The 144,179-nt window shown below is 40.6% G+C and overlaps 4 protein-coding genes across 6 annotated transcripts; 3 read left to right on the forward strand and 1 right to left on the reverse strand.

Moving 5' to 3' along the window:
- The first annotated feature begins 1,111 nt into the window (after positions 1 to 1,111).
- On the forward strand, positions 1,112 to 88,375 carry slc25a21 (solute carrier family 25 member 21). Its single transcript, XM_056394380.1, has 11 exons — positions 1,112 to 1,387; positions 1,527 to 1,614; positions 58,958 to 59,006; positions 71,809 to 71,892; positions 78,643 to 78,709; positions 79,458 to 79,517; positions 82,559 to 82,666; positions 82,794 to 82,958; positions 84,558 to 84,739; positions 86,323 to 86,375; positions 86,918 to 88,375. Exons 2-11 carry the CDS (start codon positions 1,545 to 1,547, stop codon positions 86,977 to 86,979), a joined length of 900 nt encoding a protein of 299 aa, XP_056250355.1. The 5' UTR covers positions 1,112 to 1,387; positions 1,527 to 1,544; the 3' UTR covers positions 86,980 to 88,375.
- Positions 88,376 to 91,069: 2,694 nt separating this feature from the next.
- On the reverse strand, positions 91,070 to 100,358 carry pax9 (paired box 9). Of its 2 annotated transcripts, XM_056392733.1 has the most exons (4): positions 100,044 to 100,358; positions 98,755 to 99,369; positions 96,536 to 96,675; positions 91,070 to 92,576 (listed from the first exon to the last, which is right to left on the reverse strand). In XM_056392733.1, the coding sequence occupies exons 1-4, from the start codon at positions 100,330 to 100,332 to the stop codon at positions 92,322 to 92,324; spliced, it is 1,299 nt and encodes a 432-aa protein (XP_056248708.1). In that variant the 5' UTR covers positions 100,333 to 100,358; the 3' UTR covers positions 91,070 to 92,321. The 2 variants fall into 2 exon arrangements, with proteins under 2 accessions (XP_056248708.1, XP_056248709.1); XM_056392734.1 differs by lacking the exon at positions 96,536 to 96,675.
- Positions 100,359 to 114,654: 14,296 nt separating this feature from the next.
- Positions 114,655 to 116,210, forward strand: nkx2.9 (NK2 transcription factor related, locus 9 (Drosophila)). Its single transcript, XM_056392636.1, has 2 exons — positions 114,655 to 114,840; positions 115,168 to 116,210. The coding sequence occupies exons 1-2, from the start codon at positions 114,678 to 114,680 to the stop codon at positions 115,734 to 115,736; spliced, it is 732 nt and encodes a 243-aa protein (XP_056248611.1). The 5' UTR covers positions 114,655 to 114,677; the 3' UTR covers positions 115,737 to 116,210.
- A 6,205-nt stretch (positions 116,211 to 122,415) lies between these two features.
- nkx2.1 (NK2 homeobox 1) lies at positions 122,416 to 126,458 on the forward strand. 2 transcript variants are annotated; one of them, XM_056392635.1, is made up of 3 exons: positions 122,416 to 122,606; positions 124,241 to 124,478; positions 125,226 to 126,458. In XM_056392635.1, exons 1-3 carry the CDS (start codon positions 122,583 to 122,585, stop codon positions 125,900 to 125,902), a joined length of 939 nt encoding a protein of 312 aa, XP_056248610.1. In that variant the 5' UTR covers positions 122,416 to 122,582; the 3' UTR covers positions 125,903 to 126,458. The 2 variants fall into 2 exon arrangements, with proteins under 2 accessions (XP_056248610.1, XP_056248609.1); XM_056392634.1 differs by lacking the exon at positions 122,416 to 122,606 and having other exon boundaries at positions 122,624 to 124,478.
- The last annotated feature ends 17,721 nt before the right edge of the window (positions 126,459 to 144,179 follow it).

Raw genomic sequence — 144,179 nt, forward strand, 5'->3', positions numbered from 1 at the left:
TTTTTAAAGTGATGGGTTGATTGTACTATAAAATATAAAAACAAACAGTGAAAGATAATTAAAGTTAAAGTATCAAGAGTACAAATTTACTCTGACACCTGAAGAAGTGCATTCAACATCTTGCAAAAAGTAAAAGTACAATAGAATCGGCAAAATGAACTTCAAGCATCAAAAATAGAAATATTAATTTTGTAAAACAGTCCCATCAAGAGTGTTATGTCACTAAATATACAGTATATTAGTGTATTATTTTTTACACATTCATTAACATATGAGCAATATTTTTGTATTTGCAGATGTTAACTACTTGGTGGAGGAAATGTAGAGGAGTAGAAACAAACATTAACATAAATAATACTCAACTAAAGTACAAGTACCTCAAAACTGTATTTACAGTAAGTACTTTTATTTGATCAGTCCTATTTGGACTGACCTAGTGACCTACTGCCCTTGTGTACAGTAGCCCAGAGGTGGAGGAAGTACTTATATTTTTTACTTATGTAAAAGTAGTAATGCCACTCCGCAAAAATAATCTGTTGCAAGAAAAAGTTTTGCATTCCAAATAAATACAAGTACAGATGTATTATCAACTAAATGTAATTAAAGTATCTAAAGTAAAAGTACACATTGCAGAGAAGCCCCTTTGATAATGTTATATACATCTTATTATTGGAATATTATTACTGATGCGTTAATACATAAGCAGCGTCACCTTGACCAGCATAACACTCTTCATACGTATTGTATCTACAAAGTTAATATGTAAAGTAAATAGTTACTATAGTTTTAAGATAAATGTAGTGGAGTAAAAAGAGCAGTAACCTTTACCTTTGAAATGTAGTAGAAGTGTGAAGTACCATAAAATTAAAATACTCAAGTAAAGTACCTCAAATGTTAATTAATTACAGTAATCGGGTAAATGTACTTAAGTTACTTTCCACCACTGCAGCAGCATTTAATGTAAATTGACAGTTGTATTGCATAACATCAAAAACATGCTGTCACAACACTGGTGTCAATTCACAGTAAAACTTTAATTTATTCACTTTTAGCTTCAGCATTTATTGAAATAACATGACCTTTGTGACTGTTTACTTTATGTTGATCACTGGCCATGGAGAGGGGTGGTGGGGTCAGAGTTTATCTATTTGTTATTTACAGTATTCAAACACCCCATTGCTGCGAGGCAGTGGGAGGGTAAATGTGATCCAGCAGTTTGTTGCTGGTAATTGATTCCATATTAGCCTAGCCTAGCACTGGGAGCACTCGGAGAGATATTAGTGCTGCGCTTTCTCCAGCGTGGGCGCAGACACACTGACTGAACCCGACGGGACGAGCCTGAAGTTAACCGAGGGACTGTACTCACTACACCGCGGGAAAAGGACAGGTTGGTTGGGGTGTTCACCAGCGCTGAAGCACACCGTCACACTGCCTTATGTCACGATATGAACTACTATCAGTCTGTTCTCAGACGGCTAAGTGTTGAGAGCTTGCAACAGCTGTATTTCACATGTTTTCTTTGGTAGGAGCCTGACACAGTAAAAATGACAGCCAAAAAGCCGCAGAGCATGCTCCGGGAAGCCTCCCATCAGATCATTGCCGGTGGATCCGCTGGTAAGTCCAACAATTGTTTAACTTCAGTACTTTAAAACCATTGATTCGGATTACACAATAGCTCTCAAAGCTGCATGTTGCTAAGTGAGCGTAACACAGCGACGTGTTAGCCAATACACAAAAATGTAGTCGCGCCCTCATCAAAGAGTTTCCCACAGACAGGACAAAATGTTTCTTGCCGTAGTCGCACATGCGTGGCTAATAGACACACGATTAAATTATGTCCTCGGCGGAAAGTCTGTGGATCAAAGATCATACAAGTGTGGCCAAGATAGTTCTCTCCCCCTCACAAGCTGGAGCTGTGTGCTTCAGAAACAACTGCCGGGACAGGAATTTTGCCTGCGCATGCGCACTGCTCTGTCTGGATGATTTATTTTTGTCATTTATTTGAAAGCAAAGATATTATGTCACTTATCATTTTGACACATGGCTTCAACTGGGCGGGTAAAAAGTTTCATTATGTAACATAACTTGATGATACATTTTAGACAATAGTAGCTGCATATTTTAAGTAGGCCTACCTATATAATAAACTATCTATCTATCTATCTATCTATCTATCTATCTATCTATCTATCTATCTATCTATCTATCTGTCTATCTGTCTAGCTGTCTAGCTGTCTAGCTGTCTAAATACTAGTACTGTGCCTCAATTTGCACCCAAGACATCCAGTTCTTAGTGGCGTGGTTTCCACAAGATGTTGGAAACAGTCCTTTGAGATTCTGGTTCATGTTGGCATTATTGCGTCACAGCATTTCTGTCAGCTACGCATTCATGCTGCCATTCTCCCGTTATACCACATCCTAAATGTGTAATACAAATATATTTGAAGACAATCTTCTTGGTATGTCAAGTTAACAGTTAACAAAAAATTATAAGAGGGGCTGATTCACATCAGAGAAAAATAAGACATGACCGAAAGCCATGTAAATGGGACTACGTTTTCACGTTAGCATTGTTGCAACACAGCTTTCGGCCACTGGTGGCGGAAGTGAGCACACAGCGGCTGTGTGGCACTGCGGTCAGTGAGTGAGGAAGAATTGTGGCGCCATGTTTAATAATTTGTTTGAACGTTAATGGTCTATTTGTAAGTGTGAACATGGTTTCTTGCTGGGAGCTGGTGGTGGTGAACGTCGCTTGACAAGAACTTCGGCCATCGTTGCATTTTCAAGACAAGATGTTATAAAACGCCCTCTGAGCAGCGCTACGTCCTCAGGGCAGGTTGGACGCTACAGTGAGTTGCTATCGAAAGTGAGGAGACCACCGGGGCTAGCTGGTTAGCGTGCTAACTTCAGTAGAAGAAAAGATGTGATGAGACAAGAGTTGATATTGGCGTTGTTTACCCCCGCTGGAGACACCTCTTGCCGAGTAAAAGAATGAGGTTTCATGCTGAACTCGCAACGTTTCTTCTAGACTGGTAAGTAAACAGCTGTTAATGCTAACGTTGGATTTGTGGCAATAGCCAAAGTTACAAATGCCTCCCTAATGAGGAAATCCTTTTCACCTGTGTTGTTGTCTTTAAGATTACCAGATTGATTACACATGGCAATTTAGTGAACTTGAGAAATGTTTTTGATGATGATGTTATCATCTGTCCAATCAACTCGGTACACATGTTAGTAACCTATTGCACCATGACAAGCATTCAGGTGCACCTGTTAGAGAACCTGTGCAACTAACCAATTCAGATAAACACCTGTGATGTAGTTGTGACACAGCCTAAGGAGGCCCTTACAGTACGCTTCTTTCAAAACAATTTGAACACACAGACTGCTTATAATACCAGAACTTGCCGGAGAATCATCACGTTTTTAGGTTGTCTTCAGTGTCAAAGTAATTGATTGATAGTTGTCAGTACATTTAATGGTAGATATGAAATATGAACTTTAAATACCGAACTCTGCCGGGTCTTACTTCATTTCCCCAAATGTGCACAAATAAACGGAAAACACAGGATTGCTCTCTTACATGAAAAATAAAAGATCGCGCTACTTTTACAAAGCGTGGGCGGGTTCTACGCTCTGTTTTTTTTTTTTGTCAATCTAATCTGGCAACACTGGTTTAGATGTAGACTACAGTACAGACTGAGCTCCATTCATAAAAGAGGCTTTGCCTAACCCGGAAGTGAGCAGAACTCAGTCCTCTCGCTGCTGTACTCTACAACTTTAAGCTTCACAAAAAAAAAACCCCTGCATTCCCTTTCCCACTGACTGAAGTGTAGTTAACGTTGCATAATATGACTGAGACGTTTGCCAGGTCCTGTTTGCTGAAGCAGACGGTTAAAGACAGAGACACAGACGGAGAGGGAGAGATAGGACAGCTGGTGGAGATAGCGGGTAGAATTTCCTGACACCTTAACCCCAACCAGAGATGTAGTGGAAGAGGAAACCCACCTTTAGTCTAAACTGTGTAGGTTTACTTTATGTCATGTAGACATGAGGCAATCACTTTAATCAGGCGTTGAAGATTAAGAAAACATGAATGATAAGTTTGCAGAAGATATAACTTCTTTTGAATCAGGTGTTAGATGCAGTGTCTGGAAGTTACTTAATGCTGCACTCAGTTACCAGTTTATTAGTTGTCCCTAGCTCATCATAGCCCTTCATTAAATCCCACTTTCAAGAAAGTTACAAAGTAAAGTGTCACAATATCACAGGACTCGCCCACAACAGACTTGTCTTTGTATAAATATGGACACGTGGAAAGAGTTATAACATGCCTGCACAGTGAAGTGGAGGCATGTGCTGAACTGCAATTTGCAAAAAATTGCATAGTTGCATCATCCTATCTGTTACGACACATATGTCTATAAAAAATCCTTAACTTAAAAGTCTATTAAAATATCCTAACAGTAAACAGATGTTGATTGCATGAAAAAATAGTGAATTCTCCTTCATGTAAAACTCTTGTTATACACACAGTATGTGAAAGACTGTACTAAACCAAAGTCAGGGTTCATAGTTAATCATTTTACATTCCTCATCTTGTGAGAGAACATAAGGTTATACAGGTGTGTCCTTGTAACTTTTCATTCCCCTTGTATTGTAGGATAAGTGATTTATAGACAGCAACTACAGTACTAACTACAGTAGACAGTTGAAATCTCTCTGTTGTTGTCAGAGGGTCTGCTGGTGTGAAAGGTCACTGGTTTGAGTTTTTGCATGGGTTGTCGTAGCAAATGAGTAACCATTTACCCTTTTATAAATTACTACTGTGAAATTTTAGTCTCATTAGTTATTCAATACTTGAAATGACTTGGTGACTGTCCTGTTGGAGTGAAATGTCAGATTTGCGTTCAAATGCTCCATGCAGAATTCACTTGTGATGTTCCTGTAATATACCCAAAGTATTTGTGACTAGCACATATTTATTGTGTCAGTTTTTGTTTTCAAGCTGAACGAGCCAACAGCTGTAACCAATAAGAGCCACAAAACATTTCCTCATGTTTTTATTCTCAGTGTTGTTGCTGTGCTTAACTCACCAAGTTGATCAACTCTGACTGAAGCCTGGTTTTTGTCTTTCTGTCCATAGTGTTCTGCTGTCTTTGGCATATATTGTTTTCATATTCTTTACTTTTAAGAGAATTGTTAGTTGTTGTTTGGAGGATTGTTAGTGGGGTAGTGTACTTTTACATATTTAAATTTCTTATTCAAACAGCTAAATAGGCATAAAGTATCTTTTTATATCCCGTGACACAAAAAATGACTTTAATCAATACCAGTGATTCAACAAATGCATAAGAAATCACTTTCCCAATTTGGTTTGTGGTAAAGACTAAATGCTTCCCTCCATCTACCACTGGTGCTGCCTGTGAAGCACAGAACATTTCTTCTGTTTCTTATATTACTCTCTGCAACATTTCCCTTGGTTCTCTGCTCTCTGTAGCTTTCTTATCTGTCTCTATTGTGGAAATGTGATGGTGGTCTGCTTTGGTTAAAGGGGTGATTCAGATACCATGTCATTGATGTTGCAGTTCCTGTGGTTACTGATAGAGGATGGCAGAGGTCTTGTATTCCTTAAATGAGAGCTTCACTAAACTAAACTTGTCATTATCTACCTCAAATCCATGTTACAGCCAGTAGGAATTTATATGACTCCTAGTACTAAGGGGGGAGGCTGTGGCTCAGGCGGGTCATCCACTAATCAGAAGGTCGGTGGTTTGATCTCCAGTCTGCGTGTCGGAGTGTCCTTGGTCCTTGGTCCTTACTGAACAAGATACTGCCCCTGATGGCTGTTCCATCAGTGTCTGAGTGTGTGTATGGGTGTAATGTATGAATATGTGAGTGAATGTGGTGAGTATTGTAAAGCACTTTGAGTGGTTGATAAGACTAGAAAAGTGCTAATACGTGCAATCCATTTACAATTCAAGGAGCCTCTCAGTTCTCTCTCATGCTGTCGAAGTTAACTGCCTCATTTTTTTTTTTTTACAGCTCCAAAAACTCATATGTTAAAACTCTCTCAGCTCGTACAGTATATTCCAGGTGTTTCACAGCCAAGTGTTTGCACCGTCGTTCCAAAAGTCCAATATTGACTTTGCACATTCACAATGGTTTATTTAAGAACAAGTACCAGTGGCTGCCAGCAGTAGTAAGCAAAGTGTTCTGGCTCTTGTGCTATTGACTGTGCACAAGCAGAGCACAAAAAGAGATAATGGGCTGCTTCAGTAAAACAGAGAAATGTGCTGGACATTTTATGTACCATATAATTGCAATTTACGATTTTCATTGTTGACTGATCCGCTGGTTAAGTTATTAAATGTCAGGATTGGGCCAAAATCTCCCTCTCAGTTTCATAAAGATGAAGGTTTCATCTTCCAATTGCTTGTTTTGTCTGACCAACAGTCCGAAAATGAATTTACAGTCAGATAAAAGCAGCAAATCCTGTCAAAGCAAAGCTGGAAGTAGGTGATGTTGGAAAAGAAAAAGTACTAATACGATTCATATATAACAAAAAAAATTGCCAATTCATTTTTTGTCCATCAATCAATTGAATAATCATTGCAGCTCTGATATCAAAAGGCTGTATCATTGTGTGTTTGTTCTTGCAAATTATGTGCCGGCAAGTAGAAAGTAAATTACGACTTCTAATTTGGCAATTAATCCTTTTTTTAAATGCTGTTTTAATTAACACTCTAATAATTCTGAAGTGTTCAGGCTGTGACTTGTTTCAGGTGATGTTTTTATGAGAACTTGGGTGTCACAAGGACTCTGGCATTGCTGCTTGTCCCTGTCTGTTTACACGTCACGAGCCCCCTGGGTCTGACAACCTGCTGTCCTGAGCCCCCATCCAGAGGCTGTGGGGCTCCTGTCTGTCCTCACCAGGGGTTGATGGGAGCGTGCAGGGGACACAGGTTTTATACCAGAGCAGAATGGACCTCAGTGTTTCTCCTCACCTTCGCCTTCTCTCTACAGCATTTTTTTCCTCTCACCTAGATTCACTTTTAACGAGGATGGAGAGAGACGTGTCATTTGTTAATTTATGTGCGACCCGGTCATAGACACCAGTTAAGGGTGAGAAAGCTGCATTGTTACAATGTAAAGTCATCTGAGCACAGTCTGACGGTCTGTGGTGCAATCCGGCACCATGCAGCTGTGTTTTACCTTTGACAGGTCAGTGCTCTGACGGAGCTGCACTTCTCTGTACAGACAGGTTGTGAGGAACTCATTTTCTCTTGCTGTTACGCTGATTGTGTGTGTGAAGTATGTTGAGTGCCTGTTGGAATACAGCATGTTGGTTTTGTGATATTGGAGGACATTTTTTTTGTTTTAGAGCTGAAATCATAAGTCATAACAATTCTTTTTTTTGTTTTGTTGATAATTGAGTTTAGTGTTTTATTTCCTTTTTAATTCTTATTTAGTTGCAGCTTTGTAATAGTGAGGCACCAGGATAAATGTTGGGTGTTTGCTACATGTAAATTGGGACAGATGAGGAAGAAAAGATGTTTCTCATAATTATGCACATTTGCATTCATTTTTTTTTTTTTTTGGTCAACTATTTTTTATCTTTTCTTGTCCTTGTGAATATTTTAAGAAGAGACAATATAACAAGTTTAGAAATCAAAATTTGTAAATTATAGACTTGTCAGCCCTGCCATGAGGGGTCACAGTTACACTGCTCTATTTTAAGGAGACCTGTTACCATTAGTTGATTGATAGAATAATGTATTAGTTGTTTCTGTCATTTTATTAGCAAAAAAATATTTGTGGATTTCTACCTCTCAAATGAAAGATTTGAAGGTTTTTTTTTGTTTCTTTATCAAAGTAAAAATAAATATTATGGGATTTTTGGACTTTTGGTCAAACAAGACATTTGAAGACGTCACCTTTGGCTATGTGAAGTTGTGATGGTCATTTTCATCTTTTTTTATTCATTTATTTTTTGACATTTCATAGACTAAATGATTAATCGTTTAATCAAATAAAAAATCTGCAGGTTAATTGATAATGAAATGAATCATTAATTGCAGCCCTAATCAGCCACAAAGGTTGGGAAACACTGTCTATTGGATAGTAAACTGAATATATTTAGGTTTTGGACTGCTGGTCAGACAAAAGAAATTATCTGATGATTTAGCCCAAAAAATTAATCAAGGAAATAATTGGCACATTGATCCATAGTGATCATTAAATGCAGTCCTGATATTTACTGATGTTTATTTTATTCAGCAGTTCATATTTGTGTAGCACAAGGAATGAAGCTCTGTAAATTCATATTTTGACGTCCATTCATATTTTGTCCACAAGGTGGCAGTAGCTGCATACTGTATTTCTTTTCGTGGTAAAGGGATGTTACAACTTTTTAGAGGTTATATTTCAGTTGGAACTTTAGCAAACAGGGAGACATTAGTGATGGATGGGTGCTCTGCAGAGTAGACGGCTCACAAGTAACGATGTGCTGTTTTGAAAAAAAGACAACAAAAACAAACAGTAAGGTGAATTTAAATGATGGACATAGGGGCAGAAAATAGTCATTAAAATAATACTGTCATTATGATTGAATACACAGTGAACCAAATTTAAGAACAGAAAATGACAATCTATCTAGTTACACTTCCCCCGCTGTAATGTTTTCTCTAAGTCCTTTGTTATTTCCTTGTTAGATGTTTTTTTTAAACTCCATGAGTAAATCGATCCGTCTCCAGTAAATGGACTGTAACGACATGAGACAGACGCCCTGCGTGTGATTACTGCGGCTCTGCCTCCAGACTGTCAGAGCCTCGCTCAGGCTGCACCGCAGCTCTCCTGCTTTAATTGGTTTTAAACAGTGAACCTGAAATCAGTCGGGAAAGAACAAATAAAGCCACTTAGCCTAAATGAAGGAGAGGAAGAAAAGAGGAGAGGAGAAATCAAATAAATAAAGTCAAACAAAGTGTGTGCATGAACATGTGTGCAGGGGGGTTATCCATTGACAGAGATTGCACTTAGCAATGGGTGTTTTTTTTCCCCTCCGCGATTCCCGAGTGGCTGCACCAATCACAGGCGAATTAGGCCTAATATTTATTTCCAGAAACAATTGCGCACGTTTCAGCGGGGCTTTGATTGAACTCCCGGCGGACATGTTGTAGACAGATGTTTAGATGACCTCATGTTTGAAGTAATGTTGATTCTGGATGGGGTGCTTCTTGGCCTGTTCCTCTAAATCAGCTCCTTCTACCTCCCATCTTTTCTCTTTTTTTTGGTCTTAGTCTTGGAGGGCATGCGGAGGCCCACGTCCCTCATATTTAATGTGTGCTTTGGCTCGCATTAAATAGCGCCCATTTACATTTTCTGTTCCGTCCTTGACAGACACATGTCCGTGCGTGGGGGTCGTGGATGGCTTGGTTAAAATGAGCCATGATAGTGGTGAAGGATGGCTACTTAACCGGACACATCTGTCTTTTGTTCTCGGTGCTTCTTTTTTATACGTGTCTGTCTCAGAATGAGGCCAGGATTTACCATCGAGGCAGCGTTTTTTTGACATGCTTGTAAACGTTAGAAGAAACGGCATCGATTATTAGAAATACGACCGATAATCAATTTCATGATAGAAGTGATGTCAGACATTAATTTAAGTAAATTTCTGCAGTGTCTTTATGAATAGATTGCCCGCTGCAGGGTGTATAATTAAAGTAACCCCTCATTTAATATGGAAAAACTAAAACACACCAAGCATCACTTAAATAAACACAAAAGATTTATTATCTTCGTCAACTAATTACCGTCCTCTCTAAATGTGAATGATCACAATGTCATAGGAAATTAGCTGAATGCGAACAGGCATTAAGTCTAATGGTGGTCTAATTAATACACTACAAATGTCTCCCGTCCCAGAATAGACCGTACAAAATATTTAAAATGGTGATGATAAAATAATGAATGCACAATTTCTGCGGCTAAGATATTTTAAAGCAGAGGCATAACTGAATGAGACGGTGTGAATCATTCGTCATGAAATTGAATTATATTTTATTACATTATAAGGGGCCTTAGGTTCATTTTTAACATACAAAATAATGTTATAAAAAATATCAAACAAGTCCCTGAACTAAATATATCCAGAGGCAAAAATGCCTTAAGTTGGTGGCTGCTAACGTGCAGCACACACACATCATTATCAACCCCAGGGGAATATTACGGGGATTTTTCGTTAGGAACAGACGTGAGTAACCTCAGCTCACGCTTCTGCTGTGAAAGACTTTGGATGCTGCTCTTGCCGTTTGGCTGACTTTCTGTGCTACAATCAGCAGTACGCCGAAGAAGATTCTCAGTCACGCGGGTCGGATAAAGTCAAACAAGCAGTTCCTAATGGCTTTCTGTTAAATCAGAAGAGTCTGAAGAGCAGCGTTTCTGTTTAAGTTCCACAAATATTTCGGAATTACATTTATATATAAAAAAAAAAAAAAAATCTAAACATATTTTTGTTTATATAAATAAATACAAAACCATTACAGCAGGCTGCATGCCTCGTAGGTTTATCTATTATGTAATGCCAGCAGCAGAATCAAAAACGCATGATGAACGTTTCAGCTGCGTGTGCAGGTGAGGCCGCTTGCAGCCTTATGACAGTTTTCAGACGATCATCTTCGCTGTGAGCTGTGAGGCTACAGGCTGTAACAGCACCAGTGCATCAGCTGCGTCGACGCACACAGTCTGGACCGAAATGAAAACGGGTGTCCCAGTTTAGTGAGGGCCTGTGATGTGATGTGATGTGATGTATGAGCTCCAGCCGCGCTGCAGACGTTATCTTAATGACATGATTTATGAAAACGGTTCACTGGCAGAGTTTGAGGGACCGGAGGAGGCCGAGCCTCGGGGAGGGAGACTGAAGTGAGTCCAGCCAAGACTCAACGCGCAATTACGGGATTGTACTAGCTGGAGCTCGCACGCGCACGGTCAGTAGAGAGTGAGAGAAAGAGAGAAAGAGAGAGAGGGAGGCCGCGTGCACTGCAGTGACTTCTGAGTCAGCTGTTGTTAGTCAGGGACCGAGTCCAGCGGGTTATTGGTTTTAGGTGCCACACAACTGCATCATTAATGACATGATTGCATATAATATTACATTATTGCATCCATTATTACCCTTAATATCATTAAAAAGCTAATAGGCTTACAAATGTTCAATAAACCTTTGATTTTAATTGATAATAATTGGGCCAAGTTAATAGTAATAGTTAAATATTAGTTTTTCCACAAGGCAAACAGTAGCTATAAACAATGTGGTGCCCCAACACATATAGCTTACTGTAATACTGTCATATGGATTTACATTAAAAATATGAACTGCTAACTGGGGACAACTCCTCATGGTGGTTGCAGTTGGGATATATGAGATGATTTGGTGTAATGATGTCACAAAATGAGCCATGACAAGAGCATGATGATGCAAGGTTACATAATTTCAGGCTCCCAGTGATAACATATTGGCCTAATCACGCTAATGTATTGTTAATTTTGTAAATGGAAAGTTATGAATATGCTCAAGTTAATGAATGGTTTATTTGAAATTGATGTAGAGGAGCGATGTGGGCATTTCAACTGGATGAACATAACCAGTCATGAGCAGTAATATGATGATGCTTCGTCGTATTAAGTATCATATGTATCACATATATACACCATTGATTTACAACTGTCTTAGTCAAGTCAGAGCTCACGCTTTTCATAATGGCCTGTTGTTAATCTCATGGTCAGGCACGGCAACACACACAGGACATACATGCAAGTTCCTAGAATAATAATAATAATTATAGTACCATGGTAAGAGAGGAATCAGGAGGATAATTATGATTGCTCAACATTTTTTGGTGCTCACTTTCTCTGGATCATTGCCTCCTATTTAGAGGTACCAATTATTAAAACCAGGACACTGCGCTGCAGGACGCTCAGTGGAGCTGATTTTAGATTGTGGCACTAAGTATTTCATCGCATCATCGCATGATTTCATACAGCAAACAAAGGTCTTCTGCACCTTTCGCCACAGCATTCCTCTTGTACAAGTCATTATTATGTGTGTAGAGGGGAATATTCAGCACGAAAAAATCAGGCTAAACTGGGACAGAGGACAGATGTAAAGTAAGCGTTGTGATCACTCAGACGTTTCATAAAGTAAAAAGTGAATGCACAGTACAGCACATGGCAACAATAATAAAACTGGGAGGGAGATCAGCTAAACAACCTATGCTTAATTGAGCACTCAGACTAAGTAGTCAAGGGGCAAAGAAAGAGTGACCCTGTAAGAAAATGAAAGTTTACAGTTGTGAGAAGTGTGTGTGTGTGTGTATGTGTGTGTTTTTGCATGCATCTGGGTTATGTATTCGTGCAAAGGAAATGGTTTCTTGTGCGTGTGTGGACTATGTTTTCATGCCACGAAATGGTCAAGTGCACGTGTTTGTTTGTTTGTTTTTTGCGTGTACGTGCATCCAAGTGAGAAATTTATGCCGGGAAATTGGATATAATTGTGTGTGTCTGTGCATGTGTGCACATGCATCCAAGGAAATTGATATATTTAAATGTGCGTATATGTGTGTTCGTATGTGTCTGGATTATGTTTTCCGATGGTGTGTATATTTTTAAGTTCAGCTCTTTCTTCAGCCTCCTAATTAAGTCACAGTTGGAACAAGCTTTTCCTCTGGAGGGATATTGTCCGTCTTTTCCTGCTGACTCAGAATCTCAGTGTTTGGATGTTTGATAGGACCTCACTGCCTTTAGGGTTTTGCAAATAATAAATTTGAATTGCTAAATCACAAAAAATCAACTGTTTCAAAATTTCTGCTTAGCCACTCAAGAGCTGCAACATGCCCTCTGTTTATCCTCTACCGCCTTGTTCCTCATGAACAGTGACGTGTGTTTAAAAGCCTTGAATTGGGCATTTAACTTCCTGCCCTATTGGTATCAGGTCAGACACATGGGTCTGCTGCAGTGTGGTAGAAGTAACCGCTGGATGGGTTCCTAATGCTGATTTTTCAGGCTCACCGGTTTTTGATCTTTTGTTTAATAGTTTTTGTTTTGTTTGAGGAAATCTTTGAAAAAAGTCAAGGCCAAGGCAAACCTCATGTTATTTCTACTGAATCTGATACACAATTCAAAAGTTCAGATACGGTAATTACAAACCCTCCATGCTCCTGCTGTAAGCGCTGAAATATAAATAAACATAATAAGTACTGTCAAAAAAACAAAAACAAAACTGGACAAACTAAAAACCCTGAATTACATAGCTGTATCCGTGTATATGTATTTGTGTGTGTGTGCGTGTATGGATGTGTGCATTGTGTGCGTCTGCCCTGTGATTCTCTGGATGAGCTGGAAATTTACAACACAGGTTTTTACAGTAAGCCCCAGCCAAAAACTGTAATTCTTTCTCCCCTTTTAGCTCTGTAGTTGGGAGACAGGCCTGCCCACTTTGGGTTAACTCTATCAAGATGAACAGCATTTGGACCAGTACAGTAATCATAATGTAATTTGTTGTGCTCATGGGCCAATTTGTGTCGTTTCAGAGGATACATCCCGTGCCTGGTGGCCGTGCTCGAGCATGTCCCGGGGCAAGGCTTTAATTAGGGAAGCTCAAATTTATAGACACTTTGTATTATTTCTGATCTTGAGTGGTTGGAGGATGACATACTTAAGAGAGGGACGCTGGCACAGGACGAGGAAAAATTTGATAATGAGAAACAAAACTGAATGAAAGGTCATGTTAGGAATTTGTTTACCATTTCATTATCATTTTGAAATCAAAGCACACACAAATCTCACAGTCTGGAAAGACCTCATAAAGAACAGTTAGAGGTATGCACCAGTTCTCTTTAGTTTGTTTGAAATTAGACCAAGCGATGGAGATGTAAAGGAGCTGCCAGGCTGTAGTAAAGAGCAGTGTGTTATTGTGTTAATGTTCATCAGTTGGGGAAGCTGCAGCCCTAAGGATGAACATCCTGCTCCTGCAGTATGTTCTAAATTATCTGGTTTTGATTTCTGATTGGAGAAAAAAGGGTAAAAGATATGAGGAGAAAAGAAAGTCAAGCTTTTTAAAATTTGGCATTAATTTGCTGCACAGCTATTTAATGAGGATTAAAATGTTTTGCCTTGAGAGCAGAATCTGATCCAAATATTTCATGAATACGATGACTCAGGCAGAGTGACTAGAGGGCAGAAGTGAGCTATATTGCATTTGGTTAATCCACCTCAGTAATGTATTGAGTTAAGTTTGTACTGTTCCCATCGGTACTTTCAACAGTGAAGTACAGTGAAGTTGATGGATTTTAAGGTAATACGAAGATGGATAACTTTGCTGATCCTTTCACATGTATGCACAAATGATTTCACTTAGGCGCGACATTCAGCTCTCAAAATATGAGATAATCCCCTCACATCTGTGTTTAGTTTGCCAGAGGTATCATTGGAAATGTTAATATTATCAGCACAAATGACTTACACAGCAGACGCTGTCCACATTTATTCTGAAAGGCCTCCAAGCTTTCATTCAGCACACTGATTCTTGAAATTGTTTTACTGCGCACCAAGGTCCAAATCATGACTCAGATATGACACAGGCGGTATTTTCTATGGCCTGTGTGAGTTTTAAAACAAGAGGTCACACTGAGATGCGTTTAGTCGAACAGAGACCACACAGGGCGCAGGCCCAGCAGCTCTGCTGCGTTTGAAGCCGGTCCAGGGGGAGAGCAGTGGCCGAGAAATGGGACGGAGGAAGGTTAAGTTATCAGCAGTCTGACAGTGCGAGCACTCAGCTGAGCAGCTCTGTAATCAGAGGCTCTGACAGATGCTTTCTCGATAAGAATCCCCCAGAAGCTTTGCAGGAACACACAGGCGGCCAGCTGTTTCTATAGTGAGGCACTGATGTTGACGTCTTCAAAAGGATGACATGAATCCAACAATAACTGTAGCTGAGTTTGTCTCTTTTCAAGACATGGCACAAATCTCCCTCGAGTCCGGTGCATATGTATTAGAACAGGAGAACTTTATTTTTTTTGTTGCTTTCCCTATTTGTATTCTGACTTGGAGGTTGGAGGTTTCTTTTTCCAGCCTGAGTTTGTGTTTTCCAGGTTTGCACCTGGTATGTAACGGTTAAAGGGGAATTATCAGTCAAAATTTTTCCTCCACCTTTGCCTGTACCGCACAAGAAGAAATCTTTTGAGAGCTCCATTGGTGTTCTGGTCTTTCCTGAATTGCGGTACTCTCGGGTGTGTTTCATAATGGTACTTGGAGCGTTGCAGCCTGATATATCGTACCCAGGGGAGAATCTGCACTCTGCACTAATCTATCAGTCCCCAGCCGGAGGAACGCAGAATGACACGCTCAGGCCTCTGCGATTACGGCCCCCCATCATATTCAAAATTTACTTAAAATTGATGGTATGGTTTTTTCTTTTTTTTTTTTCCCCAAAGAGGAAACGTCTTGAGTGATCATACACAGGCCATTGCGGTTTTGCAGATGTTTTTATTGTGATTACTTGAGGAAATGTTTTGTTAGTCAAACCTTTTCTGTATTATTATTTAACTGTAGTTCTTCAGTCATTTTGTAAGATGCTGGGTAAATGGAAGAATGTAAGTTGATCAGTTATTAGACACTTTCAATAGTTCATTGATATTTATATTACTTGGAGCTTCTGTTTTAATACATTTATTATTCCAACAGAAATAATTATTATAAAAATATTACTCCTGCTAATTTTAGCAAACTTTACTTTCTACTTGATACAATAACACTGTGGCTCTTGGTTTTTCTTAAGTGGAAAGGAGACAAGGTAATTACCCTCGGGGCAATTAGAGAAAGGGGCTGAGGGAGTAGCAAAGTCATTTTCAAACCCAAACATCCTGGTCCAAGGGGCCGGAGTGGCTGGACAGCCTCCTGGAGGCCGCTGGCTGGCTCGCAGGGAGCCGTTCGTGGGGAAGCGGATCAGGGTTTGTTTTCTTTCTCTGGAGGCAAGCCTCTGAAACTTCTGCCAGATGAACAGCACCTGAAACGCAGCGGCTCTCCCACCACCGTCAGTAGAGGGAGTGATTTACTGTACTCGGCCAGGCATGCTTGTGTGCATGAAATCCTTTAGTCAGCTTCATCACACTGTAAGCAGTGTAGTAGATCAGGGAGGAGGGAGGTTGTTGGTGGTTGAGGCTCCAAATATTATTTTTCTGCAGTCGTTTTAAGGTGGCTTGAAAATATTTGTGCGCACCTATAAACCTGCACAACCCACATAATACTGCCACTATTAGTGTACTAAACACTATGTAATATTGATACATAATGTGGACATATGAACCTGAAAAGCAAATTAGTTTCAGTGGATTCCAAAAATGTAAAAATGGTTCTGAATTCATACTTTTCTTTGTGACTTTTATTTTGGCATATAATTAACCTGCACTGAAATTGAAAAGGATAATAATGTTTTTGAAATGGCATAAATTAGTGTTAACTACCTTACAAACAATATTAGTAATTTGTGAATCATAGAGTACTGATCCCAGAAAGAGAGAATAAAAATCTTTGTATACTTCAGCTGATAATAGACAAATGCAGGTGTAATAACAAAGGAGGATTATTTCCAAATTTGCTGGAGACGTGAACTCAGAGTTGAAAGCATTAGTTGATACATTGATTAGTTGACGAACATAGAATTTATCAGCAACTGTTTCGATAGACACTCACTTGTTCCTGCTTCTCAAATCTTGAAAATCGCTCTTTTTTTTTTTTTGTTGATACAAAATTCAGTATCTGTGACTGTTGGTCAGATTAAAGAAGCAATTTGAAAACATCACCTTGGGTTTTAGGAAATTGTAACGGCCATTTTTCATAATTTTCTGACATGTTGTTGACAGTTGACATGCACAAATAAATTGATTTACAGAGAAAATAACTGACAAATTAATAAATTGTGAAAATAATTATTACTTGCTCCCCTGAACTCCCTGATGCTGAAATCATTGTTGGAATTGTTAGGATGTGAAGGTGGATTTATAGGGAGTAAGTACACGATGAAGCTTATTTGCCAGCTACTGCAGTGCCTGCCGTGCTCATAGAGAGGACTTCGTAAAAGAGGACAGAAGATGAAAAATGAGTAGAAAGAGTTAGGAGTGGCAACAGAAGACAGCGTTGGCACTGTCCGCCCATCTTTCTTATCCAATTGTGCATTCGATCTGAGAATCAGTCCGCAAGCTGAGTCACAGCACTGACAGTTCGGGCCAGAGAGCGGTTCAGAAGCTTAACGGCTTCTGAGTGATACCCATCAGGGAAGAAACGGGGCGGAAAGCTCTGCATAGAAACCCTACATGAAAAATTGAGCTTTGTGGGAAAGCGAAAGGAGAAACGGGCGTTTCTGCATGTAGGTGAATCAAACGGTATTTCATCTGAGGCACTGAGCTGACTAAATGACAAATGTAATCCATTTATTAGTCATTCTAGTGGAGCCGATCCCCTCCCTTCCATACATCTATTTAGTGTAGATCTATAAATGTGTCCTGTGAAAAGAAATGCGGAGAGAGAAAAGAGAGAGGGGGCTCATATTTGCATTCACAACTGAATGTGAATTAGTCTTGGCCTCTTGACAAGAATCTCTAATGAGCAAACACTGGATGACATCATTTTGAGGTTTGCAGGGAATTAGCTTGATTAGAATAACCCTCCACTCTCACCTTGGCTCAGGCATCCAACTCCTCTGCAATCTGCCTGTCAAAGCCTCTCTCAACTCCTATGGTTTGGGTTTGAGACTTTCCCCCCACACTGTGGTGTGTTTATTGTGGAATAAGTACATCTAAGGAGGAAAGAAAAATGAGTGCTGGTGCTGACGTTCGTTTAGCTCGATTTTGTTATTTTGTTGAACGTTTTTAGCTGTTAACAGAGGTGGAATGTGTGTGTGTGTGTGTGTGTGTGTGTGTGTGTGGGGGGGGGGGGGGGGGGTCTGCTATATTTGTCATTGTGAGTTTGCACAGTTCCTTCTTTGCTGGGATGGGATGAGTGAGGCTTGCCATCAGCTCTCTAAAAACAACAAGCCTCTCCTGCCAAACCTCCTAGATAATTAGTGAAGCATTTCACACTCTGCAGAACATCAAGAAGGAAATGGAAAATTGACAAATTAAGCATGGTCCTTGTAGAGCAGGAGGGGGGTTTTCTGGAGTGGAGAGTTGGTGGAGCTCCAATTCAGCACATGGTCACTCTAAAACAAGCTCACTGTATAACGAAGTCTAATTTACACCAATCAGCAGGGCTCTGGTTTTTTTTAATGCCCTGTTTTTATTACAAGACATTTTTTATTCTGAATTCATTAGAGCTAATTTATTTACATTTGTTTATCACAGAGGCCTCATAACTGATTATAAGCATTAAGATAAGCATAAGAAGAATGTGCTTAATTGTGTTTTAATGCAACCACAGTATGTCTTGTATGGGCTTTTTGGACCGAGAGAATGTTTTTAAATTGTGGTTACAGCATTTCCTGGGTTGGTCAAACGGGCTCTTAAAACACAATCATACACAAAGCCTGAAATGTGATCAAAAAGTGTTTGGTTTTGTTAAGTGTTGATTGTTTAAACTACTCGTTTGTGTAGTCTGTGCCTACGTAGGATGCCAGGCAATTTATATTAACATTATTACTGTAACCCCTTCATAGTGATTGTTCTGGCTGAAGTCTGGAAAATTCTGAGCATTCATTGTATGTGGCATTTAAAAGGCATACTGAAAAAGCACTCTCTGAGGGACATTTTTCAAAGCATCCGTTACTAACATATATATATATAAAACTTTCATGTAACCTGACTTGATTTTTAGGCATGAAAGTAGGTGATGACTTGCATGACATAGGGATGTACTATAGCTGTGTCTAATAGAGACAGAAGAAGCACTTTGCTTCTGTTGCTAAATTAAAAGAATCAGAATCTCTTATCTCAGGAAAAATTCAGTTACAGCTGAAACAAAAAATTAAAATTTCTTAATCAGTTAATCACTTGGTTTTTTGAAATAGTCAAAATACTCATTACAGTTTTATAAAGTTTTATCTTGTTTTGTCCAACCAGCAGTTTAAAACCCAAAGATGTTCAATACTGTACTTTTATGATGAATATAGATTCTGACATTTGGAACCATCAGGTATAACTTTATCTTTTTTTCTTTAAAAATGGTCTAAATGATTATTGATTATCAAAAAAGTTGATTGCCCAATTGTTGCAGGTCAAAACATTTTGCTCACTGAAGTTTATTGATGATTTGATTCATTTTGAGGCATAGCTATTTGTTTTTTTGTCGCAACGGATTACTGTTGAATGATAATGTATAATGTAGATGTATAATGTTACATGGTGATTGATTTATACAGTACAGTCTATCTGTTTTGTACAGAGATCATCCGGTAAAATCATCAAAAAATTGTAATGTCTATATGCAGGCATATACTGCTTATGCGAACATACTGTAAACAAACACACACAAGTATGACATACATACATACACACCCTTAAACACACTGATCCTGTCACCACACCCCGTTCAGTCAGTCCTGCTGCCCCGGCCCGTCGGAGCCGAACCAGCAGAGGAAACTGTCACTGTGCCCACTGTGGCACTCTGGGGAGTTGAACTTGACTGAAACATATGTCTTCAATTTTAATAGCTCTCCATTCCCCCAGATGGCCTGAAGGGGGGGAAGGTTGCCTGAGAAGCTGCGTTTCATGTAAGAATAATTTGTGCTAAGTAGCTGGGCGATCTGTTTGTTACGCTAGAGCTGACAGTTTGTTTATGTTTCTTGAGGAGTATGATGGATGGGGCAGGAGTTGATGCTAATTAGACTAAATTGTTGCGAAGAATGCTGAGGGTCTGCACCGCACTGCTGAGGCCAGTTTCCATTGTTCCTGCGTCTTCGCACTTTGGGCGTAATTGAATGGAGCTTTGGCCCATTCATCATGGTAGTGGGCGTCTCGGACAGGAAACAAATGACTGGACCTGGATGGAGAGGATTGCGGAGAGGCACCATGGGTGACAGAAGGAGAGCTGGTCACTAGTCAAGGAAGATGCCGCTTTTTTTTTTTTTTTTCTAAAGGCAAATTAGAGCAGACACAACCTTAGTCCAACTGGCCATGAAATGAATGTTTACCCAGCCATTCTTGACCAGGGAAGATTAGTAGCTCTTAAACTCCTCCCCTTCAGCCTGATGGACATGGTCAACTGCAAAAGATGGCCATTAGGGAAAGTGTCACAGCATGTGCTCTCCTTTAAAAACCATGTCATGTTCACTCTACTCTTGCTTATACTACAGCTTTCACTTTGAGCTTTCACTCAATGTTACTATAATTCAAGGAAAATTCTGCCAATATTGATAAACCTTAACAGTAATAAGATATAAAATCTGAACATCCCTCGGGATCGTTAATGCCAATGGTTTTTGCCTCAGAATTATGCTGATTGATAAAGCCAGATTTGATTGATCACTGATTCATTCTTGAAACAGAAATACATTAGATAAACGTTAAAAAGAATCATTCCAGTGATTTAGTATTTCACTTTCATAAAGTTCAGAGACTCACAAGCGTTCAGGTCATTATTGGATGGATTGTAGAGATGGGAAAAATAAAATTAAAAATTAACATCTTGCCTTACTGCTGAGCATTCATGTCATCAAACCAGTTGTATGTATGTGTTAATGAACTGTTTTTGACTGATTTGAGGCCTCCACATTTGCTTATTTTTCAGGGACTTCCCTATTAGAAAGTGCCGAGTCAAATATATTAGAAATGTTTCCCATTTGCAATTATGACTTGGATATTGATGTGAATGATATTGTTGGAAACTTGATAATTACGATAAATCTAATATGATATGAATGTGGCATTAGACCATCTCTATCCAGTAAATGCTCTCATTTTTCCTAGCCACGCTGTCAGTGTAATTTGTAGTCTCTAAACCCAAGCTGAAACATCACTGATGATATCACCAGGGTTATTTTTTCTGGCTTTAAAACCTTCCTTCAGTGCCACAGAAGACATTATACAACTGTTTTCAGCAGCTGTGTAGTACTCTTCATGAGCAAACAGGTCCTGAGGTGTGAAATTGATGGACCAACCCCTTTTTTATTGTTAATTACATTTTAATGTGAAATCAAAATGCTGTCCCCTTCACACACGCAGGTGAATAACTCACCACTTCAGGAAGGAGAGCATTATTCCTGCTGTACAGCCAAGCGAACACATGTGCATATTTCATATTGGACCAAACATCATTGCTTAGTTAAGACCAGTTCAGTGCCTGGCATGTTGCAACAACATACATGACCCTCTAAACATGTCCAGTGTTTAACATCGTCACCCTGTTAGTCCTTCATCCTAGAAACAAACCTAACACTGCATCTGTAAGTAATTATCCCTTAAACATGTGCAGTACAACAATGCTGTAAACAAAATGGCATTGTCACAGTTTCTACATGTAAACGTGTGAAGTCCAAGCTAACAGAGAACAGAGCAGGGTCGAACAGGGTGGACCCAGCACATGTTCAACCTCACACAGGCACACAGGCTTGACAAGGATTTGCCGCCCCCCACTTGTGGCCTAGTTCAGCTTGAGTTAACCTCTGAGTACCTCCAGTGGTTTGGTGTATAAGGAAAGGATTACTGAAATGTTGCATGCACCACTTTTCCTTATCCTGTATCACTGTATGTCTTGTTGAACACAGTATATCAGTGTTTGTGCATATTTAAATACATCCACTCGTTATTGTTTATCCTGCTGAGATGTCGGTATGCATTTGAGTATGAGCCAGACAACACCTTGTGTTGGTTCACATGATTTACCCAGACCAAAACATCCATGAGAGTTCACCTGACCCCCTATGTTTTTGAACTAGGGGAGGAAAAATGAGCTGTTGCTAGCAACGGTGCTAATTACTGGACCACTGTGCCACCCATTTACCACAAATGATATACATTTATCTGCACTAATGCTATTTGAAAGCAAAGTAGATTTTACTTTTCATTTAATTCATCACCAACATTCAACTTTCAGATATTTGAAAGATGCTTAGGATCTCACAAAACAAAGTACTGGCCTTGTTAATGCAATATCTCCACAATGCCTTGAGGGGAATTCACCTTTGCTACAAACGTTGACTTGGACTCAAGGACGAACTGATTTTGGTGGTCAAAGGTCAAGGTCAGTGTGACCTCACAAAACACTTTTTAGCCATTACTCAAGACTGCAGACAGCAATTATGACAACATTTCCCACAAATGGTTAATATTTTATATGATTCTGGATAAACAGGGATGTAATCAGAAACTAGTCTGAGTTGTGGAGGCGTACAGCTGCGAGGCCGTAATTCTAGTTGTAAATTGAATTATTTATTTTGTGATTTGGAAAGGTGTCGGTTATGAAACAGCGTGAACATGATGACTACTGCAAAAACACAGGAATGGTCCTTTTTTAAGTTTTAAGTAATTTACCTGGATCTTTGACGATGCCTTTTGACACGACCCTAAACCTGTTGCATTAAGCTTCAAGTTCAGTCAGATGTTTATAATATTTTGTATTAGAGACAGCGATACAATGAAAAAGCAAGATGGTAACCATTTAAAGTTAAGTATAAATGAATGAGAATTTTAAAAAAGTGTTTAAATCAACAAAGCAGAAATCTCAGTCGTCATGAACATAAGCCATAATAAGGCCAACCCACCTGATGAAAGCACCGTTCACTGTGAGGAAGGCTTCTGTGTGTAAGGATGCCAAAAACTGTCAAGTCAGAGAGTCTGTTTTCTTGGCTTGTTAAGAAGACAAGTTGTTATCTCTTGTGTCTGCAATGCATTGTGGTTTATTGAGGCTGCTGTCAGTGGAGAAACGATCTCCTCCTCCTCTGTGATAGATTTTTTCCTGTCAGATTGTTAAATGTCAGCGCAAAATGAGGCATCTTAAAAAGACGCTCTAGCTCTTTATTTCTGAGAGACTGATACCAAAATCTGACATTTGAACTTTTTAATAGCTGAAACGTTTCCTTGCCAACTTGGCAGATGCTTTTATTGCTGCACTGGAAATAGCTCAGCATGACTTTATGTTTCTGATACTTTGGCACTTTCACTGGAATATGGAAAATATACAACCAAACAATGAAATGGAGAAGTGCAAGGTGCATTGCCAATGCTTATTTTTCTTCCGCAGTGTCAGAATGATTTAGGGAGGATTTTTTCCTTTAACTGTCTTCATGGAGAATTAAATGTTTAGGGCTTCTGTCTCTGAAGCTACACGTGTGCGCTCGATGGCCTAGGACTAAAACCCGCCAAAAAATTACCCTCCTATATCTCGTTTCTATTTTCAACTGTCTGAACAAATACAAAGAATTATTGAAGGCTACATAAGCTGCTCTCTGTCCTTATATTATGTACCCTAATATGTATCATTTCAGATTATCTCGATGGTTTGAAATGTTAGCATCTCAATCATTTCAGTTTTAGGATATGAAATATCTTAAAAGCTGTTTGTACAACACTGGACCTTTTCTTTACATGCATGTATATCAGACTAGGAAATGATACTGTATGGGTGGGATGTGGGTTAAGGATTTTAAGGATGGGGGGGTTGTGTGAGGGGATAGAGAGAGGAAGCGAGTTAGCCTCGGATGGACGAGAGTGAAACCTGAGCATGATTGAGTTAGGGGAAAGGAGACAGGAGCCCTGAGGCTGCCAGTCGGATGCTGTGTGTGTATACACGGCGCTCTTGTCATGCTGCCCTGTTAGCATGGGGAGATTGTGATGGAGTTATCTGGCCTGGCCCTAAAAACGGCTTGTCATCTTGTGTATACACAAGGAGGTAGCGTTAGTCTGTGTGTATGCTTGTACGGTGCCAGCAACATTACTCACAGGCCTTTTGGGACACTAGCAAAGCCTCGCCTGGTTCCTTTCCCTCTCAGTGGAAATATACTCATTGCATCCTCTGAATTCTCAGAAGATGAAGGTTATACAAACAGAGATGGAAATTAGGTCTTAGAGGGTTAAACTATTACCTTTCTTCTTTCTTCCTGCTTTTCAAATGGTCTGTGACATGGCTGAGAAAGGGGAATGAATTAAACTGCCATGTATTTTAAACAAGCTCGTGCTCGTACCAAAGCATCATTAATGTCATTTTTCTTACCATTAGGAATATATTCCTTAGGCTTGAGACACTTTTTTTTTTTTTTTTTTTTTTTTTTTTTTACCCTTCCCATCTTGAACAGTGTGTGAGATGCCGTTTAAACTGTGGGAAAAAATGTCCCAAACTGTACACAGTATGGAGCCCCTGCTTCACACTGCACCAACACTAAGCAAAAGCAGATGTTAAAAAGTTTACAGAAATCAGAACATTATTTTCCTGTTTCCATTGCATTCTTCTAAACACTTAGTGAACAAGCTTTGAAGTCACCCAAGAAATCTAGTCTGCGGGAGAAATGATAGGATCTCCTGGAGCAATGGAGCCAGGCAGGCAGGGAGGGAGGGGGGGTTCAGAGCGAGGGAAAGGGATGAGGAGGAGCCTCGAAGGGGGAAGGGATTTGATGATGAATAATAGGTGCTTGTCAGGTCTAGATTCTGCTTTCTCATAAGAGTTCAGGTTGAATCATCTGATTGTGACTTGTTCGCACATCTTGAGCTTTCTCTCAAAACTTTTCCCTGGGCTGAATGTGACCTGGGATGCAGGGGGGAGATAAGTTGTGTTTAGGCAGGTCTGCTGTGGGTCTGATCATAACAGCAGATAAATCCCACTGACTGTGTTAGATAGCCTCACCGCAGGCAGTGTGCAGGACTGCCAGGAGCCCACATTAGCTCTCTGTAATGCGTATCCAATTTTATAATAGACCTTCCAACTACATGAGTAATGTGGCTGCCTGGCAGGCATGTTCACTGGAGGCCTTCACACAAGTCCCCTATCATGCATCCATCTTGCACCTATCCTGCATTAGTGCTGCCTTAGCGGTGGTTGCAGCCTGTTCTTTCTTAAATGTTCTCAAATAACCAAGCAGTCATGTTGTCGTAACGCAAAACGTGTGTGTCTTGATCAAAGTGGCTGCAACATCGTTTCTTACATCCTCGGATAAACAGATACAATTCTCATTCTCTAAACTTTTCCTTTAAGGGGGTAGAGAAGCAATGAAGCAGCAGTGCAGCAAGCTTTCAATAAAACGTGTGACTTCTAAGATGGCTACATCTGCAGCGCATTACGGTTCAAGCATGCTCTCACAGGTTAACTAACTCTTCATGTTACCTCAAGTGACTAAGTCTCCTGAGAAGCAAATGGATTGCAGTGGGCTTCGATTGCGAAACACACCGAAGCGCTTCATCATCTAAGATGTATTAGACTTCAATGTCACCATCACTTGGTTTTGATTTAGCTGTGCAAATCACCCTTGTTACCATGTATTACAAGCAGAGGAGGATACAAATGCCTTGTCCCTCTCCTGTAGTGTTCCAAGCCAATCTGCCTCCTCTCAGCCCTTGTTGTACACTAATACAATATGGCATGTGAATCGTACACACAATGCATGTCTTCATCTGACCTCTACAGACAGGACCTCACAAGACAGCCACTTTGCCGTTTCCTGCTCTCTCATCTTCAAGGCTTAGTAGAGACATGCATTCCCCCTCTCATCGCATAATTCAATAGAGTGTATGACAATCACAATTAGGGCGAAGGCAGAGTAGCCTGGCAGCTTTCCTTTCGTAATATGGATTTACAAAACTGTGCCCAGTTACCCACCCACGCGTGGTGGGTCCATTCAGTGATGCATCTTTGTTGGGCTTGACCCAAAAGACCCCCCTCCACAAAACATAGTGCCTGCAGAGAGCTCTGGAAGATTGCCAGGTTGGATTGCCACAGAAAACCCATGAGAACTTCTCTGAGGCTTTGAGTCTTAAAGATTTCTACATGTGTGTGAGTAGGTAAGGGGTCTACCTCAGAGTCAGATGGGAAGGGAAAGGATGATGTATATGTATAAAGTAGACCTGCAGGTATTTCCGTCCAAGAGGCCTTTTTTTTTTTTTCTTTGTTTGCCTTGTTTCTTCTCCACACGCTCCATTGTTTTCATTGGCTGCGCAGCCGATGATGCTGCAATGCTGGAAAATGGCTGGTGTGATTTTTACAGGAGGACAGGGAACATGGGTCATAAAACTTGCCTCCATTTTCCACAGCCAGAAAAAAAACCTGACCGCCTCCCCTCCCTTCACCTTCCCTGTCAAAGCACAAGACCTCTGTGGGAAGTCTGTATTGGAGGCGTGTGTGGGAGAGCGAAGATGTGCACAAGCAGACATGCACACACTCAAACATGGATGTCTTACTGGGCGGCATGGGCGGGAGCACCTCCACACAAGAAAACACATGTGATGTCATTATTTGAATGTTTTTCAGTGATTCCAGTCGTTTTGATGCTGTGATAGACAGTGAGAAGACTCTCAGGGGATTGTAGAACAACAACCGGCCATCCTGGTCTCAACTCCCCTGGGAGGGGAAACGTACAGCATTCCTCCCCCAGCAGTGAGATGCCTCACCCAGCCAGCCAGACAGGGAGGCTGTCCATCTTCCTGCCCTCCACAAGCCCTGTGTCCAACTTTTTTTCCAACATGCAGATGTAGAAGGCCTTTGCTGTTGTCCTTTTCAACCTGATGAAATGTGGTGCTTGCGTCTCATTAACTTAAAGGGCCAAACAATTCTCCCTTGTACCAGGTGGTATCTAGCCATTTACTGTGGGGAGTTTTATTTGTATTTGCCTGGTTTTGAGATGTTCATCCATCTCAGCCTTGATACAATGGAGATTAATGGGATTTTGTTTTTGGCGTTGACAGCATTGAAGATGACATTAAAGGGCCACCTCCATCAATTTAAACAAAACAGCTTTTGTTTGATGCGTCTTGCTGTAGTCACAGATGCTGACCCAGATGCTGTTGTAGTTATGTCATCAGGGTTATCTCAGCTTGGGCTGTGTAGACTACAAATTTATGACAGAAAGCATTAGTTGCATTATTGGAAATGTAGGATTTAGTGGTTTTGGAGCTTGAACCATACAGGGACTAAAGGTTAGATTTCAACCTCTGCTGCTTCAATTTTGACCATTGACAAGTCTGTCTCTTGTGAATCCCCCAGTTTTATGAAGGTGCAATGCACAGGGGATATAGATGTAATAAGTGTGTGACGGTAGATACCACAAGGGATAAGAAAAATGTTTTTGTCCTTTTTATATTGGGGTTATCTGACTCTTTAAAGACTTTACCTATAACACAAGGCTCCAGAATCCAACAGTAAGACCTCTAGTTGATTCAAGTACTAAAAACTGTTCCAGTACGTGGAAAGTGGAACATGAATCAGATCCACTTTTAACGTATTTCTGAAAAAAAATCTAATATCTCATTCTAGTAACGTCTAAGTAAGTCAGACCTGTAGCCACTAAAATGGGATGGTAAGCATTCCCATTTGCTTGATCTTATCCAGAGGTCATACTGACCGATGGGGATTCACCATACCGTGTGTGTGTTTGTGTTAGCATGTTTAGGATGTACATATTAGTCAGGCGGCTGCTGCAGGAAATCTTTTTTGCTGCATGCTGTTTTTGGTGTGAAGGAGGGGAAAACGTGGGGTGAAAGATGGCCCTCTAGGACCCGAGCCAAACCATGAAAGTTTAAGTAAATATGGAGGGGGGGGTGTAACCCTGGTGGTCTGGGGTCCCCCCTTCTCAGTTGATGTTTTCTCTCTCCTCTGCCCTTGTTTGGACAACAGCATGCAGTGTTGTGTGATACTCCAGTGACCCAGTCTCGTAGTGTGCTCTGCTTGAGAATACACTACTGTATATTCACGCACTGTATGTGTACTGTATACACTTGGAGAGGTTGTGTGTGTCAGGAAAAACACAAATTAATAAAGCAGTGTACACTCTTTTATCCAGCCTGCACATGTTGATAAACATACTTTTTGAGCTGTATTTATTAGCCTGTCATGATGTTGGTGATTCTGCTGACTCGTGTAATTGTCAGCTGTGTAATAGCGACACACATTAAGAGAGACTGGCATGTTAGAGCAGAGTGGCGGTGTGGTTGGTGTATTTATAGCAGTATGTCATGTGACCAGTGTCAAACTCTGTTTTTGTCTATTGTCATGTCTAAAAACAGTAAGTTCAATGTTGTGTTTTCCACTGTGGTGCACCATTTTAACTTTTAAAACAGCTCATGCGTGGTAAACATCTGAAATTAGTTGCTGCTGAACAATCTATTCACACCCTGCATTCCAGCCTTAATGTCCAACTGCTTTTCTACATAATTAAAAGCAGACCAATTTGCTTCTCAAAAACTTAACACCATGTTTTTGGTATGTGTAATTGAGCCTCAGGATCTGTGCTCGTTGCTCCACAAGGCTGAGAATCATCCCAGGCATCTTCATCCCACTCATTAGTACTTAACTATCTTAGGTGTGTTGTTCCATTACACTACACATCTAGTATCAGTGAGTCCAACCACTGAATGCACTCAGTAAGAGGAAACATCCCACAAATATCTTCCCCATGTGTCTCAGCTGCTTTCTCAGTACAAATGCCACAGAATCAATGATGTATACAGTGACTCGGATGATTTCTTTATGTAATGTAGTGATCTGCTAGTAGGAGGATATCGTACATTTGAATGTGCATTTCAGCTCAGGAGATGTGGATGGAGGTGACACAGATGATTGTCTGGTCGAAGCTCCCGGAGGGGGTCAGTTGGCTCATTTTCATTACTAATATTGAGGCTGTTGCTCGTGATTTAATGAAAGCAACAGATCGAAACGTAACAGAACTTATTATTTTCTAATTTTTATAAGTGACTGTATCATTTGTGTTTTGCCTCTATGTATTTCTAGAGTGGGGAAAAAAGGTTGCACTGTTGCATGGAAGGTGTCCTACTGCTTTGTGCACTTTTGAGCTCCAATAATTTCTCGATTATTCAAAATCAAAGTGAGTTCAATAAAAAATGAACTGCAGGATTAGGGTAAAGATAAAAAAGAATTGGGAATTTGACACAAAATTTAGGTAAAATTATAAATAATTTTTATAATTGTATTTCAAATATATATAGTTTTTGTTCCCCAGCCAGTAGAGACTGGACATTACAGCTGTTGATTAATCAATTAGTTGATAAATTGAATTATGAATCATTTAAATAAGTTTTTAAGCAAATATTCAAAATATTGACTGATTGCAGCTTCTCAAATGTGAAGATTTGCAGCTCATCTTTGTCTGAAATGATGATCAACTGAATATATTTAGGGTTTATTTTTGAAGTTGTTTGTCAGGCAAAACAAAGAAAGTGAAGACGTCATCTAGGGCTTATTTCACTACATTTTCACATTTTAGAAGAAAAAATAAATTGTGAAAATAATTGTCAGATTAATAATTTACGGAAATTATCATTCATGTAAAAAGTTTTGCTGGATAGTTTGTGTTGAAGCTGTAAATATTAAACCAGAATGGAAAGCGGTCTGCAATATGTTAGTGTGAGGTGGTAGCATGAAGAGTGTAACATGGTAGCACGAAGCCTAACATACTGTATTTAGTTACTTCTTCTGGAGATGTGTATTGAAATAACACCATCTGTTCTGCCACTCAGCTGTGCTTAAGATCATTCTGGTAATTCATATACATTTCCATAGATGAAGCTATTTCTGGCTTTGACAGTTACTTTGCATTCTGTCCACCGCAGCCACATGATTAAAATTCATTGTTGGACTTGTGAAATATCCCTCCCGTGTGGAAATGCTTCGTTGAGCAGGTGTGCATGCCTTGCTGAATCTTTCCCACCGTGATTAAATTGGTATGTTTTAGATTATGGTGTGTTTTTTGGCTCCCCGCCGTGCAGAGGTTCTGTGTGTATTCATTTTGAACTCATTGCTGTTTCTCTTTTCATGTGCTTCTGGGCCCGAGCATCTTAGCTGGGAGCTGTGCGGCCTGAAATAGGTTGCATTCAGGGAGCCAAAGCTGGACTACAGCTGTCGATTCATTATCTGCATATGAACTCAGGACACCTTGAATTCATAATGATGGGAACATCTGATAGGATGGTTAGATTAACAAAAAAATTCTGCTTTTGATTTTAAGAAGGACATTGGGAAATGTTTTGGGATTCTGCTAGTGGCACGGCATAACATCGTGAAATAACCACAGATAAACGGATAACCTTCTTACTGCTGTCCAAACATGTTGCATAAAAACTGCTATTGGCTCATTGTGATTAGACATTTTAGGTTTAGTATGAGTTGCATCATAGGCTGTGTTTCAGGCCTAGAAAAGTAATGGAAAATATCATGTCAGGTATTCATGTTTGTAGATTTCCTTTAAACCAGCTGAGTACTCTAACATTAGTTTTTGGCTTTGGAAAGGTCGAGTCACGTTTTGAAGGCACAATAAACCAAAGTCCTAATTTTTTCATTATTCATAAATGAGTAACAAATCAAAGTCAGAGAGATCTGAACCAAAAATCTGTCAGAAAATAGCGCAGACATAAATTGGCCATGGAAACTGTACTGTCTCTCCAGAAATAGCAAATCAGAAAGGACGAGAATATGAATAGCAACCCATAACCCATCCTGAACTCAACCCAATTTTCAGGGTGTTCCTAATGCAGCGAAGGCCCCGCGTCTCTGTAGCGGAGGCCCTGAAACCTCAGCTCTAAATCTGATGGGTGGATGTAAGACGAGACGGACGGTAGAATAACAGAACGTGCACTTTGTTCACCCCCAGCCTGCAGTAAAAAGCTCTGAGAATTACAGAGTGAGAGACAGTTTAACTCTGGGTCGTAAATATGTGTTTGGAACATTTTCGCTTTTTCCCTCCCCGCACGCTTCTCCTTTGACGTCCCTGTTACTATGCTATATGGAGGCTTTAGTGTGTGTGTCTGTATGTATGTGGCTATAGTTTGTCGAGACATGCACCTTTTTTTGTGATATGTATTTTTACCACTTTAAGTCTTTTTTTTCCCTTTTTTTTTTATCTTTCTTCTCCCGTTTGTCTTTGTTTTCATCCACCTGTTTTTTCTGCGCAATCGTGTTCCACTAAAGAGATGAAAAATTGTGGCAGACGAAAACATCAAATATGTGTGGACTGATAATGAGACTGTTACTTTTCTTGAATTAATACATAAAACAACAGTGCTATAAAAATGGCATCTTTTCTTCATTTTTTAAAATAGTTTTTCATGTGGTTTTCGTGCATTTAAGGTTTGACTTGTGTTCAAAGTTATTATTGTAAATGAAAACTACAAGTAAAAAAAACATTTTCGTCAACTGAAATAAAGAAAGAGAAACTAATCCATTTAGTCGGATGTTGATGGGAGTGACATCACACCTGAGCTGACCATGCTCCACTACATGAGGTCAGAAGCATGTTAATGTTGTTTCTTGCTTGTTGTTGCTGTTGTTGGCTATACCAGTTGATAACAATACATTACGCAGCATTTTGCGCACATACAAACATCACAGCAACATGTCCACAGATAGTAGTTGGACAGTACTGTGTGTACAACTGATTTAATGAGACATGAATTAGACAGAAGTGCTAATAAACGGTGTATTATACTGAGTTAATGCACAGAGCAGCCATCTTAGAATTTGAAGTCAGCGCTGGTGAGGTTCTTCTTACTTTCTTTCGGAAATCTGCCTCCGGGGTCATTCCAGTTGAAATTTCCGACTGGTTTTTCAGAAATTCCCACTTCCCAGTTCAAATGGAATGCACCATGAAACCAGACCAGGCAGCATGAAGTAGTCCTTTTTAAAATGGCATAACGTTTTGTTAAGTTGTTGTTACGCAATACTTTTCTGACCCTTTTTGAATATTGCCCCTGAGAAATGCCCCATAATATAAAAAAAAAAAAAACCAAACTCAAATTAGCACTTAGACTAATGAAACTAAATTAAACCTAGGCATTTTCAGAAAATAACTAAACTTGTAAACTGCTTTAAAACAAATTAAATCTGAACTGAAATTGAAAACAAAAAGTCAAAACAAAATAAAAATAAACTAAAATGCAAAACTGCAATAATCTTGCTGCTGATTCCACTATCTCTACAATGTTTTAATGGCATCTGACTGGAGAATTAGCGCCACCAACCGTTTACCTTGATTAGCCGACTAGTATTCACTTTACAGTAGAGGATGGAAAGGCACGTTCATTAGAATCTTCTTTTGCCAATTTTTCTGGAAATTTGGTTAAAAGTTTCTCTATATCTGGATGAACACTCATACTCACTCACACACACATTTCTCTGATGTCTGTCTTTTTGTCATGTGTGTTTACAGTCATCTTTTCCCTTCAGGCAGTCTCTCTCTTTCTGTCAGTCTCTCTTAGATACACACCTAAACAGACTGTGTGTGTGTGTGTGTGTGTGTGTGTGTGTGTGTGTGTGTGTGTGTGTGTGTGTGTGTGTGTGTGTTGTGTGTGTGTGTGTGTGTGTGTGTGTGTGTGTGTGTGTGTGTGTGTGTGTGTGTGTGTGTGTGTGTGTGTGTGTGTGTGTGTGTGTGTGTGTGTGTAAGAGGGAGAGGTCTCCCTCCTTCCCTGTTTCCAGCCTGTGGGAGAGTCCCTACCCAAACCGCAGCAGGGTAATAATCACTTAACCCAAATCAGGCGCAATCAGGATGAGCCGGGCTGCAGCTGGGAGGCACCTAACCCATGGGGGTGAGGGGTGGCAGCGGGTGAGGAGGTGGGTGGGTGGGGGGGCTGTTTGGGATGACGATGTGGACACTGATGACCAGGAGGAAGATCAAGAGCGCCAGCCTTTGTTGTGCCATCCTCGTCCTCATCCGGCTCCAACCGGGAGCAAATCAGCGGGGGGAAATTGGGGAAATCAGAGATGAGAATCCCCCTACAGAGTGAAGGTTAAATGCTGTTCCTGTTTTGTGTGTGTGTGTGTCTGCGCGTGTGTGCACAGGCACACACGCACACTGTGTGTTTTGTCTACATGTGATTGTTTCATTAGTGCTCCCCAGGCCCCTGCTGAGTCACTGAATCTGATCTTGTGTGATCCAGTGATTGTGTTCTGAGCTATTTTCCTGATGTTTGTGTTGTGATGTAGGTCCTGTCACAGCTGCAGGCCCCACAGGAAGACATACATACACAAGGACACACAACTTGGACACTTTCAGGCTAGCATACACATACAGTATGCTCATATATACCGGGGTGTGTAGGCCCTGTCAGAGCTGTGCGCCTATTGGGGAGACATCCGCAAATAAGCCTAGACATGCACACACACACACACATGCATACATACAGTGCTGGGTGGAACCATGACAGAGCCTGAAATCCAGGTGATTTATTGGGCTCCGCTCCAGCCAAGAGCTACAGCATGTCAAAGCTGTCTCAGTCTCTTCATCCTTCCACCTCTCAAAGCTTATCTCCTCGCAGCTCGCTGCTTTGCGACTTGGTCTGCTCCTAATCAGACAGAGATTACAGCAACACTGTATCGCAGAGATAAATTTGAACAGTGTATGTATTGGAGTGTGTGTGTGTGAGCCTGCATGTGTGTCTGCTATTTGTTGTAGCAGCCTTGATGTTAGTAGCCCACCTTATAGCATCTGCCATTCATTTGGAGTGGAAGACAAACACACTGATGAAAATGACTCAGACCACAGGACTATTTCAGTCTGGATTTGTCTCTTTCTCTTCACTTCCTGACTCTGTTTCTGCTTTTTCTTTGCCCTTGCTGTCTTTACTTTCTTTCTGGGGGGTTACAAAAGTAGCAAAGAGCCATTTCCACTCTATTGTATATGCACATATCTACTGCATTTTAAACATATGTTTGTGCAGCACATGGACCAAATTTCAAACTCCAGCTACATCTCCACAATTGAATTTTACTTTGTTTAAACACACTCTCAGTGCTTCCCTGGCGATGTCGCCAATCTGCACCGAACTCCACTGAAGACTCACATGTATGCAAGTGTGTTTGTAGTGCATCTGTGTTTGATTTCTGTAGGTCTGATGTGGAAACTTGAGGGGCAAAGATCATAATGCAAGTTAAAGGCATTTATCGGTGACTTTCCAGAGCTATTTGTTGTCCATCATCTCCAAAATGAATCAATAACTGTTGCTGTTCATATATTTGGTGCATTAAAGTTCATACAGGGTGGCCTTGTAGTTCAAGGGACCGTTATGCAATTGAAGAAGCAGCAACAAATCCAACATAGTAAAGGAAAGTTTAATTTCACCTCTTTTATTTTTATAGTTTTGACAATCATTCCTACCAGTTACTAACTTAAGTTGTAGGGTCACAGTATCATGTATAAACAGACTTTACAAAGGAGTGCATTAGGGTAAGAAACACAAGACACTCAGACAGGTTGTAAACAAATCCCTAGTTTAACTATATTATCTAAACTGAATTATCATCTGTTCGTTTGACTGCTCACGCTGCCTCCCCTAATGCACTCTGTTGTAAAATGTTGTCATGAAAAATAGAAGATGGCCAAAACTATGACAAGACCCAGGTTTTCCTCCAAACAAAGGGAGTCCTTCTGTTGAACTGTAAACACATTCATCTCCCAGATGTGGATGAGGAAATCCACATTTCTACTTTCATGCAGTATGACATGGGAGTTGAAGTCCTCAAAATTCATAACCAAAGAGACAGATTACTTACCATACCTGGATTCTTTTATGACATGATGGTTTAGGGCAGAAGGCGGGCGGAGAGTTTGGGAGAGGGTTAGCGGGCTTCAGGTGACAAGGTGTTGAAGGGGAACAGCCCACAGATCAGCAGGGTGGACACCTGCCCCCCGGAGCAAGTGACCCAGAACCCTCCAAATCCTTCCTCACACAATGAAGGGTTATATACACACAGCAACATGCATCACATTCACACACACAAAATGTTTTCCTCCTCTGCTTGCTCCCAAAAATGCTCCTGCTTCAGTAGATACACTGCACAAACTCACAAATGTGTCTTCAGATCTTAAGTATTTCTCTGGCATTAAATTCTAAAAGTTAATGTTGGGAGAAAACATTCTTAGGTAATATTTGAGAGTTTAATACTTAAAACTTCAGGCCTGTGTGGGTGTGGTTTGGTCAGATTTGATTCACAGGGCTGGCAAACATAAGCAACAACCCAAAAAGTTTCATCAGATTTTGATAAATACAATCCTTAATTCTGATTGGTGGCAGATTCATGACAGCATCTTTTTCTAGCTGAGTTCCGCCTGTTTAAAACCAATGAAAAGAGCAAAAACAAACACAGAAACTTTATAAAAAAAAAGTTTATACAAGATCTTCATATTTCATCATAGTTTTTACTATGATGAATGATTGACAAAAGTTGATTGAAGAAAAATGAATCAATGATTTTGATAATGAATTAATTCTTGAATTCCTTTGTCCAGTGTGTGGGGACATGCTGTTTTCATCTGTTTTACAGCATATATTATATAGGCAAAAGATTAATCAGTTTTTCAAAAATTATTGATGGATTAATCAGATTTGAAAATATTTGACAGTTACAGCTGTACTCAGACATCATTAGAATATCATCACTATCCTGAAAAGTCTTCAAACTTTTTATGCGTTAAAAGAATAGTTTAATGGTTTTGAGAGATAGTTATATACAGTGTGACTTTGTGTTTTATAAATGGGTTTGAAAAAATGTTTATTTAGCTTAAGAAGTAAGATAATTTTATCCACCCATAAATGATTATTTAAAGGACTTTTTTCAAGCCTGTCTTAGAACAACACTGACGTGCCCATATGTACATTGAAATAATTTCCTTGCTGAGCTGTGGTGCAGTTTCCCTCTGAAAAGACTGTAACCCACTTGATTTCTGAAATGGCTCAGCCTGCTCAAGCCTCATATTAGCTTTGGCTGAAATTTGGAATTAATTTTTGCACAGTAATAGAGAATCTAGTTCCCCATCATTTACATTGAAACTGCTTTAAGAAGGAACCTTTTTGCGACCAGTATGAACAAAGGGAACAACTAAACTGGTAGTGTTTTTAATGTCCTGTTTCTAGGTGTATATAATACTTGAATATGAACCTATTCCTTAACTCTTCACTTTATCTAAAAAAAAAGATTTACCTTATCACCAATTCTGGAGATACATGGTTGTCACTGGAATTATTTTTGTACTGTTGTTGAGAGTTTGAATGTAACACTTATCGTGCAGTTCATAGTTTTCAAAACTGAGTGGTGATTTCCCCTTTTTATTTACTTCTCAGTGTGGGCTTTGATAAGATAATGGGAGCAGTTGCACAGTGAGTGTGTTCTAAAGCACCTGACCCTTAAATAGGTGCTGAGTGGAGGGCCTAGGCCGGGCTGCTGAGACGTGCTCATGCTCTGTTGACTTAAGCATTCAGACTGAGCCATCAATCATCCGAGTGTGACGGGTCTGCCCCTGAACCTCAGCCTACTTTATCTGCCAGCAAAGCCTCCCTGCTCAGTGTGTGCATGTAAAAACTAGCCCTGATTTGAACAAGTAAATGCCATTTTTATCTCTCTGTCTGTATGTTTCACTGTCTTGCAAAGTTCAGTTTTTCTCACGAGCAAACACACCTCCTTTTTCTCTCTAATTTCTCCGAAAAGGCTCAGAATTGGTTTTAAATCCTTCCTTCCTACTTTCTCAAAACCACCGAGGCATTTGGAAAAGGTTCTTTGCAATTATATTTAATCATATGCGGCCGTCCCAATCAAGGCCAGCTCTGGTGATCACATTTGCATGGGTTTCAGGTTTTGCCCTTCATGTCAGTGTAGTACCCATGCAGGCTCCGGGGGTAAGGACCACCTGGACGATCTGCAGATCCTCTCTCTCTCTCTCTCTCTCTCTCTCTCTCTCTCTCTCTCTCTCTCTCTCTCTCTCTCTCTCTCTCTCTCTCTCTCTCTATCGCTCTCTCTCACTCTCTCTCTCTCTCACCCTCTCTCTCTCTCACCCTCTTTCTCTCTCTCTCACCCTCTCTTTCTCGCTCTCTCTCCCTCGCTCTCTCACTCTCTCTCTCTCTCTCTCTCTCTCTCTCTCTCACCCTCGCTCTCTCACCCTCGCTTGCTCTCTCTCTCTCTCTCTCACCCTCTCCCTTTCTTTTTCTTCTTCTGCCTTCGCCCAGCTCGCACTGTCTAGTATTTTAAGTTCACATTGTATAAGTGGATTTTTATTGCTTTTCCTTTTCTTTGAGTTTTTCAGTTTAGCTTTCAAGACTTAGAGGAAGCGGAGCGGCTAATACCACATTTCTATGAAACAGTGAAAATAGTGATGTAAAAGTGTGTATATTTGCGTGTGTGTAAAGCGTTTTAGCAGAATTCCCAGATGCACTGCCCCACTAAGTCCAGCTGACCAGCCCACCCAGCCTGTGAGAGAGTGGGCTTCCATTTTTCTTCTCTCTGCGGACCGTAGAGGTCAGTGTGACTGTGTGTGTGTGTGTGTGTGAGTGAGACTGTGTGTGTGTGTGTGTGTATGAATGAGCAGATCAGGCCATCATATGTTTGCCTGCCTATTTTTGTGTGTTTCTAAGGCCACAGAGCATGTATGTGTATGTACATGTGTTAGAGTGTGTATTCATACTCACATGTGTCACAGGAAAGCAACCTCTGTCTGTGATCCCTTGCTCCTCTCATTTTCCCTGGTGAAAGGCTGCATTATAACTGATTTCCATGACCTCAAGCCAGGGCCTTCACTCCCTTCACGGCCCGCGTGTGTGTGTGTGTGCGCGCACGTGTGTGTGAGTGTTTGTGTATATTTGTGTGTGTGTTTGTGTGCGTGCATTATGACTGCTTTCCATGACCTCCAGCCAGGACCCTCCTCTGCGGCCTGCCTCGCAGCGCTTGTTTAGACAACAGTGGTGCACATGTTGGCTGAAATATGGCTGCTGTGCTCGTTTGCTCGGGTGAATTAAGCTACGGCATGTGTGCTTAAACCCAGACGGCTCGCTGATTTATCCATATATTTAAATGATTGATTTAAGAGTCGTCCAGCCAACACTTGCTGAAGCTGCGGATGGGGGCGGGCACACAGAGATGAGAGAGAAGAAGGACAGAATTCAAATCAGAGCATACACAGCCTCTCTCACACAGGTAGTGATATTTATGCCATCCATCGTGCGGCTGAGGGACATTATTCACAGAGCTGAAATAAATTATTCAGAAGTAAAGCTTTACTTTGCACAAGATGGATACTTTTAACGATGTACTGATTGCTTTTTAACATACTCCATTTTCAAATGAGCTATAAAATTTTGTTTATTATGGTTCAGAACATGACATAGGCAATCTATTTTAATGTCAGGAAAGCCTGGAAGAAAACATATGAAAACACGTCCTCCCATTTGCTGTGATCTGTGTGTGTGTGTGTGTGTGTGTGTGTGTGTGTGTGTGTGTGTGTGTGTGTGAGGCTGCGTGTGCCAGTGTGTTTTATTACCTGTCTCATTATTAAATGTGTTGGAGGCCAGCTGAGCGGGGACAAAACATTCCAGCTCCTTTAATGTCTCCCTCTCGTCTCCCCCTGTCCCCCTCGCTTCTCTCTTTGATAATACTTTTCCTTATGAGCCCATAAAACCAGACGCTTTCTCAGAGAACCACCTTTTTCCTCTGTGCACTGCAAAAAGTGGGCACATTAACGTAGCCTTGAATTCAGTCTTGAAATCTAATTTTTCATAATGTAAAGAAGAATGATCCTAAAGACTAGTTTCACTTGTTTGCAGTTCAATTTCACCCATGGGTTTTCTTAGAGTGGCAGTATTTTGAAGTCAAGCAGATGGCTCTAACTAATAATACTAATAAATTAATGATGTCACTTTTCTTTTAACTTTTCTGCTAAAATATATTTACATACATACGTATATACATTTAACCCTTTTCAACTGATCAAACTGTTATCTCTGCAAAGTTTACAGTTTAACAAGCTGGTCCCCAGAGTGGGAGAAAAGTACTCCTACTAATTTGTTCCTTTATTTCCTGTCGCTTTTTCTCCACTTTTTTTCTTTGCTGCCTTTATCTCAATATTTTTGCTTCCTCCTCCTCCTCCTCCTCCTCTCTCCCCTCTTTTCATCCCTCTCCTCTCTCTCCAGCTTTCCGTCTCTCTCTTACAGGGTCGAGTTAGGCATAAGCGAATAATTAGGTAATTGCCCCCTTGATTGAGCTCAATAGGAAACATTTCAATTAGACTAAAACTGCGCGAGGAGGAAGTAGGCTCTTACAAAGGGAAACATTCCTTGTCATGCAACTGTCAGCCCCTGAGCCCACACCATGAGCCAGGATTAACTGGATACTAGAGGAGGAAACGCTGGGGAAGAGGGAGGGCGCTCTGAAAAGCCAAGGGGAAAAACGTCGGGGAATTGGATGGGGGGGGTGGACTGGTGGGGAGACTGGAGAAAGTTAGGGAAACGAAGGGTGGAGCCTTTAAAGCAGGAGGTGGGGGGGTTGAAGAGACAGCAAGAAATGATTGCGGCAATTACAGCTATATTTAAACACGCCTTCCCTCTGATATGATTTTCCTGGTGATCCCCTGTCCAGATAAGAGGGAGACCTCTCTGCCTTCCCAGCCGCCTGTAACAAATTACAACCTCCCAGCCATGGAAGAGACATAGTTCCTGAGTGAGAGGAGGGGGGGAAGAGAGCTCAGAGAGAGTCAGATATCCAAGGAGAACAACTCAATACCTCTGAGAGACTGGGCTGGGTAAAGCGGCAGAAAAATGGAAAGCATGAGGAGATTGCCATTTAAAGAAGAGAATATAAATAGTTGTAGAGAAATATGTGGGTTAATAAATTATTCTGAAAACTGCATCAAAATAATCTTTCCCTCATTTAAATTCTGCACATTGAGGTTTTGTTTTGTCTTTGCTCCACAGTCTCGACAGGCTCGATGAACTACAAGCTGTAAATGAACTTGTGTGTAATGTAAACACCTGATGTGCATACATTTAACTGAAATGTATAGGGGTGTGTACAAGCCATGCCTCCCCCCCTTGCATGTGTGTATTAGTGAGTGATAGTCCGTCTGCAGCAGTGCAGCTCGCTTGCCCTTCTGTCATCACATTCACCTTTGCTGCCCTCATACATGGGCCATGAAATTGAGGAGCTGGGCGCTGACCTCTAATAGAATACGGGTGCCTGTAGGTGTTTTATGTAGGTGTTAATGGATAGTGTGTGGATGTCTATGTGGACAGGTGTTAACATGGAAAAGTGGAGAAACCAAAGCGAGTGTCACTGTGTGTGTGAGAAATTGTGTTTATGTCTGAATGTGAGTGAGTGTGTGCATGCATGCATTAATCTGCAGATGTTTGTATGTTTAAATATTTCAATTTGTTAATTTGTGTGTTTGTGTGTCTGCATTAATGAGCATAAGTACACTATGTCTCCATTTTTGCAATATATATTTAAATTATTTTGTGTGTGTCTGTGTAACTGTCTAGTGTATCTGAATTTATATGTTTGGATTTGTATGTGTGTGTGTGTGTGTGTGTGTGTGTGTGTGTGTGTGTGTGTGAAGAGGTTTTGGCTTGAGCTTTTTATCCATGTCCCTGTGGGACACACTGTGGTTAGGAGAGTAAACGGTGGTCCATGTTAATACGTTTCCTGTGTCTGGCCGACTGTACCTGTGTGGTTCACCGACACACACTCGCTGTACAACAGAGCAAGTCAGACACATACCAATACCTCTTTTAGTTGCACTGGGGAGTTGGTTTGAGCGTGATAGATACCGAAGGCTGAAACATTTTGTCCCATGAAGAACTAATACGGTTAGAGAAATTGACCAGGGAGATATATCAGCCAATATTAGCTTATTACAGACGTTGCAGTATAGAGATGCAAAACTAGGTTTTCAGGTACCTTAGAAACTGTGACACCATTATGTAGTTTGGCCACCAGAACTTCAACTTCACTTTTTTTTTCTTCTTTTGTTTGTTTTCAGTGTAGAATATCTCAGTATATCTTGGTTTTCTTAAAAAATAACATCTTATCTTATTCTTATGTTACATTTATGTTGAGAAATAATTAATGTCAGATGATATAACATTAGATTTATTTTTTAAACTCCCAAATAACAATATTATTTATTATTTATATTATCAGACAGGTTAACGACATAGCATTTCTTGTATTGTGTGATAAACCGTCTAAAAATATTCGTCTTGCAATGATATAGGAGCGAAAAGTAGTAAATCCTCACATTGGAAAAGATCGAAATAGTAAAATGACTGAAACGCTTAAGTTTTCAAAATAACTGCAAATTTGCTTTTGAGTGGCAGCTCTGTCAAATTTGTTTCTTGTCTGCAATAAATTTTTTATCCTCATTAATAAACTTTTCAACAAAGAACCGACATCATGTTTTTGACAGGCACCAGGGACGTTTGGTGAGACATGCTGTTACTTGTCTCCCTGATGTATTTACAGCAATTACACCAATGTATCACAGTTAAATTGACAGTGATGTATTGCTGTTTTTAAGATGCTAACTGTAGCACCATCTTACGCATTACATATCTATTATACCCGCTGTATTTAATTTATCGTCCCTCTTACGTGTCAGTCACTCATGCGTTCACATTGTGTTTACTCCAATAAACACCTAAGGGCTAGAACAGCAGTCACAGAAACTCCAACCACCCAACACCCACCTCCTCCGCCCTCATGGTGGCCCAGACACCAGCCCTCTGTTATGACAGCTCCCAGCGCTGCCTTGATTTAGCCAAGGCAGGACACACACATCCGCAGTTATAATTCAGTAATTTGTGTTTGTGCATTCTGTGACAATTGTGACAAATGACTGGCCTAGAGTGAAATGCCTACCTGCCCCCCCCCCTCTGTTTCCTGCCTGGGCCGTCGCACGCCCACACCGCTCAGGTGTACACTGAGAGGGCTTGCGTGCTGAGCATGAATAGGCCAGCTGACAAGGGAAATGATTACATGGACATGTTTATTTTAAATGTGATTTTTATTGATGAATCATATCAACTCCACAGGCCTGTATGATCACGTTTAGCAAGTGGGTGGCATGTCGGCTTTACAATTTCTTATTTATTTTTTTCTTTCTTGTGGTGCAGCGAATCCCTAAAGGGCTTGTTCACATAGTTTGTATCCTTGACGGGCAACATGCTTTGCCTGTCCGAACACACATGCTTACTCATAGACAGCAAGCATTTCATTTCATAGCCAACCCCCTCATTTACATTTTCCGGGGCATTTTTCATCATAAGCGCGTTCTGTCATCGATATTTGTGAGGAAATTGAGGGTTCGCATCGGAGTGGGCCTCAGCAGAACACGGAACCTATTATGGAAGCCAGGCAGCAACGGGAGGAATCCTGGTAATGTTTTACCCACGAAATGAGTTCCATTCCGTTGGAAGTCCTGTGCAGGGTTAGGGATGTAATACTCATATGGAGCAGTTTATGAGGATTAAGAGGTTTTATTTAGTCTATGTGGCCAGCGGGCCTCTTCTCTGCAACCCCCTTCCATCGCACCCTAGCTTCTCCCTGCTGTCGAGCGGATGACCAGCCAGTTAACACGTGGGATGGCAGAGGAGGGCTCTAGGTCTGTAGGACAGCGTGTTTTTGGCGGTGACGGCGTCTGACTTTGCCCAGTCCTGTGCGCCAGCCACCCTGTTTTCCACCAGACAGTCGTTAGGTCTGAGCTCTAACACCTGTGGCAGGTGGACTTTTTTGGTTCTGCTGTTGACTTCTGGCCTTTTCTGAATTTTTTGTCCTTGTACTCTGATGCACCGGGCAGATAGAAACAGGTTCTTCTTTAAGTGTGTGTGTGTGTGTGTGTGTGTGTGTGTGTGTGTGTGTGTGTGTGTGTGTGTGTGTGTGTGTGTGTGTGTGTGTGTGTGTGTGTGTATGTATGTGTATGTATGTATGTGTGTGTGTGTATGTGTTACTAGAGTAATTTGTTTTTTGTGTGTGTTTGCTTTTCATCTGTTGTTATACATTTGTATGCACGCGTCTGCTTGAGGGTGTGTGAACGTGTGTGGCTTTCCTCCATCTTTTTCCCAGAAGGAAAAGTCTCATGTTCACTCTCTAACTCGTCCTGGTAGAGGGTCAATTGCAACCAGTTGGCCGCCAGTCTGGTCCAAAGTAAACATTTGGAGAGAGGCGACTGTACAAACAGGTACCTGGGGGCTCTGTGAGTTGCTCAGCTTTGCTTTTCCCCTTCCTCCCTCCCTCCCCCTCCCTTCTACCTCTCCACCTCTGTGCCTTCTTGGTGCGCAGCGGTGGGGCATGCTCCCCTAATTTCTCTAAGGGCGAGAGATTGCCTGGATTGCTGCTTTTGGATCCAGCCGGCCGGTGAGATGGTTCATCTCCTGGGACAAGCTCTCTAAAGAGCCTGCTTAGTCGGCTCTGTTGCTATTGCCTGCCTGCTGTGGTCTGGCTAGTTTAAGAGCAGATCAGAGACAGAGACAGGCCAGCCCAGCCCAGGTCTATTTAATATATGTATACATGAACACAAAACACAAAGCACATCTCCCTCATTGTGTAAACTATCAAGAATATGGTTTTCATTTAGAGCCATGTGTGCCAGCTAGATTAATTCAGGTCCAGGCGGGGGCCACATTTGTTTTGTGTGGCAGGAGAAGGAAGGTCTGTTGCAGATTTGCTGTGAAGTGTTGGGGAGCAGTGCAGGCCCGCGAGCCCACTTTGCAGCTTGCAGCCTTTTGAGCCTGATGGCAGGCGACTCCTTTAACTGGGGCTGGGGAGCAGTCTGCACAGCTCAATTTTGCCCACATTAATCAAACTCACATTTCCTCACATCAGCCCGTGTGCCTATCAGCAGGGCTGGCTTGTTAGCATAATGAATTCAGGAGATTTGAGACAGAGCCACAGTCTTCTAAAAGTGAACTCAATATGTTGGAAGATGAATAAAACAAGAACCTAATTTTGTCCTTGTTATATTTAGCCTTTACGATTTCATACTTATCAACATAATTAAAAAATATTTTCCTGCCTTCATTAATTTCCACATTTTGATGTACAATCACACCACATTCAAGTATCACATATTTCTTTTCACACCCCCCCCGTAGGTTGGCTCTGCATAAGACATCAAAATCTATCATTTCATGGAGAGTTTAAGTCAAAATGGCCTTTTGTGTATGTGCTGAGTTATTTCTTTTCAGGCAGACTTCCTCTTGGTACGAGTAAGGGGGGCAGAGGGTCAGCGAGGAGAGAAGGGGCCAGTGGGGGTTGTGGAGGTGGCGGTGTGGCTGTCTGAGAAAGTGAAAGCAGTCAGACAGTGGGGAGAGTTGCTTTGCTGTTCATTCATACAGGTGCTTATAATTTGCAGTGTGTGATTAATCATTGTTGTGTTTGGGGGTGACATCTTGTTTAATGGATCTGTCCATCTCCCTTCTTTCACTGTTCTGGGGAGGTAGGCGGTGAGTAGCATGCATTGCATTATATATTCTAGACAGACATTTTACACACATGCACATACACGAAGAATTTTACATCAAAATTGACTGAGTTGTAATTTCAAGTTCGTCTTTTTGCTCCAAAGCACTTCCAGGCTTACTCCTGCAATGATGTTAAAGTCAAAAACGGACCGGCGAACGAAGTAGCCAAATGCAACATGTGTTAGAGCCCACCAGCTGCCACCACACAGAGGCGGTGGTGTTTTCTGTGTGTGTTTGCTTTGGGTGGAGGGCAGGCTGGCTGGTCAGCATGGCTGTAAATCAGAGTCTTCCTGATGGAACCCTGATGGACAGGAACCTAATCTGTCCCCGGTGTGTCATTACGCTCAACCTCCCAGATAGCCACAGATCCTGCTGCTCCTCTCATCTCTCCCTGGCCTCCACACAGACAAACACAGACACACACAGACCCACACATACCTACGTCCACAGTAAACCAGCCAGGGCAGCCTTCTGGAAACCAGAGACAGTAACGGAGACACACATGTTGAACATAAACCGGTCGAACCAGTGTCAAGAGTTCATCGTCAGCATCTGTCATAGCAAAGTCGGTGCCCAAAAAGCATTTGCTGCTCTCACACCGCAGCGCCTCGCTCTTGCTTCAAATGTACACAGGCCATGCAACTACTGTCGCCAAACTGGCCTCAGTGATGGCTAAACATAAGCAAACTGACGGATCCTTTTAGGACATGTTAGGATCTGTCCCAAGTCCCGATTGGCTCCTGCACAGGAGCCCCCACACATTGCAAGGAGTCAGAGCCAAGGTGTCATCTGGTCTTTTTATGAACCTTTACATGTCCAAATCCTAAAGAAAATACTGTATTTCCATTTGTTGCAAAAAATATGATCCCTGAAATTTATAAATCAAGATTTCAACAGCATGTTTAATTTCATTCTTTGAAGACTGTGCTACTTTGTAATTAAATGAAATGGCTTATAACCTCAGAAATACGCTTGTAGTTAGATTTTTACCATTTATTTCATTTTATTAATCAAACGTTTTCAAATGATTTATGTCATCTTTTGGAACTCCTCAAACACCTCCCTTTGATTTTATTAGTCTGGTTTCTGTGAGACTTTCCCCCTTTTTTCTCAAAACTGGTTCTCATTCATAAATTCTCTGCTGACAGTTGGGAGTTATTTCAGCTTTTCTGACAACTAGCAGGATAAAAGCGACCACCACGTCCGTGCCCCGTTCAGTTGGAGTTTGTCCAGCGAGGAGATCTTGACCCCTCAATTACAGGATGATGGAGTTATTTCTCTTGCGTGTTGCTGAATTTCATTAACAATTTTGCGTCCACACATGTGAAAGGAGCTCGGTGAAGCTCTGAAACTTGCTTTATGTTTTTTTTTCTTTCTCATATTTGTTGCTGACAGTGTCCTGTTATGTTTGTAGCAAAGATTTTCATGCATGGGCAGTATCCAGTGCTCCTTTAGTATACATTCGAAGCTACTGCAAATACTATTTTCTAAATGCAGCTGAGTGCATCTGTATTTCTGTGATCTTCTGCAAAAAGTCTCTCAGAAACCAGAGAGCCGAGGCTATAATCTGATGCCATCACAAGACAAAACGTGGATCTGCTCCACTGACAATGAATCGGAGACTTATGGACTCAAAGAATGTTTGCTTGACCTCTCTTAGCATCACCTCGGACACTGAGGCAGTTCAGAAAGTCAGTCTGTCATTCAGGGCCAGTGGAGCAGCTCCAAGGTTTGTCTCTTTAATGACAACAACGAGAGAGCCTTGCCTCTCATTTCCAGCTTCAGTGACATGTGATCATGTATACAAATCTTGACTTAACTGTCTAAGATTGCAGGAATAATGCCATGTTTGCTCTACTTTACGCTGGACTTACCTAGTTTGACCTCTTTTTTTCCTGCACTTTATTCATATAGTGCATGACCAACCAGTTTCTGTCTCTCCAGGCCTCTTTGCATCTGTTCCCCTATCTGTAGATCTATAGTCTGTTTGTATATGACTTAGAAAGCACTGATCGGCTGAGGGTAAATCCTGTGTTGTGATTAAGCCTGAGTATGGTTTCCCTTGTGCTGGGTGAGCGACATGGCACAGGGCCATCTGCCAAAACAAAAGCTGTCAGATATGCCCTGTCACACAGTGAACCATTAAGCCCGTCTGCCCGCCCACCTGCGACAATTAATTACCCCAATTCAAGTAATGTTGATAAATCATAGACATAACACAAAGCTGTGCTGCTGATTGCATAATTATTGCATCAAACCACTGCCGTATGTAACATAATCACAGTCTCTCATCAGACCCAAACCACCACTGTGCATCTGGAGCTGCGTTATGCAATGTTTGGAGAGAGAAACGGCGAGCTCGCTAACAATGTGTGTGTGAAGCTGGTAGGCTTATGTAGGGCCCTCACTTGTCCTAGAGTCTTTTATTTAAAGGGGACAAAAAAGGCTTGTTTTGTTTGAATAGGACAGCCCTCCTCCCACACCCTACTTTTTCATGTGCTGGAACATATTTCGACTGTTTAAGCAGTGATGGCTGAGTGCATTTACACTTGGTAATGGCTTCCTGCCTTTAACTCTCCCAGCTTAGGACAAGAGTGAACCATGCGGGTACTTCCCTTTTTTGCTGCTGCTGCTGCAGGTCCTGCCCCTGCTATTACAGCAGCCACGCAGCTCTTCTCCTTTCCCCCCCCTCACGTCCATCAGCCAACCCAGTACAGAAAGCATGGACCACCCTGTCAGCTTATTCACTCTCTCCTCTACTGTACCACTCCTACCATGGATAGTTTGTGGACTGAAAGATCGTATCACTCTTCAGGAATGTCCGCTGGTTTTTCAGTCCCTGCATCATTTGCATTTATCTACCTTGCAGCCTTTTTCTTTACCCGCAAAGATCGTATGTTTGGAGAATGTCCCTACCATGATGCATCTTGAAATGTCAGCCAAAAAGGCTTTTCTTCCAGGTGGCATGAAGCCTGGGCCCACAGAAGATCCTCTACCCTGACTGTATTTTCAACATCAAGCTAGATCTTGAGCTCATGACAGCTTTTTGTAGTTTTAGATGTCTCCCAGCAGTTTGCCATTATGACACACAGGTGCTCAACAGCCGTCTAACAGTAAAGGTGATGGTCTTTTCTCTTTTTAAAGATGAGTCAGTGGCCGTCTGCCTCATGTCCATCCAGTCTGTTCTCCACAGCAGCGAGCATTGGGGGGAGCTTCAGCCTATCCATATAGACAGAGGGTGTTAACAACTAATTAAAGAATTTACTGCCTCACTAAAACTCCATTATTGCTGTCCCTCCCAATTATTGGCTCTATTATCAGCCTTTATGGACTCAGGTGAGCTTCCGGAGAAAGTTGTGCTTGTTTTGGTCGAGTGGTCAGCTCTGTCCCTTAAGAAAATAACAGGATTGTTCATGATAGCCATGAAGCATCTTTTAAAGTTTTTATGATAAAGTGAAATAATCCCATTTCAAAAGTGACTCTAGTGACGGATAATTTGCATGTCTATTTTCCTTGTTACATTAAGTGAAATATGCTTTTGCAGCTGCTTTCCATCTTCCTCAGGCATTGAGCCATCTTTTGTGTGGTTCCCACATGTCTTTTCCATCTTTCTCTCCATCTCACCTCTTGGTGTGTTAATCAATCTCTGTCTCCCCACCGTCCACTAGGTGACAGTAACGACACAGCTCTCCCCTCTGGGGGATGGGGATGGGATGAGGTGCAATCTTTGTTTACACAAGGTGAATTGGCTGCAGACTAGAGGTTATAAGCTGGGTGGGTGTGTCAGTAGCGGTGGTGATGTTATGGTGATGTGGTGACGTGGTGGTGAAGTTAATGATGGTGGTGTCTACAGTGGGAAGTACACTTACTACCCATGTGCTATTCTGCTTCACATCACTCAGCAGCATCATACAAAGGCTCACCATAATGGGTCATTGCTTGTGCTCTGCATAAGCTCAGAAAAGTATCATACAACATAGAAACCTGTTAGTTTTGATTGTTTTGTGGCTCTGAAGTCAAAGTACTTGTAGTTTTTTTCCCCAGTATTGATATGTCTGATACCACCAGGCTTTTAGCCACCAGTGCTTCCAACCTTTTTTGTTTCAATGACATAACCTCCCAACCATGTTAGATGAGCTTCAATCATTTCCCCATCATTTTCCAGATATGTGTCTGAACGGATTTTAAACTGACTTGTTATTTAACGCTATTAATACACGTTCACCTCAGCCTCTGTTGCCATGGAGAAGAAGCCGCATCAAACGTATTAAATTCAAAACACTTCATCCTTGCAATTGCAAAGATGGTGCTGCTGCTCAATTCACCCAAAATTGACCCAGAAATTCAAAGTGAAGTAAAATCAGTTTTCTCAGTGGAATTTCAAGCTGTATCTTTGCCTCCAGAACTGTATGTACCCAAGCTTGTGCCTCTGACTTGTTTAGTTAAATCATTTCAAGACACAGTTGTTCATCTTTTGTACTGGTGATTTAAATGAATGGAACTTTTACTTCTGCAACCAAAAGGTCCCCAAAATAGCTTCTCCTACGTCGCTTGCAACTTTATTAGCAGTTTTAGAAATATATTTAAACTTCTGCCTGCTTTGTAACTAGTTTCACCCACTCTCCTTTATTAATGATAGTGACGAACACAGTGCAGACCAGCCTTACACCAGGTTCTAATATTTTTTGCGGTAATTTAAACAAATGAAAATTAGATTTTTTTTTAATTGGCCTGTATTTATATTACAAGATGCACCAATCATTCCGCTGGTGATAGGAAAAGGCAGGCTTCACTGTAAGTTAAGACACAATAGCGATACATTCGGACAACAAACTTAACTGGACACTTCAAATGTCATCACCCTGCTCAACATGTCCAAATCCAAGAAGCTAGCAGAGGCAAAGCGGCTAGTACTAGTGCCACACCGGTTACCTTGCTGAACTGCTGGTGCGGCTTGCACTTACCACCAGTGTTGCTGCTGTGCCTTCGGGTAATGGTCATCAATAATAAGCATCACCCATCATTGATGAGCTGTCCAAATATAGGATCCAACCACCAACCTTCCGACCCTCTCTACATCCTGAGCCACAGCTGCCCCGTGTTAAAATTAGCAGAGATACTCAAACCTGATTTGGTTCCTCCTAGTTTTCCGTGCCAGTGTCAGTGTTAGATAGGAAATTTGTTTAATTGTGGAATTACACAACATGTTCAAACAGGAACAATGTGGGCTGATAACCACAAAACGATGTGTATTGACAGTAATAAGGAGCAATCAATCAGCCCCCCCCCCACACACACACACACACACGCACACACACACACACCTATATTCTGATGAATAGATGATAAACCCGACTAACATATTGTGGCGCAAGGAGACATATCAGTGCAATATCTGATTCGTCAGTTAAAGTTCATTACATAAACTTAATTGTAATGCTGGAAAATAAACATCACTGTTGCTGCGTTACTGTCAGACTGTTAGATCTCTCTGATTGCAAAATAGATTTTAGCACCGACACTGACTGATCTTGTTGTTGCAGTTCTAATTAAGAAAAAAAAAACATTTTTGTCATATTTGAATAACATGCAGTAAAATTACAGCCTAAGTAATCAACACATTGGTGCCAACCGTCTGGAAGGTGTGCTTTGTGGTTTTACAGGTTGGATATGACCTGAAGGTTTGATGAAATGGCACAGATAGGTGAGTTTTTGGGAAAGTACACAAAGAGGCTGTGGCAAGCAGAGTGAAATAATTTTGGAACGTTGTCAAGTGAAAGCATATTATGGCAGCCTTGGTAATTTTCATGTTTTTGTTTGAATTAAAGAACTACATGGGTTTCAGCTCCTGATTTAGCAAATGTTATGATGGGCTTGTAGAGGCAGCTAGATAATAACTAAAAATATGTGGCTGCAAAGCCTCATGAAGAAATCACTAACATTTAATCTGGGGAGAGATGCATTCTACAATTTCAATGGCAAACACATAGTGGGTATGGTACAAGCTGATTTTACTATTTTCAATCAAGGATATTATTTTACATAATTTTACAAATTTAATAATCGATTTAATTTTTGCTTGATTAATTATTAGTATATAGTTTCCGTACCACAATTTTATTCCTGGCACCGAGGAGAAGATTTTGAAAACTGAAACTTCGTCAAATCCAAATCAGTCGTATAGATAGTCAATAGATTTTATTTTTGCTTTCTGCTTAAAACTTTCTATGGGGGATTTTGATTTATGATATTTCTAAAAATGTATGTGTCATCCTCTCTTTACTTCTACTTGTAATTTCTCAAGGAAAATCTCTAAATAATCATTTTTGAATTTACAAAAGATTATTAACATTTGGGTTTTACTATCGTGGACTCCCTGCTCAGGGTGAGTGTTGAATTTGTAAGCAGTTAGTTCCACTGAAGAGTGATTATTTGATTTGAATGACATTTAGCAGCATAATTCCTATTCTATGCTAAATTCCTATCCTAGTAAATTATCTTGTTAGTGGCTCCTGACCCTCAGGTTGGTCCTGGAAACCACTGCATGTTGTTGCTTTTTGTAGATCTACATCTCTCCAACCTTTTGTTGCAGGGTTATACAGATGATTTAGATGGTGACAGGTGTCCTGCAGGAGTTGGAGACAATTTGTTTAAAAAGTGATCCTTGTGAATGAAATCAGGCTGAGCTGACACGGAGCACTTCCTCTCAAACATCAGTTACACCAGGTTTTGCATCCATTTTGTCCCCTTTTCTTCTCCTCCTGTCACCAGCTTCCGCTCCGCTGGTGCAGCTATTTGCATCAGATGACTTGTAAAGAAAAAAAAAAAAAAGTGACCACAGGTGTCAAGAATACAGTGACAGTAATGGAGGAAGGAGGTTCTGAAATTGACATCGCTGCACTGTTGGCACGGTCTGCCTGTCAAGTCTATCACTAACTTATCATTAGTCAGCCCAGGCAGCACAGACCCTGACCTTGTCAACAGCACACACACCTTTACACTTCCATTAATATCACAGAGTTCATCTCAAGTTTGACAGACTGACTCTGCCTATAGCCGGTGGGGAAAAATCTGCTATGACACATGACTTCCAATGATAAATCTAAACTGGAGACAGCACGTTGAACTGAAAAATCTATATATCATTCATAAACGGGATATATTAGTACATATTGTATGTTGTATGATTAATTTAGCTTTTGTTCATCTCTTATTACTTGGTAAAGAAACAAATGAGATGTTTGATTTCTGATGGTGTTTGCCAAAAAAAAGGTCAAAAGTGTCGGTAAACACATGAATAACTTTCTCTTCCTATTTTTTTCTCACTCTTTTCATCTCAACTCATGCTTTGATAACTATTGATCTCTAGGCTCTGCAGGATATATATTCGAGTAATTAAACACTCCAATGATTGAAAGTGCATTTTGCTGGGATGGTGAAGTTTTAAGAGTCTTTAACGTTTGGTATAGGAAATATATTCCAAAACACAAACGGTTCACAATGTTCATAAAGTTTTGCATACTGTGGAAACACAATTGCCCTTAGCATGCTGAAAAAGCAGCAGCACCTAGTAGCTGATGCAGGCCTGCAGAATGCCAGGGTGCTCCTTCAGTTAAAAAATCCCCCACTGTCATTGGAGATGGCCCTGCTTGTTTTTCTAAGCACCCTTTGAGCTTTTTCAAGTGCAGAATTGTGTGCAGACTGTTTGGGGAGTTAACTGGGATGCTTCTGCCTGTTCTGAGACAGGAAGCCTTATTGGTGGTATCTGTGATTAATCACTCCCCCCCCCCCCCCCCCCTTCTTCTTCCAGATGTTTTGAGCCATTATAAGGTCTTATAAATATGTAAATTCCTACATAATCAGTTCCCCCACACTTGTGTTTGGTTTAGGAGATGGAGTTAATATAATGTTCTTTTCTTCTTTTCCTGCTGGTTTTGGTTATTTCCCCCACTAATTTGCTGAGAATAGATTTGTCCAGCGTTGACAGAAGAGTAGAGCTGGATGAGGAGCATAAATCACTTTTAGTAATGGTTGCCTTCTTCCGCATTAATGACATTACTGTTTTTTATTTAATTGCCTTTAATATATATGAATTACAAGCATTTCTTTTGCCACAACCCCCCTCTCCCCATGAGGCGATTCTACATGCTCTTATGACAGATTACTTGTGCCACTACTGTATCAAAATGGTTTATAGTCCATTTCAATTTTAATGTGATCAGTTTGGAATTGTTACACCGGCTGTTTGCTTTAAAAACAGGTCCAGCTCCAAGGCAGTATTTCAGTACCATAGTGTGCCTCACTCGGTAGTAACTTTAGTTTATTGGCCTGACTCAACCCAACAGGCCTCATGTTATTTGGGTTACATTTATATCATCCATTTCCCAGATTTGCCTTGTTTATGCCAACCACAAGTGTTTTCTAACAAATACAGTGTGAATTTATTGTCACCTGTCGGAGCAGGTTTATATTTTAATAAACTAACACAATAAAGGCTCCAGAAAAATGTAGTCAGACAGACTTTAATTGTATGTTATGAAAGATAAACACGGCTAAAATCCACACACCCTAGTAGTTTGAGGAATCGCAGGTATAAAGTAGATACAAGTCTGGAGGTGAAAATATATATATATATATATATATATATATAAAATATCTTTGCAATCAAATAAAAAAGTAATTATTTCTACTTCTATCTCTTGTTGGTTGTTTCTATGGTAACTCCCTGGAGTTCATTATCTGTACTTGCACATCTTTTCATTTATTGCTCCATTTATTGCCATGACATTCTTTCACTTCTTTTTCTGCCTGAGCAATAAAAGAAGCTGAAATTAATCAGTTTCTAAACCAGATCACCCGGACCAGTTGCTGATGGATATCGCGTCGGCTTTGTTACTGATGACAAATTATAGGGGAGCAGCAGCTCACAGGATTTGTTTAGCATTCCAGATCCGATGTGTTTTGAAAAGTATTAATGGAGGACATGGAGGCATGCAATATCACCTGCAGGTTGAGTCAGGAGCTCTTGTCAAAACCGGAGCGGGCCTGTGAGGTGAAGCACTGTCATCATGACACTCTTATGCCTCATCTCACACCTTGAAACCGCAGGACGAGCTGTGATTTTCTGCGTTGACACTCAATGAACCGAAAAATATATTGTTTGATAGCATTTTTACAAAACAGTTAGCAATATGTTGCTTCCAAGGATTATTCCTGGAACATCAAAGCATTTCTTTTTGACCTTATTTATGTTTTCATGTTGCAACGACGAAACATGTACCTCATCTGCAATTTTGCTATTTTCAGTTCAAACATCGAATATCTCACACAAATAAAAATTCTTAATTTAATGAGAGTAATTAGGAGACTATTATGAACATATTTAAGAAAATAGCTAGTAAGTTATCATTAGAGACTGCAACATTTACTGGGTCAAGTAAGCGTGTGAAATGAGCGACCACTATGTCTCTCATGTATTTGTCCATTTAACTGGGGGGGGGACTCTTGCTTCCTGTGGCAGTCTCCCTGTGGCTGCTGGGAATTACAGTCATTCAGTGTGTGTCTCAGCATGATGGATGACACCTGCACTCGTTGAGCAATCGCTCCCTGGCGCACTATTGTTTTTCTTTCTCACTTTTGCGTGGGAGCAAACTGAGTGCATTCCCGAGCCAAAACTAACTCAGATAATCATCTCATCTGCATGATGTATGATTTTTTCTCTTTGGAAGACAAGTCATCAGACAACCTGGAATGCCAGTGCGGTGGTGGCAGTTGTAGTGCTACTAGTGAAGCTACTTGTTGGGTCTGTCCCAAACACCTAGTGCCTGTTGACACAAAATCATTGCAGCTGAATATGGGATGATGCAGCACTTTTTAACACCCGGCCTCATTGTTTCTGCCATATGGCCGTCTTATCCGATACGCGAAAGAAAAGCCAACTTCCACGGCTGTTAAACCGCTGCACATGACGTCATCTCTGTGCAATAAGAAAACCAGGCATTGAATCAAAATTATATGTTGTCACAGTGTAAAATCAGCATTATATCTTACTGTATCCTTGCAGCTCATTTGTTTCCACTACACAATTAGCCTTTACGCTGTGTCTTGGCGCAGAATGCATTTGTGGCAAATAGCAGTCTTGTAGTGAATATGTAAGGGTGTGTCTGAATGGCTGTGCTCCAGACACTACTCTGCCATTAGCACTTGTGCCTAACTGTGTGTGTGTGTGTGTGTCTGCAAGGCGTTGGTTGACAAGCCCTGTCAGTACCATTGTGGTTCAGAAACAAAAGAACCTTCAAATAATGGAATCTCCCAATCTGTCACTCACTGATGCGTAGCAAAGCCATAAACGTCAACCAGATGGCAGGTCACTGCGATATTACGCCCCTCCTCACAGCTGGAGGAGGTGGGGTCCCAACAGGAGAAGTTTGAGCCAGACTGAACCAGGGAAAGGCTGAACTAAGCAACTTGGTAGCATCATCTCCTCACTTTGCCCTCAACATGCTCAGTGACTGTGCATCAGAGGCTATGGAGGGGTGTGAAGTGCTCCCGAGAGCATGTGGGTTCGCTACTGCTGTGCTCTATGATTAAACAGTAGTATGTGCTGACAGCTGGAGTAGAAGAGCATGATGCACTGGGGCACAGTGGAGTGAGAAGCCGCCTCTCAGTGGTGTTGAGGAAATTATGTATTTGGTGTCTTAAGGCTGTAAGGCAAACGTGGTTCTGTAATGTGTCGCCATCAAACCTGAATCAACAAAAATGGTATTTAGCAGGCTTTATGTGTCAGTGACCTATTGAATGTTCACTGAAGCAGAAAACAATCACCACTCTAAGCTCCATTAAGCATAGATAGGTGAAAATGCAGTACAGTGACAGGTAGCATCTTTTGTGGATCTGGCATCTGTTCTATTAATACAACGCCCTCTTCTGCAGCATGTTTTGTTATTTCAGTGATGAGACACAGAACTGCATTGTTCTCATGACTTACTAATTCTCTGCTTAGAGTTGTCAAAAGGTATCATGGAACATAAAGGAAATCACTGACTAAAACATTAGCAACAACCCCCCAAAAAATACCAAAATATTGTCACCAAATTACATAAATTGCATTAATCATCACACACTGACGACATAATATTAATAGAATAGAAAAGTGTCTGTCTGTCTGACTGTGTGGTAAACCCACAATCAGGAAACAAAGACAGAAATAAACAGCTGCACAGCATGTACAAACTTCAGTTTAGGATTATGGTCATAAACTTTCTCTTGTTTAGTTTGTCTCGAACCCTTACAGTGTGTCGTCTCATCTGCCATCAGCTGTTCTTAAGGTATCTCGTCTGCAAGGGTATTTGACAGACGCTCAAATCTGTTTTTGCATTTGTACTTGTCATCACTTCATCCTTCTGCAACTGCTGTCTTGGAGTGTACACATGCATTGCTAACTGACGTTAACCTTGTATCTAAAAGACACTGGTCCATAGTGCACTTAAGACACTGAATACTGACAGCCTGAGACCTGAACATGCATACATACTGAACTAATCACTGTATCTGAATTGCACTGTGGGGCAGACCCGCTAATTAGTAAAGAGTGTTAACTAATGTTACCTTTCTAAGTTAATGAAGCATTTGGAAACTTGTATCTTTTAGAGTTCCTGTAATCTGAGGTTTACGATGAGGCCCAAAATCTAGAGTGGATCATTTTAAGTGAAGTACCCAGATGTGCACAGACACTTCCAGGTACAAGTTACCTGTAGCAGTGCTCTCGGTCTGGCTATTAATGAGGATATTATTTCATGTATTTTATAGTTTGTTAATGATGGGAATGCAAACATGTGACTTTTACCATGACAATCCAAAACTGTTAAATGCAGTTCACTGCTTGTGTTTCCAGTCCTTCCTTTGTGTGTATCTTTAATAGTATATTCTGTATTAGTTTCCAGACTCGACCCCATTTTGCACATTTTCCAGTCAACAACGAGGATAGATGCATAGTTTTCCCTTTAGCTTCAGTAAAAGTGAAAACAAGTAATGATAATAACAAACACCCCCTCCATTACTGTGTATGTGAACTAGTTGTGACAGTCCTGCACTGCTCCGACATCCAGTCAGTGGCTGAAGGCTAAACTTGTGCCGCAATTAAAAATGGATGACAAAATGATGAATTCAAAACACAACTATACAATAAATCCTGATCATATAAGCCTTCCGATTCAGTTATGAAAAGGCTGTTTGAGTTTGTACAGTGATCTAACCACATTCATATTGTAGCTCGTTGGTCTTTTAAAAAAATATTTCACCTGGAAGTCTAATTAGAACTGGAGAAGTTATAAGAATTGTAAATATATTATCACACACTAGTTTGCCGGGGAATGTTTGAAGATTTAATTTATTTTTCTGTTTTGTCTTTGTTTGCTCGACTTAAGTGTCCAGGTTTTCTGTTTGGACGGTATTGTAGAAACCTCTTCTACCCCCAGATCACCTGTTGGAGCATGTTCGGTCACTTCCCAACATCTTTGTGTTTGCACAGGTTGATCAAGCAGACAGGCAGGTTTGGTTTCATCACGTAATCTGATTACCTGATGAAAGATTTGATGCGACTCATCTTGACTGCTGGTCTACTAATAGCAAAGCCTGAAAACGATGTCTCCAATGCAGGCTTGTATTTACCTTTTCAGTGCAGTATCATTAACGACCACAGTCAGGCCAACTGAGCCGTGACAGATGGAATTTTGTTTGACTCTTGCCTGCCGGTAGCTTGGCTCAGTAGGTTTATTTTTTTTCTTTCTTTTTTTTTTCTTTCTCTTTTTGGTTCTCTGTACATTAAGATGCAACTGTAGACAAAGTAATTTTTTTCTGTGGTATTTGACTTGATAATTACTTCCCTGGAAAAACCCCAGAAGACACACTCTTTTATAGACAATATGTTTAATTGAGCAAATTAGAAAGAGCCCATATAGCACAGCAGCTGTGTACACACACAGTGGAATCTGCAAGGGAAGCCCTCAGAGCACCAGTAAAGGGATGCAGTGAGAATTGTGAGTATGAAAAAACCTGATTGAGTCAGAAGGCCTCCGTGCCAAAGCAGTGGCTTTTCAACACAGATGCACATAGTTAGCGTGTGTGTGAAACCTCAGAGTCCCTCACTGATCACCCTGCTGCATCGATTCTCCAGCTGCTGGCATATTGCTGATGCACTGGGTTAGCAAGGCTGATATGGTTGGTGGCTTCAGCTGTTCAAAATGTTGGGAATTATAGTCACTCACAAGCATTTTTGGAAAGTCTCACTGGATCACTCATTCAGACCATGTTCTCGCAAAGGATGGCACAGGGTTCAAAACACCAAGAATTACAGAAGTAGCTGACATTAAAATAAGGCAGCATGATAATCAGACTGATGTAAGGTTTCTGTGGTTTTGTTGGTGCTGCCACTGGCTGTGAATCAAAACCATCCACTAGCAACAAAACGGCTTAAAAACCAAAGGGAAAATATCACATGAACACACATACACTGACTGCTAGCGGTCAGGCAAGTTTTTTTTTTTTTTTTTTTATCAGATTGTTTTAAGGTGACCTGTCACACTGACATAAAACATCAGATTTATGTTGTTATCTTATCCTCCAGGGCTTTAACAGTTACATACAGGTTCACATTAGGTCTGGCTGGTGCAGCAAGCAAAAGTGTGCATACTCTAAAAAGAAAAGCAGGAAGGATGAAAAAAACGTCACAAAGACTGGAAGCAAATTTAAATTTGTTGCATGTGACCAATGTTTACTTTCATTATCCATTGATCTGGCAATTATTTATTGATTGTCTAACAGTTTGGATATACTGTTTGTTGCCTAAAAGACATTTTCATATTGTTTATTTTGTCTGACCAACAGTCCAGACATATTTGATTTGTTTTAGATTTGGTTATTGGGGGTCGTACTGTAAATGGGTTCAGCATAGGCTTTGATTACAAGTTTAGAATTCAGTTGCACTACTTGATGGTACAACCACAACATGAGACATTTGTATTGATGGGATTGGGCCTCCCCACACTAACATAACACATAACCTACTTGGAGAACTGGAGTTACATCCAGGTAACTTTTATTTCGCCTCGTCCTACTTCCTACTCCAGCGCATCCCCCCTGTTTTTATTCATTTATTCATGGGGAGCAGCAAGCTTGGTGAACAGGCTTGCAGGGGCTTTGCTAGATGTGTGTTCCTGAAAAGGAGAGGAATACCAAGTCTCAGCAAGTCTTCAGCATCAGTGAACTGTAGGAGAAAAGTTAAGCAGCCAATCACAGTTCTCCCATCCCCCATGTGGTATCTCTGCAGCTGCAGCTCTGACATGTAGTTACATTTATGAGGAGGCTGCGTAGCTAAGCTGTTACCCCTTAATGCACAAATACTGTACAAATTAAGCTTATGGTAGCTATATGTGTTCACGCCAGAAATTGATAGAGAGAAAAATCTCAAGTTCTCCTGAAAACTGAGAACGTAACCAGCATTCAGCTACATGTTCATGGTTACTGAAGTAACTCATCCTTTCTGTTTTTCTTCTTAGGTCTGGTGGAGATCTGTTTGATGCATCCCCTCGATGTGGTGAAGACGAGGTGAGCTGCACGTTAAACCCGGGAAACTCATACATTTGCTCATCTTTTGTTTAACTTTACCTATGGTATACTACTACTACTACTTACAAGAAAGGCGTTTCAGTTCACATCTGCTATGAATCCTCTTGGTGGGTATTTGGGCCTGTGTAGTGAAGTTCCGCGCATACCACGTCTTTTTTCCCAGCCCAGCGAGCCTGGCCAGCACTACACTCATTCTGCACACAAATGGGCACCAATGCCAAGAGCCTCAGACATTTTGTGGAAAATGAAATGCATCATTTACCCATTCAGTCCCCGCACAATGGTAATGTTTGATGTTTTATGTTTTCAAATCATTCAGATTTCTTACCTTATTACTTAATTTTAAGAAGAAAACATCAACATTTTTGCTATGGCCTGCGGTTCCAGAGAAAGACAGGGACTTGCAGACTATATCCGATGCCACTGAATGCACTCGCTGAGTTTAATGGATTGTTTTCCGTTAGCGTGTCCTGTTTGTGTGTTATGCAAGAGCGGCAGCAGTCTTGAGCTGTAGAGTGATCAAGAGCCTTACACCACAGTGTCTCAGCCAGCCATAAACAGGTCGTGGGCTACTACTAAAGCTTTATAGTCTTTCACAGGCCCAGCCAAGACCTCTGGCTTCGTTCTGAGCCCCCCTGCCCCATTCACTACTTGTCAGTAAATTGTACTGCTTTTTCTGTCATTTACGGCAGCAGTTTCTTGGTAAATAAATTGCCCGGTGTGCCTTTTAAAAAAGTGAGATGGTTGCACTTTGAAGGCAAGTACCACCACCAGAACACAGAGAAGGAAACGCAGGGATAAAAGCCAAGGGTGAGCAGTGTTGTATTAGTCGATATTTGATACTTTGAAGGCACACAGTGTGATTTATGTTCACGTGTGGAAGCTATGGGGGTTTATTACAGGTACGTCTTGAGCTGTGCCTGTCCGTCCTCACACAGGGTCAGGGTTAAAAGTGCACTCACTATTTTCTTTGTAATGCTTTTCCTTAAAAAGTGGTAAAAGCTGCTCTAAAACTGGACAGGTTTATCTGTGTGTTTTCTGTTTGTATTGCCATGTGTTTACGTTGATAAACGTTCTCTTGCAGAATGGGTCTGTGTAAATTGGTTCCTTTTGGTCGTGGTTCAGGGTAATCTCTGGGTGTTTTTTTGTCTTTAACAAAATGCAAGCAGCAGACTTTGTTTCTTTTAATTGACATTTAGATAATGTCCAGAGTGTTTAAACAACAGGAGGTTAGTGTGTACTCCGTATGACAGACACACACAGGAACATGCACCATGTATAGATATGTATGCATACTGTACATGCATGTTCACACACTTGTTCACACAGTTAATATCCACACATGAATTCATAAACCAGCATACATACCAGCTAATTGGGACACTGAGGGAGCTGAAATCTATTAGCAGAAACCTTTGGAGCCGAGAGTCAGACACAGACACACCTCCACTGGGTCTCTCTCCCTCTTTTTCTCTGGCATGGCTCTTATTAGGCACCGGCTCCTGCTTTAATGTCCACCGGTCCAAATTGAACAGCAACTGGAGTAAATTTACTTTTTTCCACCAAGTCAGAATCAAAGGGATTTTTTTTTTCTTTCTCTCTCCCTTTTCCTTTTTTTGGAAAGTAAACTTGACAAAATGTGTACCTGCCTAGGAGCTGATGTTTACCTATTTTCCAAATGGGGGGGGGGTTTATCCTTCTCCTCTCTCTCTGAGACAGGGAAGTAGGCGGTGGTAAATTACAGATTTAGGATTAGCTGCAGCCGTTGGTGTAACAACACCCCACCCACAGACAAATAATGTTATGAATCAAAAAAAGAATGTCAGGACCATTTGGCAGCTTTTTACTTTAAACAAATACTGATTCATCTTCTGGGATGACTGCTTTGGCAGAATGAATAGCTGTGTGTCTGTGATGTGAAAAAAATGGTGACATACAACTTTCAGCATGATGGATAGCACCAAATTTGGAGTACTTATAAGATAATTTTAAATCAGAGTGGGAAAGTAAGTCCGTTATGACAAAACTTTTGCCTCAGAACATCAGTTTAAAACACTGATGGATAAAATTCCTTTTATAATTGTGAAAATATTTAACTTGACCACACTGGACATTGTTACACATGTGGGACCTAAACGTGAAACTCTTGTCAGATGATTCACAATGTGTCTTTTTGCCTTTGTTGTTTCGCTTTGACGCCCCATAGGGAGCTCACTGATCAGTCAAGCCATGACCCCTGTTACTCACCTTTGCTAACAAGTACATCTATCTTACATCTGAGGGACTCCTGCAGAGCCTACCTCCCATCAGACTGACTTACAACCTCTTTCATCGCAGTGAAAGAGTTGAACGTCTATAAGTTTGTATTGGCCATTTTGAGATATGCACGTGGATGCATTGCATGTAGTTGTGCGACAAACAAGCTGATAGAGGTTCAATGTCTTTGAGAGATTCTTTTACACAATGATGCTTTGTAAATTGCTATTAAAATACAATTGGCTGTAGCTCGAATTGAACCATTGAGCTTTCAGTTAGAGAACTGTACCAGTAGTAGAGCTGCAACTAACAGTTATTCTCATCATCAGTTGATCTGTAGACTTTTTCTATTCATAAATGTGTCTGTAACACTTTAGCAAATAGTGAAATATGCCCATCACAAGTGTCCAGGGCTCAGGATGCTTGTTTTGTCCAAACAAAAGTCAAAAAGTCCAAAACATTAAAGTTACAATTAAGTAAAATAAAAAAGCCCCATTTCGATCATTAATATATTAACAGATTTGTTGTTATTTGTCCATTGACCTTTCAAGTCTAGTCGTTTTAGCACTAACAAGTACTTTTCCACCACCTGGAATATGGAGACATTGTTACATACTGTGTGTCCTATTTAAAGTGCAGTTTCTTTGAGAATGCAGACACAGCGGAGGGCAGACCAGCGTGAGCCTCAGTACAAGTCATCAGGGGGATTAAGGCAAAATAGCCTAAATCGTTAGGGAATGAAGAGTGGTATGTTGGAGAAGAGTTGGGACATTTATTGGTTTTTGTGAGCTATTTGAAGTTTAGGTCAACCATTTATTCCACATACAACTTCACATCTGCAACTGTGACAGTTCTGTTTCTCATTCTTTGGTGCTTTTTAATACATCCAATCCAAAGATTAAAGCAAATCCAGAAATTGAAACATCAAGCTTGTTGTGAGTCACTCTGGATAATGATCAGCCCAAAATGTAAATGTAGCATACTTCACACAAAGTAAATAGTTAATTGCCCCTGACCCTGACCCCCCTCTCCATGGGTAGGGGCAGGAATGTTGGGGTGAAGATGGAGGGTGTGGTGTGGGGAGGGAGGGCAGTCGTCAGTTTAGCAGAGGGAGACAGTGGGACCGGAGTTACAGCTTTTCATTAACCTGGAAACCACCTAGTTACATGGTTCATGGGCTGGTCTCAGCTCACTTGGAGGTAACAAAGGGTGTCGGGCGGCACTTTCTGCAGGGGGCTGTGCGCTCGGGGCACCCCATCTGACTCTGATCAGGTTCTCCCTCTCATTAGAGAGTTGCACTGAGCCCACATTTCCCTTCATGTCGAGATCCTGTTACACGGTGCTCCACCCTTATACACATGCATGCGCAAACATACTCATGCTCATCTGAAAGAAACTTCCTGTCACCCCCTTTACCTTCCGCCCAGAGAGTGAAACCACGCCTTCCTCATGTCTGCGTCTGCCTGAGCAGCCTCTCCTGTCATTGTGAACTTCCTGCCGTTTCCACCACGAGCACATGATCTGATGTGTTTGCAAGCCCCAAAGATGTTTTTTTATGCAATAACTCTTGACTGAGCCACTCCTCCTACGCCTCTTTTCTCCCTCTACACCCACCCTTTCTTCCTCGCTCTCTCTCTTTCATGCTCTCCCATCCTGATTTGCTTCTTTTTCCCCCGTTCGTCGTCTTTTTTTTTTTTTCTCTCCCAGATAACCAGTCTTCATCCAGCCTTTCAACTCCTCCCGCTGAACATTAACTCTTTCTACTGTTTCCACATTCTGTCTTATGTGGTTTTAGTTTTTCAGCAACCATCGTAGTTAGCCTGTTGTTGAATCAGCCACCACTTTTTTTTAATATAAACCTGATTATATAACAACGTCATCAACATCATGTGGAATGCATTGTTTAAACTTCTATCATTACTTCTGAATTTGTAGTTTGTTGAGCGATTATGTAATGTTTTGTTTAAATCCCTGTTGTACATGTGTTTTAGAAGGTTTGTATTGAATTATGCAATTCTGTAAATTGTGTTGTATGACATGCCTGTCAGAGTCATTGCAAACCACTAAGCCTGCCAGTAGCTTGTTTCAAGCCTGATTAGAAAAACCTGGTACTGGCCCTTGCTCGCAGCAGTATCCATGGCAACACTACCTCCATTTGGTCACAGCACGCATGAAAGTGTGTCCCACTTGGGGGGCTTGAAAGTGATCTTTGATGAGAGCTTTGACAGATGACGTCCAGTCTTTTTCGGGAGCGCGTGACAGCACTGCCCACAGGCTTCACTCCTCCTCTCTGCCGCCTCCACCTCCGTTCGCCCCCAACTGCTCGGTGAACCCCACAGCACTTATGGAGGAATCCCTGACACAATCCTCAAACAGCAGGGCACAAAGCAGCAGCAGCCTGATAGCTGATCTTTCCTTGTAAAGGAGCAGGCAGGTCAGCAGTTGTCAAGCCGGTTCTTAATCCCCCCGGCGTTGTGAGACCGCAGGGCAAGACTTTACTCACAGAGTAAACTCAAACACATGCCGAATCCAAAGAGGATAGCCCAAGCTCAGTTGGTGCATCGCGTCAGTGCACAAGCATAATTGAATTATGAGTCCCTTACAAATTTTTGACAGCAAGTCTTTTCATGAGCAGGGCTGAGCAGCATATTTGGCAGGATTAGATATGATGACTTTGCTCTTGAGTGATGCCTTAATGTTGCAAATTATGCCTCAGCTAAATTAATTGCCCATCACATTCAAAATGTTAAATACTGTTGATCATGTTTAAGATGGACCGATGTATAGATAGACCTCTCTGCCTGCCCACCAGACCAGCGTCTCCACCAGTTATATCATTGAATGATTCTACACCTCCGGATTTCTGTCCGGCGCCAACACAGGGAGCAGTGTGCCCTCCGTGTGGCAAGACAGAGACTAAAGGTGTGACAGTTTGGGCTCGTGGCCAGTGCATTCAGCATTAATGTCAGTTTATATTTTGTCACATACCTGCTATTAGTGTTTCTGTTAACTGTAGCCATGGCCTTTCCATAACCTTAGCCAAGTGTTTCAGGTGTCGAACCCACAGCTTAACCATATTTTTAACCTTATGTCATAACCGCAAAACTAACCGTCCTGTAGTGACCATGTACAGATTGCTAGTGAGGATTTTAAAAACACTGGTGTTGGATGTAAAAAGAAAAAAAGTTATCATTGACTGGAATATGGGATCCTTTCTTCCTTTCTTTCGGGTGGGGTGGGTTGGGGGGAATATTTGAGTTTTTTGCTGTTTCATTCTCATTTTCTACAGCTATGCAAAACACCAAATAAAATAAACCTCAAAATCAAAAGGAAAAAGAGAAACATAAAATTAGAGGGAAAAAAACTCAAACCCCAAAAAGGAAAAAAACAATCACAGCTCGGACATCTTCCTGAACTTCCCCTTTCATCTGTCCAGTATTTGAAAAAAACAAATTGCTATTGAAACTATCATAGAAAACTATACCAGCCTGAGATTTACATAACATGACAATTTGGTCATTCTAATTCATGGCCTAATGTGAAATTTTAGACCTAGAAATGGGGCATCCTGGTGGTCCAAGCAGTGCATGATGCATACCATGTAACTGCAACATCCAGTTCTTTTCACCCTGAACTGACAACTATCTAATAAAGGCAAAATGCAGAGAAATAAACTTGCCCATTACTTTTAACGTCGCAACAGATGTCGCAGTTACTCACAGATGTTGGAATTGTAACTAGCAGTCACAAATGGATTACCAAATCAGAGATTTGGGCTATAGATAGAGGTACACATAAAGAGCAGATGTGCATGTCAGTGTGTGTGTGTGTGTCGTATTGGAGCACCTGTAATCATTATCAGTGAAGGGGTTCACATTCCAGTACACTAATTACAGAGTTTAGGCATTGTGTGCTTTGATTTCACTAGACCCTGACTGTGCTGCAACCACAGTGCTGCCCCCCTGCTGCCCCATCTTTTTCTTTCTGACTCTCAAAACTCACACATGCATGTCTGTACATCCTTTATCCCACCTCCATCACCCCTTTTCCAAACTCTTGCAAGCAGGTTTTTTTTTTTCACTTTTGAGTTACTCGGTGAGGCACTTTGAAACTTAAATTGTTGTCACCTTGCCACTAACAGTGGAGGACCGAGCAGCAGTGGATGCAGGAGTTGCATTGCAGTTTCCAGTGTCGCAACTCTGTGCTCATTAAAAAGTCATTAAGCATGTGAGCTTGCTTTTTCACTTAGTGCTTTGTTGATGCACTTTTGATCATCTGAACTTGAAGTGTTGTACAGACACTTAAAGGCTCAGCATGGTCCCTGCGCCAAACTGTGTGCATTGTGTGCACACGCTCCACAACAATTCATTTGTACATACTGTACTCACAGCAGTCTTGTCCTTGTAGGAGCTGCCTCTGCTCACCGCTGTGAATACATCTATAACAAGCACACAAGAAGGCCGCTCTTGGCGTTGATGAATGAAGGAAAAGCCGCATGTGATGCCTCTTTGTTAAAAAGTTCACAGTAGCTGCATGAGGCCATTACACAGTATGGGTGCTGTTTTCTTCTGCCTGCTTCCTCATTCTTCTCACCTTAAAAAATACATTGAAGAGGCTGGAGGAGGAAGTGATTGGCTCCAGTGTACCGCAGACCAGACGAGCCAAACATCAACAAGGACCCACACGCAGTGTTCGTGGCTGCAGACCATAATGTATCAAATTTTAATAGGCACGTGCTGGGTGATGTATGTAATGGCAGAGGTTTGTTAGTTCACACTGATTTGCAAAGACCATCTCAAGAACCCTGCAGCAGGGCTTACACTTCCTCTATAGCTCCTTGATCTTGGTCTTAAAGTCCGAGGTCCACTGCTTATGCATTTCAAGCTTTTTTTAAAAACCTTGGCGTGGTTGTTACTTTCAAAGGTCTGCATCACTGACTGGATCCATAATACTTCATGTCAGTCATGGCAGTGTGCTGCACTTAAAAATAACTGGTACAGGATTTGGATGGCGTCCAGTTAATATGGGTATAACTTGCCCTAAGTCCTTATCGTTAGTTCTTACTCAGTGATACCAGCTGAGGACAGAGTGCATTTCCCTAAGAAAGATGTACATGTCGGATAAATGATAAATGGAAAGAGAATATGGAGAGAAAGATAGTCTAAATAGGTATCACCACACACCCAAAACGATTTACAAATGTTTACATAGATTTAGCAACAATAGAGACCCCTGTAAAATCTCATTTGTTTTTTTGTTTTTTAGGGGGGGTGTACTTGTTGGCGCCTACAACAGTGTGTCTTGGCCTCTTGAGACATGGCTGAGACAAGACAGTGCAGTGTAGTAATAGTGACTCTCAGGTTTCTCTCTGGGAGCATGCAGGGCAGTTGTCTTCTGTCTGGAGCGCACTGTGTTATAGCCAGTGGTTACCTGCTGTCAGGGGAGTCTCCAAAATCCTGCAGCATTTCCTCACATCAAAGTGGCTGTTACTGTTTCTTGCCTGGACCAGTCTAGCACCAGATAATCTTAACCTATCTTGCATGGACTGCCATCGTCTGTCAAGGCTTGTTTTTCTGTATTTCACCCAGCCATGGGTTTGCATGTTTCTCCTATATTCAAATTGTGAATCAATCTAGTTTGGTCTCTGTTAAAGAAAAGGTCTTGACGATTACTCTTAGGTCTGCAGAAAAATAATTCTTTATAAAATTCATGTGGACTGTTTGGAGAGCCACTGTAAAAGATTTTTTTACTGTTTTATCATGCTGTAATTAAAACTACTGCTCTAGCATTAGCACCATAATTTCAGTTAACAGCATTTGGCAGAGGTTAAGAGACCCTAGTTTAAACACCCAAGAAATCCTTTCTGTTATGCAACCACTTACTGGAAATGTCAGTAAGAGTGCTCATTTTTTCCACCTATCTGCTCCACTTCAGCATTAGTGGCTTTCTAAATTTGCTGCAGTCCACTCTAACATATAGAGTGATCTATCAGTCAACCAGAAGTTTGTAATGCTCAAAACATCTGAGTCTCAGTCTTGGCCTGGACCTGCCTAGCCTGTCCTCGTGCTGTTTTATGCAGCTCTTTTCCTGCTCTTCCACGGTAACACAGCCTGATCTTGGGTCACAGAGGTCACAGTATATGAGCAGACATCTGGACCGGCAAACTGGTCTAACATCACCATAGGGAATCAGAGGAGTCAGTTTTATCGGCGTGAGAAAGAATCCAGAATGACAGAAGGATGTCGTAGCCCTTTTAACAGCAGTTAAGAGTAACTTTTTCTCCGTTATCCATACCAAAGCTTGTTCCTTAACCCGGGCTATCCCAAGTCCAGTAGACTTCTTGGTGCTGGTGAAAGCCACCCTGGCCTGCTCCAGATCAAGCTCTGGGAGCCTGCCGTGTCACAAGCGCCAAAGGTTTATCACTTCCCCTCTGCTCGCATCTTGCATCTTCTTCTCCTCAACTTTATTTTCCTATTCCTCTCTCCAAAGGTCTGTCTTTATGGGCCTCTTCCTGCCCCGCTCAAACACTTTATTTGGCAGGCACTTTTGTTCAAAACGACTTACAATAAGTGCAAACCACGTTGGAGCAAGAGCTAGTTATCAAAGATTTGGAGTGTATCCCAAATAAATAAAGGCATGTTCAGTGCTTAGACATCACGTGTCATACTCCTTGTTTTATACTCTTTCTTCATCAAACACACTTTTTACTCTGTGAGAGTCAGTCACCACTGTTGTCAACAATGTGTGTTGTTAAAACAAGCAGCCACTGGATCCAAAAGGGACCCTTTTATTTTTTTGGTTACACTCTTTGACCCTGAAGCACTATTGGGTGGCTAAGGTCACGATTGACCACATTTGCCATGTTGGAGCGTTTAGGTCGGAAAAGAGCTCTTAACCTCATGTACCAATGCAATGGACTCTTACCATTTTTATGATCCTGCTCATTAAAATTAACTGTCTAGCTGTAAAAAATAGATTTCCCCTTCATTTTGCCCACTGGATTGTCTTATTCACTTCAGATCTAACATGAGAAATTACTCAACTTTCATCCCTCCCTCCTGGTGATTCAGTTCTTCTCCTTCTTCAATCATATTTTGTCTTTCTCCTTTTTGTTGAAGCTCTTGGCATTCCAGCAGGGAAGGCATGAGCAGATCAAGGCTCTCACTGTAGCAACCAATCCAAATACACAGTAACACACATAAATCATAACGTTCATACTTGGAGAAAATTGCACAATTTTAAAAATATTGCAGTATAATATCGGTCAAACGTTTTAGAACACCCACATTTTTCCAGGTTTTATTGAAACTTCAGCAGTTCAAGTCCAGTGAATCACTTTTAACTGATACAAAGGTGTAAATTTCCCTAGAAAATTTTCTTTTTCAGGGATTAAGATATTGGTTAACTTACAGCTTTCCTGCAGCAGTGGAAGTAAATGAAGCCTTGAAAGTTAATGCAAACAATTCCTACAGGTGGCCCAACTTTTGTTGAAAAGGTAGCAAACTGTTTGGTCAGGGGTTCATCCTACTGCAAGATAATGACCCAAAACATCAGAAGAAAAGAATGAGCGGGTTGTTTCAGCACAGTCTCTAGACTTAAACCCCATGGAACTGTTTTGGGATGAACTGGACAGAAGGTGAAATCAAAGCAGCCTGCAAGTGCAACACATTAGTGGAAACGTGCCATGACTATGTTCGGCATCTGAATGAGTCAAGAAATTAAGATTAAATTGAGGTTTTAAGATTCCATGATTCCTTTTTTTAATTTCTTCTGTGCTTTAAATTCAGAATACACTGAGATGTTACACTATGTTCATTTCAGTAACAACAGGAAAAATGGAGGTTTCTAAAACTTTTGACCTGTGGTGTATAGCTAAAGATAACTACCTGTTGTAGACTAGGTCATTACTTCTCTATATAGGGTGTTAATTTATATGTTGGTCTGTCTGAACAGCTATAAATATGATTTCATATCAGCCCCTATTAGACCCTAAATTTTAAACTAAGCAACTCATCAAAATGCTTTAAGTGCCACTGAGGGAATACCCCTCATTTAATAGGGCATATTTTTAAGAGATCTCCTAAAAGCTTGGCCTACCCCTTTTAAAAGTAAACCCATCAAGCCTCTGCCTTTTGATCAACCTAATAACCCTCCCTACCCCTTCCCATAGGCATTTTTTTAACACCATCATTAATGAGCCTCACCTCAACATCTCGTCTCTCTGGGGTGACAGCCCGTCTTGTTGGTCCCCAGTTCGAGCCCATTACCGTCGGGGTCTGGGAGCGGACACGGCCTTGCAAGGCCCTCAAACACTGCGCTCCTGTCCATAAAAATACAAAGACTGGGGCTCGAGCCAGCCACTCCGCCCTCATTTACCTTTTTGACTTCTCTGTGGACGCCTAGAATTTGTACTTTTATAGGCGGTGGAGGTCAGGTGGACGAGTTCTTCAGGATTATTTACCCCAGAGTGCTTGTCTCGCTCACAGAAGCACCAACCTGCCCTCGCCTTCACCCTCACCTGGGCAGCTCGAGGCCTGTAAAGCTCAAACACAGGGAGAGTGGGATGTGGGTAAGAAGAGGAAATAAGGGGGGAGTCTTGATGAACTCACAGATCTCATCACCTCTGAGTGTACTCTGTCTCCAATATTTTTGGCTGACGATTGAACGAAATGCTCCAAGTGGTATGTTTTAAAGAAGCCCCAGGGTTTTCCTTGGGTCTTCTGTCTGCGGAGTTTACGATCCGCACGGCTGACTCCCAAGGCCAAGTGAATCTGCCAGAGCCATGAAGGCTATCTTTTGCTCTTCTTTAGCCAACCAGTATATCTCCTTATTCACTGAGGCCTTATGAATAGAAACTAGAGCTTTTTGTCCATATAAATCCTCTAAAACAGGGCATTTAACCAGGACGGCTTTGAGTCTTATTTTTCACTGTTGGTTGCTGTGAAAAGCAAGATTAGCAGCTTCCTAGCCAGGGGCCTGACGGTTCCCCTGCTGCCAAGTTCTTCTGGTCCTCCCTATTATCTCCCACTCCCTGGGCCTTGCTGTTTGGTCCCTGGCTTTTATGGCAGGGTAGGAGAGGGCCATGAGGAAATGAGGTGACCCTGGGGTCACAAGTGGAGTCAGGGGGCTGGAACCGGACCACAGCCTCGGCAACCCCACTCTCAAGGCCGGTTCGGGTCGGGGCAGGCAGAGCAAAGGAGACAGGAGGAGACTTGGGACTGGGTCTCTACCATCCTTGACCCCAGCGTCATATGCCTTTAATTAAGCCAGATTTGAATTTGTTTACAAGTCCCAGTAGTCTTAAATCTTCCGGGTCTTTACCCCCCCCTCCTTACCCTTTATTCCACCACCCCCTCATACCTGGAGTCCTTCTTTTCTTCTTCTCTTTAATATGGTGTCAGACATCTATTTATTATGCTGTTTTAACTGGTTTTCAGGAACGGGTTACAAGCTATTTGGGAATCCACCAAATAGGATTTGAGGGACACCCCTCTAAGATGTTAATCTGTTAGCGATATGAAAGGCCGCTCACCCCACTAAACCCCCCCTCCACTGGAGCCCGGGGGCTCTTTATGGCCCCATCAGGCACCCGCATGGACGACTTACTGCTGACCTTGTGACCTGGCAGTTGAAGCCATATGAGGAGGGAATCTTTCTCTTGTCCTGTTACCTCTTACTCTCTTCATCTCTCTCTCTGTTTCTACCTTTACCTCCTCTCTGTTTGTAAAGATATTTATACATTTTTCAAATTATCACGTTTAATTATTTGTCGTTTCATTAGTCGTTATCAAGTGTATAATCCCTGTGTAACTGTGTCTTACCATGGCCATTTAGTTTGACATGTTTTTTGGAGTTCAGGATCCATGTCGAAGCCATATGGCAGTATATAATTAGATCTCCTCCTATCCCCTTAGTGTACCAATACCTGAAACTCTTTATCTCCAGCAGGCACCATTTATATTCATTCTTTCACCCCCAACTAGTCTCTCATGTAAAAGATTTACACGCAGCTCACCAGCCTTTATTAGGGAGGTACCAGCGTGTTTGCTATACAACAAAAAGTCCTTCGACTGGCTCCATCATATTAAAAATTTACACGTAACCGAAGAGCTGTTACAATTGGCTTACTAGCATGTTAGCAGCTGAAAAGCTTGCTGCAAAAGACCTGAACCTGGGGAGTTGGGTGGCTAATTGGATCGGTTGGGTTAAATAAATGTTTGAGTTCTCCCCTGCGCTGGGGGGGACCTGGTGGAAGGAGCCTCTCGTTTTAGCAGAGGTGGAAAAAAGACAGATGAAAGAGAGAGGGAGGGAAATTAAGGAGAGAAACGACCTCAATTATGATAAAGATCAGGTTTGTTCTGGTTGCATTTTACATACAGGTGTAACGAAGTCATTTTGTCGAACAAAATGACTTTGAAGATTTGAGGTACCTGTAATAAAGGCCTAATAGACTAGATTGAAAGTAGCACTGATGTGTGTAATATTTAGAATGATAGAAGTTTTAATGAGAACTTTGTCATTGCAGATTCCAGATCCAGAGGGGAAACAGTGACCCCACCAGCTACAAGAGCCTGGGTGATTGCTTCCGGACCGTCTTCCGCAATGAGGGGTAGGTTATCCACAACAGTTGTTGCCGACTACAGGACAGGGAAGGAATAGATTTTCCTTCCTTACTCGGATGGCAGAAGGCTTATGTTAAAGTGGCAATTCAATAATAATTACGTTTATTCACATTTAAAATACTTTATTTGTCTCTCAATGGGTCATTTGCAGCAAGTGTATTTACAAACAATTCATTCACACATTAACATTTTTTTAAAATATCAAATATGATCATTTGATATTATGAAGTATAGTGTCCAACACCATGAAGGCACATTATATGTGTGTTTATAGATGTAGAATTATGCACTACACATTAAATTAATCCAACTGGTTATTGTGCAGCTTCCATAGTAAGGTATTTTATGTTTTCTTTTTTGTTATCATAAATAATCTGTGTTGTGGTCAGAAGGCTGAGGGTGTTGGTTGCTATAAGACAGCTGGTGTGTCTGTCAACAGTCTAAAGAAAAATCCTGCAGCAAGCCACTGAACGTGCCTTATGTCACAGTGGATAGGAGTACAGCTCTTATTGCCTTAGAACCTAAATGTTAAACTTTGACAACTAACTAAAGACAGTGATCCCGCCACGGTCCCTCCTCCTCTGCCTGCCCTGTGACAGGTCCGTGAGACAGTGCAGGCGTAGGAGAAAGTGGTTGCCACTCGCTCTGTTTACGGCGAGTCGACAGCTTTACAGCGGATATAAAGTTGATCTGCTGTGAGGTGTGAGCGAGCGCACAGTGAGAGGCCGGCTAGGGACAGTTGGAAATCCTCTGTTGGCTGTAGTTCAACAGACGCAGCCATCCTGCAACAGTAGCTGTGCCCTCTTCACCCCACACACACACCCTCACACTCGAGTTGAAATTTAATGCCTGTTTGCATGCATGCTTTTCGGGTGTGCCCTTTGGGATTAGTATGAATTTCCACTGTCACAATAAAATGATGGCCAAAACACACAGCATCCACACCATCAACTATGAGAGATATTTAACTGAAACTCATGACAAAGAACCACAACCTGTAACTGAAAGTCCCCATAGACGGAAGATTCACTTTTCGTGTCAAACAATTATCACTAACAGTATATTTTCGCTGAGTCTGTAATCACTCCCCAGTAGCACATTGAGGATTACCTCCAGGCCAAACCACTTAGTTATAATTTATACAAATAGTGTTAGGCCCCACTGTTGTAGAATTATTATTAAAAATAAACATCTCCCGTCAGCTGATGGCAGGACCGAGCTAACACTAGGCCTCATTCTCTCTGAGGCGATGAGGGAGGAAACCTGAGCTCTCAGTTCGAGCGTGGTGATTTAACTGAAGAAAGAAATGGAAATGTGCACACGTAGGATCCCATCTTGTAGTCACTCTAAACCCTGGACATAATAACCAGGCCTATAGACTGTGCTTTTATATAGTAGCAACACACATTTTAAACATTTATTGCTAAGAAATTATTTTTTTCTGTCAAAAACTCAACATTTACATTAGGTTGTTATTGAATCTGGAAAATTGAGCATTACATCTTGTAGCTATGCACATAAGTGTGTTACAGTGTGAACTATGCTCACCAACACTTGGTTGTATATTGCCTTACAGGCCCTCTTTTCTGTTGCATGTGGGTGCAGCAGCGTGAGCATGTGTTAAGTGTTTCCGTCTGGAGGCAAACAAAAAGACTCTATTCTCGAGCATTCTTTACCAGTGTGGTATCCAGAGACTGGGTCGAGACCCAAAGCACGGCCACGGGATTATTAAAAGGGTCCACGCATTACAACAGCGTGCGTTGGCCTTCGTACAGTAGATCAATGAGTAATGCCTTCAACTAACGGTGCGGGATTGGTGGGGGTGGGAGCTGACTCCAGCTGGGACCACCCATGCAAAAAGTATACATTCATGGAAGTGTGAGGAAGTGCAGATCAGCGTGTCCACCAGATTACATATGTTTTGCTATAGTGAAACAGGCATGGTTCGAATGAAGCAGCGATCAGGTTAAAGCAATAGTTCGACATTTTGGAACGATCTCTTATTTGCCTTCAAGCCCAGAGTTACATGTTATTTTACATCTCAGTTTTTGTGCGGATTAAATAGACGAGACATTACGTGTTAATGAGCGAGCTTCTGAGGAGCTGGTAGGTGGATGTTGTCTGTCTTTGAACAGAGCCAGGTTAGCTGTTTCCCACTGTTCTCCAGTCTGTTCAGTCAGTTGGCTGCAGCTTGTTATTTATCGTACAGACATGAGAGTGGTATCAATCTTCTCATCTAACTCAGTAAAAGAATCAAATATGTGTATATCTCAAAATGCCATTCTTTTGACAGTATGTTATAAAAATTCAAAAATATGAGCGTGTTTGAGTTAACTAAGGTGTGATCCACTGCTTTACTTTAGTAAACTATTGCACTTTCCATATTTAGGTCAAAGTTCAAAACATTACAATTAACTGTATCATCTTATGGATTACACCAAATTGAAAAAATATATATATAATAGTATATGATCATTTGATCACCCAAAATATGAACTTTAGGCATATGGATGTACAGAAGGAAAGAAACTCCACTTTATAAATAATTATCAGTTATTTCCCCTTCCACCAAGTCAAAAAATTAGTCTGTAGCTTGTGAATAACCAATATTTATCTCAAGATGTGAATAAGTCACCAGAGTAAGTTTAGATCCTATAATGCACAAAGTAGAGACGCTTGTTGTTTGTGCTTTTATCCAGTGAACCCTGGCCACTGGTGATTGTGCCTGACTGTGGTGACAATGTCAAGGTTACAGCAGACACTGGGAGAGTGCAAATATTTGCAGATGAAGCATGCAGGTTGTTTACATGTTAAAAAGTTTCCCGGGCGAGCTCATATTTCTCAAGGATTTCATCATGGCACAAAAGTCTGCTGCAGATATTAATTTTGTACTCTTTTTTTTTTTTTTTTTGTAAATGATCTGTTACTTTATTTATTTATACATTTCTACCACTAACAAGTCAGAATTTCTGTCTGATGGATAATATCGGCCAGTTTATTTAATCAAATGTGTCTGTGTAGTTCTGTCAGTGATACCCTCCTCACCAGATGGATGGAGGCTGTTAAAAAAAGGTAAGGTTTATGAAAATTTAAGACAAATCATACACACAAGTGTATACAAACACACTCTCCACACACACACACCCACTGGCATAAGGAGGTCATTTGTTTAGGAAAGCCAAAAAGGGACTTAGTGTGTACTTTACATTGGAAATCAAATTAGGATTCAAATGAATGGCACTCACTAGAGGCCATATTTGTTCTGTAACAAATTTCACTTCTCTTTCATCACCTGGTGGCTCCTCAGCTTGACCACACCCGGTAAATCTATGGCCACCATTTGCATGGACAAAGAGAGCATAGGGAAGAGCCTTCCGTCTGACTGAAATAACTTGTTTACACAAAAGATACGAGGGTCTAATTTTTGGCTTCTAGTACCAGTTGTAACCTTGCGAGGCAGCTGGATCTCTCACAAACGAGATTCTTTCTTCCATGTCTGAGCTACTCACTTGTGGCTGAACCTCGGTGAGACCAATCAGCGCCCTATGAGTCATCTTTGTTGCTTTCCTACTATGTCATAAGATAAACAGATGGTTCGTCCAATCACACCTGCCCTTTTCCGAACAGTTTCCAACAAAGTCCCTAAACTGTTCTGTGTAACAAAGCGTCAGGTTATTCCACTCGTGTAACTTGAGTTGTCAATGAAATTGGCTGTCTCTGTCACCTGATGACAAGTGTTTTAATAACTGGTTGTGGTTCACTGCATATTTTGGACAGAAGCCTCACTACTGTGGACTCTGGGCAGGTTTATTGCCTGTCTGTCTCGGGTTACATTCAGTGGAAATGTATACCAGCAGCAGAAATATTTACACTTGGAGTCAATCAACCAAGATCATCTCTGTTGACTTGTCGAGTATGTTGCCACAACAGAGCAGGTGCCACTGTTCACAGGATACAGTCGGTCATGCCACATTGTCCCCTTTGTCTACACCTGTGTATAATATCAATATGCACTGTACTTTGTCTCTCTAGGTCACCTGCAAGCAACTTAGTTGAAGAATAGCTCTATTTTGACTGCTTATGAGCCATGCCAATGACTTTGACGCCCTCACTATACTGGTCCTGTGCATGTTTACAGAGAAATTATATATTTATGCTCCTTTTCATTCCCTAATTGCTTTAAATTATTTTGATGGCTTAAAAGAAAAGGCTGGCGATAATATATATATATTTATTACTGTTAACATGTCATGAAAAGATCGAAACCAGAAATGTGTTAGTCTGTCTCTCACTACTATCCAGCTTTCCCACTCTGTCTGGAGCTCTCAGCCCAAACCTCATTTATTCCTACCGAACATATGCATTGTCAAAACAAGGACTAGGACTATGTTCAGTCACAGATTAATACACATTTGGTGCTTTAGTAAGTATTTACATCAGCAGGATGTTGTATTTGGAATTGACCCAAAACAAGCTACAGTGCCCATGTTCATCTTAATGAAGGAATGTAAAGAAGGAAGGAAGTGTGGGAATCTGAAAAGCTATTGACATGTAATCTCGTTATAGAAATAGGGTTGTTCACTTTTCCCTCCGCTCCATTAGAAATAAATAGACACCTTTACTCATTTTGTTTTGTCTGAAATCAATATTACGAATTTATGTTTTTAATTTGTCAGACCTACTCCAAATAGTGTTTATACATAGTGTGTGGTTCATATTTAGCTACTATATCATGTTTACTCATGTATAAAATGCACAAGGGAGGAGATAATTATGTAATTGATGTCTACTGTGTCTGGAGCATCTGTATTTAGTTAATGAATGTGAGAAGATGATGTTGTGTTTCCTGTTCCTGTTTCCCTTTGTCAAACCCTGGGAAACAACAATGAGAACACAGGAAAAGTAGTTTGCTGTTTATCAACACAACAGCTGACTCAAAAGTGTTATGGGCTACAGGTGTGCTGTGTTTCACACCTGGGCCCTAAACAACAAATATGACTTCTTCCATTGTTTCCTATTGCCCAAAAATATCGCAGATAGGTAGGGTTTGAAGATCATTTAAGTGCCTGCATAATTTTCTTTGATTGACATCTTGTCTGACATCATGTGCCCGGTCCTCTTAGTGTAAACTACACAAGTTCACCCATTCCACCCATGTTTTCACTAAATTGAGGAATGCATGTGTATGCACTTCTGAATGTATACGAAACATTCTTTGTGCCATCATTGCAAAACAGCGAATTTACTTCTATCTTCTTACATGTTTACATCAAAGACTGGTCATGCAATAGTGGGAATTCTTGACTTTTGTTACATTTCCCTACTTTCCTCAAATGAGTGAAAACAATCTCTATAAAGAAAAATGAAATGTAGGTATAAAATGTTTCAGTTTTAGGTTAATAAGGGATTTATTTTCTGTAAATTATATAGTTTAAAATGGATAGAATTATAAATAATCTGAGCACTTCAAAAGGGAGATCATTAAGACATTTGTGTACAATTTAGAAACATCAAATAAGTGTCTTTTAACAGGCGTATTAAAGGGGCATCAAACTGTCCATTTACTCTTTTCATATACTCCCTGAAATTGATCTCTAACAAAATACAGCTTGTGTTAAATGTAGGCATACATCTCTATACACATAACTCACTGTATCATTTTATTATTTTTCCTGCCTTCAAGTATGCTGTAAATCATGGCTGAACGTATGATTGAGCAAAGGCAAACTACCAAATTGACTAAAATTATACAGCTACCGTCTTTTGAAACATCCAGTATATCAACTGCTGAAATAAACTCTTAAATCATTTCCTCCACCAGTTCCTGTGGAGAATGTTTACCAAGGTTTGTGGTTTGAAAATATATCTTGGTAGTTACGCTGCCAAACAGCAGCAAAGTACAGTACTTTCTGCTTCCATTTTGTGTGCTTCGTATTAGTCATGCCGTCTATATTCAGTATTGTTAAAGACTGGATTGATGCAGGAACCATAATATTTTGAGAAAGGGCCATGTTAAACGACCATACCAGCATGTGAGCAAATTAAAGCTCTTTGAACACATTCTAGGAACTGAAAGTCAGGATATCTTGGCCACTGCTGTATTAACCTTGAGCATTATCTTCTTTAATCTGTCTCTTGTGAGTCCTCCAACATTATTAAAGCGCAGGTCTAAATTGCCAGAATACTCTTTTAACTACAAATTAAGTATATTTAACATTTGTGGTGACATTGTGGTGGTGCATTACAGAGAGGTGTTTTTGTTATTTAGCCAACTGTCACTGATGGTACACAAAATGGTTAGCTATAATAATAAAAATATGATATACATATGGAATTAATGAAAAAATTAAAACACAATTATATGCAACTAACAAGTATTTTTATTTAATTAATCTACTTTTGTTCTCTTGATTAATGGATTAATTGTACAGTCTATGAAATGTCAAAATATAGTGGCATCTTGAAATCCAGTCTTCTTGTGCAGTCCAAAGATATTCAGTTTACTATCACATATGACAGAGAGAGAGAGCAGAGCAGTAAATCTTCTCATCTGCACAGTCAGTAACTAGGTGATATTTGGCATTTTTGATTATTTCTTTGTCAATCAACTAATCAATTAATGAACTAATTGTTTCAGTTCTCGGCTACATCCTGTTTGATCCAAATATCAGGTGGAGCTTGACAAGTCAGCAGTCATCAGATAAGCATTTTTAACATTTTGTTTTCTCTCTCTACAGCATATTTGGCTTCTACAAGGGGATCCTACCTCCGATTGTGGCAGAGACACCAAAGAGAGCGGTCAAGGTGAGATGAAGGATGTGCACGTTGGTTCGCGAAGCTTCTTGGGTTGTGATGCAACGCTCAGGCTCTGGTTTCACTGTAAACTGCTCCACTATTGAAACCACTCCAACCGCAGTTGCTCTGACATGGTACACACATGTTGATTAAACACATGACACCCTCTGCAATGTTCTGTTGGCCCACCAAACACTGACGTACGAGCATCTACAGCAAGCCTTTCCCTGAGCCCAGCCTTTTGTGTGTCGTGGCACAGAGGGGGCCTGATGCCTGGTATGGAGCTGCTATGTAATGAGATGCTGGAGACGAGGATGTGTGAACTTTTGAAAATAAGCGCTCACACTGAGAAGATGGGGTAATCACTCACACAGTGAACAAAGCTGGTGAACAAAGCTGGCTGATGATGAGAAATGTCTGGGGTGAAGAATTAAAGCTCCGATTAAAACACCTCTGTTGGCATTTTGCCCTTCCCTTAGATAAACAAATCAGGTGATGTGTCTCCTTTTGAGACTGTGCATTACGCTTTTCGCTTTCAATGGAGATTGAGGTCTAACATTTAACATGCGGCTTAATTTTCATGTTTGTTGAGTTGATACAATGCTCACTGAAGTTTACATTTCCGTATGTTTTTAAGGTAGCTGCTTTTAATAGCCTGTGTCCTTGTGTATACGTGGGTGTGTATGTGTGCAGAGATGTCATCTTATAAATACACTGACTTTCTCACAGCTCATTTATTCTGATCTTTCCTCTGCAGTTTTTCACCTTTGAGCAATACAAGAAGTTGCTGAATTTGACCCCTTTGTCTCCTGGCGTGGTAAGTCTCTGACACAGAAACACCTGAATACACTCTCACCTGTAAAATAAACACACACACACACAGGACCAGGAAGAATGTTGAAAAATCAACATTTCAGTTCTCCTGATAAAACAAAGACAAATGCCAAGAATAATTTTAACAGCAAAATGAATTAATGCAAATGTAAAAACAGTTTTCACTGCTGTTTCATGTTCAAATACAAGTAATACATTAGCACATTTATAGAATTTATTCATCTTACATTTTTATGTTAGACTTGGTAAGACAATTTTGTGGGACTTTATTATTGTGACAAATATAAAACTGACTCAAAGGCAGCTTAACTGCCTCAAATGAAGGTCATCCCACATTAGAAAGGATAAAAAGAAAAATATTCAAGTGGGGATTAAGTAATGAAGTCCTGGAATAACAATTTTGTTAGGCGTTAAGTACATATGACAACATCCCTGATGACTAACACATTCAAGTGTATCATAGATGGTATAATAAAGGTGACTAATATTCCATGAACCAACTTAAATAACATTTGAGTGTAGTTTAGCTTCTGTTGCATAGCTTTAAAAATGTACCATTCCTCTTGGAACCAATGGAGTGAACCATGCAACATATGGTTATATTGTAGGGCTGTAGCTTTCATTATCTTTCATGATTGGGTTTGTAGTTGGCATTCAAGACTTCATGTCTCGGCCTGAATCTATATAAGCTTCATTCTACACAATAGAGCAGTCACATAACTGAAGTGAAAAGACCTTTGGTTGGTACTGCTTGTGTGAAGCTAGTGTAACTGGCAGCTCATATGGAGCCATGTTTATTATAGAGGCTTTGTTTTGTTTTGATTTTACTGGCTCACAGTGTGAGAGAATGAATGGTGATTAGCACAAACAGAATTTGAAAGCAGGAAAAAAATGACTGTATATAACTAAGACATTCAAATGTAATCTTTTTAAAACATTACAAGCTAATGCAAAAAAAGTTTTAATGGAGTGCAGTCTGTACTGTAAATATCGGGAAAATTTTGTTGTGGATATTTATTCCATCGCACTGGATTAGACATGACACAATAACTATAAGACTGAAGTGCAGACCTAAAGCTGGGCAAACACTGTGTTTTTATTAATCTTGTAGGTTATGTTAACTCACTCTGCACATGTTTATCGGCCATTCTGCACAGCCAAAACCTGCAGCTGTTATGCTCACAATGTACAGATCATTTGACCAAGTTGTGTGCTCTCGCTGAACATATAAGCATATAATGGAATCCCTGGTGGGTTTAATCCATTGAGAATTCCAATAAAGCTTATTCAAACAAGACAACCGTGTAATCAGCACTGTTGTCAAAAATGGAGGAAGGCAGCGTTACTTTGTGCGATTCTACTGAACATAAAGTGAGAAGAAAAAGAGAAAAAATATGGAGCTGCAACTGGAAGCTGCAGACAGTCTGATCTGTATGTTCTGCAGTGAAGTTCAGTTTTATAATGCAGCACAGTCTCAGTCAAGACTACAGCACCGTCCAGCACTGTCTGCACTTTAGTGTAAAGCACATTGAGTTATTTTGTAATGAGATGTGCTGTATAAATAAAACTGCCTTGCTTTGCCACAGTAAAAAATAGTGATTCTTGCCACTAATAATGACACCCCAAACACATTTAACTATTGTTTTTGTAACTTAAACCTCATATACACTGTTTAATTTCAACTAAAGCCAAAATAATGTAATACATAACACTTTCCTAATAAACAGACTGTGCTGTATGTTTACTTGGCGGTTGTTAATTCTGGAGACTGGTTACGCCACAGGCCATAAGTATACAAGTGGTTTCATCCTTCTTGACTAATTTCTGTTATATTGAGTCAGAGTTTTAAGCTCGACAGATTTGTGTTGCTGAGGTGCGCTCACCACACTCCAGCTATTCAGGTGGCAGCCAAGTGTCAGCTGTGATGGATGGCTTACCTGTAACTGAGCGCTGGGGCCATCCGGCACAGCGCATATCCTCGGCTTGTTTTCACAGCCATTGGTGGAGAAATGTTTACCTGTCCCATCCATCATGTTCTCTTCTCCCTCCTCTTCCGCCTCCTTCTCACTATCTTCTTCTTCCTCTTCAAGTGCCTCCAACCCCATTTGCCTCAGAGGCCCGTGTATATCAAGTACTGTAATCACATCTGATCATTAGTGCAAGTAAATTACAGATTGGTTCCGAATGGCTCTCTCTCGCTCTCTCTCCTATTCAGCATGGCACAGCTGAATGCCTTCACTCTGATTAATGAGGACACACACAGTAATAACACAAATAAGGAATTAAAACGTGGCTGGCTGGCTGTGTAAACATCGTGAGGCATGTCTGAGAGGATGGGTCCCGGGGCTCTGACAGCAGGATAAAGAGGCAGGAAGAGTAATGAGCTATAGACACGTTCTTGACATGTTCCCATTACGCTTCTCTCTGAGCTCACATGCACGCACACATGCACACACTTACATGCAGACATAGACAGCTCCATAAACTACATAACTACATAAACATATTACTTGTTTTGGTTATACATTTATAAAAAAAAAACCAAAAAAAGACTTCTTATTGCATCTTATATATCATTGGATGTTACTAAATGAAGTGAAGCTCTTTGGTTGTTAGAAAATAATTGATTCTTTTATGCTCTCTGACTTTGTTGAATCTAATTTTCCACCTTGTTGATGATGAGCCTTAAACGCCTTGCTGCTTTTTTCACATTCCTATTTCCTTCTTTCGTCCTCCCTCCTGTCATCTGACATTTTGTCAAATGATAACAAACACAGGTGTCTTGTGCGTCCTCAAACATTTGTTAAAGAATAACAATGACAGCCGTGACAGAATGTCCGTTTCCAACAAAACAAAGAGACTTGGGGAACAAGTTTTCAAAAACGAAACTATGACTCAGTGGCGGGTTGTTTCAGCCTGGACATATTGGCAGTCTTCCTTATTGTCTATTCTGTTCTGTCTCTACCCAAATATTAACTCCACATTCTCAGTCCTAAATCATGTCCATCTCTCCCCCCCCCCCAGGCGCTGTCTGCAGCAGGGCTTGGCGCAGGCTTGACTGAAGCTGTTGTCGTCAATCCATTCGAAGTGGTGAAAGTCAGTCTCCAGGCCAACCGAGATTCCTTCAAAGAGGTTGATCGAAATAAAATACTGTCTTAACTTGTAAAGTGTTGGTAATGTGCACATTTCACGAGAGGCCCAGTGGTTTTGCATCAACCCTTGACATGTCCTCCTTTTGAATTCACTCTCTCCAATTCAGCAACCGTCCTCATTCTCTCAAGCCAGACGCATCATTAAAACGGACGGCTTCGGACTGAAAGGTCTGAATAAAGGATTAACATCAACACTGGGACGCCATGGAGTTTTCAACATGATCTACTTTGGCTTCTACTTCAATGTCAAGGATGCTATTCCCACCAACCCGGTAATATGCCAGTCAAAATCTATGATCACACTCCGACCTCCAGGTCTGTCTTGGTTGTTGCCCACAAATGCAAAGACAAGTGACAGACACACTCTTTAGCTTTGCTTTGTTGTTTGTAACCTTGACTACATCAAATTTACGCTAACCTCAGGCAATATGATACACACATGTCCCAGCCACCTTGCCAGTGGGGAATAGCAAGTGTTTGACAGTGTGATTAGTTAGCCTGAATGCCACAGCAAGGAGGAAGCAAAAAATCAGAGAGGAGCTTGTAAGATCAGTTCCACTAATACCTCGTCTGTTTATCCATCATAACATCCTCAAAGTCTCAGATTACACATCCGGCAGAGCCTGATGGCCCAAACAAAAGTTAATTTTGTTTAATGGAAACGTTACCATACGCCAGTCCCACATGTACAAACTGGAGCATTAGATTAACTCCAATGAACTAATTGGAAGCAGACAACGGTACTATTTTCAAGAGGAGGTTACAGTGGGAGCCCAGGCTCTGCTATATTTTCAACATTTTTCCAGTGACGCATGATGTACAGAGAACCAAGTGGTCATCCTCTGTGAATGATAATTATGTGGCTAGATGACTCAAATAGCTCTGTTCTCAGATTGTGGCCGTCGCTTTTGGGAATGATCCATCGGTATGTACATTGATGGAATGATTCTGTTTGTGAGAGGCTAACGACGGCCATTGTTGAGGCAGCAAAGAATAAATATTGTGGGCTCTGACAGCTTACAGACTGAGCTGATAGTGGCATTTCTCCAAAGCTCTTTTGTCAGCAACATGAGCAATGAGCTTGCAACTCAAACATGTCCGCAGTCAAATTCAGCCGGCCGAGCCCAGGCTTCTCTCCTATCGCCATTTGAATAGTACAGAGGAGGCAGATAGCACACTGCCATCATTCACAAGTGAATGTGTGAGGTGATGTTTGCTTAAGGCTGTTAGGAAGTAGGTTGATGGGTGTACTTAGGCAGCGGGTACGTTACCCCCTTCCCCACATCCCACTTGAAAAAAAAAAGAAGACGTGGGATTAGCTGTTGATTTACCTCGGCTCTCAGGGTGTCCAGCCTCTTGAGAAAGCCCTGGACCAGAGAGGCTGCTGTCATTTGTAAAAATATCCTGGCCAATTAGCTGTCAGAGCTCTCTGAGTCTGGGCTTCTTTGGTACAGTAATACCCCTGTGCCGAGTCACAGCCCAATTACCCAAATTGTCCCCATATGCCTCCCCAGTCTGCCTGCATGAACCCTGTTTATAAATCCTCTGTCTTGGCTCCCCAAAGAACATGTGCTTCTGCTCAGCCAATCAGAAGGCTGCACCACAGTCAGGAAGCACTAATCTGCCCCCCGCTACCATAAAATGATCAGGGCTTTCATGCCAGCTTTGCAATCATATGCACAAGCCCCCTCATGCCCTCCTCACTTTCACTCACATACATACACACATAATGTGTCACCATTTACTTTGACAACTACTTTACCTTTAACACCTGGTGTCTAAAATGTTTCCAGTAAAATTCTGCTTGTTCTCTGCATGTAAGCCGCACACAAATACTTTCTTTTAATCCCGTATCTCCTCTTCTTTCACAGGACCCTACCCTCGAGTTCCTGAGGAAGTTTGCTATTGGTCTGGTGTCTGGGACCATCTCCTCCTGTGTGAACATTCCCTTCGACGTAGCCAAGAGCCGCATCCAAGGCCCCCAGCCAGTGCCAGGAGAAATCAAGTACCGCACCTGCTTCCAGACCATGGCCTTGGTGTACCGGGAGGAAGGGTATGAACAAGGCGGGGGTGGGGGGTGTTGGTGGGGGGTAATAAGTAGGAAATCCTCAGGACAAAATTTCAAACACTGTCACTGGTGCATCCAAGAATTAATGAGCCACTTTGTCTGTTTGGTTAGGAACTGATAGTTGGTTATCTTTCCAGCTCAGGGAGACAAATGTACCAGCTGCTGCTACAAGTTAGACGAGTTTCATTGTGCGGTGTGAGTTTCCCTCACTAACTGCAGGGGAGGTGCATGAACAACTTGATGCAAAGCCGTGATCTGATGAATGGAAACCAAAAAATGACGTTAGATTTCCGGGCTGTATTCCCCACGTGTGTGATCACACATTTCTGCAGTCTGTCAGTTGTACAGTAAATGTTAACATATTTTCGAGCCTCGGAGAATGACAGCTCTAAATGGAAGCTTCAAGGAAAGATCTATGTTATGTTAGCAATTGCCCTAGGCTTTCCACTTTCCCCCATGCAGCTCCTCTAGACAAGGGCCAGCGAGATGTTTGTAGTTAGTGGACGCAGGAGCCTTGGGGGCTGCTGCAGGAACAGCACTGAAGCGTTGTCGTCGCAGGGGTGCGTAGAGGCCGCCCCCTCCGCCACATCCAGTCCCCTGCTCTAACACAACACAGTCCCAGCTAATTAGTGGTCCCTATGGGAGACGTCGTTAAGCAGACCCTAACGAGCCGCGCGGCGCTCCACAGGTCAATCTAATCAGACAGAGGGCCAGGGAGGAAGTGGGTCGAGCCTTATTAACGCCATCAGTGGCGGGGGCAGGGAGCAGGACAGGGAGCACGAGGCGGAGGCAGGCAGCCACTGGTCACCTTGAAAGCATTAAGGGGCAGGTACTCGCCAGCGCTGGCCGTTAGACTTCAACTATGTACCTGACTGGGTGAGAGGCAGGCAGACCAGAAGACAGACAGACAGGCAAGCACACCTACACATTCACATGCAAGTACACGAGTGCACACATATACGAAAGGAATGTGTGGAAGAAGTATTCAGATTTTTTTTACTTAAGGAAAAGTAGCAGCACCACAGTGCAATACAGTTTTTTTACAGTCACAGTTTTGGCCCTTTTCAGAATGATGTATATAAATATATTAGATTTTAATAATGTATGCATTGATACATTGCTTTAATGTTTCAGTTGGTAAAGATGGGGCTTCTCTTAATACTTTAAAATACCACTGTGTAGATTGTGAATTTTCCCCCTGGGATAATTAAATTTTTATCTTATCTTAACCTAAAATAATTCATCATAATTTATCTGTTGATTATATTTTATTTTAAGATTTTGAATCTGCAAAGTAACTACTAACTGATTTTATCAAATAAGTGCCGTGGGGTTGAAATGTAAATTAGTAGAAAATTGAAAAACTCAAGTGAAGTACAAGTACCTCAAAACTGTAAATAAGTACAGTGCTTGAGTAATTGTGCTCTGTAATGTTTCACCACTCCGTACATGGATTAGCATATCCTATACTCAAGACGAAATCTTTACATGAGATCTTTACATTTTCATATTTGTAACTATAATATTTTGTATATATACCATATTAATGTCTTTTTCTCGTTTTATAGGTATCTGGCACTATACAAGGGGTTGGTGCCCAAGATAATGAGGCTTGGACCAGGTAACCAAAAAATGTCTTTATATAGATATTAAAATCATCATTATAACCACAGATTGTCGGTTACAGGTGAAAAGCATTTGAACCTGGTCTAATAGAGCTTGTTCGAATAATAGATTTTGAGATTTGTAATTAAACTAATTTATTTTTTTATTTTTTTAATGCCCAGGAACTCTCAAATGATTAATTCAGACAGAGCTCCCCAAATATCATTAGTGCTACATTCAACTTCAAATGAGGCGAGGACTATTTCCTATCAGACATATTCATTGTAACCATTTTGCATAATTTACTCAACAACATCTTTTTTTATATATTTATTTAATGTTTGAATGGATATATTGTGAGCTAGAGTCACTGTTCCCTTTCTATACAGAGGCTGCAATCTTTTGATGTAAATCTATTTGATATCTATAAATCTTTCCTGCTGGGGCAGCAAAGCCTCTGAATCTATATTTTACATCACATGACACTGTTAGTTTCTATTGGTCGAGTAGCCGCTGATGCTGCTTATTCATTCTGATGTTGTTCTGATGTTGTTACAGGTGGAGCAGTGATGCTATTGGTCTATGAGTATGTATCTGGATGGCTACAGAAGAACTGGTAAAAAAAAAAAGAAAGAAAGAAAGGAAACCCACGAGAGTGCCTTATGGATTGTGCCTCAATGCTAATATCGTTACCTGACTCCAGTAACGTCAGACCAAATTAGTTTTTCTTTGTCAGTCAGTTTGTTTACCTTGAATATGCAATACTGCTATTCAAAATACCAAATCAACATTTCAGTTTATTCTAGAAAGCAGCTGTCTAAGGAAAAACTCACATCTTCGTCCAAGTTAGTTTTTTCAGGAAGCTACAATAATTGAAAACTCAAAAACACATTTCTATATTAAAAAACAAAAAAACAAAAAACAAAACAATTGATTGAAAAGTTTTAAAAGCCCTGAAAACCCATTTTCTCTATTGCCTTCTCACTATTTGCAATGAGCACAATATTTTCTTCCACATTTAGAAGAGTTTGTGTTTTTCTCTGTGTGCTGTTCTCATTGGTTTTTATTGGGGGGGTGATTGGTTGGAAAAAAAAATATGTCACGTACATCTGTGAACCAATCAGAGTTAAGCAATATTTAAATCAAAACCTGAATCTGAACAGTCGATCTCATGAAGCATCATTATATTGAACGTTGAACTTTAACTCTGATTGTTGCTTTTTTTTTAGTCACGAATGCTTAATTTTATAGAGAAATTTCTGATATTTGAAATCAGGTTTTCATGGGCTTTAATGTTCAAATGAAATAAAACACAAAATGGAGTGATGGCATGTTCATAGGACAATCACAAAAAGTCTTACAAAATTAAAAAAACTAGACTCACAATAGAGTACTTGAGTGTATATCATCATTATACAGCTGTTGTTAGCAGAGCCGCAGACCAACCTCAGCAGAGCTCTGCTGGACACTGCGGATCACCCATCTCCGTCCAATTTAACTCGTATCTTAAAGTAATCTGCTCATTAAGGATCTTTTTTTTTTTAGCAACAGTACACACACTCACTACAGCCGTGGAGTGACGCACACATGTCTATACGCACACATACACACTGTCTGTATGTATACGTCTTCGTGTACACCACACATACGAGATCGCCAATACATACTGTGATCGCAACCATAATACTGAGCCTTACTGTGTATTTCAAACGAAGCAATAAGCTACAATACTGCCTAATAATGCTTAATGAGAGTGTATGTGTGTAAAATTATTTTTTAAACACTGATGTTGCAGCCTGGTGCAGAACTTTTTTCAAATATCTTTTTACACGACTGTTACTTTTATGTACCTTCTATAAATGAGACTAGTAAGAAATCTTTATTTCCCAAGCTTTTATTAGTAAGAATATTGTTAATTTGACATTTTTTAATTCTAAATTTAAAATGTTAGAATTTGTGCACAGTCCACTTACATGTATTGGTAACAAATAAAAAGGAATAAAATTAAACTCCTCACTTGTTTCCTCACTGTGTGTTGGGCGTTGGTTGAGCACTTGTGTGTCCTGTAACCGTAAGTTTGTGTTGTTGCATGTTTGTCTTCTCTGGAAGCACTTCAGCTTGGCATTGATGTAAGCGTATCACTTTCCATCAGTTTACCACTTGTTCACCCGCCTCCTCGTCTTTCCCCCATCACAGCACTTTGTTGTTTGAGAGCCTGTCAGCCAGTAGACGCTGCACTTGCCAACCAAGTGTCAGTCTTTTCTCTCTCGGTGGTGGGGAGTCGCTGCCTGAGCATAGCTTTAGTGCAAGCTAAAACAACAAGCTTAAGAAATTCAAATGCGGCTGCAGGACTAGGGGGGGTTACCGCACACATTCTCTCCCTCTGCCAGTCTGTCTTACACAAATATGCACACACACACATGCAAACACGCACACCTGTTGCACAGCCTTTAGGGGTAGTGGCTGCTCTCTCTCTCTAAGAGACTCATCTTAACCTCATCTGGTAGTAGCATATACTGAGCCACGTTGGCATTTGACAGTCGTCATTAATGTGGGAGTTTCTCTCCACCAAAATGGAACGGCTCCTGGTTTTTTTGCCCCAGGGGCCTGTGGTGATAGACAAACAACTGTGGCTTGCAGACTGATCGAATTGTAAGCGTTTAACCTGTCCTTTCTGTAATGGAGTGCTGAATGTGTATTTGTTTCAGACTTGACAGCTTATAACATGTGCCGCGTGTATTGATGGTAGCTAAGCAACACAGCCACCCTTCACCTGGATTTCCAGCACGCCAAGCTGATGATAAATCTTCAGTAGCAAAGTCCCCCTTCTCCTCATTTTCTTTACACCCTCTCCATGTATGATCCTCATCTTCACCCGTAACATTTCAATCAAGTGGCTCCACACTGACAGGCCTGCGTGGCTGTGCCTGTCTTTCAAAATGCAGACATGACTGATGATTAATGTATATTAAAATGTCCAGGATTCATACCATGTGTTTAAAAAAAAAAAAAAGGAAAAAAAAGTGATTCATGTGAGTGTGATTGAACACGGCAGCCACATGTGTACATACCAAAGACACGGAACCAGACATGTTGTGATTTTCCAAGCACAACGGATTTTTTTTCTTTCTTTTTTTTTACTCACCTGTCTGCACAGCTCTGCTGTTTTAAGGCATTAAGAAAACAATCTGGCTGTTGTCAGCTTCTTTTAAAAATGCTCATTGAGCAGAAACACGCACGAAGTGCCGCGTTCACCCAGCGTTACATACTCTGCTCTGTGTTACTCTGCAAATGGCTGTCTTGTTTCTGATTGCATGTGGAGAAGTAAAGATAACCATATGACACTGAAGTCAGACTCAACATCATTAATTATAAACACGTGTCTGCCCCTATTTTTAAAACTATGCCTTTCAGACCTTGCTTCCTTAAAGCTGACCAACATTAGACTACAAGAACGAGGATTATTAGACTTTCGAGAAGCTATTCCTCCTGTCTAGAAAACACACTGTTCCTATTTTTTAAATACTGGTGTCAATTAAGACAACCACATTTTAATTTTGTTGTGTGAGTCAGAGGAGGCTAACAAGACTGTGCTCAGTTCATGTAGCTTAGTTGAAAGGAAAAGTTGTTTGGCCTTGTTGTGTGTAGGCTGAGGTAAAAAAAAACAAAAAAAAAACAGCATGTTACGACTTTTTTCATGCCACTCAGAGAGTTAACTATCATTAGCTGTACGTGATGGATGATGGATGGTAAATGGGGGTAGGCCGTGAGCACTGGCTGGTACAGCGACTGTATGATCATCACGTCCGTGTGATGTGGTTCACATACGGTCAAAAAAACACTACGATCCCTGAGCAACGGTCCGTGACCACTGGATGCGGGGAAGAGTGCTTTCCAAGTCAAATCAGCCCTTGCATGGGGAAGACTGTTGACACTGTCGCATGGAGGGACTGTTTATGTTGTAACACGGGAGGAATGGGAATGTGCAGCCATAACCAAAGCAACCAGCTCCTGAACCCCCAGCAGCAGGTAATGCCTTCTAAAAGAGCAGGTGAGCAATTTTATCAAGTTATCAATCTACAACTTCATGTCCACACTGGAGCCCATTTTGTTTAAATCCCTGCTTTCCCACTGCAGGGCTAGACGGGGCCTGCCAGACTCGCTCGTAATTTATTACTCTTCACTTTCCCCCCTTTAAAACTTTCAGAAAGTATTTTTGCATCATTTTGCAAACATGTCATTTGTCAGTCGGCCTGCGTACTTTTCTTTTGTAATGAACATGTTGACTTGGCCCTGACAAGCCCTGTTTGGTCCTTTTGTGGCTGCTGAAGGTTCGAGTTAGGGTCACATGTCTGATGACCTTGGAGACTGCAGGCCAATGAGCCTATTTGTGGCCCTCTGAATGTACATGGACTCCACCTCACCCCAGGGGTCTGGGAGTCCCCGGCACAACGATCTCAAATAGTAATGCAACAGTGATGTTCTAATTTACTCTTACACGCGCCTAAACCCCAATGCAAAATTGCTTGTCACATAAAACAGTTTAAAATGATTGGAAATTATAATAAATGACAGAATAACTTTGCTATTATTTACACAGGATAATATGGCTAAAACAAATCATAGCACTTCCTTACTCAAGGCAGTGATTTCTATACATCCAAATGAATTAACAGTGAAATTAGGAAATATATATTTAATAATGCTACAGCGTTTTCTATTATAATTTCACCCAATGTCATTTTGTTTCATGAATAAAAAAATATATAATTACATTTCTTTGTCACTCAGCTAATACTTATTATAATTTGTACAGAACGTACTTGAGAGGTCACGTACCTGATCTGTGCTATTAAAAGAATGGCTTTATGTGGTGACAAACACTGCGCTCATTCTGATGACTTTTCCTAATGAGCCATGAAATGTGGTAATAGAAAATGCACGCACACATTTTTTTTTATGAAAAGCAGTTTCCTGCTCATGTAAAACAGGCTGTAGGCTACTTCACCCTGAATTTAGCATAGCTACACTGCAAGAAAGAGAGAGACAGGAAAGATGAATATTTCTAGCTGTGCTACACCTCATCTGTTCTCAGAATAAAAAATATTGAGGATTTCCTCCCAAACAACCGGCAGACTTCATGAAGACCAAAAACAGCCAAACAATTTAATAAGATACATTCAATTTCATTGTGCAACATTTGTCAATTGTTACTGCTCTAGACTCCAACATAAGACCAATGCCAATTTTGTCTAAACGTGCGTGGAGATTCCCATGCTGTCTGTGAGGCTAATTGCACTTCATTCAACGTACCTTGATCTAATAAATAAACTTCTCTCTGGAGCTCTTGCACAGGCTACATTTTTAGAGAAGCGGGAAAACAATGCACCATAGGACAGTTACTTTTATCAAAACATAACACCAACAACAAAAAAAGCATACAAACATAAAAAAAACAAAAAAAACAATAGCAATTAATAAGCACCCTGAAACACTAATGCAAAGTTTTTTTTCCCTCTTCTTTGATTGCTTATTCTTGAAGTTATACATTACCCCATTTTGCCCAAAGACATTTGCAGAAGTGTGCAGTAAAGAATCTGAGAGAAATTGTGTTGATGGACGGAGTAGCAGTCATACATCAGTCCTTCAGTACACCTGTCCTGCAAGTTTGTGGTAAAAAAAAATTGACAGACTGTTTATTCCTCGTGTCTTTGGTATGAGTGTGTATGGCAGGGAGCGGGAGGAGGAGGAGGGGTCACACACACAGCGGCACAATATATGGGTCCTGGGGCCGAGTCCTTCATAGAAAGGAGGCAGTGGGAATGAAATTAAGCCACAGGGGACAGACTTGGTGTCTACTGTCCTCGCCATCTCTCGCCCCCCCCCCCCTCTCTCTCTTCCCCCACACTCTCTCTCTCTCTCTCTCTCTCGCTCTCTCTCCCATCAGTCTGTGGGGCTGGCTTCACAGCACCGAGGCGGTGACCGGGTGGATGGCGTCACGGTTGGCTGTCATGCTCTTGAAGGCCAGAGGGGTGGCGATGTCACAGCTGTGGGGAGATAGAGCACTGCCACTGGCCGGCTGCCATGTGGGTCCGGTCACATAGGCCGACGTGGTGGCGCTGTACCCCATGTAGGGTGACACTTGGGTGGGAGGGTGGTAGGGAGGGATGCTGGGTGCTGTGACATAGCTGTTCACTGTGGGCAATCCATTCAGCGTCTGGGAACAAAAGAGAGGGTGAAACGGAGATTAGCAGGTGAAGATCTGTATTAAAGGCTTGAAAGGTAACTGCTGATTTGTTTTCTGGGCTCCCTGCTTGAAACAAATCATGGTTAATCATTTTCAATGTTTGGTTTTCCTTGAAATTGGAGGGAAAAAATAATTATTTGCAATAGAATGCCTCTTAAACAGTCTAATTATTACAAATTATTGAGATGTAAAAACTTCAAATTTCAGCTGTTATTTAGAGACTCCAACCCAGGTAGACGTACACAAGCTTGCACATGAGTTGTAATGGAAAAAAGCTGAGGCCAGCTGTAAAGAAAGTGAAAGGAAAAGTGCAGTTGAATTATAAACAGCCGAGACTTAAATCCTAACTTCACAGCCACCACATAAAAAACCCATTTTCCCAATTTTGATGAAAGTATGAATGATCAATTATGCGCTCTCATGCCCCTGGAACATATTAAGCATGTATAAAAACCATACATGCATGATTGCCCGTCCGTATGTGGGACTTGTTTTCTACCCAGAGACTGGACATTTCTCCGGCGGCGTTGATATACCACGCCAGACGATGGGAGACAGGGTGGTTGGGGGGCGCCACAAAACAGATGTCATGAGAGATTGAGAGTGAAAGGGCAGGAAGAGGGGAAATATGATAGAGAATGAGGCGAGCATAGAGTTTGAAGCATGAATGGGCTTTGCTTCTCTGGCACGGCGACAGGACTTAACTTGAGGAATTCACCAAAGCATTTCAACAGGGAGGCCGAATTTCTGTTCATGGGTGGTCTGTGACTACTGAGAATTATTTCTACAATTGGGATCTTTTCTGTTCCTCTGACTTATTCTCATAGATGAGTGCGACTGGCAGAGACGCAGGCTGTTTTTTTTTTTTTTTTTTTTTTTTTTTTTTTTTTTTTTTAAGAAAATCAATATGTAAAATTGTACTCTGAGCTGACATTTGTGGCCATTATAAAAACCAAACTATAGACAGAGAACTGGATTTGTGTGTGTGCGTGTGCCTGTGGGTGACTTTGGGTCTCTGTGGGTGTTTGTATGTCTTCACTTGGCTCAATGATACTGCAGCTTAATTCATAAAATGTGGCACTGGCTTTTAGCTGTGTTTAAAATAATGTTTGTTTTTTTAAATTTAAACCATTTAGTGCAACATTTTTCCAAAGATTATCACATCATCCACTAATGAAATATATCACTCTCTCTCTCACACACACACACACACACACACATGAATATACTTATGTACTGTACACACACACACACACACACACACACACACACACACACACGGCTCTACTGTACAAGTATACAAAATAACAGGAAACACCTTTGAGAGCAATCCACTTCTACAAGAACACACTGACACTAACTACAGCCTCAGAGATGACCACAGACTTGAATCAACACCTGTCTGACACAAAGTCAACAAAATGTAAAAGGTTTACAGAGGGTGTATTTGTGGCAGTTGTCCTGTGTTAGATTGCATTGTTTGTTTGGGTGTACCTGTTGTATTTTGTCCACACTCCTGCACCACCCATTGTCTAGGTGAATATACTTCTATAAGTACTTCAATCCTAGAATTTAAATATGATTTATTTTAGAATATACAGTAAAATATATTATCTGACATTATAACCTACAATTTGTATGTATTGCAAAATGGTCTAAGAGGGTCTTATTTATAATAAATTAGTTTAGGTTTATCCGAGGATATAATAGACTCTATAATATTAATATTTGCGGTTGTGTTTTGACGCCTTTTTGAGTGACTGTTAAACCAGAGTTGAATACTGACTAATAAAAGCACTGACGCCATTCGCGCAAATAATTACGCCTCAGACGGATTCACCTCGTCACGCTGTCGTCTCATTGTTTATATCTCTGATAAATCATTAAAACCGTTAAATATTCAAACGCGTATTAATCACAGCCATAACAAATATTAAACGACATTAAATATAGACATTTGTTGTTCTGAACGTGACCTTTTCCTGGCTGTTTGAATCTTTTTCGAAACATTAACCGATTCAGCCCCGCGCCGCCGCGTGCACTGAGCTCGTGACTTAAATTTACTTTGATGAAGCGCTTCTTCTTCATCATCTCCTCCTTTTTCTTCTTCTTGTTCTTCGAGATAGAAAAAAAAAAAAGAGTGAGTCCCCTGGGTGCATCTGCCCGCCCTGCCCTCAGAGCAGCGCCTATAGGCCACATGTTACTAACCGCAGCCTTTGGCCTTACACAGACATGAGAGTATGTGATTCAGGCCTTCTGATACTTGACAAAAAGTTTCAGTGTCCCATTTGAGTTAACGTTACACTGACAGTCATCCTCGGGGAAAATATAAAAAATTAGACTTATTGCTATAAGAAAAATATAGGGGGGAAAAAAAACATGAAATCTTGCTTTAAATCTTGGAAGCAAATGAATTGTGGTTTGAAAACTTAAGCTATTTCTGTGATATTTGAACGCGATCACTGCATGACATGACATCTCTCTCTTTTACTGTGTCTCTGTCTGTCTCACAGACACAAATCACACATCCATTTAACATTAGATCTCAGCAGGCTGCACTAGATGCCCGTATAAAGTCTGAGTGACACAGGCACGGTTAATCTTCAGTCTTATGGTGGAACAGTACTTCCTTCACCATTCTTTGTTTTTCATGCAATAAACTCTGTAATTTATAGACTTGTTATTTTCTACATTTAATGGCTCACTTCTGTTTTTGTATAGCTGGCTGGCTAACCGCTCAGACAGTTGCTGTGTCCGCTTTGAACGCTCCCTAATCTCAGAGCATCGACCCTCTCCTCCGTGTAATGGGCATGAACAGTCCACCGTGATAAAGTGGCAAAATAAATTATGCGGCATGAAATTGTTTTTTTTTTTTGTCTGTAACTAGAATCCGCACGCCCTGTCAAAACAAGAGGACCCAAAATCAAACACGCATGCGCGCGCGCACACGCTGTCATCATAGCCCTTCATTTGTTACCAACTTTAGAAAACCAAAATAAAAGCTTGCGAAAAGACTTTCAGATAAACGACCACAATCAGTTTTTGATAGAAAAGCAAAAACAAATTAATTAGACGTATGACGAGTCCTCATCCTTTTAATATTAGGAAATTTAAAAATATTTTAATTAACCTATGAGCCTAATGCAAATGCACGTAATTGGTGGTCGATGGTTGTTAATCTCGATCGTGCTTTATTTTGTAAAAAGTCTGATTCATGTTTGTCTGTCGACTTTAACAACTCAGTGAAAAATAATTAATGTCGTGAAAGTTTAAAACTATACACAATTGTTTTAAACAAAAATATTAGTGTAGAGCCTATACTGTATTTATTCGCAAAAAAAAGAAAAAAAGAATTACACAAACTGTGCAGTGGTCAATGTTCCTTCTTTGGAGTTCAGTGTCTTGGCTCAAAACTTGCATGGACTGCATTTAAAACACTAGAATTATTCATCAGGAAAACGACAACAGACTTGGCCTATACTATGAGTTCGCTGACTTGGTTTCTGAGTGTTAAGCTCGCTGCCCAACAAGCTGGAAAACAAAACTCAAGAGAATAACTAGGCTCTCCAGAATCCTTTAACCTACTAATTACGACATAATTCACACTGTAATGATTCATAAAAACACTGACCATGCAGCAGGACCTAGAGGAAGTGCACCTTGTAAAGCCATAATAAAAAGTAATAAGAGATTATTTTTAAAAATGCACCCATTACCAGCTAGCCAACAATAGGAGTGCATTAATACTGTGAAGGGGAAATTTCCAGGCCACATAATTATTAAAATGTTATTTAAAAAAAAAAAATTAAAAAAAAAAAAAAATAAGACTGCCATTAGATGGATAGCCTGGTTGGCTGATGCTAGACTTCTAGACTAGATTGTTTTTGCTTTTGAGGTTACAAAAAAAATGAGAGGTGTCCATTTTTTACCTGTGTGTATTTTGCTTCAGGTTCTAAATGCGGTTTATCCACGCCATTGACTAGTGGAGAGCTTGCTGGTGGGAAATTAGTCCTGTTTATAGCGCTCCATTCTTCTAGTTTGGCGCTGGAAAAGGATGGACTGTCACTAACTGGGGGGGCAAAAGAGAGAGAGAGAAGAGAGAGAGAGGACAGTCAGAGAGAGGTTTTTAAGATGAGCGGGAGAGAAGAAAAAAAAAATACCCGCACAGGCCGCTGCTTCTCATACAAACATCAGGCCCAGATTAGCCAGGTTGCATGAGCCATAATAAACCCTGTGACATTTTGCACTAAAGCTCGCTCATTTGTCATTTCATGCACAAATAGCTCATATGTCAATGGTCTTTCGTGTGCGCAAAGTTTGTTCTGTTCTTAACCATTTAAAGTAAAATATTAGTTTTAGTATCTAATACAAAGTTAATATCATCTGACACTGAGACTTGATTTAGATTATTTTTCTTTCTAATTGCCTGCGAGTGAGATAATATCTTCTTAAAATATAAGCCTGAGCGAGTCTCTGCTGTTTCTTTTTCATTTTCTTTAACCATTAATCATTAAACTTGATCAGGCGTCACATTTTTTTGTGAAGGATTTTTGACTAAGAACATTGACTAATGAGAAAAAGCGAAATTAAATGTCGCTTTTTTTTTCTACACTTGCCTTAAAGAAAATGAGAAATGAGTTTAGACTGAGTGAAGCTAAATGTTTTGGTTCGTCGCGGAGATCAGATTGAGGCCCAGGTGAAGATGGTTAGAAGTAAGGCGACTCTCTGGTGGGTCAGGGGCATTTTAACCCACTAAAACGTCTTCCTGTCGGGGGACAAATTAGATTTACTTTCACCGTCTCCCTCCTTTGTGCGTGATGGATGTTCTATAATCCACCATCCCCAGCGTTTACACTGGGAGAAGCAACCAAGAAGTTAAAAAAAAAATATGGTGTTGAATTAACCCGCTGTATTTTACTCTGGCCTGCAGTGTGTGTGTCCGAAGCGCGTCAAGAAACATACGGAAAATAATATTAATTAATAATATTAAGCTTGCACATATTGTCTTAATTTTTCTAATTCTCTCTGCCATCTTCAATAAATTCCAAATGTATTTTGTAAATAATCTGACTGGTGAAATCACTTTGGTGCAAATGAGCTCTCACGTCACCAAGTCTACTTAAAAACTTTAACGCAGCATTCAGAAACCTGCCACAAACATCTGCAAATCATTTGGAAATGCGTAAATTGTTTATAAAGGCAGCCTCTCAGAACACATTCCTCCCCTTGTGATTTCTCGTCGGTACCTGCCTTACATTTGTCTTGTTTAGATTGCCGAGTTAAGTTTTCGCATGGCGGTGGGATGTGGAGAGGAGCCGGGGCGTGTTTCTGCATGGAAGCCCTGAGTCCTGACAGCAGGACTACTTGCAGTGGACTGACAGCGCTTCCCTTCCTGCCTCTGGAAAACAATCTCTCAGAAAATCCCTTTTCACAACACCGAGCCGGCCATTAAACACTGATTTATGCCGGATCCTCTTTCACTGTTTCCAAAACAGTTGTGGTCTTATGGAGTGCAAGCCAAAGCTATCTGGGCCTACCTGCACGTGACACACACACACACATATGACAAAACACAACACACGCAAGCAGAAAAAACTCTCGCTGAGAGCTGTCTCTTTCTAAGGCCTGAATCACGGTTAAACCTGCACAATGCGCAGCTCCTGCACAAAATGTCTGGCTCCGAGTCATGGCAAACATTCAGCACACTTCATGCACTTCATCCCACCGCCTTTCCCTCCGCTGTCCCTCTAATATTCCACATCCGCCTCTTAATGATTACTGCAAGCAGGACCATCTGTTTCTGAACTAACCCGCCTCACTTTCAAATCAATATCAGCAGGCCTGCGTGATGTCACTTTTAAGGACATTTTGCATTGCCGTGAACTTTGCCATGACATTTGGTGAGACCAGGCTGCAGCACGCAGGTCAAATGGCATTTAAGCTCCGTCTCCACAGAGGCCTGTGAGTTAGCCTACTTTTGGAGGCCTATAAAAAACAATTAGAAGTAACTCAAAGAGAAAAAAAATAAATGTTGCCTCTCTCACACAAACACACACCATTCGCACTCTTGCGCGTAAAACCCCTTCAAAAGTTGGATAAATGTAGTGCAATAAACAAATGTAACCGCCCTCCATGCAGCCATGCTTACTTTGTTGCTCTGTAATAGACCGTATCCCCAGAATATCTGTTACAGAGTGCGAGGAAGGCCATATCCTGTGCATGGCCATGTGTCCGGGAAGAGTGGGCATGCCAGGGGGAGTGGGCACTTTGGACGTCGGGTATGAGTATAAGTGGTTGTAGGGTATCGTTGGTTGCGGCGGTGGGTGAGGCGCCTGCTTGCCCGACTCGTACTGGCTCTGCTGGGACAGATTCCCGATCTTGTTGCGGAGGATCCGACTGATGGAGCTGACGGAGGGAAGGTTGAACTTATCGCAAACCCCGTCGGCGAGTAGCCTGTCCCGGATCTCCCAGGCAAAAATCCCCGGGTCTCTCTGCTTGTATGTCCGTATGTGCTTGACCACGGTGGGTGTGGTGACCCGCGGCTTGCTGCCTCCGATGGCCCCCGGGAGGATCGAGCCGGTCTCGTTGTAACGGGCCAGGATCTTGCTGACGCAGCCGTGGGAGACGCGCAGCTGCCTGCTAATGTCACAGGGTCGAATCCCGAGCTGGGCCAGCTCCACGATCCTGAGCCGGATGGCGTTGGGGAGCGGCCTACCGTTCACGAAAACACCACCGAGTTGGTTTACCTCACCGAAGGCTGGCTCTGGTGTCAAAAACAAACACACACAAAACCAGAACAGTGAGACAGCGATTAGGTAACCAAACCGAGGCCCAACACAGATTCCTAATATCCCGGGTTAAAACAGTTAGCTCTCCATACGGTCTTACACTTCCAGCCATGAATATAATTGTATACAGTCAAATATAGAAAATATGTTAAACTTTAAACTATGTTTTAATCTAGTCGTGCCAAGTTTTGACATTTATAAAAACCACCGTGTAACCAAAATTCCTTAATACCTAGTTGATTTAAAAATCCATCTTTACGCAATGGTGCTTCTTTTAGCGCTTAAACGGAATATATTCGATATATATATATAAATCTGTTCATTCCACAACAAAACTTCATCGGTCTGAGTTATGTGAAATGTTTGGGTGAAAAGTACCAACTAAAGGCTGACTGATAGCTGTCGTGCTCACAAGCTAAACTTGACACGGATGTCAAGTAGTTGGTCCCGAGACTCATGCGTAACTGACACATGTAATAATTCACTCTGCTGATTTCTTCCCTCTGGATCAGCAGCTAAAGTGATCAGTCAAAACATCACAGACAGACAATATCTCGCCATATTTTCCCCACCTTGCCGCAGGACGTTGGACCATTCGCTGCATCCCTGACAAGGAAAAAAAAAAAAACCGATCCAACACTGAACTCACCCATCGTGTTAAACCCGCAAATGAAGAATACGGTGTCCGGTGTGTGCCTCCTCCGTGGATCCTGCTCCGCGTCCAGCGTGTCCACTGTCCAAAACCGCGTCCAAGAAAATCTTCTTGTGCGATAAGGAACAAGAGGGACAAAATTCTCGATCTGTTTCCTGACGGCGCTGGAGACAGGCTTACATTTCAATCTGTTGAAATCAGGAGGCTGGACTTCCAACGCTTCTCTCCCTCTGATTGGCTGGTCTTTCCAATAGACTTTCGCGATTGCACGGAGCTGATTTGCCATTGGTCCAAAAGTTTGACATGACAAGTCTACTGAGATCCCCCCCCCCCCGCCCCCTCATTCCTCCTCCTCGTTCCGCTCTTCCATCAGAAAGCAAAGCTGGGGATATACCACCATGAATGCGTTTGTTATTGAGACAGACAAGGGTGAGTATAAAGCAATATCAAGATTTTGGATTAGATCCTCACCTGTATGTGGCACAAAATAAAGAGACGCGCAAAAAAAAAAAAAAAAAAAACTCCAGAGGGAAACAATCATAAGGAAATATCACCTGTAAGTATTAATATGTCCAGAAAAACGCATACGTGCGTCTATTTTAACCCCAAGTTTAGTTGTCATTAATTGTATTGATGCTCGTGTTTTTATAACAAGGGTTCATCCTTTCAAAATAAAATAAGCGCCCACCTCTTCTATGGAAACAAAAAAAAAAAGTGGAAAACCTGACTTTGAGTGGCTTTACGCTCCACTACACCACCCTTCATCTCAACCTTTTAAATGGCATCATTAAGGAAATGGGAGGAAATGAATGATTGGTTTTCAGTTATGCAATTTGCTGGTTGATGTTGGTAAATTGTATATCCGTGCACTCGAAGATTATCGCACTTTTTTTTTCATATTTGCCGCCCATGTTTTTACTTTCCTTTACGCATCCAGCATCGACTGCTACACTTTGTGAAACACGACAGAAACAAAGTCCTTCACTGGATGATGTTTTACTGGAAAAAAGACGCGATCACAAGCCAAACATGTTTCACCTCTGGAGAGAATCTGTCTGGTCACGTAGCTCGACAGTAAATGGCAGAGTTCAGCCACCGCCAGATTTAACTATCGCGCCATTTTTTATTTATTTAAATCTTATCTGATTGTGTTGAATGTGTGAAAACGAACACGACACTTAAAGTTGTTGTTTTGAATCAGTAATTTTATCATTTTAATTTCAAACTGTACCTCCATTTGATTTGCATTAAGGCTTTGCACCGTAGAGGCCAAATATTGCCTTATTTTTGCCAATTACGCACAGCAAGCGTTGAGGATATGCAGGTTTTTAGAGCCCGTGTATGATAAAGAAATTACACTTTATGTTGTAACCTTTACATAATTACCCACGAGGCTCAAAGTTTGCAGAAAAATATGCTAAAAAGCGGATTATTTCTAACTTTACTGCCTCTGCACTCATGTACACACGTGTTTCTGTGCAGAAACCCCCACTTGCAAGCAATAAGAGAGATTTGTTACTTCCCGACACGAGAAACAAACACACACCGTAACTTTGAGCTTTCACTCTCTCCCCATTTTGACACATGCTTTGGGTTTTCTCGTGTCATATTTTACAAAAAAAAAAAAGGCCACGGCGCGTGACTGACCTTCATCTCTGAGCAACCTAAAGGGATCAACGTGCATGTAAACATCAAACGGCTGCTCCTATGCAGCCGTGCAATTAGGAATATTGTTGAAAAGCTCTGCTGACATTAAACACCGAAGCTGCTGTGAGGGGCCGAAATGTACACAAAGTGTTTCTCAGTGTTTGTTTCAGCACGCTCAGCTCAGCTGCTGTGGGCTGGATGCTGCAGAGTACAGCCACTATTCCTATATTTTATTTAGTTTCCCCACCTCTTCAGGATGGCATACATCTCTGAAACTGCGCAGATTACACGGTGCGCCTTAGTACAAGTCAGTCAGCGTTAATTTACGCCTCCTCATAAGACCCGTCTATGTTGTTTACATGAAGGGTTATTTGCCTTAAGACGACCGACTTGGGGGTCTTAGTTGACTCATTTTTTAAAATTCACCACCGTGTCACTGCTTGTGCCTCCACCTGCCCACCCTGCTCAGCTCCCAGGCCGCTAATGCGTCAAGGATAATGTTTACCGTGGGGAAACGTGCTCAACTTGTTTCCACTGAGGTGCCTCTGGTGGCTGAAATAACAAAAGGTCAGCAGCGAGGGATCAAAGGTCTCCACAAACTGCTCCATCTCCAGCCTCTCTGCAGACTGAGCGGACGTGCACCTTCCTCCTCTTTCTGTGCTTTTAATAGATGGTCCGAGCTGAGGATGTGTGACGCTGCAGGCACAGCGGGGGAGTTTATCTGATTAATGACATCACGCAACAACTGGAAATTATCAACATCAAATCGTTGCTTGAATTAAATGATTGCAGGTTGTTGAAATGAAATCATCGTTGAAAAAAATTCAGTCCAATTAAGTGATTATCACACTCAGAAAATAATGGGACTAGATCCAAACACAGCGACTACCATTATTATTACTATTACTATTATTATTACTGTTATTACTATTATTATTATTTTAGTTATTTTGTATTAAGTTATTTTAATGTGTCAAAACGAAACCACGTATTCTGTTAATATAGGCTAATGATGAGGTGGATGACATTAAAAATATTGATAATAATAATAATAACTAATAATAATTTTATGAAATGGGGGGCTGTTAAGGGGGGAAAAAGAAGCTGCATATTTTTGTTATTATCCCGTCAAGATACAGTAAGTTGCAGTCTGCATGTATAAGCAATCTTTGATAAATAAGTATCGGAGTTAGAGATTTGTATTCGACTGAAATCCTTTTTTTTTTTTTCTTCTTCTTCTTTTTTTTTTCTTTAAATTTTCCTTCCGTCCGTGAACGCCACTTCAGTGCTAACAGGCCTCCACACATGATTTGCAGACACTACATGGCTGTCACATGCCTGTACTGCTCACAGCCCCAAAATCGTCCATGTCGAATTGAATTGTTCATAGCGCGTGTGAAGGAAACGCATCGCTTGTCAGACAAATTGTGAAACGACGGACTCAAAGGTTCGGCAGCGGTTCTCTCAGGAGACCCGGGGTGGACTTATCCGCTCATCTCACAGCGGTTCTCTGGGTTCACAGATGGATGGCAGCAGGCTGATCCTCCTGCACAGTGTCTGCTGTGTGACTCTGCGGCCTGTACATACTACTTACAGTTTGACCAACACAGTTGTCCGCTCTTCAAATTTGCACCATGAGCTGAGGGTGCGTTTACATTAAGTTATGAAAAAAACATGACATTTTCTTCTTTAAATTGCGTTTTCAGCGACATCCTGCAGGACACAACGTGGATGTTGTTGATGTAAGCAGCAGGCAGATTGACTGAACACTGAACACACACACTGCCCTGCTGTGTGTCTGGCGCTTTTACGGTTTATGTGCAAAAAAAAAAAAAAACAAACAAACAAAAAAGTGCAAAGAAGCGCTTCAATGACACCGTCTCTGTGTCTCGATAATCTGCCACTTAATGCTTGAGGGACATTTTGTAAATAATAATCATACTGACACATATCGTGTTTCTTGCCCTCTTTGCAGCAGAGTGACCTGCAGCCTCTGTGGACCCCGACAAATTATCTGGTTAAACTTTTGTAACATTTTGTAACCTAATTTTAGGAAATTAAACTTTTGCGTGAGACAGATAATGATCTGTAACTGCGAAATCATAATAGTTCGTTAAAAATTTCTTGGATTGATTGGATGATTTGTCATCATGTGAATTATTTATTTCTCTTGTTTACACACTTGTTCGTCTATTTACCTTTTGTGGAATCTGCAGCAAACGCAACCTCTTGTCTCAGCTGGTGATGAAGCTGAATATACTGCATCTCTGCTGCCTGGAAGTTTGCACTTGTACCTGTTTACATCCCAGCTTTCTTCCATGTGAAAGTTTTTCTTCATGGCTAGAAAGTTCTTATTGACTCAAGATGATGGAAGAAGTGTGTATGGGCCAAATATAGGAATATTTTTGTTGCCTGTTGTTCCATTTTTCTTTCTCTTAGGAAATTTCCTGAATGTTCCATTGAGGTCATGGTCATCCCGCGAGATTTAAAAAGGAAACGGGGAGGGGGGGGGGGGTTTAATGAAGTTATCAGTTTTTCCGACTGACAGCCATTTCAAGGTAAATATGTAAACTATGCATGAATAAATGTCAAATAATGTAAGCTAGATCTTTCCCTCTGATTTGTCTTCATAACTCTAATGATCACTAGGTCATAGTTCACCCACTTTTCAGATATCAATAGTGACACGCGCTCTCTGTCTGATCTTGTTACAGTATAAATATCCACAATTATAAATCAGACAGCGGCTCCTGTCTCCATTTCTCTCTCTGTCATTAGAGGGGAGAGGACAAGAACCTGCACAGATCCACCTGAGCGTGTTTACCTCTCAGTACTGTACTTGAAAAACAGCTATAAAGTGTGATGACACAGGCACTCCCTCCTCAGCTATCCTCCTCATGTGTGAGCAAAGTCACTTAACCACCTTTTGTTTTTAATTTCCACATATTCAACAAGTGAAGACATGCGGAACTTTTTTTTGTTGTTGTTTTTCCAAAGTGCAGCTCAGACTAAACAGGCTACCTGTCATGGTGTCTAAGGCTGGGGCTGTTTGGTATCAACTCAAATATAAAAACAGGAAGAAAAGAAATGCTGGTTGCTGCAGGATTTCGATTAAGTCCGATCGAAACAGTATGAGGCAAAGTCAGTCTGTGTATTTGTGTGCCTAAACATTTTTTCTTGTCGCACCCCATCCAGCTTCTTCTTCTCCTCGCTGGACTGTTGCAGGATCCATGATGTTAAGGTAAATAAGAAGCGGGTAATGGATGTGTGATCTCCACTAAAACAACCCGAAATCAAATGTAAATGAGCAGCTTCTTTATTTAAAAAACAAAACAAAAACGCTTTTCATCACTTTTTCCTAATTAGAATTAATCGCATCCAAAAATATACTCTATTGCCCAATCTTTATTCTTCAGTTATTACAGTTAAAACATCCTCAGGAACCGAATTAATGCGAATGTGCGACTGGATCGATAAGCAGAATACTGATAACTTTGCTATGTCAATTTGATCGGGAAACAGATGATTTTTACTGCTGAAATATCGAACGAGGATTGAAATGTTAAACCGTGAAATTAATTTTTAATTTAGTATTAGCATTGATTTTGTATTTATATTTATATTCAGCGCGTGTCAAAAGCACTTAGCTGTTCTCTGTAGATTGATGATGATGATGATGACGATGATGATGATGATGATGGAGTTCCGCCTTCCCCGTTAGACAGCACTGCAGTTCATCTTTGAGCCAATTAACTAGAAGCAGGTCATGAATATTATTCTGTCATTAGTTTTATTTCATGTGTGTCTGAGCCTCCAAAACATGTCTTTTCGCGCGTTAATCTCTCAGTCAGTCAGATTATATCTTCATGCTGCAGAGCTGCAGGAAGCTCCACGAAAGACAGAGAAAAAAAAAACTCACTCACTTATGACGAACTCACAAGTCGATGATATTTGAAATCCATCATCATACGAAGTAAATGAAAGCAGAGGTGGAAAGTAACTAACATTTACTCCAGTAGATTTTGATGATCTTGTACTTTGACTTTTTCCTTTTTTCGTAAATTCAAAGGCAAATGTTGCAGTTTTTACTCCACTGCAGTTATTTGATACATTTAGTCACTGCTTGTTTTGCAAATTCACATTATTAATACAAAAAATATCAACAAATCAATAATGAGTTATAATAAGTTTATTATAGGATCCCGGGGGAAAATTCACAAGATACCCAGCAGTGTTTATAAAGTAATGAAAATTAACCTCAGATTTACAGCTGCAGCATCAACGTGATGTACACATGAATACATGAATAGCATAATCCAGTGTTAGGCTATGATACAAATGATTGAAATGAGCCATTCAGCATAATGAGCACACTTTGATGCGTATACTTTTGTACTTTTACTCTCTAATTGTCAATGCATGAGTACTTCTGCACTGTGGTGTCGCTACTTTTATTTAAGTAAAAGATCTGAGGGCTTCGTCCACCACTGCATCAGAAGTCTCAAATAACTAACAGCACATAAAATAAAATAAAAATAAATAAAAATGCTAAAATAAAAAAAAGGCAATACGTTGCTATGTTAACGAAAAGGATAGAGCCCATTATCAGTTGCAGAAATCTAAGTTGTTAAGTTGTTTCCCAGTTGTCTGGCAAATAAGATTTCAATGGAGGAGGCAACTATAACAACTCAACTGGAAAGTTTTTTTTTTTAAACTGTAATTTGATCTGTATTAAAATATTTTTCAAGAGTCAAATCCCCCCATTATTATTATTATTATTATTATTATTATTATGTAGCCTACAGCTGTCCTAACTAGTGTTTTGTTGTTAATAATCAGATCCATCCGCTAAAATTCATTGCAACCTGATATCACACACGAGCTTGTATCATTGAACCTGAACTTCAAAACACAAGAGACCCAACAGACAAGGGACTGATATTAGACTCAGACGCCGTGGCTGTAATCCGCCACTGATTCCTCTTCGTGGTCCAAAAAAATAGTGCGAGGCGGATTTTCATATCTGCAGCCTGGCACGGTGACGCAGAGCCGCTGTGCAGCTCAGATTATCCGTGCAGAAAAGCAGCCGAGCGGTGAAACAAATGTTCCCAGTTCCCGGTTTACTGTTCCCAGTAAGATCCTGCGGGAAATCCAAACCACCACTAATAGGTTATTATGGGGACACGCAGTGATTTCTTGTTTCACAGAGGGGGTTGGAGGTCTGTCATCTCATACTAACTGTCCCCAAACTGACTGACATCTGCAATAAGATACACACGTGCGGAGAGTTATAGCGCGTGTATGTGTGTGTGTGTGTGTGTGTGTGTGTGTGTGTGTGTGTGTTGCTTTGAGAAACAAGGCCTAGCAGTTTGTCACCCATAAGCGCCGCTAATCCGGGTTATTAAGGCGGAAGGGGAAGCACTGTCACCTCCAGCTGTTTCATACAAATAAGATAAGACTATATGAGCTTTAATGTGTGGAGCTCTGCAGCTTTTTTTATTATTATTTGGGGGGGGGGGGGGGGGGGGGGGGGGGGGTGCCATCGCTCGGGCGCCTTTAAAATAACCTGCACTGATGACTCTAACCTTTGCAGTCCAAACGGCGGTGACACCATTAAAGTCTTTCTGCAGGTTAGCACTTCTCCCGGGCTGAGAGGCGCGGTAACTTTAGTGCGGCCTTAATGAGGACGAACGCGGGTTAACGACGTATGTAGTCGTGTTTCAGAGGCCAGGCCTGGGTTTCAGCAGAGAGGGACAAAAAGAAACAATATTTACGACACTTTTAAGCATACATCACTTTGACATCTGTTCGTCTGGCACCTGGCATCCATTAGTATTAAATATTTCATTCCGCCCTAATTTGGAGCTCTCTTTGTCCCGACCCAAGGACACTGGGAAAAAATGGAGAGCTCTACCTTTACTGCGCCTTTACGCGGCATTTCCTTTGTGCAGAAAAGTGCAAATGGGGTGTTGATGCAGACCACACCGCCGTGTTCTGCACTAGAGCCGAGGAATCGTTGAGTCAAACCTGGATTGGAGTTATATTGAATTTCCTCATCCATTAAGATGCCTGCATAAGCGCAGAAACATTCCTGTAATTAGTCAGGTTCTGGCTGCACCAGCCTCAGGTTTTTACACAGTGTTATTAGATTACTGAGTGCACTGAGTGTTCAGTATCCTCATAAACAAACACAGGCCGACGAGAGTCAGACGCATGTCAGTGAGAAATGTGACAAAGCACCAATCCTCTGGTAGTTTTGTTATTTAATTAGGAGGAAAATAAACGAATAAAACTTGGGAACGATAGAAATTGGAATAATTTATCATCTGTGGTTGAATTGTGTGAGATGTAATTCTTTCTGCTCACTGCAGATTTCATAGGATTAGATAAGCCCTGAGGCCTTTTGAGTCCAGCCGGCCTGCAGCACGGTGATACTCCCGCCATGACTGCGCAATTTAATGACAATTTGCATGAGTTAGTAGCACAATAATAAAGGAAGGCACTGAGAGAGAAACCTCTCTTATTGGTCCCTGGTAAGAATAACTGAGAACAAAAGCGAAAGGCTGCAGCATCTGTTTTGATTTTCTGAAGTCTCCCTGTGTGTCCTCGTTGGTCACACTGTCTTCACAGGGTCACTGATGCTGCTGATTCAGAGCCAACACACGCTGGAACCACACAGCCTGTTTATTCCAAATACAGTGGCGCCATCTGATGGACATTAAGGAAATAAATGCCAGGCTTTTTTCATTCTAAATCTTTAAGTGCAGAAGTTTAAGGGGCTTAAAGAAAAGTAAGGAAGTGCTGAAAAAACAATGAGCCTGAGTAGTTTTTATTTAGCAGTTGCCTAACTCAAATCAGTATTTGGTGTGACTGCCCCTCTCCTTTTAAAACAGATCAACTCAATACACTTGGTAGGTAGGTTGTTCCAAGCATGTTAGAGAACCGGCCACAGTTCTTCTGTGGAGTCAGTCTTTCTCTGTGTTTTCTGTCTCTTCCTGTGATCAAAGACTGACTCTATGATGTCGAGATTAAAGCTCTGTGGGGATCAGACCATCTGCTGCAGGAATCCTTGTTCTTCTCGTGGATGAAGATAGTTCTTGTGTGTTTGGACTCATTCTCCTACTGCAGAATGAATTTGGGTCCAGTCGGGTTCCTCCCTGATGGTACTGATGATGGGTAAGAATTGCAAAGCACCTAAAGTTATTTTAAATTTATTTCTTCTTCTTGTGTATGAAAAAGTGCTGAGCTGAGGTTTTTTCTTTTTCAATTAAACGTGCCTTCACTTGGAAGGCGCTTTAAAATAAATCAACCCAAATGACTCTATCAAACGGATTTGATCTAACTTTGAAAATACCTGTAGGCTACAGTCTCAGTGACTCAGTCTCTGCCTGTTCATGTGCAGGTGGCTGTAGATTAAAAGTGTTAGGGCATCTGGCTCAACAACAGCTTTCCCTCTCTCAACAGCTTGAACTGTAACTGCAACACCACAGCAGTAAAGGACCAGCGGCCTGGTTCGTCCTTCCAGATACTGATCTGCACACGGAGTCCACTGATCGTTGCACAACAGGCTGCTGAGAATCAGGAGCAACAGGTACAAACACTCATGGACTCAAACTGTCAGTTTCAATGTGTGTCCTGTAGAGGGCAACCAAGTATCATACAAGTCCCATGAAGGGATGACGGCTCAGAGTCTGGAGATGTTTGTGCACAGCATTAGGATGATTTGTGTTCAGGAAGTATTTTGTAAGAGACCAGACTCATGTCACCAATCTGTGTTTTTTTAAAAACAAAGTGCGAGGAAATTATCTTTAGTGACAGTGACTGTTTCCACTCTCCTTTGTTTTCACAGTGCAACACAAGATCGACTCAGGTGGAGAACACAAGAGTTATAAAGGACAACACCTTTTATCTCCATACAACCTCATGTCATAAAGTCTGCAGGGCATGATGGGTAACCCTGTTAGTGAAACAGTTTGTGTTCAGTATTGATTCATGATTAATGCTGCTGCTGCTGTAAAATGAAAACACTATCCATCATGTGAGGAGCTGCAGATCTTCTATAGAGCCTGTGTTGATGTAAGTGAACTCTCAGTTTCTTAGTTCAAAGTATTTCTGTGACATCACAGCAATAGACATCAGACAACGAGTATAGTGATGATATAGTTAGCTGAATTCATATGTAAAAGGTTTACACTGTATATAACGAGTTGTTGATCCAGTCAGATGATCAGATGTTAAATAGTTTTGTTGCTTCCCAAACAGCTGAGCTGATATCATCGACCGACCTACTGAGCCTCATGCCAGCAGTGACAGACTGTGGTGACGGCAGGCGTGGAAGCAGCTCAGCTAAAATGTAAGTGCTTTATCATTATTTCATTACTTGGAGACTCTTTTACTGTTGCATGTGTTTTACTCAGTATCCGCTGAGGGAAAGAACCTTTTCTTTTTTTACTGCTCTTTATATGTTTGGTTAAAGCAAAGACTGATCACTGCTGACAAGATACCGTTCAGTATTCTAGAGAAATAGTCTATAATTCATCACACTGCAGATGCAGAGCTTTCAATGAACTTTGCGACTTTCAATTAAATGTATTTTTCTCTCTTCAGTTCACGACTAAGACATTTTAAAAATGTAATGTATTTATGTTAAAGTGATCTAATCATCATGTGAAATGTTTCAATACATCCTCAAGGTTTGAAGTGAAATCAATTCAAAGCCTAAAGAAAAATGCAAATCGAGAACATAATTGTGCTTTTGGCTCAAGTTCCTCTTTAAAATCTGTGGTATTAATCGGCTTTTCCCAGTAAATAACGTCAATAATGTCATAATATTCCTGTTAATGATCCAGGATCTGTTTCCCTTGTTACAACTTTTGTGAAAATCCTCTCGGTACACACTGGTTTTGTGTCTTAAAGCACCGTTTAAACAAACCTGACTCTTTGACACACAGCTGCTGCATGGTCAAGAAGCCTCACAAGACCCCAGTTTACTACAGAGAGAGAGAGAGAGAGAGAGAGAGAGAGAGTGAGTGATGTGGCCGCCAAGTAATTATCCCCCGCAGCCCCTCTCCTAAATGCTAATGGTATTTACAGGACAGGGAGGGAAGAGAGAGGACACCAGCGGCAGGTGCAGCTGCTGGAGCATGATGCTACACTGAGCCTCCACACCGCACTGCACCGAGGAGCAACAGAGGGGTCATTGTGGCTGTTAAGGTGATGAATAATCAGTCAGACTGGAATCAGATAAATGTCTCAGGGATTTAGCTCTTTCATTGGTTTACAGTTTGATGCACCCTGTTGTGTTTAGACCTGGAAAAGCAAGTGTAGATGTCTGCAGATGGTAGAGTGGCACCATGGTGGATGTTCGGTAACTAATATTAGCGCTCGTATTAAGAGTTAAAGGGACAATCCAGCAGATTTTACACTTGCGGTTTAGTTTATTCATCATGAAAAGTTCTACTCAAACACTACTCGTGCCACTGGTGAACACAGTTGTGTAGTGTCTTCTTTTTGTTTATCTCAGTTTTGGCTTTATATATCAAATATTTAATGGAAAGCTGAAGTCACAAACTGAAGGTGTGGGGTTTGAAAGAAGGAGTCATTTAAGATGCACGGGTGATTTAATTAAAGAGCCAACTGAGCTGGATAGAAAGTGTAGACTCTGGAGCTTATTTTTAACCATACTAGTACCTAAAATATTTACTTAATTTACTCATTTTCCAAAACTAAAATGATAAAATGCTTCACAATAAAAGCAGTTAAAAAACATTATAGACAACAACAAAAATGACTGTGAATCAAGAATTTTTTTCATAAAATGTCATTTAATTTGGATGATGGCTTTTCAAAATGCACATTCTCCTTTCACTTTAAGGTGGGCTCAGGAAACATCCAGATATACTGGTTAGTTGACCTGAGAAACATTACGTGACTGTATGGACATAATAATGTACAAATATAGAGGCCTTTTGCCTCATAAAGATTCCCATCAGACATTTTGAAGACACATAAAAATAGTCTGTTTGGAAGAATAGTTTTCCACAAAACAAGTTCAATTTTCTGGTTAAAAAAAATCTCAAAATTCACAATATACCAATGAGTAAAGACTTTTCATTTCAAACATTTAACTGCTGGACACAAGATGTCTCCTAATTTACAGAAAAGCTCTTTCTCCAGCTGCATACAGGAACAAAATTGGCTTTAAAATTGTGGCGTCAAAAGTGACACTGATTCGTGCAAAAGTGACACTGATTCGTGCAGGCGTTAAACTCAGATTAAGGGAAACTGCCCTTCAGCAGATGAATGTGAAAACAGTTTTCTAGTGTCACTCTGCATATTCATCATTCTGCAGGGCGAGGGACGAACATCCAAGTGAAGCAACAATCAGCAAAAGACATTTTTGGAATGGAGGGGGCTTTAATAACTAAACTTTCATATATCATTGAAACACTGGCGTTAGATCACCTCCTGTGGTTCAGTGTTTGACTACAGGTTGTTCAGTGCTAAACATCCACTGAGGTTCCTTGGCTGCTCAGGTCTAATATGTTAAAACTGTCAGTTCAGCTGCTGACTCCAGAACCATGTGAGAAAAATCTGCATTTGGCTGAGGAGGGATTGGGAATGGAGAGCTGAACAACAGAGTAAATATTTGGCAGTGGAGAGCTCTTGGGAGCTGCAGAGGACCCTCTCTGGCTGAAGCCTGTGGGTGTTAAATAGATTAAGGGGCTGCTGGGTCATTGTGGACAGAGAAAATTCCCGCTCTTTAGACATGACTTCTCTTTGCCTTTGCGTTGTTTTTGCTCTCCAATCGAGTGCTCTCTGTAAACTATCCACTCCAGCAAACCTGCACTACTGTAATCCGCTGGTGTTTGTCAACCACTGGGAGGCCGGTGTGTACACAGACATGATGCTTGAAGGAGGTTTAGTCCCTCTCGGTTTTTGGTGATCCTTAATTTTATCTTAAAAGTTGCTTAAAGTTGTTTGTTTCCCGAAGGAACGTTTGTGCGTAATGTGCGTAAAGGTTTTTCCTCGGAAGAGATAAAGGCTGATTTCAGAGCATTTCCAGATAATAATACAGGTCACTGACTTCGCTGAGCTCTGAAAATCTAAAAGGAATTTAATACGTCCTGAATCACACATGTAATATTGCTCCGGACTATAGACTTGGCGGCAGTAGACGCAGAGCAGTAGATAGTGTCCCAGATCCTATTCAGCTCCATTCAAAACCATGACAACACGGAACAAGCTCGGATTTATCCTGCAAAGTTAAAGGACATTGTGCCGGGGCGTCAATCAGGCATTATTGCGGGACTGAACAAATGCAAAATCTTGACTGGAACAAATGCTTCCAACGGGTCTCGGACGCGGGGCTACATTTTCCCCTTTTGTTCCCCTCCTCTGGTTGGCATGTATTTGTGTTCCCTCTCGTCCGACCACCCAGGACGACTGGGGAGGCATGTCCACCACCACCACTCTCCTCCCCGGCCTCATGCACCTCGCTGAAGTGGATAAGGGCCGATATCAATATCAAATACGAGAGAGGGAGAGAAAATCACAGCCCCCACATAAGGCTGGATTCATGCTTTGCATTTAATGCGTTTTATATGTCTGGATGGACAAAAAAAAAGGAGCCAAGTTCAGCATGTGGGCGTCAGTTTGAGTAGAGGCTGGTCTGCTGTTTTCTACGTGAAGGAATCCATTTTTAGTCGTTTTATTATTAAATAAAAAGAGAAAGCCAGAGGAAAATAGCGCATTAGAAACCACAGTGCCCCCCTTAAGTTCTGCACGAGAAGCATGATTAATTATCGATAATTTATCTTGATTACCAATGAATAAAATCTGGTCAGCAGTGATCAGTCATTGCTTCACTTTGTCAGAAACTGAATAAGGCATGTTTAAGTTAGGCATAAAAAGTCTTTATCTAGTCTTTATTACATTTATAAGCCATTTTTAGACATTTAATAAATGGTTTATAACACATTATAAAGTAGATGTAAGCAGATAGACACATTCGAGTGTTTATTAATGTACAGTTGTTGGCAACAGTTGTAACTTATCTTATGAAGACATTAATATTATCACAACAGTGTTTTACTGTGTTGTTGTTTATCTGTCCACCCATAGCTGCTCACAGGAGGAGTTATAGTTGTTGAGGAATGCATGAATAAAAACGCAGATGTGCTCAGGCTACATCACAGTGCGTTATTTTAAAGGTTAAAGTTAAGATTTATCATTTTAAAAAATAAAATAAATGTTATTGTAAGATGCAGAAAAGACAAAAAGGAAGATTTTCCTGTTGGAAACTCTCTGTGTTCGACATTAAAACGTTTCTGGAACAAATGTACACGTTTGAATCCTCCACCGTCCATAAACACCGTTCTCACGCCTGCAATTAATACGCCTCTAATGGACGTATTAGTTAAACCAACTAGCAGGCATCAGGCTAATTGCTCACTTTGTATGCAAATGCTGGACACGTTGTTTGGGCGAGAGGAGGGAGAGAGGGAGGGAGGGAAGGGGGGGGGGGGGGTTGATGATGGGACGGGCTCTGTTGTCAGTTGCCACCCAAGACGTGATTCAGCTCCAACAATTACCATTATCTGTTTCCCAGTTTGACGATACGGGACGAATCTGTAATGATGACGAGTGTTTCCTTCGCTCATTGTTGAGGCTCTGAGGTTTTTTTTTTATTCTGTGTCTCCACACCTACCGTCATTGGGTGACAGCACTCCAGCCATTCAGGTACTCAGCGGAGGAGGAGGCTTTATAAGAGCGCAGCCTTGTGTTTGCAGCTTATGGAGTGCTGTTTGTGTAAACACTGAGCCCAGTGCACACAGAGCTGGTGTTTGGACAGCGCGTAAAGTGGAGAGGATCCGCAGCCGCCTTTTTTTCTCCTCCTTGGACAGACTTTACTTTGAGTGCTTGTTTATTTCTGCGCAAAACAAAACAAAACAAAAAAAAACGGATTGCACGCAAGGACGCGCGATGGCTGCACCGACCAAGTTCAGTTTTTCCGTCAGGAGCATCCTGGATTTGCCTGAGCAGGATGCGGAGGCAGCGCCGCGGTCTTCCCCTGTCTACTCCTCCTGCTCCTCCAGCTCGCCCTACACCTCCTGGATGATGGACTGCGACCGGAGCCCATGCATGTGTAAGTGCACGTCTGAAGCCGTTACAGGTTGATGATCCTGGATTTGATGCATGTAGTGTCTAAAAACATATTATTATCTCATCCATCCGCCATAGCATTTATTGATATTTTTTATTTCAGCCTTCTTTATTTTGAAATTAGGCTATAATGAGCCTTTATCTAGATAGAAAAGATTATGTAAGCTTTATCATAGATAGATAGATAGATAGATAGATTGATAGATAGATAGATGGCCACCCTGAGGAAAGAGTCATCTAAAATAAATGTTTATTATCACATTATTTCTATAGAAACGTGGACTAACCTGGTGCTTGTTTATTTCTGCAGCTTCCGACGAAGGTAGTCTCGAGGCCTCCCCCGACTCAACCAAGCCGGATGACTCTTCCCTGGACTCGGAGCCCGACAAGAGCAAAAAAAGCAAGAAGCGCCGGGTGTTGTTCTCCAAAGCCCAGACCCTGGAGCTGGAGAGACGTTTCCGCCAGCAGCGCTACCTGTCCGGTCCGGAGAGAGAGCAGCTGGCCCGGCTCCTCAGCCTGACCCCGACCCAGGTGAAGATCTGGTTCCAGAACCACCGCTACAAGATGAAGAGAGGCCGGGCGGACGGAGCGCTGCAGGACGTGGAGATAGCGCAGCCTCCGGTGCTGCGCAGGCTCGTCGTTCCGATCCTGGTGCGCGATGGGAAACCTTTTCACACCTGCTTACTTGACACGGAGAAAGCTGGCTGTCTACCTGTTTCCTCTCAAGCGGTACCCTTCCCCTTGGCCTACCCGTCTCTTCAGCATCCCTCCCCGGTCGCTCTTCCCCCCAGGTACCAGCACTTTCCCACCGCGGCGGCCTCCAGATTCGCCTGGAGAGACTTTTGGAGCGACTCGGTCCACTTTAACTCTTTCAAATGAAGGCCTCATTTCAACGCACAAACTCATTTAGAACTGCATCAAATGTTTTCTGAATGTTTAGCAAATTTTCGAGCAACTTAAACATTTAGATTTTTCACTATAGGCCTATGTAGAACAAAAGGTATTTTGCACATTTTATTTTGATATTTTTGCGTGTTATTTTTTAAATGCTGATTATATTTTCTCATACATGGGCTTACTGGTGTAGCCTGTATTTTTAATTATCCGCTGAGATAATGTATTTGTATGTTTCGAAGCCGTTTAAACATAATATTTGTATAAATAACTTGTTGTTGTTGAAGGGAAATAATGTACAGTAGTCTGCATTAGGCGGTAATAGAAGCGGTAGCAGCAAAGCTATTATTATAGCCTGAATGTCTGAAGGAAAAATAATGTTATTTGTTGTCTTTAAGGAGACTTTCTTTAAAGGTTTTACGTGTTAAACTTTTTTTTATTTGTGAACAAAATTATTAATAAAACCTCTCACATATTTTGTATGATATATTTTACATTGTATGTTCTTTCTTTTTCAAGTTTAGTCCAAATTCTCCTTCTGAAAAACAAACAAATGGATGAAAAAAAATCATATTTTATTTAATTTATTTTAGTGTAGTTTAACGTTGGATTTCCTTTAACCTCTTGAATGAGCTCGATTTAGGCTTTGAATCTGTTCAGTGGTTTTGAAACCATAGCTTGTGGTCTGAAATTTATTTAATTAGTAAAATCTAAAATATGTAGCAGGTCATGACAGGGGCCCAGAGGCTTTTCTAATGTTAAAAGAAACTAATTATGCACCCAAAAGCTGAGCAAACATTACTCCTAAAGAGACTGGCTTTGCTTAAGCATAAGAATACCCAGTAAACATTACAGCCTCTCTCCCTATAGCACCCTGTTGTCGTCTGGGCCCATGGGCGGCTTTTCACTTTCATACAATCAACCTTTGTTATTCCTGAGGCTATTAGCTTTATGTGGAAATCTTGGTTTATTTACTGTAAGTGTGAAGAGAATATGATTTTTAATGGTGCGACAGGCTAAATTAAAGTCAGATGACTGACTCTTCAAGCTTTAATCTTAAATATCTCACTTGCCAAGCTAACAGGTGCAGCTGAGGAACAAGAGGCTTTTTATAGTCAGAAAAGGCAAGAAAAAGGAGCTTTTATTGATGTGTTTGACGTATATAACTGTACACAGCACATTATTTTATTGGCACTGGTGTGCACTCAGGCAGCTTCTAAAAACCGTCCTCAAGAGCGAATTACTTCTATAAAATATGGAGAAACACTGACTATGGTGTTGATTTTCATATTCTTAGATATCCTGAAATATACCTGACTCGTTTTCAGGTCGTAATGTCGCCTCACTGAAGCGTTTTCAGCGTCGTTAGAATATTTGATAATGAAAAATATGCTCCAGTGTTTAAAATCATGTCAGTATTTCATCAGTGACGAGGGGGGTCTTCTGCTTTCACGCCCCCTATAATGTTGTTTGCTCGTCCTGTGACCCTGCAGCCCATCGTCCCTGTCACCTGGCCCTTTGTCTCCCTCGCTGGGGCCACCTTGTATCACATATGGAGGGGACTGGCCGAACCCCTCAGCTCGCTGCATCTCCCCTTAAACACTCTTTTTGTCTGTGTGTCTCCCTGTGAATGGACCATTGTCCCTCATCCAAAAGGGACCGAGACAAAATCTTTAGTGTTTCAATTCTCGTGATGTTTAATCAGTCCCTGCGACAAATTTATGAGGTTTAACTGCACAATGGTGTTTTAGAGCATCTTGGGGTTTAAGGGTGACAAAGACAGGCTTTTAGAGGTTGCCATTGGTTTTTTAAGTTGGTCAGAAGAATTGTCTGAAAAGGATGGGCCTGTATTAGCCTGCCCATCCTATAGTTTTACTCACTGGCCCCGGGGCCCCTTTTAGGAAAGTTATAAGATCCACGTAAACTGGGCCACAGGGGGAGTTTTGTTAAGTTGTTGCAAATGACATTTAATCCATATTAGACTTTAATGGCCTCCAGACTTAGAAACGCTGATTCTATACTTTTCAAGCACAATCTTTGTCATTTATTGGTCATTTTTTTTGCCGTTAGAAATGCATTTCAAACACTAGTTTCCCCAAATGTCGACCTTTGAAATCTTTATTGTTGTGGCTCATATTGGTCGAATTACAGACAGTATGGTTGCCTGAAAAGTTGCAATATAGGCTACAACAAAATATAACTCTTTATACTTGTCATAGTCCACATTTTTGTCCTCTGGGTTCATTCTGCATCTCTAACCCTTTTAGAAGCAGAAAACTTAATTTTATATTTCATAAGCATATTAAAGTAGCTCTTCCAAGAGGACTGAGGCAAGTTTAAATGAAATGTATTTATTTGTGCTTATTCGGTATATATAAAGAAATACAGCTGCTTTTAGCTGTCCTGGTTATATGACGTACAACACTGATTCGTTTTTTTATTGTTTTATTTTGTGTTGAAGCATAACACAACAAGTGATTTAACATAGACTCATATAACATTCATACCGTGAAACAAGCTTTACATTAATAAAGAGGAATGTCATATAAGTACAGAAGTATTGGGGGTTGGTGTAGAAATTCATGTTTGTATATAGTGCGCGTGTGGTTCGTTAAGACGGGAGGCTATTGAAGAAAAGAAAAAACAAAGCATGCATGTACAGAAAAGAAATGTGTGTGTGTATATATATATATATATATATATATATATATACAGTATATATATAATAAAAGGGAGGAGAAAAGAAAAAGAGAGAAAAAAGTGGATAAATACATTTTTTTGAAAGTAAAAAAGTTGAACTTGTAGATATTTGTCTTGATAATTAATTTTTTCTTTAACACTGTCAGTGGTGTCCTGAACATTGGAAAAACCTAATCCTGTTGAAAGTACTACTATACCATGAAAAGCTATTTTATTACTTGCACAACCCTCATCAAAGGTTGCACATGTCTACAAGTTGTGACCAAACAGGATTTTTCTTTTAATGTTGAATTTTAATGCATTTAAACATTTAGATGTCAGAAGAAGTAAAACTACCTGATATCTCACAAACAGGAGACAAAAATCAGAAAACATAATCCTATTCAGCAGAAATGTATCAGGGAACCCGGGTGGGGGACCTCTGCAGTACCTGAACTGTGTTAGATGCATGTCAGCTTTTAGTGATGTTCTTGATTCCTCACACATCGCAGATAGTAAGATAACAGCTGTGTTTAGCTCCGATTTACACAGTTAACATCCTGTTTTGAAACATGAAATCCCTCGAAGGTCTCGTCCAGACATCTCAGTGTGTAAAAACATGCAAATATTTTTCGTTTGTCAAGTTTAACTGCTAAAGAAAGGACGTTTTCTACTTCACCGAAAAGTTCATATGTGAACTGGAGGTTTCAAGTGTTGAAAACCGATTTAACATGAGCACAGAGAAAACCTTCGTCCTTCAGCAGACTGATGTGAAAACAGGCTTCTAGTGTCAGACTCTGCACATGCATCATTGTACACGGTGAAACATTAAACATCCAAGTGAAGTGACAAAAAGGAATTCACATTTTTCAGTGGAGAGGGACTTTAATGAAATTCTTAACATGTAAAACAATAGCAAATCCTCTACCAGGATGATTTTAGACCTATTTACGTGACATTTAAAGGCAGATTTCTGTTTGTGCCACAGAAGTTAACTGGCATTCAACAGTTAAGCTAATGGTTTATCTTACAGTCTTAAAGCTGTCCATTATCTTTTGTCCTTGTCTCAACACAGGCTGTGTAATATCACACATTTGAATATACCAAACTAATGCTATAAGACGGCATCTTTTCTGACACATTTAAGATATTCAAAGGTCAAAGGTCAGACCAAAGGTATATCTAATGTAGGGGTTCAATTCGAAAACCACTGGATGGCTCTAATCTACTGTAGGCTACATATAAAAACGACTACGTCTCATTTTTAAAGTAACAGTTCCTAATTGAAGTTGTGTTGTTGTGTATGCTCATGAAATCAGTGTTTTAATAACAACTTTATTTATAAACCATGTAGAGACAAGCTGATAAAAACAGCTGAAAGTGCAGATGTGAGGCTTTTACTCATCATCTCATTTATGTTTGTGGTCCATTTGAAAGAAAAATGAAAACATTTAATTATTAATATTTTCAGTGATGTACAAGCTTACATAGACATAATAAAAATGCACAATGAAATGACTTTACATGGAAAAAGACTGTATTATAGTTTGATTTCTTGCATTTTTTCTGTTTTACTCGTGTCTATAAATAATTATATACTAATACATATTTTCTATGATAATAATTTGAGTAATTATCATTAATTATTTGCACATTTTACATAGATATGCATGCATTTTTGGCTCCTGGCAGCTTTCTACCTTGTTAAATGGAATCAGAGTTTGTGCTTGTGAGGTAGAAACGGTTTAAAAGGAGATAAAGGCAAAAGTGAATGCAAGAGAAAGTGACCCAAAATGAACCCGGAAGCCAGATGGTTAAACTGTGAATTGCAGTGATGCTGAAAACTTTCCAACCTTCAGCAAATACTGGAGTGTGACAAGGTCTTTGAACGTCTCTGACCCTGCTCTCCACTAGATGGCGGAATAAGCCACAGTATCATTTTGGAAACCATGTCACTCACCTCCTGTGAGGAATGAGACCAAACTGTGGGTGTAGTTCTGAGGATGATGAAGTCAGCCATAAGATTCACTAGGGGGCGCACTTCGCTGGGAAAACACCATGCTTTACTTCTCTCTGCGTTGCTTTGCGGCTGCTGATTGGACGCAGAAAGATGGCCGCTGCCCTCGGTGACGTGCGGCCGCTTGGATCGACGCCATGCTTCAGTGTTTGCTCAAAGGTCGTGTTTCAGTCACTTACAATACTGCCCTCCTGTTCTGAACATGATGTTTAGTTCACCGTGATGGAGAGTCGTGTTAAAAACTGTGCCCTTCAAAAAAGCGAGTTTTTCTATTGGTTTGTGTCATGGTGATTATTAATTAGAGTAACCTCCTGTAGTTCACTAAAACCTTAAAAATGTAGAGAAAGAAACAAAGAAAGAAAGCCATTAGGTGATGTGTGATGGTGAATCACACCTAGTGTCCAATTTTCTTTCTTTTGTGACCTCCTTCTCAGCTTCAGCTTTTCTTTTTTTTTCTTCCTGCAGCTCATTTCCTGGTGGATCAAGAGCTGTGAGAGTTGTCATGAAAGAAAACGGGGGGGAAAAGTTTTGAGGAGAGAAAAATCCTGAGGAGAGCGGCAGGAGGTAACAGCTACCCCTGATCTGGACAGATTGTTCCCGTTAGATCAGGCTGCAGACATGCAGGATGTAAATAATAATATTTAAAAGTATTTGTATTAAAGTGGGATTCAAATCTTACATTGTTTTTGGATGCAAAGTAGCTCAAACATCTCTGTAATGTGTTGTTTCCTATATGCTACCATTGGAGATATGCGCAGTGGAGACGAGTTTGCGGGTGTTTTGGTCTTTTTCATGCACCACTGGAGATAAATTAGATATAAACTGATGTTTCTGTGGATAGAGGTTTTTGATATTCATATAACTTTCCTATCGATGTGCATTTATTGATATTTTCAGCCTTTCTATCTCAGTCCTCAGTGTCTCTGTAGCAACACCTTTAAGTGAGATGTTTATTTTCATAAGAAAAGTAGAACATATTGATTTGAATGGGAAATAATAACAATAAGCAACTTCTTTTTTTAAAACTTTTTTTCCCCTTTTTTTTCTACTTTTCATTGCACTACTTATTTTCCCTTCTGAAGTTGTTCTCTGGATTATATCATGCGTCAATCAGTTCATAAACAGCAACGTGGAGCCTCGATAACAAAGGCTCGATAGCCCCATACCCTCCACTTCAAAGTGTCCTCATTATTCTGAGGAATTAGCCGGAACATTTGGACTAATTACTCCTAATTGACCATAATTGCTGTGTGCCAGAACAGGGAAAAGGTACTGATTAAGAATGCCTTGCGAAATTCTGTAATTAAGGAAGGCATAAGCAAGATTTACCTTGGATGCAGACACTGTAATTTTAATTGCCTGCGATTATATGGCCTGTGAATTATACGCCCGCACCTCGGCTATCATCCAAACAATTTATTTAAAGTGTAATATTTAGCCTCGGACTATATGGTAATATTGCTTCATTAAAGATAATTGTGAGGCAATAGGAGGATATGTGTTGCTGGGATGTGCACAGGGCTCTTTAAATTGAACCAGTGCACCTGAAAATAGTGCACAGATGATCCAACGCGCAGTCAGGCGTGAAACATGCAGCCAGCAGCCAGTGAAACACACAAGTGTGGCTGATGATCCCCGTGACGAACTGTCAGTGATCTGCATGCCACTGCTGTAATGGGACTTGACTACACACACACACACACACACACACACGCACACACGACAGAGAGAGAGAGACAGAGCCTGGCTCCAGTTTGACAGCTTGTTGTTGAAGCTGCATCATCTTTAATATGAGTTGTTGTTTTATTTTAAAAGACAAGAAATAAAAACGCAAATATCCACGCTTTTATTTTGGACATGAAACAAAGAACCCGGGTTTAGGGTCAACGAGGGATAAACCAGATCACAGCGTGACAGCTGAGTGTGTCTGCCACCAGAAGACGCTGTGTTTCTTTAATTCCTGTATAAGGAGATATGGGTTCAACCTGCAGGCACAGACTTCTGTCAGGAGCTGGTGGCATCTGCTGCTGCTGCAGGACTCACGTTAGACCTCCCGACCAAAGCTTCACTAAACCAACTTTTAGAATTAATACTCGCTTCATTATTTTTGCAGTAGCCATAGTTTCAGCTCCGGTATGATCCTGACATCCACAGATTGTGTAAGTTAGAAGTTATTGCATTAATTTGAATTTCTTCACTGGTTATTTATGATTTTGTAGCCTTGTAATAATTTTGTAACTGAAAACGAGGAGACAGGCTAAATCGATAGCCGAATAATAATTTGTATTAAAGGCTATTGCTTTATACTATTGATATATAATATTGACTAACATGTAAAATAATATGAAATTAAACCAGCTATAAGAGTAGGCTACTGGTGATGCTATAAATTGCAAAAGAATTCACCAATAATAATAATAATAATAATAATTATCAAATAAGTCAATATTTTACACATATTTTCTGAAAAAATCATTGTTTTAATTCCTATTTTGGGGGTTTTAATGAAGCGCAGAAAAAACAATTATAGCTTTGTGTAATAGAGGACCTTTGCTCCGAGCATCCACAGAGAACTGGGCTGCTTCTTGGCTTCAGAGCTGGTTAGAAAAAAGGCAACAACTCCTCTCTTGTGCTTCTGCGTAAAATGTCAGAAATGAGATGTGATTGAGTTACAGTGTTAGGACTCATTGAGCATTAAGGCAAGATGCTACTGAGGGCTACCTGGCGTTGTGCTGCAGGAGAGTACTTGAACGCCGTTAACTTCGCATGAGCGCCTCTCCTGCTCCACACTCTATTTTGTTTTTGTTTTTTTGTTGTTTTTTTTTTTAACCAGGTCTCTCACAGGAGTGTGTGCATGTGAATTTAGGTAACACGCTGCTTGCGTCCAATGATATCAAAAGAAAAAAAACGAGGGGGGTTAATCATTTACTCAGCCACTTAACACGCGGATGTGTATTTATTTACTTATCAGTATCAGTCAATTTCCCTCCCCGCAAGTGCACTTTTGCATGTCTGAGTACGATAAGGCATAACACAAACAATCCTGCAATCACTGGAGGCCTCTCATGGCCATTAAAAGTCAGTAGTTCAACTGAGGAGTGGTTCTCCAACTCTCAAGTCCATATAGGCCTCCTTTCATCAAGAGGCCCTCGTAAACATCACTACAGTTAATAAAGTGTATTGTGGTCACTGCAAACCCAAGGTGCAGCCGCGTGTTTATCAGCAACAAGTCACACAAACTCCAAACGCAGCAGCAGCAGCAGCAGCAGCAGCTCCGGCAGAGAGCCCGGACACCGCCTGCAGCCGCCGGCACCAACATTTCTGACCATATACAGCGCTTATGTTATTGTTAGTGAGAGGGGAGCACATGTCTTGTAAGTGAAATTACGCTCGGCGAAAGGAGGCTAGAGCTGTTTTGTATTGTTGCGGATGCCCCGCCTCTGATGGTAGCCTTAAACCTGGCACCCAGCTAAAACAAACCAAAGCCAGCACAGAGCTCCCACTCAATCCAATTAAGGCGGACTTGAGGCGCTCTCCTACGTGTTCATCTACCAGGATCGACGTTGAGACAACAGGAACCAGAGGGGCTTTGGCCAAAAAAAGAAAAAAAAGAGAAGGAGAGATTGCCTTGCCTTCTAATTTCTCCCTCTCCAGCCCCAGAACAATGTCGATGAGCCCTAAGCATACGACTCCTTTTTCTGTTTCCGATATCTTGAGTCCCCTTGAGGAGAGCTATAAGAAATTAAGTATGGAGAATAACAACTTGGGGGCACCTCTCACTTCTTACCGGCAGCCGCAGGTTTCTCAGGCGGCGATGCAGCAGCACCACATGGGCCATAATGGGACTGTGTCTGCGGCTTACCACATGACTGCGGCAGGTGTCTCTCAGCTGTCACACACGGCCATGGGGGGCTACTGTAACGGCAACCTGGGCAACATGGGCGACCTGCCGTCTTACCAGGACGGCATGAGGGGCAGCGCCACGGCCACCGGCTGGTACGGAGCCAACCCAGACCCGCGCTTCTCCACCAGTGAGTACCCTGCACCTGCACTTGGATTGCAATCCAGGTTTCGGGTCCATGTTTAGTGTTCAAGCTGCATTTAGCGCTAACTGTTTCATCATCAACTGTGCATGTGTGTGCGTAAAAGTAGCCACTCTCCATATCCTTCTAGTCTAGATTTCCTCATCTTTACTATTAAGAAGGAAAAAATAAAGCAAAAAAAAAAAAATGTTCATGCGTTTATTCCACGCGGTCAACATCTGGAAAAGTCCCACCAGAGGAGCAGGAATGACCGTATTCCTCTTCAAGCTTTGCTCGTTTATCGAAAATAGTTTATTAACTTGTGTCGTCTCTTCCATCACATTAATCCAACAATAACATGCTGTCAGCTGTGAACTTTTTCTGCACTTGTTAGTTGACACGATTATTTATGAACGTGGACTTCGACGCGCGCTGTGGGTTTGGGGTTTGTGTATAAGGGCATCTGCTTCTCTGGGAATAATTTTGAGACTTTTCTGCTCAGCTGTTTGTTAAAATGCAGATAATGTTGTGATGCTCTTTTTCTTTTTTTGACCTGCCATGAAAATAATTATCAAGCTTGTAAATACGTGTTTTTATGAAATTATGATCCATACTTTCATCCATCAAAAATGAATCACTCTCCGAACCTAAAACCTATTTTTCTTTGGTGTTTTCCGCATAAAGACAGACTTCTTTTTTAACTGTGCAATTAAAATCATAAATGTATTGTATTCATGTTCTTTTTCCCCCCCTTAGTCTCTCGCTTCATGGGCTCGTCGTCGGGCATGAACATGGGCAGTATGGGCAGCCTCAGCTCCTTGGCAGACGTGGGTAAAGGCATGGGCTCTCTGTCCAGTACCCCGCGGAGAAAGAGGCGCGTGCTGTTCTCCCAGGCGCAGGTCTACGAGCTGGAGCGACGCTTTAAGCAGCAGAAATACCTGTCGGCCCCGGAGAGAGAACACCTGGCAAGTATGATCCACCTCACCCCGACCCAGGTGAAAATCTGGTTTCAGAACCACCGGTATAAGATGAAGAGGCAGGCCAAAGACAAGGTGTCCCAGCAGCAGATGCAGCAGGACAGCGGCTCCTGCCAGCAGCAGCAGCAGCAGTCCCCGCGGAGGGTGGCCGTGCCGGTGCTGGTGAAGGACGGGAAGCCGTGCCAAGGCACCGGCCACACACCCACATCCTCCGCGCAGACGCACCATCAGCAAGGGGGCAATGTCATGATCATGTCCAACAACACGTCCGGCCTCGGGCAGCATCAGAGCCAGCAGGTGGGAAGCACAGGTCACTCTCCAGATTTGGCGCCGCACTCCTCCAGTCCGCCGTCACTGCAGGGCCAAGTGGCCGGCCTCTCCCACCTCAACTCCCCCGGCTCAGAGTATGGCTCGGCCCTGCAGTGTTCAGCCCTGTTATACGGCAGGACATGGTGACAAGAGGCGCCGGCTTTGATTTAAAACCTGTCAGGACTTCAACAAGTTTCATTGTAAATGTGCGCATTTGAAAAAGAACCGAGTGAAGTCGGTGCAGCTCTTCTTGAATTTTCACCTTCTGGGAGGAAGTGTGACTTGTACGGAAGAAACACTTGTCCAGAAACTGCGGATGTGAAAGTCTTGGGATTTATTTATGTAAATTATATTGAGAGAAAGGAAGAATCAGCACATAGGCCGCGTTAGGTGGGAAAAAGTGCAGCTGAAAAGGGAGGCACATAGACCAGAGGACTGCTGAACATGGGTGCTGTTAAATTCCCTTTCACAAACACACACACGAGATGACTCTGATTTATAATAGAATTTAATGTAAGCCGTAGATCTAGCTTGTATATTTCTGTAAAAGGTTTGAATTTTAGCTATCTGTTGTACAAAGTTTTTGACGCTATTGCCGGTTTGTTGTCGTTTCATTGGTATTTGTACGTTTTATTTCTTTGTAACTTATATAGATATTTGACTTACTACAAAACAGTCCTATTAATAAATTATGGAAACATGACAGTTAAGCTTTTTATTGTGAAATATGTCAATGCGGTGTTAAACGGCGGAAATAGCTTCTTGGAAAAATCAGCAAATATAAAACAGAGCGTTATTATTATTATTATTACTGTTTTCTATAAGATTATTATTCTTTTTTTAAGGGGGTGACTCTTAGACTGTTTTTTTCCATTGTTATTATTATTATTATTATTATTATTATTATTATTATAATTGTCACTGATTTTTGGGTTGAGTGTGAGAAATTACAGGCTGTAAATATGAACTTTTGAAAAACGATCATCTCAAGAACCAGTTACTCCATGTTGCTAAATAGGTTCAGGTTTGGCAAAGTGACAGAACTAAATACTATATCAACACTCAGGCTCTTATTGTGACATGACAGTTAAACACTGGAGCATATTTTTCAGTTTTATTCTCTGACAAATCACACACCTCTCAGTCTTATCGTCAAACGCTGCAGCTCACACAAGCTTGCCCTGCAGAGTAAACTCGTCCTTTATGTGCTTTTTTCTTTTCTCTTTCTGTGTGTGTGTGTGTGTGTGTGTGTGTGTGTGTGTGTGTTCTGTGTGAGTCAGAAAGGTGAGGTCTCTCGGCTCCTAACATCAAACATCAGCGCTGCTCAAAGGGCAGCTTATCGATGAGGTCCCTGACCAAACAGCGCGGTGTTCTTCTCAAATACCTCGCGAGGCGAACTGTCGGCGCAGGGCTATCAGCTGCTTTATCAATAATCAATCAGCGGATTGAAAGGAAACGGCGAAAGGCTGTTTGTGCCCGGCGTCAATAACAAACCAGCACAAGTCTCCACAAACATTTCACAGGCCTCCAGACAGACTGGAGCTCTCAGCTACACGCGCTGTTTGCTACAAAATATGTTTTCAAACGGCCGCAGTAACGAGCACACACACACACACACACACACACACACACACACACACACACACACACACACACACACACACACACACACACACACACACGACCTGTCATTTATTTTTCTCTAGGTGTACGCTGTGTAAACAAAAGGTATAATAATCATTAGCGACTATTTTCCCGCCGCCTAATAGAGCTATAGGTCTTAAACGGTAAACAATGCGGTTGCTAAGCGACGGAGGTAACGATAGGTGATTTTCTTGTACGGCGGAAATAAGCAGTTTTCAATTCACTGTTGTCACAAGTTCCTACAGCTATAATTTCGAATAGTTTCGGTCTGGATAAGATACAATCCAACCTGAGTGAATTTATATTTATAGAGGCCATTTTTTTTTTTTAGCTTCAGACTTTTGGGATTTAGATTTGACTTTCTTAAAAAAAAAAACACTGTCATGCTTCAAGTGAAGATTTCAAACACATGCTATATTTAAAAAAAAAAACTTCCCTGGATACTTCACCGTCGTCTTAAGATAAATATTATTTCTGTTCATGGTCCTAAACGTATTCCTTATTAATTGATAAGCGATGTGGCCGTTCTCACCCTGCATCTCCTTTTATTTCAAATTTAAAAATGAGAACAAAAACACCTTAATCGTGCTGACCCATTTCCTATTGACCAGTCGAATAGCAAAAATTTATCACAAAAACATGTCAAGCTACAAATCAAAAAGTATCCTGTAAGGTAGAGCCCATGTTGTCCAAAAGTGGGTGGATTAGTGCTCACACGCAGCCGCATTAACCCTGCAGGCGTGTTTGCACCTGATTCCCTGTTTCCCAGAATAATTCTCTTTTACACAGGATCACTGGTTTTGATAGAGGGCTTTACTGCTCATTATCGTCTCTCTGTTTCCTGGCGTTGACATTATTCATGCTGCAAGACCTTGCAAAAAAACAAACAAAAAAACAAGCATTTTTAGCCATAACTAGTCTTGCCTATATTATGTTGTAAAATTATATTTGGCCTCCTGCGTTATCTGGTTATCTATCCGTGTGTATGTGTAATATGTGCTCCTCTTCCCGAAGAAACCTTTCAAAGCCCTCAGAGGTTTGGGAAGCTATTATGGCTGTGGCTCGGACTCAGCAGCAGCTTTTGGCTCTTACACTGTAAGTGCAGTGTGCTACTAAGAGCATGTGAGCTGATTTTTTTTCTGCAGTGAATAATTTCAGCCACTTTTATCTTTAAGCATGCAACTTAAAAAAAAAATCATCTATTTTTTGTTCACAAATAATATTTAGGAGATAAGGTTCACTAAATTAGAAAACTGTAACTCCTAGTTTGAGGCCACCAAGCAACCCATCAAAATCCCTTTGGAGACTTTAAAGTGAAATCTTACTATCTTCTATTAAGCTATTTTGCAGGGCTGGTTTTGTTCGGGAGAGAAGTGAGAACTCTGGGATTACATTAACATGTCTTTGGCGCGGTGTGTGGTCTTTGTGTGCTGCTTGTAGCTGTTGAGAATGACTTGTTGGAAGCGTGTGTGCTCTCATCGCTCTCTTTTGTAGAAGCCCACAGTGCAACTCCCAAAGTCCTCCTGGCTTTATGGTGGGCTGGTCTCCATGAACCCCAAGCAATTAGTCCCTAATCTCAAGGTAATCATATTTGAGTTAGTGACTAGCTGGTGAATTTTATTCGCCTGTTTAGCTTCAGTATCACTTCTGGAATAATATTTAGCAGCCAGAACCTCTGTTTTATGCACCAGCAGAATTAATTCACAGTTTACAGAGAATATCAAATATGGGCGCGACTTAAATTTGCGGATGCAATTCCATTAAAGTCCATGAAAACAATTTGGTTTATTATTAACGAATGTTGCAACGTACATTCTGAAAATGTCAGCCCGAACTATTTACCACGATTAAGTCCTGTTTTAATCTTTACATTTGTATTTTTACAATTTATATTTTTAAATTATAAATTGTGCGTTTGTTTCCGCTGAACATTTCTAACATAGGGAGTAAAGATCTATTGCAGTGACATACTCAGGACACTGCAGATTTTTAATATTTAGATAACAGCAAATATGACTTTCTGCAGTGTTGCTTGTGTCCAATGTTGCACCATTGCCGCAGCACCAATTATGTTCACCAAAATAAAAGCCTCACAGATCATAAACTTTTTAAGACGAAGTAAAAGAGAGTATATGCATTAACAAATCAAATCATATTTAAAGATATTAAGAATATAACGACGTGCGTCTCCCTTGGTCTCGTTAATTATTGTGTGGCAGATGTAGAAATGGGATTCCTGACATATGTTCCTATTCATGAATATATGAGGATGTGTGACGCATTATCATTTGCGTGCATAAAGTAAGCAGTAGATTTCAGAGTGGCTTTTTATCATTTAAAAAAATGTACAGAGTCAGTGTGTGTGCATGTGTACGCGCGCGCGTGTTTGTGTGTGTTTGTGTAATTTTAAAGTTTTTTTCCTGTTAAAGATGCAAAAGGATGCATCTGGTGCTGTCCACGGTGCTGAAATAGATACGTAAATAGAAAATCAGCACAAAGACAGGCATTATTAACTAACTATTTTTCACCATACTATATCTAGAAACTTTGCAGAACTATTTTTCAAAAAGAATAATTATTCATTATAATCGTGTTTACTAAGATAAAACACAGTCTCTCCTCTTTCTTAAGTTCCTAAACATTTCATTGCAGCAGGCCAGAGTATTCATGTGCATTACAAACAGGACAATTACACAGCAACTGCAATCACCCCCCTTTGGTAAATTATATTGTCAGCTAGCAGCAAAAATCTTTAATTGTCCGACGTTTATCTGGTTCTTCAATCCATTGTGCAAAGAGCGCAAACGAGGGTCATTTGTGAACAGAAATACTTTGCATGCAAAGCGGAGCACAAGATGCTGTAATACTTGACCTTTCAGCATAATTGTTGCAGGCATGAAATGCAGCATTCAGAGCTCGCTGAGTGGAGCCTTTTCTCTCTCCCTCCCTCTCATGAACAAAGCGCATTTTATACATCTTCGGTGTTCATTTGGCTTTGTTTCTTTTTGAAGAAAATTTCTCTGGGACTAGCTGCAATTTATTTTCATTTTAATAATACGACTGAGACGGAAAAAGCTCAAGACTTAAGAATGGACTTCATTCTCATAGCCTAAAAGCCAGAATACTTGTAAATCGATGTGTTTGTCATGACAAGTTTTTGGCTAAATGATACTGGACAGCAGGTTTTCAACATCCTGCTCAAAGACACTTTCAGGAGGACAGAGGTGCCCCTCCCTCCAGACTGGATGTTCTCTCTGAGCACTGCTAATACTTTTTTGTCAAAATTAAAAATGCTGACCAGAAAATAGTGAACCCCCCCACCCCCCAAAAAAATAACAAAAAAAAAGCAAAACTTTTTTGTTCATCTACTTATTTAGCCCTGACTTGTGCTTTAGAATCACTCACTTTACTGGAATCAAAGGTTGCAGGAAACACACCTCCAAACCACAGAAATATGGTTGGAAATTATGTTTAAAATTAAATTATAACTAATAATACTAATAATAACAACTAAATTTTAAGAGACAAATAAGGAAACAGTATTACATTTCTTTTACCTGATAGCATAAAGGTCTGAGGAGAGAAATTTGAACAAAATAAGGATTATTTGGTTTATCCACTAAAAATTATTATTAAAATGTCAGTCAGTAAAAATGTTGTCTTTAACAGAAATGTAAAAGATACTGATAGTACCATCATGTGGAACAAGTGTAAAACATGTGTACAATATACAACTAAAAACAAATACTGAGACATTATACTGATCACACAAACAAAAACCAGGCATAAACTCTACAGGGATCTTTTTCATCACTCAGCTACAAACCACCTCACTGTTGTTACATCTGAAGTTGGATTTTTGAAACAGCATAACTTGAGTTTTGTAATAATTAATTTGTTGGTGAAGATGATATGTTTTAAGGATGATATCATCTGCATAGAAGTTAAAGCCTGAGTCAAACAGAAGTTGGAGCGTCTTTAGCTGTTGTTGAGACATATTACTGAGTGATATGGAATATGTGGAAGTGTGAAGTTATGGAAGGGATTTAAATCAAGTTGTTAACATGTGAATTAATTGCTGAAAAGTGGGCATGGCTTAAGACACACCTCCTACCTAAGATATTCTTGTGCTAGCTAGCCGGATGCAGTTTTATATGGTGGCCGTGGTTAACCATAGGTGGCCCAAGTCACATTTATTTCATGTGACTGCTGCTGAGTTAAAGAAATTATTCAAGAAGACAAAAGAGAAGCGGATTTTCATATAAAAATACTCAAAAACTATTTTTTTTAACTATGGAAAAATGAATAATCATTCATTTCTTTCTTTTAAAAACATGGAAAAGAAGTATTTTTCATTTCACTGCATGGTGCTCACAGTGATAGCAACCTTATAATTTAATTTACATGATATGAGATTAAGAAACAAATCCAAGACTAAAGATGGAATAACAATTAGATAGGCAAGGGTGGTGTATCTAAAATGAGAAAATAACTGATCCAAGAACTGATCCCTGTGGCACCTCATGTTTGTTGTAGTGGATCTGAGCCACAGATCAATGGCAAACCTGGGAGGAAAAAAAACAAAACACAATAAAACAAACAAACAACTACTACTGCACACAAACTTAACACCTTCCTCACCCTCATACTTGACTCCCATTTGTCAAAGTTATGTACTGTAGTGGGCAGAGAGAAATTCTCGTGCAGAACCACTCTTTAAAGCTGAAGTGGTGTAGTTTGAAATTTGTTGGCCTGGTGGATACTTCTTATAATTTTCTGACTCAAACCTACAGATTTGAGATTCACATATTTCTCTGAGTCAAAGCTGATTCAAATCTTGACCAGTTACTTGACTCTTACCAATTATTTAAGGCACAAAGTTGAATGGTAAAGGGGGATTTCAAATCAAACCATAAATGCCCTTTTATGTTGTTGTTGAAAAAAGTAGCTGATTATGAATATTAGAAATTGTGCCTTACATCTAGTTTTTCATAACAGGTTGAAAACAAACCCACTCTTTTTTGCGTTAGGCGATATTGAGGGTAGAAACCAATGAATATATACCAGAGGAAGTGAACAAAAACACTAGCATGTATCCACACATCAGATGTAATTGTAGTTTGTTTGCATCAACTCTAGCATTATCAATAAGACTGTGTCTGACACTGGAACAGGAATCTTTTTAAGCTGACTGAGAAATATGTTTTGAGATATGACAAATAGTGAGGGTTGTACATTAAATGAAGCATCACTTATGTACAACAATACAATAATCTGCTCTATGAGGTCTGGCATTGTTGTCAGTCATACTCAAAGCATTTCAGTCAGTTGTTGATAGGCTCTCTTCCTCTAAACCAATGAAGTACTTTCCTGGCTGTGCCCAACTGAACTAATGCAAGTGCTTACACTGTCATCATTCAGTTCTCTGTCTGTCTGTTTTTGTACAATTAGTCCTGAGAAGACCCAGTTTGAGTTCCAGATTAAGGAAAAGGATAAATTTAAGGTCATTTAAATTTGGATTAGCATACATTAAGATTGAGAGTTAAAATTTAAATCAAAATGTGGATCACTGGAGTAACCTGAGTTTTATGGAAGGTCCTCAGAAAGATAGAAATTCAAGAATATGTGTGTATGTGCACGTGTGTGGGTGTGGGTGTGTGTGTGTGTGCGCGCGCGCTCAATCCCGTTAAACATGCCAATTAAAGGAGGCCGGACTAAAGCGGAGTTGTCATGTCTGTGTACAGTACCAGCGGGAGTCCTTTAGAAACCAACGAGCCATCACTAACCCCGTTAACACCAGACCCTCCAGACCGACCCGGGTCCCGCTGCTCGCTCTATAGGCCTGCAGCAATAACTTCTCCATTTAATGAAGCTTTGAATGGTCCGAGGCTATCTCTTTCAAATGGCAAGACCTAAAGTGAATTTAAATTGATGTAAACACCGGGGCTCTTCAAATATACAGACTATTATAGCCTACATTTTGTTAGAGGAATAAACTGCGTTTAACATTCAAATGTTTGGTAATATTAAGAGCAGTGCAGGAAAGTAACTAACCTATATTTACTCAAGCAAGGTACTTAAGTACAAATTTGTGATACTTGTACTTTTAGGTTAATTTTAATACTTCAGGAACACCGTATTGCTAACACTTCTATAGGTACTGAGTATAGTAAAAATTTGAACGCAGGACTCTTTATTTGTTATTTCTGGTAGCGTGGCTAAATAAATTGTTTGAATAGCTTTCTTACTCCATCACTGATTAACAGACTAATACAAGAACACTACTGTGATAATTTGGGGTAAGACAGCGCTTTAACATTGATACAAATATTCAGTTGTAAATATTTTTTTTTCTTTTTTGAGTGGTTGCTAAAATAAATAAATAATAACGCTTTGCACAGTTCCCTGTAAAGTGGGAAAACTTGAGGAAACCATCCTAAACCCAGTGGTCCGGCAGTCAGTCCATTCTTCAGTGTGACTGAATAGTGGGGTACGTCTCTTTGCAGACTAAAAAAAAAATTCCTTGAATGTTGCTACACAATAAGCAATCAAGATCCCAAAGCCTAGACATTTGACAGCTTAATGAGTTCAGGCAGCAATCACTTTAAGAAAAGGCCTGGACCATTATAACCCGAGCAAAGCCTATATGAGCCGAGCTGAGAAAAGGCACGGCTCCGTCCATTTAACTCACAGCAAAGACGCACATAACTACAGGTTCATAAAAATACAGGGTGGAGGTGGATGTAAATAGGTCCTGTAATATTAGGACCTGTTGAGACTTGCATGTTTTGTTCGGCAACCACGAGGAGGGGTGATATTTGCCCCCCTAATGAAATATGTCATTACGAGGAATTCATGTGACACAAAAGGGGCGACAGTCAAAAATTGCCCCACTGCTGTTCAGTAATTATATAGTTTGCCCTGGCAGCGCCTTCAGGCAGGTGGCTGGTCCATCATGCAAATGGCTTGGCTGTGCCGACATAATTAGCCACTGCGAGCCGCTTAAATTAACAATTAGCTAACATGCAATTCTGTTCACAACGCAGTAGTTCTCTTTTTAGGCCAATTGTCACTGTACGTTATTCCGGTTGTTGAATCGCTCAATAGGATATAGCCTATGTGATTTCTTACTTGGTCAATTTACAGGCTAAATGAACGGAAATCGACAGAATAAAGGTTTATATCCTTTAAGCCCCAATGTGCTGCAGCACGGCGCCACATCTACGTTGGAGACTTGGTCCTGCCGTCACAAGTCTATAACACACATCTCAGTGTGTCAGGCTGACAGGCAGCTCAATACAGGGGTGTCAGCTGTTGATGGTAAAATGGCAGTTTAGCAGAAAACAGCGGTGTAAGTGAGAGTGAATCAGACTCAGAGGCCACATGCTGCGTCTCAGCCAGAACCAAAAGGTTCTGCTTTTCTAACCTCTCCACTGATCCCCTTGCAGCCGGCGTCCTAAACACTATTGCCTTACTGCGGGCCAATCATGGCCCACCCACTCTCTCATTATTCTCGCTGCCCTCCGACATGACACGGGAACAAAGTAGACATTAAGCAACATTAAACCCAGGGATGGGAGTAATCAGGAACCCGTTATCTCTTAATGAAGGAAAACACATGCGGAGCGATACACATAGCGGGTAATCAATAGAGACGCCGGACAAAGAGAATCGGAGCGCCCAAAAAAAAAGGGAAATGCAAATCAATTAGAATCGTTGTTTGCTTTGAAACCGTTCAGTCTATTTCCATTAATTACATGTTCATTAAAAGTAATTCGTCTAGGCAACACAGCGACAACAGTTGTCCCCCCCCCCTGTCCTTATTTTAAGCAGTGATGGACAAGACACTGGCTGGGGTCCAACTCCCCTTTTAGCATTTAATCTTACTCAGGCTGGGACTTTTTGGAACAAGATGAGTTTGAGGCAAGCTGCCCTGCACTGTGTGTCTGCTAAACTTTCTGTATTTGGGTTAAAATAGCCACAAAGACGGGCTTGAGTTGATTTTAAACTACTTAAAATCTCTTTGTTGTCCATTCTTATCATTAAAAAGCAATTTGTGCAACACACTTGTGTTATACTGCCTACCTGCTTAGAAAAAAAGCCAGATCTCTGTTGTTTCACTGAGTATTATGTTAAAATGTCATGTTTTACCATCATGATCAGTATGCTATCTTATCTCTCTCTCTTTTTTTTTTTTTTTTTTTACACAATCAGAGTTGCTTTTACCAAAGGCCCACAACCTCTTGTTGGTTGCTATAGCATTTTCAAGCACCATTCTGCTAAATCCCAACCCCCACATAGACCTGCTCTGCACACTTGTAATAAATTATCCTCAAGTGAAACGACTAAAAACGAGCTGGACCAAAGCTGGACAGGGCCACTTTACTGAATCATACCTCATAAACATTTTCATTTTTGTGTGACTTGACCCCCAAAGCTTTTATACAGTCAATGCATGCGTCTGGGTCTGTCAGTGTGTATCCTCCAAACCTTGCCAACTCTATGGGCCTACTGTTATTGCAGCTCTTATCTGCCTGCTAATGACTGATGTTATGCAATCACATTTTGCAACAGCAGTAGACAAAATCTGTAGGCGGCTGGATGCATCTCATGCAGAGCCTCCTCCTTATTTTACAAGTGCAAACATATGCGTCTGGAACACCAGTGAGAGGGAGCGCTGATTTGTTGATTAATTAAACGTACTCCCCCAAAAATGCCCCCTAAAAGCACACGTTCACAATGCCGTACCACCAAGTTTAGTGGTGAACAAGTGGAAATTTGAATCAGCCTCTTTATTCTATGAGCCCCATCTTTGCCAAATTGAATGCAGATTGAAAATAATTTTTCAGCTCTTGACTTCAGCTATTCACTGCTCTATGAATTGGTTTTTGCTACTGTCACATTGCCACATAAATGTAAATAAAAGCATTTTTAAGTCTTGAGCAAATCCTTCAAATGACTGTGTGCCTGTCATTTGAGGGATACTGTCTTATGCGCATAGAGAAGCCAAACAATTACAGTGTCAAGTAATTGTAAATAAATTGCTGTATTGAATTAATCATGAAATCCTTGATTAATTCACGGTTTTGAAAAACCGATGTAGTGTTTCAATTGATACCTAACAGTTCATTTTTTGTACATAATCTACGCAGCCATAAATGATTAATACATGTGAGAGCACCTCAACATCTTTCTTATATTTTCATTTTTATATGTTTTGTAGCATCAGCGCTGCAGAAACCATACAGCTTTATGATTTTAATGAACACTTTTAAATACTTTAATATATGTACATATCAATGTCTGCAATGAACTCCCTTAGCGCTCACCTCCTCCAGTGGTTTCCCAGTGCAGGACCAGTGCCTGCTGTGTTCTGGCAGGAAATCAATACAGGGGGGAAAATCTGTTCTAATCATCTGTACATTTTCCATCACAATCAACAATCAAAGCCAAGACCTGAATCTTTATTTGTAGGCCTGAACTGAACAATTTTCCCACTGTGAAAGGCAAGCTAAATTAGAACCCTTGGTTCCTGTTAGTAGCTCTTAATGGCTCTGATTTGTGAACTGCTAAATGAGGTTATGTAAATTGATCCTGAATGTAGGCAGAGGCCCCCAGGTGACAGGTGCAGTCAGATGAAGGTGGGGGCAGGGATGGTGTCATGAAATGAGGAGGGAGGGGAGGGGCGGGGAGTAATATAGCAAGATGTATTCATAAGGCCACAGAGAGACAGATTTACAGGCTGAGGTAAGACAAACTGTCTGTGGGCTGAGTTAAAATGTAAACATCTTCAAAATCCTGGAAAAAATTCAAGTTTTTAATATTATGATGTTATTCAGACATTACATTAGAGATCATTAGTATTAGGTTAAGTCTTGAACCACTTGTTTATTTAAATACATTCAGTATTTTACATTATATTTATACTTCACTACAATTCAGGAGCAGAATATTTACTTTTACCCCTCAATACTTCTTTGAAACATACAGTGTATGAATTTATCTTATGTTCAGTATAAAAAAACCTTTCTAGAAATGGTTTGACACACAATATAATAATAGTTGTACAATAATATAAGGTATTTTTAAGTGTTATCAACCTTCAACTCCTGCTGTGAAGCATCCGCTACTGGGTACTGGTATATGAACAGATAATGAATGACAATATAATACATTGAATTTATATAAATATGTCCTCGAAAGAGAAATTACCACTGTTGAAAATACTGTGTATTAATTAACACTATATCTGCTTATGACCATATTGTAATGTGTCGGGAAAAAAAAGTGTTTGTACACTGCTTACAGATAATAAATTGGGGGGTTAACTAGTTGAAATACAGGACTGAACTACATAATCATATAAACTAGTTAAATATTGTTAAATGCATCTTATACAGTAATTAATAAAAAAAAAAAAAAAAAAATATATATATATATATATATATATATATATAACACTCTGACCTGAGCTGTTCTGCTCCATCCTTTTACTTTTGATACTGTAAGTACATCTGGCTGATATATTTCCATTTCCACTGAGGTAAATATATGGCTGCAGGTCTTTTAATGTTGTTGCCGTAGTTTTACAGTGTATTATCTCTGCATTAAGTAAAGGACCTGAATGTTTCTCCCAGCACTGCCAAATACTGAACCTACCTTGCCAAAACAGCACTTCCAGTGTTTCTGCTAAAACTACTGCTGCTGTTCAAAATCCATCCACATCCTCAGTATACAGCATCACTTTTATTCATCATTAATTTGTTATTATGGATCACAAATATTTCATGTTTTAATCAGTATATCTCGTGCTGGCAGATGGCCATGTTTCAGAAGAGTCTCCATAGTTCTGACTGAGGATGTAATAACAAGGGAACTATCAACATACAGCCTCTCAGGGAAAGACTGCTGAGTGATTGGAGCACTCTGACTCACTGCACTTCACCTCGCAGATTTAGGCTCCGCTGGTTACTGTCTCAGATACAGGGAGGACAATGTAGGAGGACTAACTGGTCTCTCATGACCTGGTCAGTCTTTACTGTCTCAGTGCTGATCACTGGTGGAACAAAACACATTTAATTCAGAAGCCTACTGTATTTAAGTACAGTTTACTTGTACTTATGCAATCTTCCATTCACCACTGAATGAAGTATTACATTTATTATGTTGCAGTCAGAGCAGTAGCTACCATTTAAACAGCAGTCAGCATGTCCTCAGTAGCCTAATATTTCTATGACTTTGCGTAGTTTAATGACATGAGGTGGACTTACCTTTCTACAATTACCTCTGATATCATGTTGGGTTTATAAGGCAGATTGTAATATTAATTTTTTACATTATCTTAAAATGATACTCTTTCAAACTTGCGCTAATGGGTTCTTCTGGCCACTTGGGGGCAGTCAAAACAAGTTCTAAACTGAACACTGACATAATATCACCTTTCTAGTTGATATGGTGGAGTTGTTAGTAAACAGATGCTTATTTACACATGAAGCAGTTACGGTGCAACAACCTCTGGCTCTTTAGCTGCTAAATGCTCCCCTGTGTTCACCAGTTAATTACTAACTTTGACTGTCTGACGAATGGTGATGAGCAGGTAGCGTACGGTGGTTTCTTAGAGCCTGTTTCTGAAAACAGCTGCCTGCTCCCTCTCGAAAAAATACAGATGAGAGCCGTGAGAGTGAACTAAAGCAGTAATGTTACCGGCCGTAAAACCAAAACCAAACTGAAAGACACTAGACACTTATCTGGATTCATCACTAGCAGAGAATCTTGTCATGTACAGCAAACATGATTTAAAGGTTGAATGAATGGATAAGTTCAGCAGGACCCCAGTCAAACATATTTTGGGTGGCAGGGGTCTTGCTGGAAAATGTTGACTGATAAATCCATGGCTATTGCCCTTACTGGCTATAGGTGCTACCCTGTCAGTCATTTTAAGTTAAACTTATGTTCCCCTGCTGCCTTAGAAATGTGAGTTAACTGAACTCTAAGGTTTAATTGTTAGTTTAAAGTCAAGTTTTGAAAGTGTAAAACTACCTAAATAAATTTAATTTGAGAAAAAAAATCCAATAAACTCAACTCTATTTCTACACAGTCATTACACAGACTTTTTTTTTCTTTTTTCTTTCTTTTTTTTTTTTTTTTACATTTTCTCAGTTTTAAAGAGCCAGTTCTTCATTTGGCACGAAGAACATGCAGCTGCAGCTGCTGAAGCCACTTTGTAGAGTCAGTACAAAGCCAACATGCAAGGCTGCCTCCAGGGACTTGGTTAAATTGTAAGTGTACAGGGGTACGGACTGAACTCAATGCTAAACTTCACTGTTATGAAAAGACATTGTTATGAAAAGTTATTCAAAGTCTCTGGAGAAGTTTTAACTCTCAGCCTGTGCATGCTGGGAAGTTCACTAATTTGCCGGTTTTGTTTAATTACAAACTTCATTAATGAGTTGAGTGAACTCAACTCTCAGCAGCTCAGAAGAACAACTCATGTTTATAAATTCTAAAGTCTAAAAGAAGAGACAGTTGAATTAACTTGGAATTAATATTAGTTTATTCCTGTATAATGTTTTACAGTGTAATAACTTTGCAGAGTAAGAATTTACACAAAACTAATCATCATGTTGTAAAACAAGTGTTATAGATGAAACTACCCAGCAGTGTATAAAATAATAATAATATTAATATAATAATATAGCTTCAAACTTACCAGCTACAATGTCAAAATTGCTGTTTATACATAACATATCAGTGTAATCCAATATTTTAGATTTTATGAACACTGAATGGGGGCATTCTGTCTAGTAAGTAAACAGACCACTTTTAATACTCAATGCTAACCTAAAGTGTTGAATGCAGGACTTGTGATGGAGTATGTTTCCTTATAGACTTAAATATCTAAGTTGTTCTCTCAACTGCTGTCTCCAGTGTCAAGAGTGATCCTTCAACCACAGTTGACGCACTTAGAGGAAAAAATAGAAATTTGAGCATCTAGAATTTCAAGAAAACTGGGCAATTATTGTTATTTGAGATATTGAAGTTCAGGCTACAAAATGGATCTTGTAATGCGAGTGTTTTCTCAACTAGTGAGTACTTCTTTCACAACTGGCGCTTGTGCTATCTCACCAGTGTTACAGTGTTGTAATGTGATTCTTGCCAGTTGGGTAATGTGTTATGTGGTCTTGTCAGATATGAGTTGACTTGAAAAAAAAAAAACAAAAAAAAAAAAAAGATTTACAGACAGTCAAAGGCATGTAATGGAAAACTATCTGAACATAGGCCAGACAAGAAACCTCTTGAATCGCTCCATACGTGCAAGGGAAGCAGTATTAAGCTGATTAAGCGTTTGCACATGGAAGGGCTGGAGTGCTGGTGGCCGTGCATCTTCCTGTTGCTGATTGGAAATGTGGCGGGAACAGCACTGTGCAGCGGTAAAAGCCAGTTAATAACTTTATGAGTATCCTCAGCGCTTTGTCCATATCATTAATGCTCTTCAGAGTCAGAAGTGGTTTAAAGCAATAACCTGCCTTTCTACCCTTGTGGCTAACTTTCATTGGAGGTTGCATTGCACAGGAGTGTGGTGTTTTTCCCCATCACATTAACTCACTGAGAGTTTGGGTTTGCCTCTTTGAGAGCAGTAAAATCACTGTGGACATTTTCGTCTCTTGCTTTAGTCAGTGTTGGCTTTTTTAGCAATACAGGGGGTGTAACGCTGTTGATGGCAAAGTTAGTGTGTCATCTGTCACTGAGGACGGTGATTCACCACTTTGATCCAAACTGAATTATTGCTACAACTATTGGGTTGGATTGTAATGAAATTTTGGTCATACATTAATGTTACCAAGATAATGAACCCTGATGACTTTGGCGAGCCTTTGACTTTTCCTCTAGCGCCACCATGAGGTTGACGTTTCTGTCCTTGGTGACCCCTTAACTTTTCATTTAGCACAATCAACAGATCAACGTGACCAAAGAAAAGACATTCGTATCAGTAGTACTTTTTAATGCTAATTAGCTAATGTTAAGATGCCAACAAGTGAAATATCTCTGCAACTATTGGATGGATTGCCATTAAATTTGTTACAGATATTCATGGAGGAGGATGAGTCCTAATGACCTTGGTGACTTTTCCTCTCCTATCCTGTGAAATATCCCTGAGTATGGAAAATTGAATAGTACAACATTTTGAACAGACGTCCATAGTCCCCAGACAATGAATCAGCTTTGGTGCTGTCCTGACTTTTCCACGAGTTGCCATGAAATTTGGTGGAGATATTCTCCCATATCTTCCTCAATATTAGATTTAGATGGTATTGGGTTGTAATAACTTTGGTCCCTTAACTTTTTACTGTGGTTTCTGACAAAATACCTGCAAAACTAAAGACTAAAAAGCATCACAGAGCTGGAGGCATGGCTGTAGCTGTGGTAAATATTGAATGGTGAAATAACCAGGTGTCTGAGCATATCCACTGTGATGTCTTCCTGCTTCATGGTGAACAAGTGGTTCTCTTCTCAAAATATAATATGGCAGTTAAAACATCAGTTGATGGTTATTAAAAGCAACTTCTCTGTATGTTCAGCTGCCATGGGGAGCTCAGTCCCAAGACCACAGGAAAGGACTACATTTAATTATTCCCCTCTCAGTAAAACGAGACAAAACCTTCCCACTGTAATCCACTTGCCTCTTTACATTGTGCCCCCCCTCTTTCTCCTGACCCTCCCGTCTGGCCTTTACTCTGTCTCATGCTCTGTCAACATCATCTGCCGCCGTGGAGCAGACGAGCTCAAAAGCGGACCTTTTTACTTTCCTGCAGGTGGCTGATGTGACTGAGGCAAGAGGCAGCAACAATCCCTCTTCACTCACTTCCCTCCTCCCCCACCACCATCACCACCATCACTGTGTTTCCTGTACAACACAAACTCCCTCTCTCTGCCAAGACCACATTCTTCTGAGCCAAAGTTGAATATTTTCTACTTAAGTAACATGGAGAACATAAAAATAGCTTATAAAGTTCTATTTATTAACATATAGAGTAAATAAATGATTTATAACCCACTACAACACAATATAATTTCATTTTAAGCTGTCATATTTGAGTTAAGCAGACATTTGTGGTCTTTGAATTTCTCTTTATGCTCTTGCACCTCAAAGCTTGCAAGAAGATATAATAACACAACACTTTTAAACCCACAAAGATATTCATTTTTTTTAATGTGTCTTGCCTTTTGTTTGTCCTTTGAATGTGTTTTCTATACAAACAAAATGTTTAAAAAGGAGATACTGGTAACACTTTAATTAAACCCCCTATTTAGCATTTATCAGCAGTAAATTAAAAACTAAATACTTTATTTATAATCTGATGATAATATGAACAAAGATATGAGGAAATTTTGAAGTGTTTATGAATGTATTTGTTAACAACTGTAATTCTGTAGATCTTGAATAATGTGCATAAACAGATGATAACTTACTGACAAAACAACATGACATAATTGTAGTTAAAGTTATAGATATCTAAAGAGTTATAGGAAATAGTATTTATGTTTCATATTCATTAATGAAGTATACTTGTTCATTCTTCAGGAAAACGAAGCAAACTCCATCTGCTGATGAAGGCCAAGGGAAAATACAGTAAGTGGACTTTTTTTTCTTCTTCTTTTGGTCAAACTACTACTAATAAAAGTCAAAGCTCAACATCTCCTCATGAGTTTTGAACATATGTATAAACAGCCACCTGTGAATGATGTGTACACATGTGCATTCACTTTGTAAGGGTTTGTCCATTTAATATGATTACAGCAACGCTGTACTATGTTATCATTCATTTATTAAATACACCAGTCACAGATATGTATGAGAAGTTATAATTGTTGACAAATAAATACATTAACTTTTTATGAAGTGTTGATGTACTGCTTTTAAATGCTAAATTTGGGTGGTTAAGTAAAGTGAATTAAGGAATGGTTTTAATTTGTAGTTGTGCCTTTGCTGATATGCTTTTATAATGTCTAGAGAAATCAAAAAATAAACATTGTATAAAAACAGGTTTTGTGAGTTTGGTATTGCATTTTTATATCTGCTTGCATTTAAGTGCATTCAGTCTTTTGCTGTGGTGATAAATACCTAAATACATTTACTCCATTCCATTTTATGCAACCTTATACTTTTTACCTCACCATATGTTTTTTTCACAGCCATAGTTACTGAGTTTTCTCAGTTAAGATTTTGCAAACAAAACAAATGAGTAGTTTGTAAAATATGATGCATTGGTATGAACAACCGAAACGTACTGTATAACGCTGTTAAAATGACCTCTACTTTGAACAATTACAGATATGAAGTACTGCTTATATGTTGATGCATCAATAATAATGATCCAATAATATAACACAATACTGACTGGATCCATCCTGTGTAATGAACACTTCTATTTTTAACATTTTGTTGTCAACACTTCTGCACTTTTATTTGAGTAAAATTGTGAATGTTATACTTTTACTTGTAATTGAATATTTTTATAGAGCTGTACTTTTACTTAAGAAAATTATCCAAGTAGTTATTCCAGCACTAGTGTTTTATAATTAAAAAAATCTGACTTTCAAAGTATGTGAATGTCTACAAAACACAAAGTTGTTTAAAAAAGTTAAATATAACCAAAATGTAAAATATCACCAAGTTTTGTTGTTTTGTTTTTGTTTTTGGCTCATCTAAGCACCTCAAATCACATTTCTTGTGATAATAACAATCAGTGCTCTTGGGTCCGGAGCCAGGCAAATTAAA

This window comes from Seriola aureovittata, chromosome 13, assembly GCF_021018895.1.
Source record: "Seriola aureovittata isolate HTS-2021-v1 ecotype China chromosome 13, ASM2101889v1, whole genome shotgun sequence".
NCBI lineage: Eukaryota > Metazoa > Chordata > Actinopteri > Carangiformes > Carangidae > Seriola > Seriola aureovittata.

Bases quoted from the DNA above. Each gene is read 5' to 3' on its own strand.
- nkx2.1 (XM_056392634.1), top strand. From the start codon at position 124,112: ATGTCGATGAGCCCTAAGCATACGACTCCTTTTTCTGTTTCCGATATC. The intron at 124,479-125,225 runs GTGAGTACCCTG...TCCCCCCCTTAG, and splicing joins AGACCCGCGCTTCTCCACCA to TCTCTCGCTTCATGGGCTCG.
- slc25a21 (XM_056394380.1), top strand. From the start codon at position 1,545: ATGACAGCCAAAAAGCCGCAGAGCATGCTCCGGGAAGCCTCCCATCAG. The intron at 59,007-71,808 runs GTGAGCTGCACG...TTGTCATTGCAG, and splicing joins CTCGATGTGGTGAAGACGAG to ATTCCAGATCCAGAGGGGAA. The intron at 86,376-86,917 runs GTAACCAAAAAA...ATGTTGTTACAG, and splicing joins GATAATGAGGCTTGGACCAG to GTGGAGCAGTGATGCTATTG.
- nkx2.9 (XM_056392636.1), top strand. From the start codon at position 114,678: ATGGCTGCACCGACCAAGTTCAGTTTTTCCGTCAGGAGCATCCTGGAT. The intron at 114,841-115,167 runs GTAAGTGCACGT...TTATTTCTGCAG, and splicing joins CGACCGGAGCCCATGCATGT to CTTCCGACGAAGGTAGTCTC.
- pax9 (XM_056392733.1), bottom strand. From the start codon at position 100,332: ATGGCAAATCAGCTCCGTGCAATCGCGAAAGTCTATTGGAAAGACCAG. The intron at 99,370-100,043 runs GTGAGTTCAGTG...TTTTGACACCAG, and splicing joins TTGCGGGTTTAACACGATGG to AGCCAGCCTTCGGTGAGGTA. The intron at 92,577-96,535 runs GTAAAAAATGGA...TTTTGTTCCCAG, and splicing joins CTGAAGCAAAATACACACAG to ACGCTGAATGGATTGCCCAC.